The sequence below is a fragment of the Cupressus sempervirens genome, chromosome 3, assembly GCF_028749045.1.
Source record: "Cupressus sempervirens isolate cs-2001-9-10 chromosome 3, ASM2874904v1, whole genome shotgun sequence".
Taxonomy (NCBI): domain Eukaryota; kingdom Viridiplantae; phylum Streptophyta; class Pinopsida; order Cupressales; family Cupressaceae; genus Cupressus; species Cupressus sempervirens.
In genome coordinates this window covers 863,037,654-863,181,832 of record NC_143120.1, presented here as the reverse complement: position 1 = coordinate 863,181,832, position 144,179 = coordinate 863,037,654, and positions in this window count along the sequence as shown.

The window sequence follows — 144,179 nt, the reverse complement described above, 5'->3', positions numbered from 1 at the left end:
TAGGGTAGGCTTTTAACAAGGCATCACTTCAGAAGAGTGAGAATCAAGTAGCATGTTACGGGTGGTTTTTCCCAAATTGGGTTTCCACATAAATCATTGTGTCATGTGTTGATCTTGAATGTTTTATCTTTGCATGTTGATTTACAGTAATTTTCTTATATGACTGATTTAAGTTTGAACATAGGAAAAGTGTTTTAATGGGGCATCTAGACCTTGAATAACTGATTCACCCCCCCCCCCCCCCCCTCTCAGTTATTCTAAAGAATTCTAACAATTGGTATTAGAGCTTGACTGCTGATTCAGTTTAAAGGGAGTACTACCAGAAAAGATCAAAATGCCAAAGAGAGAAGTTCCCAAGCTCAACAAAGACAACTTTGTTGCATGAAAAAGTTTAATGAAGCTACATCTTGGATCCATAGGAGATTATGCCCAAACTTCAATTGTCACTGAACATGTAGATCCAACAGGTGCTCCTACTACCGAAGGCATGAAAAACAAACAAGAACATAACCAGACAATGCTGAAAATTGTCTCTGCACTCAGCTATGCTGAATTTGATGATATCAAAGGATGTGACACTGCATTCAAAATGTGGAAATCCCTATTAGACATCTATGGAGGAGATCAGAATGTACAAAGAGCAAAAAGAGAAAGTCTTGGAGGAAAATTTTATGACATGAAAATGGAAAAAAATGAGAATGCCGCTTAGTATGGTGCAAGAATAAAGGAAGTGGTAAGTGCAATAAGATGCTTGAATGGTCAATTGGATGAAGATATTGTTAATAGTAAGTTCTTAAGAACCTTGCTTCCTATCTGTGCTATTAGAGTATCAGCAATACAAGAACTAAGATGTATACCAGGAAATAACCTAAACTTTAAAGGTATAATAGGTAGACTCACAACATTTGAGTTATCTAACTTTGACAACTACAAACCTGAAAATGTTGAATCTTCTTTTAAAGCCAAGTTATCACTAAAAGATGCCAAACAAGTGAAATCAAGGAAAGGAAAAAAAATGAAGTATGTATCTAGTGATAGTAGCACTGATGAGGAAGATGTGGAACAATTGGAAGCATTGCTCGCTAGAAGATTTCATAGGGGCAAAGGAAAATTCAAAGGTAAGATGCCTATCATTTGTTTCAATTGCAATGAAGTGGGTCATATTGCTACAAGATGTCCACAGAAAGAGGATTCCAAGGAAGGCAACAAATACAAGAACATAAGAGAAGATGACAAGAGGGACTACAAAGAAAAAGGTAAGAAGTGTTATATTGTTGAAGAAACTTCTGATGACAATGATGATGAAGTTGTTTATGTAGCCACGAAGGACCAATCTGATGAAGAAGAAGCCATAGAACTTGTGACATGTATAAACAAGAATGACAGATGGATCATAGACAGTGGATGCTCACATCACATGACAGGAGACAAAAGTAAGTTTGTTAACTTTACTCAGTATGATGGAAATAGTGTTAGATTTGGTAATGATGCTCCATGTCAAATCAAAGGAAAAGGTTCCATTAAGCTCACAGAACAAATTTCATGTGACAATGCATACTATGTTGAAGGATTAAACTACAATTTACTGAGTGTCTCACAGTTACGAAATATAGGCTGCAAAGTGGAATTTGAAAACAAAACTACAAAAATCTATGATACTGATGGTAAACTTATAGGAAAAGAAGATCAAACAAAGAGTAATTTGTTTTACCTTGATATGGATAATGTTTCTTGTCTACTTGCAAAATTTGATGATGAATGGTTATGGCATAGAAGATTATGTCATGTCAATTTTGATAATTTGGTCAAAATAAGTAAAATGAAGAAAGTCAGAGGTCTACCAAAACTAAAAAAGCCTGATAATATCATGTGCAAACAATGTCAGCTAGGAAAGATGACAAAGTCAAGTTTAAAAAGCAAGAACTATACATCTAAAGAGATACTTGAGTTAGTTCACACTGACTTATGTGGACCAATGGAAATATAAAGCTATAGAGGAGATAAATACATAATGCTATTTGTTGATGACTATTCCAGGATGATGACTATTATGTTCTTAAAACAAAAATATGATGCTTTTCAAATGTTTAAGTGGTATGTGGCTAGAGTAGAAAAGGAAACAGGAAAAGGCTTGAAATGTCTAAGATTAGATAGAGGTGGTGAATTTACATCAAATGAATTCGAGATATTCTGTAATGACAAAGGAATCAAAAGAAAAACATCAGCTCCCAGAACTCCCCCACAGAATGGAATTGCTGAGAGAAGAAACATATATGTGATTGACTGTGCCAAAACATTAATGATGGAAAAGAATGTTGCTCTAAAATACTGGAGAGAAGCTGTAAGTGTAGCTATTCATACACTGAACTGAGTACAAGTCAAGAAAGGTACAAATACAACACCTTTTGAATTATGGTATGGTTACTCACCCAATGTAAAACATTTCAAAGTGTTTGGTTGCAAATGTTTTATCCTGAAAGATACTAGAAATGGAAAATTTGATGCAAAAAGTAATGAAGGTATATTTCTTGGTTACTCCACAAGAAGTAAGGCATATAAGTGTTTGAATGTTAACACTAAAAAAATTGTGGAAAGTGCAAATGTAAATTTTGATGAGCAGACATAAGTCCAAACTGAAGAACAAAAGAAAATGGAAGAATACAAAACCTTTGTATATTCTTATGAAGGAATGACTGCTGATGAGGATGATGTCAATCAAATTATAAGTCAACAACAAGTGTTAGTTTCAGCCGAATCACAACCAGTGAATATCGAGTTGCATTTAGAAGCTGAGTTACAAAATGAAGAAAATGCACAATATGATTTTGAAGATAGTACACATAATGAAGAACAACCTGACAATGAAGTGCATAGTGATCCTAAATCCGAAAGATCAAACATGGAAACAAGGACAGAGCCAAGATTATCCAAATATGTAAAAGGACATCACCCTGCTGAACAAATAATTGGTGACAAAGATGCAAGACCAATGAAAAGGAATAGACTAAGACATGAATCATGTCTAATCAGAAAATATGAACCCAAGACAGTATATGGTGCATTACAGGATGATGACTGGTATAAAGCTATGGAAGAAGAAATTGATCAAATAAGGAAAAACAAAACTTGGAGTTTGGTTCCCAGACCAACTGACAAGAATGTGATTGGTACCAAATGGGTATTCAGAAACAAACTAGATGAGAATGGTGAGATTACCAGAAATAAAGCCAGATTAGTATGCAAGGGTTATGCTCAAGAAGAAGGAATAGATTATGGAGAAACATTCTCTCCTGTTGCTAGAATGGAAGGAGTAAGAACTTTACTTGCATATGCTGCCTACAAAGATTTCAAAGTCTATCAGATGGATGTGAAATCTGCCTTCTTAAATGGTATACTAAAAGAAGAAGTCTACATTGAACAACTAGAAGGATTTGTTGATGAAAATAATAGGGATATGGTGTGTAAGTTACATAAAGCACTCTATGGTTTGAAACAAGCACCTAGAGCATGGTATGAGAGACTTCACAATTATCTAGTGCAAATTGGATTTGAAAGAACTGATGATAATAGCAACATGTACATCAAAGCTGAAGAAGGTAAAGACATTATTGTATCTAAAATTTTTGTGCATGACATAGTATTTGGTTGTAAGGAAGTACTTTGCAAAGGCTTTGCTGACAAAATGAAACATGAATTTGAAATGTCTATGTTTTGTGAAATCAAATTTTTTGTTGGATTGCAAGTTCATCAACTCAAACATGGAATATTTATTGCACAGTCAAAATACATCAAAGAAATTCTTAAAACATTTGGATTGGAGGAATCCAAACCAGTCAACACACCAATGGCCATAGGAAACAAGCTATCCAAAAATGATGAGTCAGCTGAAATCAATCAAACAATGTATAGATCCATGATTGGAAAAATACAATATGTTGTACATAGTAGACCAGACATAGCATTAGTAGTTGGAATAGTGGCTAGGTTTTTTGCTAATCCTAAAGAAAATCATCTCATAGCAGTAAAAAGAATAATGAGATATCTCAAAGGGACTGAAGATTTTGGTCTATACTACAAAAAGAATGGAAAATTTGTACTCAACGCATATACAGATGCAGACTGGGGAGGAAAAATTGATGACAGAAAAAGCACAAGTGGAGGTGCATTATTTCTAAGCAAAAGGCTGGTTACCTAGACTAGCAAGAAACAAACATGTATATCCCAGTCCACTGCAGAATCAGAATATGTGGCAACTGCAGTCAATTGTACAAACATTGTATGGCTTGCACATCTATTGAATGGAATGAAAGAAGAAGTAACAAAATCGGTGGTATTGTATTGTGATAATACAAGTGCTATAAACATATCTAAAAATCCAGTGATGCATGCAAAAACCAAGCATATTGCAATCAAGTATCATTATGTCAGAGAATTGGTAGAAGACAAATAAGTGAAGTTGGAATACATTCAGAAAAAGGAACAAACTACAGATATCTTCACCAAACCATTGCCCAAGGATGCCTATGAATATCTTAGAGGCAAGCTAGGGGTTATACCCCTAAGTCAAGAAGTTTAAGGCAACAAGGAAGCTGCCTTGCATCAATAGGGATAAATCATTGAAATATTAATAGGTTGATGCAAAGGATGATAGCAGGTACAAAAACTCCAAATGAGTCACAAGCATGGTGACAGAGGGAGAAAAACAACAAGAAGCCAAAGCTTATATTTTGCATGATAAAGATGCTACATCTTTGGCATTTACATCAAAGAGGGAGAAATATGCAAGAAACTGATCAATGCAAAGAAAGAGGGAGATACATATGAAAGAGGGAGATATATGAGATCAGTAGTGAAATACAGCAAGACAACGTATACAATCTTGGTGGTAACTGAACTGTTTACTTGATCAGTTTGGTTTGCCATCAATGCCAAAGAGGGAGATTGTTGGAAATGATTGAAACAATTATAAGAAAAGTTGAGGGAGATTGTTGAAATAATATATGGAACTAGTAAAGAATGTCTTCAATCATTGTTTTGTCATTGATGTCAAACTTGCTACTTGCAGGAATGACAATTGCTTTAGTGATCCAAATACTATCAATTAGTTGATTGTCAAGGTGGAGTTAATCAATAAGATGTAACTAGAACACCTAGAGAAAGGTTGAAGTTATGATGTTGTAATGAAGTACAAGGATCAGCTAAGCCACTAATGAAAGAATGTATTTGATGAGATACTACAAAGAATGGGCACACTGAAACATATCAAAGATTTAAGGTTTTAGCTAAGTCTTTTGTAAAACTCAAACTAAGTTCATTAGCGAGAAGGAGCCAAGCAAGCTAGTAAGAGCTGAGCAAATTCCTAGTTAATGCTGAGTAAACTTCAGATGCTGAGTGGTGCCGAGTAGAATCAAGTGTCGAGTAGAATCTAATGCAGAGCCACACCTTCAAAAACTCAGGAGGAATCAGTCACTCAACTAATTTGCTTCAAGGGGCATCTACAACCTTCAAGATCACACACTAAAATCAAACATGAAAATGTACTAACTGAGTTTCTTCATGCACATTTAAAATGATTTCTTGGGACATGAATTTACATGGACTCCCTGTCATCACAATCATGTTCTATTCCCACACAATATATATGAACTTTCAAGAACATACTTTTGCCACACCGATATATTATAACCACTGCTGCAGGAGCACATTAAATACAAGAACATGGAAAATTTAAGATTCATTATTTGTGATATTAAATACATTTGAGTCATTAATATTGTATTTGGATCAAGTTGTAAAGGTTATGAAGCCATTTTTGTCAAAAATGTAAAACTTGCGTAAAAAGTTGTAAAATGCAACTTTGAGAAAGTTGTTAATAATAGAAAAATGATGTAAAAGGGTATATGGTTGGTCTTGGGGGTAGTTAGGAAGGTTTATAACTGTCAAATGGATATAAAAATTATTTTATGGTCGAACCAAATCAATTTTGGAGAAGAGGAAATACTTTGATACATTTTTGGTGCATTTTATTGTTGTGGTTTTGATTGGTTTTTTTTAGTTTTAGAGTAGTTTCCAAGCCTTGTACGGCCATGTACAGCCTGTAAACCATGTAATATAGTAATGGATATATATTATGATGAATCCTTCTTCTAATTCTTTTGGTTTGGTTCAATTTTATGAAGAAATAAATAAGTTATGGGTATTTTGGTGAAAGTGGATGTTTGCAGATTTGAGATTCACTGAATATAGTCATGTTACAGCGTGTGATGAAGACATATTTTGGAGACTCAAGATCTCTAATGATATTAATTGGAAAGATATGTGAACTACCTTTCATTTCCAACTGGTTTGAATCATTTTCATTTAGATTTGGAAAAGTTATGATGATTTGAGTGAAAACTGGTTTTTAGATATATCCATTCAAGATGAAGGCAGGGATTTGTGCTTGAAAAATTATATATGAATGGGAAAAATAAATGGCTTATAGATTTGAAAACTAGACTCAATAATGGATAATATAGAATTGTTTTGGTTTCATTTAGATTTATTTTGAGGAAGATATCTGATGCCCTAGGCAGGGTTACCGGTTTTGTTTCTGATTTTTCAAGAAAATATGGGTATTGGTTCAGAGTACATAATTTATAATCTGCTTATTGGATTGACCTCATCTTTGGATATGTTTTATAATTACTAATTTAGAACAATTAATACAAAGGGTTTTTCAAGAAGATATTTAGACCTGGAGTTATGAACAATGCAATCAGACATAGCAATCTGATTGTGTGAGTGAAGATGTTGTCTTTATCAGTGTATAATGTCAGGGTTCTTTGTTGAAATCTTTGAGATGTTCTTGGTTCCTTGAGGGTGTACCAGTGTATTTTGAATCCCTTGAGTTGAACTAAGATTCCTTAAAGATAAATATAGAGGGCTCTGCATCAGATTGGTATCAGAGCTTGAAGATCTTGAGTGTGTGGGTAGAGCGCCGAGGGAGGCAATCCACACCAGGACCTTGAAGAATTGGTATTTTTTTTGTTGATGAGTTTTGGTTGTAGGTGCTTACCCATCTTGCTACATATGAAGGTTGTGATGTATGGGTAGACAAGAGAAGGTCTATCATAACCATTCTCCAATGGAGATAAAGCTGGGTAGAAGGTGCATGGCACAAAGAAGGTGAGGCATCTTCCAGGATCTACTGTTGGGTAATATGAATGGTCAAGGGCCATGGATTGGTCTAGTTGATTGCCAAGATACTAGGGAGAGAGGCAAAGAGGAGGACTCCTAGGCGAGGCATAGGGGAGAGTTTTTTGTGGTGAGTTTGAAGCAGCAATGGTAAAGATGGATCTCTTACTGATAAAGCACTATGGAAGTTGTAGCCATTAATGCTCCACTAAAAGGAGTATTTGAGAAGATGATTTTGAGGACAGTCCTGTGTCCTTAAGGGAAAAGATGATGGTGAAGAGTCAAAGGAAAAGATGAGGATTTTGATCTAATATTTTTTCTTGCAGGTTATTGATTCCATGTTTCCAAGGGACTTGGAAACTTTTCAAGTTTGGGAGTATGGTGCAGGAGCACATTAAATACAAGAACATGGAAAATTTAAGATTCATTATTTGTGATGTTAAATACATTTGAGTCATTAATATTGTATTTTGATCAATTTGTAAAGGTTATGAAGCCATTTTTGTCAAAAATGTAAAAGTTGCGTAAAAAGTTGTAAAATGCAACTTTGAGAAAGTTGTTAATAATAGAAAAATGATGTAAAAGGGTATATGGTTGGTCTTGGGGGTAGTTAGGAAGGTTTATAACTGTCAAATGGATATAAAAATTATTTTATGGTCGAACCAAATCAATTTTGGAGAAGAGGAAATACTTTGATACATTTTTGGTGCATTTTATTGTTGTGGTTTTGATTGGTTTTTTTTAGTTTTAGAGTAGTTTCTAGGCCTTGTACGGCCATGTACAGCCTGGAAACCATTTAATATAGTAATGGATATATAGTATGATGAATCCTTCTTCTAATTCTTTTGGTTTGGTTCAATTTTATGAAGAAATAAATAAGTTATGGGTATTTTGGTGAAAGTGGATGTTTGCAGATTTGAGATTCACTGAATACAATCATGTTACAGCGTGTGATGCGGACATATTTTGGAGACTCAAGATCTCTAATGATATTAATTGGAAAGATATGTGAACTACCTTTCATTTACAACTGGTTTGAATCATTTTCATTTAGATTTGGAAAAGTTATGATGATTTGAGTGAAAACTGGTTTCTAGATATATCCATTCAAGATGAAGGCAGGGATTTGTGCTTGAAAAATTATATATGAATGGGAAAAATAAATGGCTTATAGATTTGAAAACTAGACTCAATAATGGATAATATAGAATTGGTTTGGTTTTATTTAGATTTATTTTGAGGAAGATATCTGATGCCCTAGGCAGGGTTACCATTATTGTTTCTGATTTTTCAAGAAAATATGGGTCTTGGTTCAGAGTACATAATTTATAATCTGCTTATTGGATTGATCTCATCTTTGGATATGTTTTATAATTACTAATTTAGAACAATTAATACAAAGGGTTTTTCAGGAAGATATTTAGACCTGGAGTTATGAACAATGCAATCAGACATAGCAATCTGATTGTGTGAGTGAAGATGTTGTCTTTATCAGTGTATAATGTCAGGGTTCTTTGTTGAAATCTTTGAGATGTTCTTGGTTCCTTGAGGGTGTACCAGTGTATTTTGAATCCCTTGAGTTGAACTAAGATTCCTTAAAGATAAATATAGAGGGCTCTACATCAGATTGGTATCAGAGCTTGAAGATCTTGAGTGTGTGGGTAGAGCGCCGAGGGAGGCAATCCACACCAGGACCTTGAAGAATTGGTATTTTTTTTGTTGATGAGTTTTGGTTGTAGGTGCTTACCCATCTTGCTACATATGAAGGTTGTGATGTATGGGTAGACAAGAGAAGGTCTATCATAACCATTCTCCAATGGAGATAAAGCTGGGTAGAAGGTGCATGGCACAAAGAAGGTGAGGCATCTTCCAGGATCTACTGTTGGGTAATATGAATGGTCAAGGGCCATGGATTGGTCTAGTTGATTGCCAAGATACTAGGGAGAGAGGCAAAGAGGAGGACTCCTAGGTGAGGCATAGGGGAGAGTTTTTTGTGGTGAGTTTGAAGCAGCAATGGTAAAGATGGATCTCTTACTGATAAAGCACTGTGGAAGTTGCAGCCATTAATGCTCCACTAAAAGGAGTATTTGAGAAGACGATTTTGAGGACAGTCCTGTGTCCTTAAGGGAAAAGATGATGGTGAAGAGTCAAAGGAAAAGATGAGGATTTTGATCTAATATTTTTTCTTGCAGGTTATTGATTCCATGTTTCCAAGGGACTTGGAAACTTTTCAAGTTTGGGAGTATGGTGCAGGAGCACATTAAATACAAGAACATGGAAAATTTAAGATTCATTATTTGTTATATTAAATACATTTGAGTCATTAATATTGTATTTGGATCAAGTTGTAAAGGTTATGAAGCCATTTTTGTCAAAAATGTAAAAGTTGCGTAAAAAGTTGTAAAATGCAACTTTGAGAAAGTTGTTAATAATAGAAAAATGATGTAAAAGGGTATATGGTTGGTCTTGGGGGTAGTTAGGAAGGTTTATAACTGTCAAATGGATATAAAAATTATTTTATGGTCGAACCAAATCAATTTTGGAGAAGAGGAAATACTTTGATACATTTTTGGTGCATTTTATTGTTGTGGTTTTGATTGATTTTTTTTAGTTTTAGAGTAGTTTCCAGGCCTTGTACGGCCATGTACAGCCTGGAAACCATGTAATATAGTAATGGATATATATTATGATGAATCCTTCTTCTAATTCTTTTGGTTTGGTTCAATTTTATGAAGAAATAAATAAGTTATGGGTATTTTGGTGAAAGTGGATGTTTGCAGATTTGAGATTCACTGAATACAGTCATGTTACAGCGTGTGATGAAGACATATTTTGGAGACTCAAGATCTCTAATGATATTAATTGGAAAGATATGTGAACTACCTTTCATTTCCAACTGGTTTGAATCATTTTCATTTAGATTTGGAAAAGTTATGATGATTTGAGTGAAAACTGGTTTTTAGATATATCCATTCAAGATGAAGGCAGGGATTTGTGCTTGAAAAATTATATATGAATGGGAAAAATAAATGGCTTATAGATTTGAAAACTAGACTCAATAATGGATAATATAGAATTGTTTTGGTTTCATTTAGATTTATTTTGAGGAAGATATCTGATGCCCTAGGCAGGGTTACCGGTTTTGTTTCTGATTTTTCAAGAAAATATGGGTATTGGTTCAGAGTACATAATTTATAATCTGCTTATTGGATTGACCTCATCTTTGGATATGTTTTATAATTACTAATTTAGAACAATTAATACAAAGGGGTTTTCAAGAAGATATTTAGACCTAGAGTTATGAACAATGCAATCAGACATAGCAATCTGATTGTGTGAGTGAAGATGTTGTCTTTATCAGTGTATAATGTCAGGGTTCTTTGTTGAAATCTTTGAGATGTTCTTGGTTCCTTGAGGGTGTACCAGTGTATTTTGAATCCCTTGAGTTGAACTAAGATTCCTTAAAGATAAATATAGAGGGCTCTGCATCAGATTGGTATCAGAGCTTGAAGATCTTGAGTGTGTGGGTAGAGCGCCGAGGGAGGCAATCCACACCAGGACCTTGAAGAATTGGTATTTTTTTTGTTGACGAGTTTTGGTTGTGGGTGCTTACCCATCTTGCTACATATGAAGGTTGTGATGTATGGGTAGACAAGAGAAGGTCTATCATAACCATTCTCCTAGGCGAGGCAAAGAGGAGGACTCCTAGGCGAGGCATAGGGGAGAGTTTTTTGTGGTGAGTTTGAAGCAGCAATGGTAAAGATGGATCTCTTACTGATAAAGCATTGTGGAAGTTGTAGCCATTAATGCTCCACTAAAAGGAGTATTTGAGAAGATGATTTTGAGGACAGTCCTGTGTCCTTAAGGGAAAAGATGATGGTGAAGAGTCAAAGGAAAAGATGAGGATTTTGATCTAATATTTTTTCTTGCAGGTTATTGATTCCATGTTTCCAAGGGACTTGGAAACTTTTCAAGTTTGGGAGTATGGTGCAGGAGCACATTAAATACAAGAACATGGAAAATTTAAGATTCATTATTTGTGATGTTAAATACATTTGAGTCATTAATATTGTATTTTGATCAATTTGTAAAGGTTATGAAGCCATTTTTGTCAAAAATGTAAAAGTTGCGTAAAAAGTTGTAAAATGCAACTTTGAGAAAGTTGTTAATAATAGAAAAATGATGTAAAAGGGTATATGGTTGGTCTTGGGGGTAGTTAGGAAGGTTTATAACTGTCAAATGGATATAAAAATTATTTTATGGTCGAACCAAATCAATTTTGGAGAAGAGGAAATACTTTGATACATTTTTGGTGCATTTTATTGTTGTGGTTTTGATTGATTTTTTTTAGTTTTAGAGTAGTTTCCAGGCCTTGTACAGCCATGTACAGCCTGGAAACCATGTAATATAGTAATGGATATATATTATGATGAATCCTTCTTCTAATTCTTTTGGTTTGGTTCAAGTTTATGAAGAAATAAATAAGTTATGGGTATTTTGGGTAAAGTGGAGTTTTGCAGATTTGAGATTCACTGAATATAGTCATGTTACAGCGTGTGATGCGGACATATTTTGGAGACTCAAGATCTCTAATGATATTAATTGGGAAGATATGTGAACTACCTTTCATTTCCAACTGGTTTGAATCATTTTCATTTAGATTTGGAAAAGTTATGATGATTTGAGTGAAAACTGGTTTTTAGATATATCCATTCAAGATGAAGGCAGGGATTTGTGCTTGAAAAATTATATATGAATGGGAAAAATAAATGGCTTATAGATTTGAAAGCTAGACTCAATAATGGATAATATAGAATTGGTTTGGTTTCATTTAGATTTATGTTGAGGAAGATATCTGATGCCCTAGGCAGGGTTACCAGTTTTGTTTCTGATTTTTCAAAAAAATATGGGTCTTGGTTCAGAGTACATAATTTATAATCTGCTTATTGGATTGATCTCATCTTTGGATATGTTTTATAATTACTAATTTAGAAAAATTAATACAAAGGGGTTTTCAAGAAGATATTTAGACCTGGAGTTATGAACAATGCAATCAGACATAGCAATCTGATTGTGTGAGTGAAGATGTTGTCTTTATCAGTGTATAATGTCAGGGTTCTTTGTTGAAATCTTTGAGATGTTCTTGGTTCCTTGAGGGTGTACCAGTGTATTTTGAATCCCTTGAGTTGAACTAAGATTCCTTAAAGATAAATATAGAGGGCTCTGCATCAGATTGGTATCAGAGCTTGAAGATCTTGAGTGTGTGGGTAGAGCGCCGAGGGAGGCAATCCACACCAGGACCTTGAAGAATTGGTATTTTTTTTGTTGACGAGTTTTGGTTGTAGGTGCTTACCCATCTTGCTACATATGAAGGTTGTGATGTATGGGTAGACAAGAGAAGGTCTATCATAACCATTCTCCAATGGAGATAAAGCTGGGTAGAAGGTGCATGGCACAAAGAAGGTGAGGCATCTTCCAGGATCTACTGTTGGGTAATATGAATGGTCAAGGGCCATGGATTGGTCTAGTTGATTGCCAAGATACTAGGGAGAGAGGCAAAGAGGAGGACTCCTAGGTGAGGCATAGGGGAGAGTTTTTTGTGGTGAGTTTGAAGCAGCAATGGTAAAGATGGATCTCTTACTGATAAAGCATTGTGGAAGTTGCAGCCATTAATGCTCCACTAAAAGGAGTATTTGAGAAGATGATTTTGAGGATAGTCCTGTGTCCTTAAGGGAAAATATGATGGTGAAGAGTCAAAGGAAAAGATGAGGATTTTGATCTAATATTTTTTCTTGCAGGTTATTGATTCCATGTTTCCAAGGGAATTGGAAACTTTTCAAGTTTGGGAGTATGGTGCAGGAGCACATTAAATACAAGAACATGGAAAATTTAAGATTCATTATTTGTGATATTAAATACATTTGAGTCATTAATATTGTATTTGGATCAAGTTGTAAAGGTTATGAAGCCATTTTTGTCAAAAATGTAAAAGTTGCGTAAAAAGTTGTAAAATGCAACTTTGAGAAAGTTGTTAATAATAGAAAAATGATGTAAAAGGGTATATGGTTGGTCTTGGGGGTAGTTAGGAAGGTTTATAACTGTCAAATGGATATAAAAATTATTGTATGGTCGAACCAAATCAATTTTGGAGAAGAGGAAATACTTTGATACATTTTTGGTGCATTTTATTGTTGTGGTTTTGATTGGTTTTTTTAAGTTTTAGAGTAGTTTCCAGGCCTTGTACGGCCATGTACAGCCTGAAAACCATGTAATATAGTAATGGATATATAGTATGATGAATCTTTCTTCTAATTCTTTTGGTTTGGTTCAATTTTATGAAGAAATAAATAAGTTATGGGTATTTTGGTGAAAGTGGATGTTTGCAGATTTGAGATTCACTGAATACAGTCATGTTACAGCGTGTGATGCGGACATATTTTGGAGACTCAAGATCTCTAATGATATTAATTGGAAATATATGTGAAGTACCTTTCATTTCCAACTAGTTTGAATCATTTTCATTTAGATTTGGAAAAGTTATGATGATTTGAGTGAAAACTGGTTTTTAGATATATCCATTCAAGATGAAGGCAGGGATTTGTGCTTGAAAAATTATATATGAATGGGAAAAATAAATGGCTTATAGATTTGAAAACTAGACTCAATAGTGGATAATATAGAGTTGGTTTTGTTTCATTTAGATTTATTTTGAGGAAGATATCTGATGCCCTAGGCAGGGTTACCAGTTTTGTTTCTGATTTATGACAGAAAATATGGGTCTTGGTTCAGAGTACATAATTTATAATCTGCTTATTGGATTGATCTCATATTTGGATATGTTTTATAATTACTAATTTAGAACAATTAATACAAAGGGTTTTTCAAGAAGATATTTAGACCTGGAGTTATGAACAATGCAATCAGACATAGCAATCTGATTGTGTGAGTGAAGATGTTGTCTTTATCAGTGTATAATGTCAGGGTTCTTTGTTGAAATCTTTGAGATGTTCTTGGTTCCTTGAGGGTGTACCAGTGTATTGTGAATCCCTTGAGTTGAACTAAGATTCCTTAAAGATAAATATAGAGGGCTCTGCATCAACCACCCATTGTGATTTGAACTGACTGTTCTTATCATTATTATTATTAAGAACACCCAACCTAAGATACCCTAGATTCAACTCATAAGACTCCTATAACCATCCACTAGATTCAATAAACAAAAATTTGAAAATAAACCCCCCAAAATATCTTCTTGCTGCCTCCGGATAGACCCGTACTTAGAAACCTATAACTTTTGAACCATACAATATTTGTTCAATCCAACTGTTGATATTTTACATAACTTGATCCTAAACAGCATATAAAAATCTTGGGAAGATCCGAAGATGTATGAGGGAGATATGGTCCCCGTATTGAGGGTCTATTTCTGGTTGTTTCAACAATAACAACTTCTTTTCTTATAGAATACATCAAATACAAATAGCCATGAGAAATATATGAAGCATAACAGTAAAACCATAAGCTTGAAAAAAAATGCAGGAAGCCAAAGTAGACATTAAACTTTGCATTCCTTCCCAAGTTCGAATCACTTTTTACATAAAAGATTGGCTTTTTAATAACCAAAGACTGACTGGCCTTGTTGTCCAGTAGGAATAAAAATGTTTTCTTTACCATCTAAGAATAGGAATCTGAAAGACGTTTTACCATCAATACCATGCAGCAATTATGGATATTCTTGTAACTGCCTATTATCTATCACCAGTATTCGATAAGATTCTCTTTAATTATTTAGCACAACTACAAATTAAAACAACTATTCTAATTTTAAAATCCACATACCTGGTCCTAGGTGGCTATATCTGGAGAGATCATCAAATTGCTACTCCAGGTATGCCACCACATGTAGGACATTATTGAAAACATTTAAATTTAAAACACACACAAAACGTAAAACATTACTTATCATATTTTCCGCTCTGCTACTATAGCATACTCCCTTGTAGAAAGAATCTCAAGTCCACTTGAGATGAGATTTTGAACGGATGAACCATACTTGTTGATTTGTTTCTCATCCATCCAAATAGCCTCTGTCACTGGTTTGTTCTTCCAATTGACTAAATACTGAGTGTATTGTCATCTGCGAGTCATCTTTATTTTTGTATCTAGGATTTTCTCCAATTGAGGTGGTGCTGGTTTAGGTACTTGTTGTAGATCTTCTGTTACTGAATCTTCATGTACGGCTTGTGTATTAGAACTTTTGTATTGTGTGAGATCACAAACATTAAATATGGGTGAAATACCAATGTCTGTAGGTAACTAAACTTTGTATGCATTATGTCCATATTTTTCTAAAATTTGACAAGGACCAACCTTCTTGGGTAGTAACTTTGTATTCTTCATTTGAGGTGACCTTTCTTTCTTCAGATATGCCCATACTAAATCACAAACTTTGAATTGTACTTCTCTTCTTTTCTGATCAGCAACTTCTTTCTACTTCTGATTATTATTCTGTAGCTGCAACTTGACTTGATCTTGGACCTCTTTAATAGCCTCAACAAATGCTTCACCATGTGAACTACTCGGAAAGGTGTTGGGAAGTTCCCTCAGTTTGAGAATTCCTCTTGGATGTGTACCATACACAATTTGAAATGGAGATTTCCCTGTACTTCTATTCACTGTATCATTGTATGAGAATTTAGCTTGAGCAAGTACAGAATCCCACTTTTCTCCATGTTGTTTTGTAAGGCATCTTAATAGATTTCCCAAAGATCTATTGACAACTTCTATTTGACCATCGGTTTGTGGGTGATATGCAGATGAAAAAGATAAGTTTGTACCAAGTTTCTTCCAAAGAGTCCTCCAAAAATGACCTACAAATCTGCCATCTCTGTCTGAAACAATATTCAGTGGTAGTCCATGAATTCGCACTATCTCCTTGAAGAATAAATCTGCAATGTATGATGCATCTTTGGTGGATTTACATGGTAAGAAATGTGCCATTTTACTGAATCTATCCACAACAAAAAAAATGCTATCATACCCCTTCTGAGTTCTTGGTAATCCCATAACAAAATCCATACTAATACTTTCCCATGGTCTTGAAGGAATAGGTAACGGCTGATACAATCTTGCATTGGTACTTTTACCTTTACCTTTTTGACAAATGGTGCATTCTTCCACAAATTTCCTCACATCCTTTTGTAACTTTGGCCAAAAATAATTTCTACGAACCTGCTCTAAAGTCTTATCTAGTCCAAAATGACCAGATAATACCCCACTATGTTTCTCCTGTATGATATTATCTCTCATTGAACACTTTGGGATGCAAAGTTGTCCTCCCTTGAACAATAATCCTTTTTGAACCAGAAAATCAGAATATTCACTATTGTACCTCTCATCCAAATTAATACATGCCTGATAAATGTCTTTGAAATCAGCATCATCAACATAAATACCTTTCAGATTTGAAATGCCTATAGTTTCCAACTGAATTTGGGATGTAGTTAGAGTTCTCCTGCTTAACGCATCAGCAACCTTGTTGGTGACTCCCTTCTTATGCTTAATAGAAAATGTGAATGCTTGCAATGTCTCTACCCATTTCATATGCCTATGACTCAACTTCTCTTGACTGTTTATGAAACTAAGTGCCTAGTTATCTGTGTATATAATGAATTCCTTGGGTAGCAAATAGTGTCTCCATTTCTTCAGGGATTGAACAAGGCCATACATTTCCAAATCGTATGATGAATATCTCTTTTTGGCTTCCTTGAGTTTCTCGTTGAAAAAGGCTATAGGTATGTCTTCTTGACTAAGAACACGTCCTATGGCTATGTTGCTTGCTTCACATTCTATCTGAAAGACTTTATTGAAATCAGGAAATGCAAGGACTGGTTGTTGGGACACTTTTTGCTTAAGAAGTTCAAAGGCTTTATTGGCTTCTTGTGTCTAAACAAATTTACACTTTTGCCCTCCTTTTATGGTGTTCAAAATAGGTACACAAATTAAACTGAAATTTCTGATAAACTTTTTGTAAAAAGTGGCTAAACCATGAAAACTTCTAACTACTATAATAGTTCTAGGAGTTGGTCATGAAAGAATTGCACTTACCTTATCTTGATCCATCTTGAGCATTCCTTTTGAGATCACAAAGCCAAGGTATGTTAGTTCCTCTCACATAAAACTACATTTCTCCATATTGATCATTAACTTTTCCTCTTGTAACCTTCTCAACACCAAATCTATGTGTTTCAAATGCTCTTCTTTTGTTTGGCTGAAAACCAAAATGTCATCTAGATACACTATCACGAACTTCCCTATAAAATCCTTCAAAACTTCATTCATAAGCCTCATAAACTTACTAGGAGCATTAGACAATCCAAATGGGATTACCTTCCATTCATATAATCCCTCATTTGTCTTAAATGCTATTTTCCATTCATCTCCTGGCCTAATTCTTATCTGATGATACCCGCTTTTCAAATCAATCTTTGAAAAGTATCTTGCTTTCCCTAAACAATCCAGTAAATCTTCTATTCTAGGCATTGGAAATCTGTACCTTATAGTGATCTTGTTCAGTGCTCTTGAATTAGTGCATAATCTCCATGTTCCTTCTTTTTTTGGTGCTAGGACTGCAGGTACTACGCATGGGCTTAAACTTTTACCAATCAAACCGGTCTTGAGAAAATCTCCAATTTGTCTTGCCATTTCTTCATTTTGTTGTGGTGTTAGCTTATATGTCACTTTGTTGGGTAATGTTGATCCTGGTATGAGATCAATATAATGAGTGATTTCTCACACTAGTGGGAGACTTCTTGGTATTCCATCAGCTTTAATTTCTTTGTACTTGTTCAGAATTGGTTCCACTTCTTCAGGCACCTTTTCCTTCTTCTTTTCTGTCACTTCCACCTTCAAGTTTAAAGACTCCATCTCTGAATTTTCTTCCTCAGTCTGATTTTCAGCATCATTCTATAATTTGTCTTTGAGTACAGGAACTAGTGCAAAGAGTGGGCACTTCTTTCCTTTCACCTCTTTCAGAAATTCTTTCTTACCCATCACCATAACTTTGGCTTCTATGGCTTTGGATTCTTCTTGACTGGGCTCAACTAAAGGTATCAATTCAATGACCTTTCCATTCTTTCTAATGGTATATTTATTCTTCACTCCATCGTGATGTGCCTTGAGATCATATTGCCATGGTCTGCCAAAAAGTAAATGGCATGCATCCATATTAACAACATCAAACAATAATCTATCTTTATAGGCTCCAATCTGAAATTCCACCCAAGCTTGCTCTTCCACTATAGTATGCTACCCTTTATTTAACCAAGATATTTTGTAAGGATACGGGTGTTGTATTCTTGGTAGCTTTAACTTTTCCACCATTTCAGGAGACACAAAATTTTCTATAGAACCAGAGTCTACTAGTACCTTACAAACTTCTCCTCCAGATTTACAGGTAGTTTTGAAAATGGACTTCCTTTGTGGTGGTTCTTCTTTGACAGGCATTTTCAACAGTGTTCTTCTCATCATAAGTGCTTCCCCCTTTTCTAGATAACCATAACTTTCAGAATCTTCTTGTATATCAAATTCTTGTGTTAGGTGTATTCTCTTTTCACCATGAGTAATAGAGCTTGCTTTTGCTAGACATTTGTATGCCATATGACCTTCCTGATTATAGTTGTAGCATCTTATTGGTCCATTCATTCTTCCTGGTGATCTTCCTCTGAAGTTTGGCCTTCTACCTCTGAAACTTCCTCTGAAATTATCAAACTTATTAACTTCATTATGCATCTCTGTTTGTGGCTGAAAATTTGGACTCCTTCCTCTAAATGTACCTCTTCCTCTAAATGGCTGCCTTCCTCTGCCTCTATTATTATTTTCTTGTCTCCTTTTGATTTTCTCTTCCACCTTTAAAGCCAGTTGATAGCACTTAGCTATGGTGTTTGGACTCAGCAACTGCAACTCTTCTTGTATGTTCATCCTCAAACCATTCAGGTATCTTGCTACCTTGATACTCTTAGGTTCTGCAAATTTTGACCTTAGATTTAACTTCTGAAATTCTTCTGTATAAGTACAGACATCCATATCCCTTTGTCCAAGATTCTGCCTCTTCTGATGCAACTGTACCTCATAGTCTTCAGGGAGATATGTCTCTCTTATCATTGACACCATCTTCTTCCATGAACAAATCTTCCTTTTATCCTCTTTTACCCTTTCTTCCTGTACAAAATTCCACCATGTAAGGGTTGCTTCCTTCATTCTGAACTTAGCCAATTTAACTTGCTATGATTCTGAAACTTTCTCACATTCAAAATGATTTTCTAAGGCTTCAATCCATTCCAACACTAATTTAGTGTCCATCTTTCCTATAAACATAGGTAACTCAATGGGTTTTCCTCCCAAAGCCTTTAAAGCTTTAAAAAATGGCTTCTCATTCTCAGATATTTCATCTTCCTCGTCCTTGGATACTTCTTCCTCCTCCTCTACTTCTTCTTTCATTTCTTTCTTCTCAACCACAGTCTTCATGTGTTCCAACTTACTGGCTAATTCTGCCAATATCCCCTTCAGCACACTATTCTCTTTCTGGAGAAGTTCTTCTTGCTCCTCGACTTTCTTCGCTAACTCTGCATTGGTCACCATCTCGCTTGACCCTATTGAATAATCTTGATCAGGGACACTCAACATATAATTTTGCAACCTGCAACTCTTTGGCTCTGATACAAAAAATGATGCAGAGCCACACCTTGGAAAACTCAGGAGGAATCAGTCACTCAACTGAGTTGCTTCAAGGGGCATCTACAACCTTCAGGATCACACACTAAAATCCAACATGACAATGTACTAACTGAGTTTCTTCATACACATTTAAATGATGTCTTCGGACATGAATTTACATGGACTCCCTGTCGTCACAATCATGTTCTATTCCCACACAATATATATGAACTTTCAAGAACATACATTTGCCACACCAATATATTATAACCACCCATTGTGATTTGAACCGATTTTTCTTATCATTATTATTATTAAGAAAACACAACCTAAGATACCCTAGATTCAACTCATAAGACTCCTATAACCATCCACTAGATTCAATAAAAAAAACTTTGAAAATAAACCCCCCAAAATATCTTCTTGGTGCCTCCAGATAAACCTGTACTCAAAAACCTATAACTTTTGAACCATACAATATTTGTTCAATCCAACCATTGAGATTTTGCATAACTTGATCCTAAACAGCATACAAAAATCTTGGGAAGATCCGATGGTGTATGAGGGACATATTGTCCCCGTACTGAGGGTCTATTTCTGGCTGTTTCAACAATAACAGCTTCATTTCTTACAGAATACATCAAATACAGATAGCCATGAGAAATATATGAAGCATAATAGTAAAACCATAATCTTGAAAAAAAATGCAGGAAACCAAAGGAGACATTAAACTTTCCATTCCTCCCCAAGTTCGAATCGCTTTTTACATAAAAGATTGGCTTTTTAATAACCAAAGACTGACTGGCCTTGCTGTCCAGTAGGAATAAAAATGTTTTTTCTACCATCTAAGAATAGGAATTTAAAAGATGTTTTACCATCAATACTATGCAGCAATCATGGATATTCTTGCAACTTCCTATTATCTATCACCTGTATTCGATGTGATTCTCTTTAATTATCTAGCACAACTACGAATTAAAACAACTATTCTAATTTTAAAATCCACATACTTGGTCCTAGGTGGCTATATCTGGAGAGATCATCGAATTGCTACTCCAGGTATGCCACCACATGTAGGACATTATTAAAAGCATTTAAATTTAAAACACACACAAAATGTAAAACATTACTTATCATATTTTCTGCTCTACTGCTGCAGCAGAATCAAGTGCCAAGTAGAATCTAGTGCCGAGCAGAATCAAGTGCCGAGCAGAACCAGCTGCCGAGTAGAATTAGGTGCCTAGCATCAGTAACTAAATAATGCCAAGTTGCTGCATTATTTTGAAAATCAAAGATTCGCCAGATCTAAGCCGACAAGGTTGTTATTTAGAAATCTGTGAATTAAAAGGAAGATAAGAATGATGAGTTGGTGGCACAAAACACCATGTAGAACGTTTTTAAAAGACACAACTGGTGAAGTTTTTAGAAGAGAACAAGATATGGGGTAGATACATTGTATCCTACCTAATCCATTTTGAAACCCTAAAATTGGAGAGGGAGAATTGAGCGGCAAAGGCAAATCAGACTTCTATATAAGAAGACATAAGTTACTGAGAAAAGAGAGAGCGAGAGGGGATAGAAGGAAAGTGAGATGGTGGTTAAGAATAAAGCATTAAGTGCTAAATATTGTGCTAAGGAGAAGATAGCATAGGAACTCTATTTAGACAAGATGAACACAAGGATGATTGCATTGGCAGAATGAGTAAGAAGATTCAAGAAGAAGAAGCTTGAGAGGAAGTCAAGCAGTAAGAGCTAAAGTGATTGAAGCCAAGCATAAGGATTGAACTGAAAGTGTGATCTAAAATCTGCAAAGTATGTTTTATGTTGTATCAGATCAAAAGACCATTTTTTTTACTTTCTAGAAATTGTAACTGTAAGATAAATCCTATGGACTTAGGTTGGCTAAACAGCCATTAGATAAATCCATTAACAGGGTGACATTCTAAGTGGATGTTCTAAAGACCTTGAACCAGGCCCATTCCTAACAGTTTGGTGAAATCCTCTAACAAGGTCACATTTAACAGTGTGTTGTAAGCCTTTAACAGGGCAGGCTTTTAATAGGGCATCACTTCAGAAGAGTGAGAATCAAGTAGCATGTTACTGGTGGTTTTTCCCAAATTGGGTTTCCACGTAAATCATTGTGTCATGTGTTGATCTTGAATGTTTTATCTTTGCATGTTGATTTACAGTAATTTGCTTATATGACTGATTTAATTTTGAACATAGGAAAAGGGTATTAATAGGGCACTTGGAACTTGAATAATTGATTCAACCCCCCCCCCCCCCCCCCCCCCTCTCAGTTATTCTAAAGAATTCTAACAAGTGAGTGGTTTTTTCTCCAAAAATTGGAACCTGTATAATGAGAAAGAAAGGGAATGGTATAGGAAGAAGTGAATTCTTGGATCTATTGTAAAGATGACATGTGTCCACTCAAAATTCCTTCCCAAGAAGATGAAAAAACCTCTTTCTATCCTCTCTCTTGAACTGCATATCAAATGCCATCATTTGGTCTCTACAAGGCAAAAATATCTTAGAAATCTCATGACGAAAGAATGTAACTAATTTTCATGTTAAAATGAAAACATGGTGAAAGTGGAAAACCAGTTATAATAACCTCTAGAAGCCAAGAAAATATCTTATAATTGATTTTCTTCATTTTCACATTTCATCAAACCTTCATATCTATTTTTTAACCAATTTTGATGATTAATGTTGAAATTTGCTTGTTCTATTGAAAACCCCCCAAAATTCACAAATTGGCTTATAGCTTAACTGACCTCAAAAATGGAAAATTCATCTCATTCCAATTTTGATGGTATATTGGAGCACCTATTTTGGATAAAAATTGCTCTAGTTATACTCATTTGAAAATCAAGTCTTTGTTCATACTATCTGGTCTGCAACTAAATTTGCAAAAATTTAAAAAAAATCTAAAGTATGGACTTTAGAAAATGACAATTTATGCATTAAAAAAATGGACAGGAGCCCTTTTTGAGTTAAATATTTTTAATGTGCATTTTCATATAAACAAAATATTAAAATTTAATATTTCATTTGAAGCAAATCCTTCTTTCTCACTATGCCCATAGGGTGCCACGTGGGCTACCACGTGGTAGCCCCTAATAGGCTAGCCTCTACCACATACTCACCCGCATAGTGCCACATCATCCATGCCAAATCAGTATAGCTATCTCGCCATGTTATTGCGCGAGCAACTTCTCCTTGGTGAGATAGTGATGGCTGCATGATTTTCCATGTCGCACAATCTCCACACTCAAGTTCCATGTCATCGTTCATCATCTTGCTGACTGCCACTTGGCACTACCTGATTCACTACTCTGTACTGGAAGCATGACCAACATTGCTATCTAAGTTGGCTAGATTTTTGGACTTTTTTCAATGAGTCGCTATGTCACTAGCCAGAAATCCTTGGATTTTTTGGCTAGCGAGGTAGTGACAGCCAGATTCTAGACTTTTCTAGTGACCTCAATCCTGTTGACTCATGTATTTATTTAAAATTTTAGCTTAGTGTCCAAATCTGGCTAACTGGGACCCTCCATTGCATGTTGTATAGCTTCCAAAGGACACCATGTCTTTAAGACATTAGGTTTATTATAAGCATTTGTATTTAAAGACTAAAAATACTCCTCCCTCAACCCATCTGGGATAAAGAAAATAACTCATCCATGCGAATGATGCTTTCCTTGGCTCTGCGTTTTCACATGCCACTTTTGATTCAAAGAAAAATGCCTCATCTTTCAGCATGAATCCTCCATTCCTCTACTATAGATTTGTATATTCTTGCCCATGATTAAAACTTTCAGCACCTTGCATTTGGAAGTTTGTAGACTAAGCCTCTATGTTTTCTCTCACACTCATTTGGATGTTTTACATCTCATGGGGACTTTGTAACTCATGCGCAACATGTGAACTACTAAGAGTTTGAAGGATGGATAAACAAAAATATCCCATTTTGAATAGGGGTAGTTGTCTCCAAATGAATCTTAGTCCTAGGTGCCATCCTCTACCTTTATGATCAACATATATCTCCCCTATTCTTGGCATAGGGTCAGCTGTACTATTCTGCAAATGCCACTGCCCTTCCATTGCATGTGATTCTCCAAGCTCCACTTGATCCTCTCCTTCTTATCATTGGTCCCTTTATGTTTGGTGTTGGGTGTTCTCTACTTCCATATTCTCTCAATGTGGTATTTCTTTCACTTTGCGTTGACTGCCATCAAAAAGCGTGGGTTTTTTTATTTGATGTTGTAGCTATCTCTATTTTTAGCATGTCCCCTATTCTCCTATTAAATTCATGGGTTTTCTATTAATAACTTGCATGAAATGCCTCCTTCTTTGACTTCTTGACTAGACCACTTACCACAGAATCAAATGCCTTCTCGATTGCTTAGTGTGAGTTGGACTTAGTTGTTATAATGTTGCTCCTTGCTACATGCACGAGCTCTTCTTGATTGCTACAGGGATTAAGTGCTAAGACTGCCCTGCACATTTATCTCTTGCTTTTATGTGTGGGCTTCTTCTGTATTTAAGCTGGGTATAAGATAGTCATGGCACCTGTGGCAATATATAATGTGTAGATCATCCAGCCATGCAACCCCATCAATGGCATAACAATATATTATTGTTTTTATGTGGGTTCACGAACAATGGTACATGAAACAATTGGGTGGGAAATAAAACTTGAAACAATGTGCAAGCACATCCACATCTTAATTTGCAGATAATACAATTGACAAAAGACATATTGATGTCATGTGCTTGTGCTAATCGTTCCAAAGCTTCTGTCCATTTTGTTTATTCAATTGAAAATAATTGAAACATATTCTTCCAAGAATCCCTTCAACTTCATGTACAAAAGAAAGATGAAATACTAGTGTCAGGAGCTTCAAATGATCCAAATTGACCATCACAATCATGAAGCTTGTCACTTCCACATGTTTCACATTTATTAGATTTTACGGGCAGACCAAGTCAATCTCTTGATGACTAACTTGCATGTTGAATAGATGACATTGACACCTTGATCTAGCAATATGGGTAGTGGGATATAAAGAAAACTTATATCTTCAAGTTCCCTTTTCATAGCAACAACCAAAACATTATTATTATTAACTCTTTGAACTTATGTCACTTCAAATCTTGTTCCAATCAATCTGCACAAATTAGTCGGGCCCAAAGTGGGTTTGGCTAAACTTTTTTTTGTTTCCAAACACTTGAACTACAAAACTGATCCATTGAATCCATTATACTGATTATAAATAAATTTGAACACTGAATAATCAAATAAAACTCATTTTATCCTTTTTTGCAACCTGGCACTTTTGCGCCAGGAGGTCCGATGATTGGCCCTAAAAACTAACCAAATCACCTAATCAGGCTCTAAAAATTGGCACACTAACTCTTTGCTCTGTATTCTTGCACCATGTTAATTCTCATCTCATCAGAAATTGGGCTTCAAAATATATTGACCATCAAAGTTGACCTCTCAGAACTGCTTGCAAGAAAACATGTCAGAAAGCAATAAACTGGGTTTGGATTTGGCCTAGAAAACTATGCAAATGAATGCTTACGGAAATGAAACTTTGGGCGTTGGTTCTCTGTCATGAGGTGAGTATGAATCTATGATTTAGGCTCATGATGAATAATAGGATGCATTTGGCCAGTGGTCAAAGTGGGCTACTTAGAATTGCTGACTAGAAACATTGACAAGATAATGATTTTTTGCAAATGGAATTGACTTGGAAAAGTGCGTAAACAGATTCGTCAAGACTTAAAAATTGACACAATTGGACAATTTTTAGAGGAAAATACAGGGGTACAATCCATTTGATCTTACCAATGACGGATCTCAAGTTATGATGTCCCAAACATGGGTACCAAACAATCTACAAATACTGACACTAGTAAAAAGATAGAAATTCCATTTGGAATCACGTTCAAAAACATATCATACGGATTCGTCAAGACTTAAAAAATTAAACCTAACAATTCTCTAATGTTTGTAATTTAACACAATATGAATTTCAAAATTTCACTCAATTGATCAAAAGTTATTACAAGTCAAATAGGGCTTCCTAGAATTCTGAACATTTCATATCAGCATGACATTGATAACTGACCAACTTTGAGGGATTCAAAACCAAGGAAAATGAACTCAAAATGACTTGAAATCTGAAACATAGGCTCTCAAGTATGGACACTAGATACTCCCAAAGTAGTGAATCATGAAACATTACTAGGTGCGAGATATTCAGATGCAGAGATGGCCTCCTGTCGCTATTTGACACTCGAGTAAAATGCAAATTTGACACTTGGCTTGGAATGGTGATTTAACTTCATGAAACACTTAGACAGGTTGAATGTAGGGTGTTAGAAACATTAAAAACCTTAGGAGCCTCAAAGGTACAGCCAGGTACAATCTCATTTAAAAGCATTTATAGGGCTCAATTTTCTCAATAGTGCTCAAAATTCGGGCTACAATTTTGAGTGCCAACACAATGTCTTACTTGGATCATACATGCTAGTGGTTTGCAAGGAAAACAGAACAGCTAGGAAAGAGCCAATTGTGTGTTGCATGAAATGGGGTCTTGATCCTAGTTTCTCTAAGAAAAATGAGAAGCTTGATCACTTTTGCATGTTTAATGCTTGATTAGAATCATTTCATGAGAAGGCATCTTTTCATCGGCTTATTCCTATTTTCCACTATCTAGTAACAATTAAAGGGTTCTATGAGTGGAAAAAGGATGGAGCAAAGAAACAACCTTTCTATATATATATATATATATTTTGAGGATGAGGGACCTCATGTTTTTGCTACACTTTATGACATGTGGGATGATTTGGAAGAAAGAGTGTTTTTCATATTCACCATTTTGACTACACATTGCTCAAATGCATTAAAGTGGCTTCATGATAGAATGCCTATAACTTTGGGAAGCAAGGATGCAATTGATGCTTGGTTAAATGACCTATCTTCATTAACATTTGACATGGTTACTCAACCATATGAAGCATCCAATTTGGTGTGGTATCCAGTAACCCATGCAATAGGTATAATCCAATCTGATGGGCCAAAATGTGTTAAAGAGCTTGTTGTGAAACCTAAGAAAAAGAATTCAATCACAGAGCTATTTTCAAGACACAGTATTCTTGCAAAATTTTCTGATGGTGAAATCTATAATGCTAACACTATTTAAGACCATTCATTTATTTCTCTAGATGATTAAAACATTCAAGAATAGAAAGCTTTGCTTGCTGCAATTCAACTAGACAAAGAAACATATGATGAAATGTTGCCTTTCATTAAAGAAAAGCATGTCTTGGAACATTGTTGTGCAAGAAGGTCCTTCGATAAGATGGATAATGATTATCAGCTTGTTTCTCAAGAGGATCAATCTAGGAAATATAGATCATCCCTAGATTCTTTGAAGGAGTAAATTTCTGCCCTCACTGAAGCACAAAAAAGAGACTAGTGAAGGAGAAACACCATGGTGTTGTAGGGACACCTTGCAATCTTTACATTGATTTGTCCCACATTGCTTAGAATGCGAGCTTCCAAGTTTTTTAAATACTACAACACACAATAGTTAAGATGTCTTAAAAGACATTGGCTTTTCAAGCTACAGGTATGCATAGGGTCCCCACCATAAGAGAAAATGATAGTTGGACTGTACAAATGATAGAGTTTTGATCCAGTATGCTCCCACAATAACATGGAATTCGAGTGCCTAGATGATTGCATGTGGATGATCCTATGGTAGGTGCTATGTCACCAAGAAAAGTTGGTCACTCGATAACTATAGTAACATAGCAACTACCTAGGTGGCACAGTGATATGGAGTGAGGTGGCAATGAGCAGGTGTAGAGGTGGCAATGACATGGTAGTCAAGGATGGAGTTTGTCAAAAAAAGTTCACCAAAATCCAGTGGTTGCCATGTTACCACTAGAAAATAGAAGGATTTTCTTGTAGTGACATGGCAACCTAGTGAGTATTGTGTGGGCCCCGCTTGAGATCAGAGCCAATACAAATGTTACATGTGGTGTTGTTGTGCATAATAGAGCCAATAAAGATGTGACAACTGATACTATTTAATTCGTTTAGGGGATATAAGGTCTTTTAAAATAATAATAATAATAATATCCTCCACTCTTTTAGCGTTCATGCAAAGGTTTGAGGATTTAGTTTTAAAAATTGAATATTCTATAGTTTGCACTATAGAAATTTTTCAATTGTTTCAATTTTTTGCATTTTAATGTGGAACACTAGATGTGAGCTTGAATTTCAAATGGTCATAACTAGGGTTTTTTTGCCTAAAATATACACTCCAATATACTGTTAGAACCAAGAAGAGATGAGCTACCTGATTATGAAGTTGGTTTTTGCATAGGATGTCACTAGTACATGCTATAGGAGTTTTGTCTCTCAGAGTGATTCATGTATTTTATTAGGTGTTATGAGTTGCTAGTTGCAAAATTCAGTGGAAAAACACCTTAAATATGTTTAGTGACCCTTGTATCTAGTTATTTTTGGTTTTTGTTGTGTTTCAACTTCAAATTGATCAATTGGCACATGTTTAGATTTAGTTATTAAATTTTTGTCTTTTACAAAGCTATTTTGCATTTGGAAAGATAAAAAATAGAAGGGATATGATTAACAGTTGATGGGAGAAGGTAGAGAGAGGTTATTTAGCTTTTGGGGAAAAAATTCTAGGGGGACACTTCTCATCTTTTGATCAAATCTGGGAATTGCTTTCTTGGCTATATGTTCTTTGTTCTTCTTTTTTGGAAAGGTTGTTGGTTGGTTTTCAATTTTTAGTTCTAGGAGCTCTACTCAGGCTATGAAAGCCACACACCTAGCATTTCTTCTTGTATGAACAACAATTAAGTGTTTATGCAGATAGCTTTCGTTTGTTAGGTGATTTGTGAGTTATTTCTCTACATCTTTCATGTATTTGTTTTCAACGAGAATAAATAAAATATAGAAAAGGGTTTACATTCACTTTGGATCTTGTCTCCTATTCATAGATTTGTAATCTTTTCTAGTTTGTGAACAAAGAGCCTAATCTAGGTTGCATTTTGTTTAGAAATGTATGTGGTTGAAATGTCTTGATTGTGGAAGAAAGAGCCATGTAATTGTTGATATTTATTACAGGGTTTGCAAATCTCATGATGGGATAATTTGTGTATGAGATTCAATTTGATGTAGATGTCTATTCACAACGTGAAGGATAGATCAGGGATCTTGATGTAAGGGTTATGTCAATGATTTCTAGTAGATGTATGGTTGTAAACATTTAATTTCCCAATAGATAAGGCACTGATCAAAGATAGGATCATTCAATTTTTTTGTTCATACCTAGGCTTTTCTAATATCAACATATGAAATCATCTTTTCCTTTTTCACGTCGAAAGTTATTCAAAGTTTGACCCTCACTTAGCTTACCAATTTCATGAGTCATGCTATTAGCTATTTCATGCTTGTGATCTCTTTGTTAAGTATAGAAGATTTAGGAGTTTCATCTGTTATTCTAGATCTTGATTATGCTCATTGCATTGGTCACATAATCAAATATTAAGAGGTTCACCCCCCTAGGTTTTACAAAGCCTGAAGTGAAGAAGGAGTTTAGCCTTATAGTTGGCCCAATTTCTTGGTGAATTATGTCCATTATTGGAGATAGTTACCCATAGATGTGTTCTTCCCTTGCATACTTGGTTATTCAAACTTTGTTAAATCAAGAGCCAACAAAGAATTTTTTGGATTGCAGGTCCATAGTGTTGGACTTGTGATTTGGTTCCTGATTATTCATGCGAGGTGGTCGCTTGCAATCTAACTTGCAAAAAACTCAATTTTTTCACAAGAAGTGTAGGAAGGATTTATTCTAGAGGGTTCAAAAATATCTTGGGGATGGCTCTAAGAGGATTGGACCCTAAGATAATTGCAAATCTTCATGACGTGGTGGATAGGAATTTTTCTAAGATGTCTGCTTGGTTTGAAGCGACTTTGGCTAATTGAACTAAGAAGGTGGTTGCTTAGTTTGAAACTAGTTTAGATGATTGAGATAAGGACAAGATAGGGAAGGCATTTCTTAGATGTTTGTGAAGCTAGAGTCTACCGATATGGAAGACAGTTATTTGCCAATTAAGAGACTTGTTCATTAGAGAAGATGGCATGACAATTTTGAAGTGGAAGAGGTTGGTTTTTGTTGATCAGTTTGTGGAGGCTGATATAGAACCTATAGAGTAGCTAGAGGTTGTTGGTAAAGATCTTCCTAACCTTGCTAATTTTGGGATGGAGATTGGTTTTCATGATCTGTTGGTTGGGTCTGACATGGAAATTGCAAAGCACTCAATCATGGATGGTCTAGTTGCTATTGGTGGTGACTTGTATGTTGTAGAGAATCTTGTTGTGAGTAATGAGATTGATGGTGTTGTCAGTTTGGCATGCATTAATAGAGATCTTCATATTGTGGTTGATGTGGGATTTGTTGCTGCCAGTCTGGATTCACCAGTTGATGATGTGGATGAAGGTTTGTTGTTGAAGCATTATGTTCAATTTGTTCTTGGGAGTGAGTATGTTGATTGGATGGTTGATATTCTAGTGTTTAATAAAATGATGTAGATGTAGATGATGTGTAGATTGGTTTTCTTGTTCCTATTAGAATGGAAGCCTTTGGTGAAGATGAATATGGTTGTTGATGTTTCTTTGGGCATCAAAGTGTGGGACACATTTTTCTATTTACCTGGGGAGTTTGATGTAGGAGCATCTTGGGTTTTCTTGGTGACTACTTTAGACTTCATGGGAGGAAGCTCATTAGTTGCTTTGGTGGTTTCTTGGACTGGTACTTGGTCAAAGAAGGACTCATGCTTGGCATGCTCTAGGAGCTTAGCATGTTTTATGGAGCTCAACATGCTCTAGGAGCTTGGCATGTTCTATGGAGCTCAACATGGTCTTGGAGCTCAGCATGCTCTATGGAGCTCGACATAGTCTTGGAGCTTGCCATGTTTAGTGTAGCTTAGCATGGTCTTGGAGCTTGGTATTTTCTTTAGAGGTTGGCATGGTCTCTGGAGGTCGGCCTGGTCTTGGTTGCTCAACATGGTCTTTGGTTGCTTGACATGATTTGTGGAGCTTGAGATTGCTTAGGAATTTTGTGCCTCTTGTAGGCCATATAACTAATTTTCCACAATGAGTTTGAGGAAAAATATTTTATGCATTAAATAGGGCCTAGATTTCTACCTATCATTCAAAGCATGAGTTCTAATTCATTTATAGCTAGGAGATATTACAGTTTTACTTAGACATTGATTTTGGGCATTTAATTATTGTTGTTGGCTAACTTGTGGCATTTAATTTATGTGTTTATATTTAATTTGTGTTCTGGGATGACTTGTGGCTTAGATTGGTATAAGTAGGAGTTGTGGGGAATTCTTTAATTATTATTCATCCATTGTGGAGAAGAGGAGTAGCCAAATAGAATGTTTTCCTAAGTCTGTGAACAGAGTGCCAAATGTGAGCTGGTTTACAATAGGATTGTGATGGACTTGTGAATGTGTGGACATAGTGCTAAATGTGAGGTAGCTTACTCTTGGATATTGGATGAAGTTGGAGAAGAGCTAATAGTTGTTTCTTAGAAAAAAAGGAGGTTTATTGAGGGGGCTTGCAAGCACAAGTTGAGATATTCCTTGGAGGTTTCTACCAAAGTGTGGACATGGACTAGCTAGGCTTTAAATTGGACCTTGAGGGATCTTGCAGAATTGTTATTGTAATTCCTATTGTATTAGGCCATAACTAGGAAGGCCTTATAGCCTTGAACATTGCATACAATCAGTTATATTTTATTAATTTATTATTGTGATTTGGTATCAAATCTTGCACTATTATTTATTGATATTGTGTTTCTGCTATGTGGTTGTATTGCATTTAGGGGCTAGGACATCTCCTTTGGGGATATTCCTGCCTTGCACTATGTCACCCAATCCCACCCTCTCACATCCCCTACTATGTATCCCTCCTGTAGTGCCTACCCTCATTCACATCTTTTCTAGACATATTATTGCTATTATTATCAGACTATGATGGACTAGTTTTATGTTGATGGATTAGTGGTATTCTTTTGACACTATCAGACATTACGTTATGGATTCAGTGGTTATGTGATGAGATCATTTAGACTTTACATTTCATGCATACATGATGATCATTATATTATTTTTAGTTATTATTGATGATTAGTTGGATGGTTTATTATCTCATGTGTTTTATTATGGATACTTACCCCATACTTGCATGTGTATGGTGTGTGTGTTTTCTTATTGTATGGCATTTCTCATGTTGTTAAGGAAGGGAGTCATAGTCACCTGCTTAGTCAGGATCTACATGATGCACCACTTCCTACCATTGTCTGTTTGGCTTAGCATTATATATATTGTATGTACATGCATGGGTTTTCTACAGGTTGCAGGTACCAGGTATCGACTTCCCTGAATTGCCAGGATGAGCGTACCCTACTATACTATCTCAATGATAAGAGAAGGGAGATAAATTCTCAAGTCAAAATCCCAAACCTTTAAGCCAATTGTCCTAGTGAGGTAGGACAAGTATCTGGATATTTTACCCACCGAATGTGTCAAATGACATAATTCATGATTTTTAACCCTTTAGACTGATTTTGTGTGATTTTCTCTATGATGGGTTTTCATATTTTATCTTGGAGGTCTATGGTGAATTTTCTATTAATTAAGTCTTAATAAATAGATTTAATTAATAAATTAATTATTTGAGAAAATTAATATAAAATATCATGTTATTTGATATTTTGATTATAATTAATTAATTGAGAATTAATTGAGGGAAAAAGAATTAAATAAAAGAAAATTAGAAATTAAAATTAATAATAATTATAAATAATAATAATGTAGTAAATAAATAATAATAATAAAACTTACAAAATTTAAAATGAAAGTTATAAATATTTAAATAGAAAATTATATAAAAAGTGAATTGGAGTTATAAGCTTGCATGGGAATTAATGCACTTTTCTATTTCTCAAGTGTCAACAACACGGGGGTTAGTGCATCAATTAAGCACATCGTGTCTAAAACCCTATGGCTCATCTAGAAGGTTGAAAAAGACCCATGCTTAGTTGGTGACACCTTCTAGCTATTTCTAGAAGCATTCTAGATGTTTCCTGAGAGCTCTTTATATTCAAGCATTTGTAGAAGCTTTGGGGAGCGTCTGGAGTGCAATTGGAGCATTGAAGAAGTCAAGAACTCTGAAGAAGGGAGGAGCTTGCTCTATGGGTTTTCTAAGGAAGAGCGATTTAGCATTAGAATTCGGGTAGATTCTTGTGATTTTACTTATGCTATTTCTGCATCATGCATTCATTGTCTTCTTTGTGTCTTCCATATGTCTTCTGAGGAATTTCATATTTTTATTGTATGCATTCTCAATATGGGTAGTTTAAATTATTTGAGAATTTTATATGCATAGATCTGAAAAGAACATGGGGCTAGGGTTGAGATTCATAGTCAAACCCATTAGATTAATTATTGGAAATTTTGGAGATCAAAGGTTTATGAAGCAATTCTAAAAATTGAAATATATATATATATATATATATTTGCCAATTTTCTTTTACATACACACACAGATATATATACATATATATACATATATATATATATATGTATATATATATATGTATATATATGTATATATACATATATATGTATATGTATATGTTCATATTCTGTGATATTTTAATTTTGCATATATATATAATATAGTTGTTAAAAAAATAGGATAACATACCATGGGCGAAAACATTTTAAGAAACGTTTTAAACCAAATCGCAAAATCCGAATGGGAATCGCGTAAGTGATTTTTTTAAAAAAAAGTTTATACATATTATGCATTAAGTCAGGGGGGGACGAGCCTCACGCCCCCACTGCAGTCGCAGTGTACCGCCGTTGCAGGCCCTGTGACCGTAGGGTCCTGCATACCGACGAACTATTATGTTATATAACATTTATAACATTTGCAAAGTTAAATGGTATTAATCGAATTTGTTAATTCGATTTTGTTTAATGTTAAAATAATTTATATAATCATATATGTATATATATATATATATATATATATATATATATGTATGTATGTATGTATATATATGTATATATATGTATATATGTATATATATGTGTGTGTGTGTGTGTGTGTGTGTGTGTGTGTGTGTGTGTGTGTGTGTGTGTGTGTGTGTATAAGTATGTATATAATATGTAAATATGATTATTAATAATTTTTTTTATAATTGTATAATTGATAAATGATAAATATCAAAGGTTCATGGTTTAAATTAATTATTTTATTAAGTAAATGAAATTTAATTGTTAGTATGGTGGGGGAAGTTTTGAATTAAAATATATATATATATATATATATATATATATATATATATATATATATATATATATATATATATATATATATATATATATATATATAATATGTAAATATGATTAGTAATAATTTGTTTTATAATTGTATAATTGATAAATGATTTATATCAAAGGTTCATGGTTTAAATTAATTATTTTATTAAGTAAATGAAATTTAATTGTTAGTATGGTGGGGTACGTTTTGAATTAAAATTATAATTGAAAGATGGATTTAAAAGAATATTTGTATTCATTCAAAACATATAAATGTTCCTCCAATTCTTTTTCTAAACATTGAAATGAAAACCGAGACTTTTGCATTTAAATTTAAGTTGTAAATTTAGCAAAACCAAAACATGTGTTTGCATTGTGTATTCTTATGCTATTGTTTTGGGTTTTGGGTTGACTAGTGTTAACCAGTTATAGGACATCTACCAGAGGCTTGGGGATTATGTGATTGTGATGTCATGATGATGTTCTAATCTCGATCTTTATAAACCCAACCATGGTTATGTGATGGATTGCTCTATGTATTGGATGTGATTACTGGTTGTTATAGTTGAGATTCTTATGTATGAGATACTTGACTTAACCATTATTTTTGGTCATTGATCAGTTATCCTTGGTTATTTTCTAGTCACCATGATGGGACTGAAATGTGGATTTATTCTTGATGATGTCATGTTGTGACATGTTTGACTCAACCATTTTTGGAGTCTTCGATTAGTATGATTGAGATATATTTTGGTTATTGAGAACCATTGGATACTTTGATTATCAGTGATACTTCAGTTGCCAATAGAGACCTGTTGTGTTCATGATTTTCTATGGATGTTTGCTCATGGAGATTTGATGCTTCTATGCATATTTGATGATTTTATTATGGATTATCTGTTGTGATTTTGTGATTTTGAGATTTATGATTCCATGAGCTTAGGGTAGGATATCTGTATGTAGTGTCGGGAAGTGGCTTGCAATGTGGGTTGGGGCCTTAAGAGGCTGCCAGGGTAACTCATTATAAGTTGGATTAATAAGTGATAACATACACACTTAATACTAACTGAATGAACCTAAAAAGATAAGTTTTTTGTTTTGTACAGGCTAGGATGGGAGTAGTGAGAACACATGGTTGCGACCTTGCATTCCGTAGTATGCCTCGTCAGTATGAGAGGATACTAGTGGCCACATGAGATTAGTATGGACCCGTGGAGTTTAGCTAACTGCCAGGGTAACTTGTACGTGATAAATGCGATGACACTTTTTTGCTTACATAGTAGGTTCCTACATGTCATTGTGTGCCTCTGGGATTAGATGTCAATTTTGTGTTTGGAACCTTTGAGTTAGTATACTTTTAGGATTCCTAGATTTATAGAGATTTATGCTATGTGATTTTGGATAGCCTGTTTGGGACTTGAGATTATCTCCTCAACATTGTGGGAGTGGACCACTTAGGTACCACGCGGTCGGGTGGTAGTGTTTTTCCACTCTTATCATTTGAGATTCATTGAAACATCGTGGCTAATGCATCCTTCATGATGATGAATATGTATCCTTTCATTGATGATTAGCATATGTGAGATGATGTTATCTTATGCTTTTATTTGCATGTTAGATTACTTTCTGCATATGATATAGTATATGTTAGGAGTGACATTCCTACTATGTTAATACCGATGATCTCTTCGCTGATTTGGAATGTTACGCATGGAGGGATGGCTAGGATCCACGATTGTCTAATGATGCTATTAATGGTTGGGAGGAATCATGCACTTAGTTTATTATGTTTGATCTTTATGATGGATGTATATGTCTTCTATGATGATGGATCATGTGATTATCTTTACTTTGATGTATCTTATTTCATGTATGTATATTCTTTTGAGCTTGTCATACCCTGTAACATGTACAGTGGATGATTGAGCATTTGAAATGTAATGTATAAACATTGGACTTATCATTATTATTTCATGTGATTATTGTACCAGATGGATTCATTTATGTTAGATTTTTTTAAATGTAATCCAACGTTAAGGGATCTTAAAGAATGTAATCTATTTTGTATGTTATGTTTATTTTCAGATGGACATTACTATTGCTTCCGTCATTGTGCATAAGTTATATGTGGTATTTATTTTCATGTTTTAAAAAAATATGCTACCAAACTTAGTGAAATTTTAGGTTAATTCTTTGGATCCCTTGGCGGGGCATTACATTTGGTATCAGAGCCCGAGTTTCTACATTGGGAGCTCTGGGTATTTTGGAACAACTAGAACTTTGAACTATTAAGTGTATCTTTTCGAACTTGAGACTAGGTGAACTGAAATAGAACTTTAACTGTTACTTGAATATTTTTCATACTTCAACACTTAGTTTCAAAATTGGAAAATTTACTTTTACCTAAACATAAAACTAAACTTAGTCTATTGCAACATGTGATTTGCACTGTTGTAGGATGCTATCTTGCACTAGGTCTTCTGTTAGAGGCTGTGGTAGAGGCTGTGGTCGTGGCAGAGCTGTCAGTGTCCATGAGTCTGCCCATGAGGGATCAGCTCATGTAGAGAGCAGAGAAGAGCACTCTAGTAGGCGATAGGAAGATAGCCATAGAGAGGACCAAGTTGAGTCTGAAGAGGTTGGTTTGAGACAGATGATGCAGACTATTCTAGAATGTCTACCTCCTATTCAAGAATAGCCCAAAGTGCACCAGATAGAACAAGAACATAGACCCAGATCTAGAAGTCCTCGGAAGGATCATCAAAGGTCCATTGTGTCCACTTAGATGAAGGATCTTTCAAGATCCAAGGTTAAGCCTTTCAATGGGCAAGGTTCTGGTTATGTGACCAAGCAGTGGCTTATTTCTCTCGATAGGATTTTTTCGATGCAAGAGTTTGACAACAATGTTAAGGCAAGATTTGTGATTACTAATTTAGAGAATTTTTTTGCCACTGGGTGGAGGATTGAGGAGAAGAAGTTGGGAATCAATATGAGCAGTGTCACGTGAGAACTATTCTCTGAAAGTTTTCGTGAAGGATTCCTACCAGAGGAATGGAAATAGCAAAGGGCTGATGAATTTCATAATCTTAGATAGTACACTTTGTCAGTGACCAAGTATGAGCGTAAGTTTTATGAGCTCATGTCTTTTTCAGGGTTCAGTGAAAATTCAGCTCAGTTGACACAACACTTTATTAGGGTGTTGAATAATCATATAATTGGGGGAGTTAAAGTCTTTGAGCCAAAAACCCTCAAGGATGTGGTACATCGAGCTATCCTTGTTGAGAAAAGTGTCAACCTTGGTCAAGGTGGTTTTGTAGGAGTACCAGCAGCATCAGGATCTAAAACCAACTACAATTCAGGTGGTAACAAGAAGTTTTCTTTCTCTAAGGAGAAACAGTATCAGCAATAGTCTCAGTAGACACATCAATAGAAGGGATCAAATTCTCAAGCTCAAGGTGGTGGCAAAGGTTCTAACACTAAGAACAATTGCAATGCTCAACGCAATAAACAAAATTAGTCCAATCAGCCAGCTCAGAGTAGCCAGTCTTTTGTTAGCAAGAACAGTCGTTAGCAATCAAATGTACCACCTATGGGAAGAGGATCTGGCAGAAATACAAAATGTTTTTCATGTGGATAGATTGGACATTATGTAGCTCAGTGTCCTCAATGAGCACCTCTATTTTTAGGACCTAGACCTACAGTTTCAGAGCCTATAGTGAGTGATGCAAGTAGAGCTCATAGAGTTTTTATAGCAGTTGATCAGCGTCAAGCAGATCACCAGGGAACATTGGTTGAGACCACAGGTGCTATTAGAGGTATATCTCTTTCAGTATTGTTTGATTCAGGAGCTACAGATTCATTTATTTCACCATCTATAGTTTCTAAGTGTAGGTTAGATGCGATGAAACAAGATCATGGTTGGCAAGTGGAAGTAGCCTTAGGCATTAAGGTCTCCACAGATTCTATAGTTCATAAGTGTAGGCTTAGCTTAGGAAGCTTTGATACTGCAGTAGATCATCGAGTCATACCCCTTGGTTCCTATGATGTGGTTTTAGGCATGGACTAGCTTGGATCTCATAGAGCTAGTATAGATTGTAGGAAGAAGATTATTTTGTGCCAAGATGACCAAGGGAATGATGTGAAGATAGTTGGGATACCAAGGCCTATATCTCTGCGGATGATTTATGCCATGCAATTGAAGTGAAGTTTCCGTAAGGGATGTCAGATATTTTCTGTTATGGTAAATGATCTTGATGAGGAAGATCCTATGAGGAAGACTTTAGATCACTCGATTTTACAGGAGTTCGCAGATGTCTTTCCAAGTGAGGTTCCAGGCATGTCTCCAAAGAGGGACATTGACTTTAGTATTGATCTGATTCCTGGAGCGGAGCCTATCTCTAAAGCTCCTTATCACATGACTACTCAGGAATTGGATGAGCTATGTCTTTAGCTAGAGGAACTTCTAGCCAAAGGGAGCATTTGACCTAGTGTATCACCATGGGGAGCTCCAGTGCTCTTTGTGAAGAAGAAAGATGGTTCTTTGCGCCTTTGTATCAACTATAGATAGTTGAATAAGGTGACTATTAAGAACAGGTATCCTCTGCCTAAGATTGATGACTTATTTGATCAGATCAAGGGAGCTACAGTATTCTCCAAGATTGATCTTAAGTCAAGATACCACCAGCTTTGCATTAAGGAAGCAGATATTCACAAGACCACTTTTCAAACTCGCTATGGGCATTATGAGTTCACAGTAGTAGCTTTTGGGTTGACTAATGCTCCATTAGTTTTTATGAGTTTGATGAATGGTTTGTTTCGATCTTATCTGGACAGGTTTGTACTCGTGTTTCTTGATGACATATTGATATATTCTAAGACTTAGAAAGAGCATGAGGAACACCTGCAGTTGGTATTGCAGTGTTTGAGAGACAATCAGCTTTATGCCAATGCAGCTAAGTGCAAATTCTTCAAATTGAAGATTCAGTATTTAGGGCATGTTGTTTCAGGGAATGGTATTTCAATGGATCCTACAAAGATTCAGGCGATAATAGATTGGCTAACACCAACTAATGTGTCAAAGATTCGTAGTTTCATGGGTTTAGCCAGTTATTATCGCAGATTTGTCCAGAACTTCTCTAGGATAGCACATCCTATCACTTCTCTTTGGAGGAAAGGAAAGAAGTTTGTATAGATAGAGAAATGTGAGGAAGGTTTTCAGAAGCTCAAGGAACTTTTGAGCAGTGCACCAATTTTAACTGTACCTAATCTAGAAGGTGATTTTATGGTGTGTACAAATGATTCTCTTGAAGGGATCGGGGTAGTATTGATGTAGAATGGATGGGTGATTGTGTATGAATCATGCAAGCTCAAGGATCATGAGTTAAATTATCCTACACATGATCTTGAGTTAGCAGAGGTAGTTCATGCTTTGACAAGATGGAGACATTTCTTGTTGGGACACAGATTTGAGCTATATAGTGATCATCGTAGTCTTTACTACATTTTTACTCAACCTAATTTGAATGCTCGCCAGAGGCGATGGATGGAGTTTTTATGCGAGTATGATTTTGAGGTTAAGTACATTTAGGGTAAGGAGAATGTGGTGGTGGATGCTTTGAGTCACAGGAGACATGTGGTATCATCAATGACTCTTAGTGTGGATTTGAGGAGTTGGATTCTTCAGGCACTCCCTATGGATTCTCGATATTAGGAAGTGTGCAGAGAGATAGATTCAAGAAGATCTTTGGAAGGTAAGTTTATAGGTTACATTCTAGAATCAGATGGTCTTTTAAGACATTTGGGGAGGATTTATGTGCCATTTCTAGATGAACTTTGCACCTTGATACTGGCAGAAGCCCATCGTACACCTTACTCAGCACATCTAGGTGTCAAGAAGATGCATGTTGATTTGAAATATTTGTTCTTTTGGTCTAGGATGAAGTGAGATATTGCTGATTATGTTGCTAGGTGCCTTGAGTGTCAGAGAGTTAAGGCAAAACATCAGCACCCGACTGGACTTTTACAGCCAAATCTCATTCCTTCTTGGAAATGGGATATCATCTCCATGGACTTTATAGTAGGACTACCTATGACAGTTCGACGTCATGATGCTATCATGGTCACTATTGATTGGTTGACTAAGGTGGCGCATTTCTCACTGATTAGGTCTTCCTACACAGCAGCTTCTATAGCTAATGTCTTCATGCATGACATTGTGAGATTACATGGTATTCCTAGAAAGATCATTTCTGACAAGGATCCTATATTCACATCTGCATTCTGGACATCGCTGCAGCATGAGCTTGGAGCACAGTTAAATTTTAGTTCAATATATCATCTAGAGACTGATGGTCAGACAAAGAGGGTGAATTAGGTTTTGGAGGATATGTTATGAATGTATGTAATGGATAGGCAGATGCATTGGGAGGATTATCTCTACCTAGTGGAGTTTGCTTACAATAACGGGTATCATAGTTCTATTGGCACGGCACCTTTTCAGGCATTATATGGATGTCCTTATCGTACACCATTGAGTTGGGATAGCCTTGAGGATCAGATCCTATTGGGTCTTGAGATGCTTCCTGATATGGAGCAATAGTTAGTGCATATCCGTGAGCACTAGACTATGGCACAGGATAGGTAAAAGAAGTATGTTGATGCTCATAGGACTGATAAGTAGTTTGTTGTGGGTGATAAGGTTTTTTTGAGAGTGCGATCGTGAAAGAGTTTGATCTGATATGGAAAGGGTTCTAAGCTAGAACCTCGCTTTGTGAGACCATTTGAGATTCTAGAGAGGATTGGCTAGATTGCTTACTGCCTTGCTCTACCGCCTAGCCTAGCTCGTATTCATGATGTTTTCCATATTTTAGTGCTTCGTTAGTGTAATCCTAATATTGTACATGTTCTTGATTGGAATACGTTGCAGGTAGAGGATGGGCAGCTAGCTTTGGAGCTAGTTCATATTCTGGAGCAGTGGAAGTTGACCCTCAAGGGTCAAACCATCGATCAGGTAAGGGTCCAATAGGATGCTACTAATGATTCTTCAGCTACTTGGGAGGATGCAGCTAGATTGAGGGAGTTATATCCCTACCTATTTGTAGGCTTCCAGGAGTAAGCCTAACCCAAGGGGGGTTGGATGTAGTGCCTACCCTCATTCACATCTTTTCTGGACATATTATTGCTATTATTATCAGACTATGATGGACTAGTTTTATGTTAATGGATTAGTGGTATTGTTTTGACACTATCAGACATTATGTTATGGATTCAGTGGTTATGTGATGAGATCATTTATACTTTACATTTCATGCATACATGATGATCATTATATTATTTTCAGTTATTATTGATGATTAGTTGGATGGTTTATTATCTCATGTGTTTTATTATGGATACTTACCCCATACTTACATGTGTATGGTGTGGGTATTTTCTTATTGTATGACATTTCTGATGTGGTTAAGGAAGGGAGTCGTAGTCACCTGCTTAGTCGGGATCTACATGATGCACCACTTCCTACCATTGTCTGTTTGGCTTAGCATTATATATATTGTATGTACATGCATGGGTTTTTTGCAGGTTGTAGGTACCGGGTATCGACTTCCCTGAATTGCCAGGATGAGCGTACCCTATTATACTATCTCAATGATAAGAGAAGGGAGATAAATTCTCAAGTCAAAATCTCAAACCTTTAAGCCAATTGTCCTAGTGAGGTAAGACAAGTATCCGGATATTTTACCCACTGAATGTGTCGGATGACATAATTCGTGATTTTTAACCCTTTAGACTGATTTTGTGTGATTTTCTCTATGATGGGTTTTCACATTTTATCTTGGAGGTCTATGGTGAATTTTCTATTAATTAAGTTTCAATAAATAGATTTAATTAATAAATTAATTATTTGAGAAAATTAATATAAAATATCATGTTATTTGATATTTTGATTATAATTAATTAATTGAGAATTAATTGAGGGAAAAAGAATTAAATAAAAGAAAATTAGAAATTAAAATTAATAATAAGTATAAATAATAATAATAATGTAGTAAAAAAAAAATAATAAAAGTTATAAAAATTAAAATGAAAGTTATAAATATTTAAATAGAAAATTATATAAAAAGTGAATTGGAGTTATAAGCTTGAATGAGAATTAACACACTTTTCTATTTCTCAAGTGTCAACAACATGGGGGTTAGTGCATCAATTAAGCAAAGATGTCTACAACCCTATGGCTCATCTAGAAGGTTGGAAAAGACCCATGCTTAGTTGGTGAAACCTTTTAGCTGTTTCTAGAAGCATTCTAGATGTTTCCTGAGAGCTCTTTATATTCAGGCATTTCTAGAAGCTTAGGGGGAGCGTTTGGAGTGCAATTGGAGCATTGGAGGACTCAAGAACTTTGAAGAACGGAGGAGCTTGCTTTGCAGGTTTTTTGAGGAAGAGCAATTTAGCATCAAAATCCGAGTAGATTCTTGTGATTTTACTTATGCTATTTCCGCATCATGCATTCCCTGTCTTCTTTGTGTCTTCCATATGTCTTCTGAGAAATTTTATATTTTTATTGTATGCATTCTCAATATGGGTAGTTTAAATTATTTGAAAATTTTATATGCATAGATCTAAAAAGAACACGGGGCTAGGGTTGAGATTCATAGTCAAACCCATTAGATTAATTATTGTAAATTTTGGAGATCAAAAGTTTATGGAGGAATTCTAAAAATTGAAATTTATATATACATATATATATATATATTGTCAATTTTCTTTTACACACACACTCACACACACACACACACACACACACACACACACACACACACACACACACACACACACATATGCAATCATATATATATATATATGTATATATGTTCATATTCTGTGATATTTTAATTCTGCATATATTTATATATATATATATATACAATACATATATATATACTTTCATATATATATATATACATACATATGTATATATAATATATACTTGTTAAAAAACCGGATAACATAGCCGTGGGCGAAAATGTTTTAAGAAATGTTTTAAACCAAATCGCAAAACCCGAATGGGAATCCTATAAGCGATTTAAAAAAAGAAGAAGTTTATATACATATTACGCATTAAGTTAGGGGGGGACGAGACCTGTGCCCCCACTGCAGTTGCAGTGTACCGCCATCGCAGGGTCCTGCGTACTAACGGACTATTATGTTATATAACATTTATAACATTTGCAATGTTAAATGGTATTAATTGAATTTGTTATTTCGATTTTGTTTAATGTTAAAATAATTTATATATTCAGATATGTATTTATATGTATATATATATATATATATATATATATATATAAGTATGTATATAATATGTAAATATGATTATTAATAATTTGTTTTATAATTGTATAATTGATAAATGATTTATATCAAAGTTTCATGGTTTAAATTAATTGTTTTATTAAGTAAATGAAATTTAATTGTTGGTATGGTGGGGGATGTTTTGAATTAAAATTATAATTGAAAGATGGATTTAAAAGAATATTTGTATTCATTCAAAACATATAAATGTTCCTCCAATTCTTTTTCTAAACTTGGAAACGTAAACCGAGACTTTTGCATTTAAATTTAAGTTTTAAATTTAGCAAAACCAAAACATGTGTTTGCATTGTGTATTCTTATGCTATTGTTTTGGGTTTTGGGTTTTGGGTTGACTAGTGTTGACTAGTTATAGGATGTCTACCAGAGGCTTGGGGATTATGTGATTGTGATGTCATGCTGATGTTTTAATCTCGATCTTTATAAACACAACCATGGTTATGTGATGGATTGCTCTATGTATTGGATGTGATTACTGATTGTTATAGTTGAGATTCTTATATATGAGATACTTGACTTAACCATTATTTTTGGTCATCGATCAATTATCCTTGGTTATTTTCTAGTCGCCATGATGGAACTGAAATGTGGATTTATTCTTGATGATGTCATGTTGTGACATGTTTGACTCGACCATTTTTGGAGTCTTCGATCAGTATGATTGAGATATATTTTGGTTATTGAGAATCATTGGATACTTTGATTATCAGTGATACTTCAATTGCCAATAGAAACCTGTTGTGTTCATGATTTTCTATGGATGTTTGCTCATGGAGATTTGATGCTTCTATGCATATTTGATGATTTTATTATGGATTATCTTTTGTGATTTTGAGATTTATGATTCCATGAGCTTAGGGTAGGATATCTACATGTAGTGTCGGGAAGTGGCTTGCAATGGGGGTCGGGGCCCTAAGAGGCTGCCAGGGTAACTCATTGTAAGTTGGATTAATAAGTGATAACATTCACACCTAATACTAACTGAATGAACCTAAAAAGATAAGTGTTTTTTTCTCGCCCATGCCTTGAGTGCTTGTATACGCTAGGATGGGAGTAGTGAGAATGCATGGTTGTGACCTTGCATTCTGTAGTATGCCTCGTCAGTATGAGAGGATACTAGTGGCTGCATGAGATCAGTATGGACCCGTGGAGTTTAGCTAACTATGAGGGTAACTTGTACATGATAAATGTGATGACACTTTCCCGCTTGCATAGTAGGTTCCTACATGTCATTGTGTGCCTCTGGGATTAGATGTCGATTTTGTGTTTGGAACCTTTGAGTTAGTATACTTTTAGGATTCCTGGACTTATAGAGATTTATGCTATGTGATTTTGGATAGCCTGTTTAGGACTTGAGATTATCTCCTCAGTACGGTGGGAGTGGACCACTTAGATACCATGCGGTCGAGTGGTAGTGTTTTTCCACTCTTATCATTTGAGATTCATTGAGACATCGTGGCTGATGCATCCTTCATGATGATGAATATGTATCCTTTCATTGATGATTAGCATATCTGAGATGATGTTATCTTATGCTTTTATTTGCATGTTAGATTACTTTCTGCATATGACATAGTATATGTTAGGAGTGACATTCCTACTATGTTAATAATTATGATCTCTTTGCTGATTTGGAATGTTACACACAGAGGGATGGCTAGGATCCATAATGGTCTAATGATGCTATTAACGGTTGGGAGGAACCGTGCACTTAGTTTATTATGTTTGATCTTTATGATGGATGTATATGTCTTCTATGATGATGTATCATGTGATTATCTTTACTTTGATGTATCTTATTTCACGTATGTATATTCTTTTGAGCTTGTCCTACCATGTGAAATGTACAGTGGATGATTGAGCATTTGAAATGTAATGTATAAAAATTGTACTTATCATTATTATTTCATGTGGTTGTTGTACCAGATGGATTCATTTATGTTAGATGTTTTTAGATGTAATCCAACATTAAGGGATCTTAAAGAATGTAATCTATTATGTATGTTATGTTTATTTTCAGGTGGACATTACTATTGCTTCTGTCATTGTGCATAAGTTATATGTGGTATTTATTTTCATGTTAAAAAAAAAAAAATTCTACCAAACTTAGTGAAATTCTAGGTTAATTCTTTGGATCCCTTGGCGGGGCATTACACCTCCCTTTCTTTCTATGCATTGTATCCTATGTACCCTTTGATCCTCCATCATTTACTTCATCCCTCTCTCTCTCTCTCTCCCTTACTTCCATCCCCTACTCTATGCCCGCCTCTCTCTCTTTCTATGCATCCTATTCCATGTACTGTTTGAACCACCATTTCTCTCTTTCTCGCTCTCGCTCTTGCATCCCCTACTCTATGTCCCTCTCACTTTCTTTGAATCCTATCCCACATACACTTTGAAATTGCATCCCCTACTCTCTCTCTCTCTCTCTCTCTCTCTCTCTCTCTCTCTCTCTCTCCCTCTCCCTCTCTCTCTCTCTCCCTCTCTCCCTCCTTCCCTCTCCATTTCTCCCTCTATCTCTCCACATTTCTCCCTCCCCCCCTCCCTACCCCATCCTCTCTCTCTCTCTCTCTCTCTCTCTCTCTCTCTCTCCCTCTTCCATTCCCTACTCTATGTCCCTCTCTCTTTCTATGCATCCTATCCCAGGTATGCTTTGAATCCCCATCCCCTAATCTCTCTCTCTCTCTCTCTCTCTCTCTCTCTCTCTCTCTCTCTCTCTCTCTCTCTCCCCCCCCCCTCTCCCATCCCCTACTCTATGACCCTCTCTCTTTCTATGCATCCTATTCCATGTATGCTTTGAATTCTCATCCCCTACTCTCTCTCTCTCTCTCTCTCTCTCTCTCTCTCTCTCTCTTCTCTCTCTCTCTCTATGCTCTTTCGATATTTTCTTTTTTCTTTCTATTCTTATCTGTCACTCTACATCATATCCCGTACTCTCTCCCCAAACTCTACTCTCTCTCTCTCTCTCTCTCTCTCTCTCTCTCTCACACACACACACACACACACACACACACACACACACTCTTTATCCTCTCTCCCTCTCTACCTCTCTGCTTTCCTCTCTCCTTATCCATCATCCCTATTAAAATTAAAGGCTTAAATAGTGTGTATGCACTATTTAAATCTTCAATTTTAAAAAAAGGTTTAAATAGTGTGCACTCACTATAGTGTGTATGTCCTATTTAAGCCTTGAATTTAAAAATTCTCTAAATAGCATGCATGTACTATAGTGCATATGCACTATTGCATGCACACACTATCTAAAGCATCAGATATCACTGAGTCTAAGGATTGAATTTTCCTTGCGGATTGAACCCAAAGCTTTGGAGGCTCTAAACTAGTCTAAGGTGTATTTTTCATCAAGCATACAAAAACAGCTTTTTTTTCCTTCTATGCTCTCCTTCAAGTTTTCCTATGGTTGAGAATCGATAAAATCAAGTTACATAGTATTATAGAACTCTATGTTAGCTATATAATCATATAATTTATTCAAAATTCATATTATTTCAAGCCTTTCAACTATAATTTATTTTGAATGTATGTCCAATTTCTCTCAAAAACCAACATGTACTAATTGGGGTGGATTTTTGCTCATTCATTGAATTTTGTAAAAAGTTAGTTTTTTAGAAACCAAACTCCATTCTACACACTTTGAAAAAAAGAAGTTTTTATTTTGGATAAGTTTTCAATAATTTCTAGGGGGAGCACATAGATATTTCACATTTTTGCAATGTGTCCACTTACAAAATTCATAAAATTAAAAAATACACATTATAAAATTACTCAAAATTTTTGGGATAAACTACATGGTGTTAGCTAACTTTTGACTAGAGTGATTCAAGAATTTTAAAATAAAAGTTAAAATTTTAGGTGGGGGGGGGGGGGGGGGGGGGGGAGGGGGGGGTACACTTTGCACTATGTTATATTTTTTTCTAAAAAATTAGTACCTCTTTCTATGGCCCCTTTTTTTGAGAGCCTAAAACTAAACCATTTTGAATTTTTTTTAGTAATTTAGAAACTAGATTCAAAGTAAGTTACTAGTTTTTTTTTTGTGATATATTAAAATTTTGAGCATAGCTATCTTCAAACTCTTGTCGAAGTTTAGAAATTGTTGATTTCAGAAAAGAGGTGTACACTTATACCCCCCTTTTGGCACCATAACTTGGTTCACTTACCTTGTTGGGATTTATTCATCTAGTTGGGGTACTAATTTTGTAAAAGATAGTAAATAGTACCCTGTTACCAAACATCTATTATTATACGTTGGTCAATATCAACTTGAGATACTACAATCTTCTTTTGATCTTCTAGATCTGTTTCTTCATCAAATTGGAATTTCTTCTCATCCTCAATTTGGTTATCAACTATCATTTTTAATAATCCTTTCCCTCTAACCAACTTGATGGGTTGAATCTCTAAATAAAACTCTTGAAGGATTACCATCCATTTTCCTCACCTTTCACCCAATTCATTTTGCATTAGTAATGACTTAACCATTCGACTAGGTACAATCATATATACCTTGCTCCTTAGTATATAATGGAACCTAGAATAGTTTAACTGGACATTTTTTGGAGGGAAACTCATAAAAGAAATGGGTCTTTCATCTTATTTATCCTACTTCTACATAAGAATCTAAGCACATGAATTTTTTGAAGCAAAAGAGTATATTTTGAGAGGTAGTCCATAATGTAGACTTACAAGCACTAGGGCTATATAAATTGCCACTTTGATGTCCTCAAATGATTTCTTAATTTTTAGAACCCATTCTATCTTTGCTCCCTTTTTGAGTAAATCATTAAGTGGGTGAACTATCTCTACAAATCCACTTATAAACTTTCATACAAAATCTATCTTCCCAAAGAAAGACTTGAGTTCCTTTTGACTGTGTGGAGGTAACAAATTTAGAATGGCTTTAATTCTCTTAGGAGCAATGGAGATTCCAAGTTTAGAGATAATGTGACCTAGGAGATTTCCTTTAGTAACCCCAAATGAGTACTTCTTTGGATTAAGTGATATGCCATTAACCACAAACAAGCACTTCTTTGGATTAAGTGATATGCCATTAAGCACAAATGAGCACTTTTTGGGATTAAGTGATATGTCACACTTTTGACATCTATTGAATACCTATCTTAAATCAATAACGTGAGTGCTTTGATCCTTTGAAAAGATAGTTATGTCATCAATTCAGATGACTATACACTTGTTTATTAATCCCTTAAAATATTCATCCATGGCTTGTTCAAATGTAGCCCCCACATTAATCAGCCCAAAAGGCATTCTTCTATAAGAAAAATTCAACCATTTAGTTGTGAAGGTAGTCTTTAGCCTATCTTCTTTTTCAACCATTACCTGGTTATATCCTAAATATCCATCCAAGAAAGAAATCATCTTGGATCCATTTGTAATTTGTAGTACTTCATCCAATGAGTGTAAGGAGTATAGCTATACAAACAAAGAAGAATCTCTCATATCTTTTTCCTTACAAGAACAAAGTTATCCACCCATAGAATGGTCAATGCGGAAGATAATCTTAGCATCAAGTGATTTCTTGACTTCCTTCATTATCAAGAGTTCAATAATGCAATAGATAGGTCTTTGCCATTGAAAAAAGGGTTTTGCATCTAGTTTTAATGGAATGCCAAGTGTGATAATTTTAGGATCATATGTTTTGAGGTCTTCATAGATCCAAGCAATGAGATCCTTGTACTCTAAGTAAATTTAGCATATCTTCTCTTTCCTGTGTATTACATGCCTTTCTGAACCTTACCATTTTGGGATCTTCATCGGTACCCAAATTATATGAATTGCATTCCTCGAACCTGTAATGCCCTGCCAAGGGATCCAAAGAATTAATCTAAAATATCACCAAGTTTGCCAAACAATTTTTTTTATAAAAAATCTTGAGAGTAAACCATTTACAACTTATACTTAATAACGGAAGCAATAGCAACAATTCAAATGAAAGTAAACATAACATTCATAACATATTACATTACTTAAAGATCCCTTAATGTTGAATCACATCTAATTTATCTACTCATCTAACATCACATCCTTATTAAATAATAATGATAAGTCCAATGTTCATAAATTACATTTTCGATTGCTCAATCATCCACTGTACATGTCACAGGGTATGAAAAGGCTTAAAAGAATAAACATCCATGTAAATAAACTACATCATCATACTAACTCTAATCCATGATGCAATAACATAAATGGAACCATACATCATACATGATACATCATCATAAGAGATAACCATAAACCATCATAACATAATTAACTAAGTGCATGGTTCCTCCCAACTGTAAATAGCATCATTAGACCATCATGGATCCTAGCCATCCCTCCATGCGTAACATTCTAAATCACTGAAGAGATCATCAGTATTAATACAGTAGGAATGTCACTCCTAAACATACTACTACTTAAGCATAAAGAAATCTAACATGCAAGTAAAGCATAAGATAACATCATTCAAATCATCAATGTAAGAAACATACCAGTAAATAAATCCATCATAGGGTACATCATCTATCTTAATGCTCGAAGAATAGAATGAAGATAAATACTAACCAAGAATGCTCCAACCACGGTGTCTCAAATGGATCTCAAATGATAAGAGTGGAAAAACACTACCACCCGACTGCATGGTCCACTCCCACCGTGCTGAGGAGATAATCTCAAGTGCCAAATAGGATAACAAAATTACAAAGCATAAAAATACTCTCTAAGTCTAGGAATCCTAAAAGTACACTAACTCAAAGGTCCCAATCACAAAACTGACATCTATTTCTCAGAGGCACACAAAGACATATAGGCCACCTACTATGCAAGCGGGAAAGTGTCATCACATATATCATATAGAAGTTACCTTGGCAGTTAGCTAAAGTCCACGGGTCCCTAGTGATCCTCATGCGGCCACTAGTATCCTCTCATACTGATGAGGCATACTATAGAATGCAAGGTCGTAACCATGCATTCTCTCTACTCCCATCCTAGTCTGTACAAGCACTCAAGGCATGGGTGAGAACCAAAATAGTTATCTTCTTAGGTTCATTTAAGCCCCATTTAGTGTGTAAATGTTATCACTTATTAACAAAACTTACAATGAGTTACCCTGGTATCCACTTAGGGCTCAGGCCCCCATTGCAAGCCACTTCATGACACTACAAGTAGATAACCTACCCTAAGCTCATGGAATCATAAAATCACCCCAGTCCTATACAAGCAACTAGAAAGAAATACCAAAACATAATCCACAATAAGAATCATCAAATATTCACAATAAAAGCATCAAATCTCCATGAGCATCTGAAAAGCATCCATACAAAATCATGACCACAACAGTTCTCTATTGGAAACTGAAGGCATAACTGATAATCAAAAATATCCATTGGTTCTCAATAACCAAAATATATCTCAAAATCATACTAATTGAAGACTCCAAAATGGTCAAGTCAAACATGTCACAACATGACCTCATCAAGAAATAAATCAACACTTTAAATCAACACTTTAGTCCCATCACGACAACTAGAAAATAATCCAAGGATAACTGATTGATGACTCAAAAATGGTTAAGTCCAGTGTCTCAGATACATATAAGCTCAGCTTCATCTAAGAAGACTGATAAGTAATAACAATTAGTAATTACAAACATTTCATAGAGCATACAATCACATTACCATGGTTGGGTTTATAAAGATCGAGACCAAATAAGATCAACATGCCATCACATCTCAGGACCCTTGAGCCTTTAGTAACAACCTAAGACTAGTCAACACTAGTCAACCCAAAACCAAAAACGGATAGCATAGAGAAAACACAATGCAAACACACGTTTCAATTTTGCTATAATTACATCATTGAATAGATTGTGGAGGTTTCTAGTTTTTGTTTCAAGTATACCAAGAGTAATCATTTGACGTACAAGTCAACCCGTTTTTTCTCCGACAACATTATCCTTTACATTATTTTAAAATAATATTCTAAGAATAACTTAAGGATAAATATTTTACTCATTAAACTGATTATCATTGACCTTTAATTAAATTGTTCTCTTTGTTTAACTAAGATCCATATTCTAATTGATTAACTCTTCTTTAATGTTACTTCAACTTTCAACATAAATCAAGGATCATTATTCATTATATTATAAGAGAGCCAACTATCAATCTATGAATAAGAAGATAACAACAAGACTAACTAGCCTTACTTAAAATGCCATGCTTTATTAGATCATTAAATTATGTAATAATGCACATATGTACACAATCCATGTCCCGATATCATTTAATTAGAGTTCAATTAAATATTACTAAATCTTAAGTCTCTTGATTAAATCATCACTAACAACCATTAAAATATCTAAAATCTTTATTCAAGTCATTAGAATAAGACTTATCAACTTAAATGTAAATACTTTACATCTTCGCTAGAGAAATCGATATTAGCTTACCAATTAAACTTTATTACATAACTTAATTATTAATTAAATCTAATTAACTCTAATTAATTGATTTAATTAATAATTACTTATCCATATTATCAACCCAAATAATAACTAGTCATAATTTGTAAATTAAGGGCCAACCATAATCTAATATTAATAATGACTTGCTATAATTTAATAACAAGTTATAATAAATCACCAATACCAAATTTTATCATCTCAAATAAATTTCCCCTACGTACATTGATTTATAATTCAATTAATTAATAACTATTTAAACCATTTATACAATTATTTATTAATAGTTTGTTAGACCCAACAAACATTAATAAATAATAAACTCATCTATAAATAATTGATCTAGAGAATCCTTACAAAACTTCATTAGTTAATATTTAACACCATTAAGATATATCATTAAGTTATTTATTAATACATAACGTATTAATAATAACATAACAATAATTCAAATCATAGCTATGTTATAACAAGGTCAAAATGACCCATTGTCCAATATCATTAAAAATTTAAGTCTCTTAATTTAATATCATCTTCGTAATATAAAACTACCATCTCTAAATTATTTAATGTATATTAAATAGTATAAATATAAAAAGTCCACTATATAAACTATATTAAAATCTCTTCTTTATTAATAATAATTGACAAATTATTATTAATCATTTATCATTTTTCGTTTTCAATAAACCGATTTACAATTTTGAGAATCCCCAAAATAATAGATAACTTAAATATTTGAAAACTAATTTTATTCAAATAAACTCTGACTATATCACATATTTGAAATTTTCTTGAATTGATTAATTATCTAAATAAAATTATATATATATATATTTATATATACATATATATATATATAATAATTAATATTCAATACTTAAAAAAATTGAATTACAATATAATATTATATATATGTATATATATATATATATATTTATACATATATATATATATGACTATATATATATAATAATAATATTTAATAACTTCAAATCGAATTACATACTTAAACTGAAATTCAAACTTTATAACATATTAAAGTAAGGGGCTCTTTGAATTTTGAGCGATTTAAAAATCACTATGCGAATTATATGCAAAGGCCGTGTGATGTAATAAGGGTCATGCAACCTGTGGTTCGCAGGTACCCTGCATACGCAGGTACTCTGCGATACTCAAAGTTGCGTCAAACACCACCGCCGGGATGGTAAGAAAATAGGCTTTGCGCTTGTACTCGGCGGTCCGCGGTACCCTGCGCTAAAATAAATTCTAACATGGAACACTGGGGTATGGGGGGTGGAGGTATATCCCGCCCTCCATTACATATAATAATTTTTATTTTTATTTTAATAGCGTTTTTAAAATGCTTTTCCAAATGTGAATCATGATGCGATTTGGATTTTTGATAAACAATCTCTTCACTGCATTATAACATAAAACTTTTCAATTATATATATATATATATATATATAAATGTTTATATATATGTATATATGTGTGTGTGTGTGTATATGTATATATATTTATTTATGAAGATATATAAACATGTATGTTTTTCGTAAAGAACATATACACAATTTTTAAAAGGCTTCCAAACTTTAATAATTTTCCTATTAAATATTTGTTCTCTGAATTTATCCAATAATTTTTCTAATGGATTTGGCTATAAATTTTGAAACCATTTTCAAATCTATTTCTCAATTTGATCCTAATTTGAACCCAAATCCGATTTGGATTTAATTTCTTCTTAATTGGAACTAGGGTTTTCTAATATTTTCTTTGCAACCAAATAAAATCATACATAACTAGATTCCAATTTCAAAATTGTAGATTCAATCACAGAGAATATTCAGACACATATAACAGACACGATGAAGATAGGAAGAGAAAGAGTGCAAATAGAATATCCGACAATCATGAGTGCACTTGAACATTAATGCTAATTTTCCATGCCTCAGAAGTCCATAGAAAATCCCTTCCTTCTCCAACATTCACAAATCCTCCAAGATCCAAGCCAACTGAACTTCCCATGTGACTAGAAGTGCTTGAGAAGCATAGGAGCATGTAGAAACATATGAGCATGTAGAAGCATATGAGCTTCTCAAATGCATGTAAGCTTTGAACCTTGCCCAAACACACTAGGAGAGCCTCTATTTAAAGGCCTCTAAGATGCATCTAGAATGTGTCTAGAAAGAACTAGAAGATAAGCATGACAACTAAGCATGAGTCTTCTCCAACCTTCTAGATGAGTCCTAAGGTTGTAGACGCCATGTGCTCAAATAATATGCTAACTCCTAAGTGTAGGCAACTTGTGCATACTTAGAGTGCAAACTCCTATGTTGTCTACATGACAACTCTCGAGAATTTGCAAACTCCTAAATATTAAAATAATGCACATTAATTAATTTAATATTCACTTTACTTTTTCCAATTTAATTTATTAATTTTTAAATCTCATGCACTAACTTTAATAACTCCACTTGTTTTATATTAATATATTTATATTTTAATCACATGCACACATCATGAAACCTTTAATCTTTAATAATTTTAATATATTTTTCCACTTTTACATTTATTTTCAAAACTTAATTGATAAAATATTTATTAACTTTAATAAATATTACCACATTCCAATTTTAAAATTATAACTTTTATCTTCAAATTTAATTATTTTATTTAATTAATTTTCTAATTAATTAAATAAAATAAATATTAAAATACCATATTAATTTTTCATTAAATTAAACCATTAATTAAATCTTTTAATTAGGATTAATTAATAGAAAATACATCAAAGACTCATAAAATAAAATACAAAAACCCATCATAGCAAAATACGTACAAAATCAAACCAAAAGGGTTAATATCAGGAATTATGTCATCCAACGTATTCGGAGGGTACTCAACTCAGATGCTTGTACTAATTTTCAATTAGGACAAATGGCTTAAAGGGTTGGGATTTGGACTTGAGAATTTATCTCCCCTCTCTTATCATTGAGATAATGTGATAGGGTATGCTCATCCTGGTAATTTAGGGAAGTTGATATCGGTACCTGCAACCTGCATAAAAACCATGCATGTACATACACAATATATGCTAAGCTAAACAAGCAATGGTAGGAAGTGGTGCATCATGTAGATCCCGACTAGCAGGTGACTACGAATCCCTTCCTTAACCACATCATAAATGCCATACAGAAAGAAAACAAGCACACACACCATACACATGCAAGTATGGGGTAAGTATCCATAAGAAAACACATGTGATAATAAACCATCTAACTAATCAATAACTGAAAATAATGAAATAGTCATCATGCATACATGAAATGTAAAGTCTAAGTAATCTCATCATATAATAAACTGCATTTGAAACAATATCTGATAATCTCAAAACAATACTACTAACCAACAACATAAAACTAGCCCTAAAAGAGTTCGACAATGATAACCAAAAATGCAACCTAGGGATAGGCACTATAGATCCCCTTTTCTTAGACCATTCTTTTTTTAATTGCTGATTCATCTCAATCAATGATGCACTCCAACTCAACCATCCCCTTAGGGATAGTGTTGGTTTTCAAGTTTAAGATCTAATCTTTATCTTCAAATTCATCATCCTCAGGTTTGTCATTTGGAGTGTCATTAATCTCTTTCCCTTTAAAGTGGCTATTGCACATGATGAATTTGAGTATATGTTGATCATCCTGAAAGACTTGTAAGTTCATAATATTGTCTGGGATAGATAGAGGATCAACTAGTTCTACTAAAAATCTTTTCAGTTTTGTTCTCTTGGCTAGTTTTAATGCACTAGATGAAATGGTGAGTTCATCTACTACCATGTTTTTCCTCCTTGGAATGGACTTTATGTTTGAAAAGCTTCAAAGTCATCCATTAGATTCCATACGCTTTTGTGGTAAGTGAGCAACCTTCTATCATTGCAAGACTATATCAAATTTTTCTTGTCTTATCACCAATTAGGAGTCTCCTTTGATTATGAGAGTTGTGATTCCTTTCTCCAGTGCAAGGAGAAGTCCTCAGATCAATGCTTTCTACTCTGCAACATTATTAGTACATCCAAACTATAATCTATATTATGCATAGAAAGACCTTTCTTTTGGGTTGATTAACTTAATACCTACATCAACTCCTAATTTGAACATTGAACCATTGAACCTGAATGTCCAGATAGGTTCTTCTTTGGGTTTCCTAAACTTATGCTTATTTGTCCATAGCTTTTCTTTTACTTGGACTTTAAAAGATTGTTTCTTTGAAACCCATTGTAATCTCTCGCAGAGTGGACTAGATGATTTTCCTTTGTTACTCCTTGATATGGAAAGCATATTTTTGTCTTTTTTTTTTGAATTTCCCCAATAAATTCTATAATTTTGTCCATTTTTTGCTTGGGATGAATGAGTACTAAAGTCCAACCTTGACCTTTTACTTATGTTCCATCAACTATAACCCCTAGAAAGATTAATTTCTTTTAGAAGACAATTGATCTTAACACAATCATTCTATTCATTGTAATCAAGATGTTCACTCTCAAATGCCCTAATTAAAGATATTAAATATTTTTATGACTTGTCACAACTCCTACACCCCTACTCTTGGTCTTTGTTCTCATTTCACCTCTCCCTCAGATTGTGATAATCAGTTCATTCGATATCCAAATTTTGAAAATCCTTGAGTTACCATGGTTGTTTCAATATTCATAATACAAACATCAGCATAACAAAAGGTGGGAGCCTCCCTAGACCATTTGGACCCAATAAAATATGGGAAATAATGAATTAGCTTTAACTGAGTGCTAGCATTTGTTGATTGGTCATTTTTCTACTTTTAACATGCGACGTTGCAAAATCCAAAAGATTTGATACATAAGATCATCTCTCAATCCAAAATCATTTTTGAAGGAAGAGGATGGCCAAATTCAATCCATCGGAATATTATAATCAAAACAAGAGATGAATGAAGATGAAGGTTAACTAACAAAGAATTTCCCAGAAATGGAGGCCATGATCATCTGCCTCTATTAACATCATCCAAATTGTGAGGAATCTTTACTTTCTTTTTCAATCATAAAGAGGGCAAAATGATTTCTTTCTAGTCTAGAAGTACTAAATACAATTATAAAGAAGGCACTAAAATATGTCAATGAGTGTGCAAAGTCTTTCGTCTCAAATGGGAACTTTGAAAATTCTACGAATTGAAATTCCTTCGTTCTTCGTTAATCTTTTCTTTTCTAGCAACTTCTAATACCTGACTTCCATGGCAACATCTATACAGCAACGAAAATGCACTTCCATACAAAGGAGAGGACTTAGTTAAATTTTTTAAAGTTAGAAAAAACAAGGTAAAGGAAGTGCATTTTCGTGGCTGCATCTCCTCTCCACACTGGATTAGTTTTTTGAATGGTTTTCCTACCATAATTACCAATTCACATGTGTTTTCTATTATGGAATCGATATAATAAGCTCACTCCCTTGATTAGTTAACATCACAAGTGTTCTTTTGTCTAGCTTGGCATTTTCTCTTTCTAATAGTGGGGACATCATGGGTTTCCAATTGAAGTGAAACACATAATAGATTGATGGATAATTACTAAAAAACCAGTCAACCTCCAATTCATACCAAGGAGGGAATTTTTTATCAATTTTTCTTGGACATTTATTATTTGATAAGTAAAATATTTTTTTTTGTCAACAAGTCAAATTATGATATTATTTTTAAGGATTCAATATGCAATTTTTTAGTCAAACTCATTGACCCAAGTTTCATGAGTAGTGGCTCACAAGAACCAATCTCTTATGAGAATGAATAAAAAACATAGCACCTATTGCATCTAGGTGATTCTCATACTTCAAAAATTTCCAAGAGGTCACTATCCTAATACTACTCTAGCTCAAGTGTGCTTAACTATGAAGTTTACTCCATGGTTCAACCACTTTTCTTGCAAACACATTTTTAAAACCTTCATCAAATTTTCTTCCTTAAAAACCATTAATTAACAATCCTCTTATGCTCATCTTGATAAGTATGACACATTTTCTACAACATGTCAAAATTATGATATTGTTGGGTAAGTGCATGATGATGGGGAGGAAAACATTTTTTCCCCATCAAGTTTTCATATTGAAGATATTTAGACTCAAAATTTAAGATGGGACTGGAAGAAGAGTTGTATTATTCTAAAGTATTAATTTATGTTGAAAAAGGTGGAGAATAAAAGCCCTAAAAAAGGAGAGAAAAAAGTGGCCACATGTTTTGTGAAAAATATAACACAACATTTGGTGTGCTCCCCCACAAAAAGTTAACTTGTTATGGAACCTTTCTTGTTTCTATAGTGAGAAGTTTGCTAGCACCGCATAGTTTATCATGACTATTTTTGCTAAAAAAAATTCTGAATGTATGATTTTTTATAAATTTATGAAGTAAACAAATCATGAAATGTAAAATTGTGCTTGCATTTATTTTCAACAAAAATATGGCATGCTTACAAAAGAAATTTGAGATGAAAAAATTAGCGTACTCAAAATTTAAAATAAATTATATGGTTAGATAGCTAACTCAAATATTTAAAATATCATGTTGCCTAATTTTTTCATTCTTGAACCATACGCAAACTTGATGGGGAGAAAACATTTTTTCTGTTTTTGTTTTGTAATATGTGCTAGAAACAATGTCTTAGACATGTTTGAGCCTTGTAAACCTTTGCATTGAATCCCTAAGGAAAATGCAACCCTTAGGCTTAGTGAATTCCAATAGAGTTAATAGGTTTTGTGCCCTATATGACATTCTCCTTATATGACATACAACCTATGCAAAAAAAATCATTTGAAATGTTTTAGAGATTATTGCTTGGTCACTTGGAGTCCTTTATAGAGGGAGTATGCATTGTAGTCAGGATGTTGTGTGTGTCTATGTGTAGAGAGAGAGAGAGAGAGAGAAAGAGAGAGAGAGAGAGAGAGAGAGAGAGAGAGAGAGAGAGAGAGAGAGAGAGAGAGAGAGAGAGAGAGAGAGAGAGAATTCCAATAGAGTTAATATGTTTTATGTCCTATATGTCATTCTCCTTATATGGAATACACCCTAAGTGAAAAAATTCATTTGAAATGTTTTAGAAGTTGTTTCTTGGTCACTTGGAGACCTTTACATAGGGAGTATGCATTGTAGTTAGAATGTTGTGTGTGTATTAGAGAGAGAGAGAGAGAGAGAGAGAGAGAGAGAGAGAGAGAGAGGGATGCATGCATACAAATACGTAAACATGCATTATATATATATATATATATATATATATATATATATATATATATATATATATATATATATATATATATATATATATATATATATATATATATATATATATATATAGTTAATAGTAAGTTTGCAAGCATAAATATTTTTTTTATCATAAGTAGTGTAGGTTTTGTGAAACTCAAAATGTCATTTCTATTTCTACAAAACCTATATAGGTTATGGAAAGAAAGAGTTGTACTTTTGGTTTTTCATAACATAAGTAGGTTATTTCAAACATCAAACCCCACATGGGTCATAACTTGGTAAGAGGGTTGAAAAATGACCCTAAGGCTTGTAAGCTCATTTTCCCTCCATTTTTGTCTCTTTAAATGTTTTCTTTATCTTTGACTATTCTTTCTCAACTTCATCATCATGATGTTTACAAATAATCAAGCGGGTATGTCTATAATTGCCACCATATTTCTATTAATCTTGTGTTGTCCTTGATGCACATGTAAATTTGACAAGGTAGAAAAGTTTGACAAGTTGGCAGAGTTTTAAAAGGTAGACATTATGTTGAAAAGATGGAACATGCATATTGGTGAGATTTATTTAATTCTAGATAAAAGTTTGGTTAAAATCAACATAACTCATCTTACATATTTTTGGCCTTAATAGTAACACTTAGCATCATTGTATGGTGGAACTCAAAATTTGTATATTTTGATTGAGGATTTTTTTATGTGTTTGATGAGAAGAAAAAAAAACTATATTATTTCTCATTTTGTTAACCCTAGCATTGCCATGATTCTCTATATCATATCTGAAGTTTTTCTTAGATACATTTTGTGGGTTCTTAGTATGTTGAATAGCTTGATCTCTAATTTCTTCTGAAGTCACTTTTGAGCTATTTCACAAAGGTACCTCATAGTTATTTTACATGAAATTTTGAAGACATATTTTGTAATTATGCGGAACATCTTTTTGGAATGTTTAGAATATCTAAGTGGTCGGTGGGGGTGGGGCACGGGTGGTGTGTGAATCAGTTATCCAAGGTCCAAATGTACAAATCAAGATATTTAACAATGCATGGTTCCATTAGATCATCCAATACCTTAAAACTTTGTAGGTTACTATCCTAGGTCTAAACAACTTTTGTATAAATGTAAAAATGAAACATAACAGATTCAATTACACGTTTGAGACAAGGATTTAATGTGGAAACCCAATTTGGGAAAAACCACCAGTAACATGCAACCAATTTTCACTCTTCTAAAGTGAGTTGTGTTAAAGGTGAACCCTATTAAATTTTATAATGCCCATTCTTAAATGTGACTTGATTAAAGGATTTCAATCACCCTATTAGGAGTCTGTCTTGCTAGAGGTCTTTAGGACATTCCATTGGAATGTCACCCAGTTAAATGATTTAAAAATGATTTTTAGTTCAACCTTAATTCAAAGGATTTATCCTAATTGATACAATTCCTAGAAAGTAACAACACGACATTGATTTGATAATAAAATAACTCACTTGCATATTTCAGATCTCACATTGAGTCCTCCATTATGCTTGACATTCATCCTTTTTGTCTCCATAGCTTGTTCACTCTTCAAGCTCTCAATTCCTTAAGCCTCCTTGCTTAGTTTTCCAATTACAAATTGATTCACTTAGCCACTATATCAAGCAATACCCTAAAATTTCTATCTTTCTCAAATTTGAGCTCTTCTCCTTTGCTCCACACACTTGCTTCTAGTTTGTTAGATCTCCTTAAACAGATAATTTATATATATTTTTTCTTCAATAATCATCCATCTTAGGGGTAGGTAGAATTCATTGAATCTAACCATCTTTCTATTTTCTCCCTCTAGATACTTCCTTTATAACCCTTACCAGATTCACCTCAAACTAGTTTACCTAGAATTCTATGCCACCAACTCATCAAGAGTACCTTCCACATGCTTCACATAATTCAAGAAATCAATTTTGTCTACTTAGATTCATCAAATATTCAATCAAAGTCATTTTATTATCACTCAAAAATTTCATGTAACTCGAAAATCACTATCTTCTATTACTCAACAATGATTATCTTTTGTTACTTGACCAATACTAGATTTCTTGGTACACACTAAATTTTATTGATGCTCAACATCTAATAAACTTTACTCAGCACATACTAAATTTCACTCCATCATCACTAATTTTCTTCTTTGCTCAATATTTATTGACTTTCACTCAGCCTCTACTATTTTATGCTCAACTTACACTAAATTTTCTTGACTTACACTATTCACTCAGTCATGCTTTGTATACACCTTTCTTCACTCAATATTCATCCAGTCTTTTCTTGAGTATCCTTTCATTATAGACTTAAGTAGATAAAAAATGCACTATATCATCAAGGTCTTAAATAGTCTTACTAATCCTTTTATATTCAAAATAACTCAACCTTTCTAGGTTCTCTTGTTATCCTTTCTTTTCAAATCCTCTTCATCAATCAATTCAAATGATGGCATATAGACCAAATTAGCAATTGTCTCACCAACAAGTAATAGGTTTGACATTACTGACAAAATAATGATTTTTCCATGATAAGTTCTATCAATCTCTTTTCTCAACTCTCCTTCTTAACAATATGATCTGAACAAACTCCCTCGTTGGCATTGATGGAAAACCAATACTAACAATAATACCAAAAATAATTGTCTTCCTCTATTTGTCTTCTTTTATCAGTATGTGTATGCATTCATTCACACCATGTTCTATCTTATCTAACTCTGTGATCTCATCTATCTTTAGTATATTCTCTCCCTCATGTTTATTCTCCTCTTTCTTTAGGTTAATTATCCCTCTTTGGTTAATTCTCCCTCTTTGACAAAAATGCTAAAGACCTATCATTTTAACATGTTATTTTCTCAATTCAAGTTCTCCCTACGTCACCTTGCATGCGACTATAGAAACTTTTGTTTTAGCTCCTTGTTTACTTTAGGCAGCTCCAAATTAGGATCCACTCCATCAAGTTGTAAGATACATCATTAAACTTGGTTAATGCAGGGCACTCCTTTGCTTACTCAAGTACCTTTGGATAGGGGTATCACCCTTAGTTTACCTCTTAGATATTCATAAGCATCCTTAGGTAAATCCTTTGTGAATATATCAACTATTTATTCCTTTGTATTCACATATTCCATTCTCACTTCTTTATCTTGAACCAATTCTCTCAAGTAATGGTACTTGATTGCAATGTGTCTAGTCTCTGTATGCATCACAAGGTTCTTAGATATGTTTATAACACTTGTATTGTCAGAGTAGATTACAATACGTTCAATGATTTCTTCCTTCATTCCTTAGAGTAATTGTTTAATCCATACCACATTTGTGCAGTTCACTACAACAACCACATATTCAACTTCAGCAATAGATTGTGACATATAATTTTGTTTCTTGCTAGTCCATAAATCTAATCTCTTTCCCAAGAAAAATACTACACCACTCATTCTCTTTATGTCATCAATGTTTCCAGCCCAATTAGGATCTGTATATGATTTCAAATAAAATCTCTCATTCTTCTTGTATTATAAACCATAATCTTTAGTTCCTTTTAGATATCTCATAATCCTTTTAACAACCATCAAGTGATTTTCCTTCGGATTTGCAAAAAATCTTGCAACAATCCTAATAGATAATGTTATATCATGTCTTCTATGTACAACATACTGCAATTTCCCAATCATAGACCTATATAATGTTTTATTCACTTCAACAGAATCATCAATATTTGATAGTATATGTCCTATCACCATGGGAGTACTAGCTAGTTTTGAATCTTCCATACCAAATGTCTTTAAAATTTTGATTACATACTTTGATTGAGTAATGTAGATACCATATTTCATTAAATGATAAACTTGCAATCTAATAAATAATTTAATCTCACCAAACATAAACATCCCAAATTCTTCCATCATCTCATTTGCAAATTCCTTACACAATGCATTTTGACCTCCAAATATGATATCATCAAAAAATATTTCAGCTATCGAAATACCTTTTCTGCCTTCAATCTTCAAGTATAGAATGCTATTATCATCAATCTTCTCAAAACCAATCTTCACATGATAATTGTGTAGCCTCTCATACAATGCTTTAGTTGCTTTCTGTCAACCATATAAAGCCTTGTGTAGTCTACATACCATATTCTTCTTCAAGATGTTCAATACAGACTTCTTCTTCTAGTATCCCATTCAAAAATGTTGACTTCATATCCATTTGATAAAATTTTAATCCTCTATAAGTTGAGCAAGCAATCATTGTCCTTACTCGTTCTAATTTAGAAACTGGGGCAAATGTCTCTCCATAGTCAATTCCTTCTTGTGCATATCCTTTTCCAACTAATTTTGCTTTATTCCTTGTCACTTCACCATTCTCATTTAGTTTTTTTTTTGTATACCCACTTGGTTCTAGTAACATTCTTGTTCTTTGGTCTAGATACAAATGCCTTAGTTTTTTTCTTATCAATCTAATAAATCTCTTCATTCATGGCTTGGATTCAATATTAATTTTCTAATACATCCTTTACTGGTCTAGGTTCATGTACACTTAGTAAACATGATTCATTTCTCAATTTATTTCTAGTCATTATTTTGGCTTCTTTAACTCAAATGATTTTTTCTACAACATGATGTCTTCTGACATACTTTCAAAACCTTGGCTCTATTCTTCTTTCTACAAAAGATATTTCATTAGTCTTAGCATCACTATGTACCTCTCTATCAGGTAACTCAGTGTGTCTTTCTTTCAAAATGATCTATGTATTAGAATGAGTTTCTATTTCTGTCTGTAACTCGGTTCCTAAAAGCAACTTGAAACTTGAATGCAACTTGACATCCATTCTATGTGACTTGATAGTCATTGATTCTTGTTGATTTATGACTTGAGTCACAACACCTTAATCATTAGTCATATCTTCATAAAATTAAACAAATGTTCTATAGTCTTTAGGTTCTTTATTTTTCTCATCTTCATGTATCTCTATATATTCATCAATCATCACATTTTGACTTTCCACAACTTCGCTAGTGCTAGTATTTAAATACTTATAATCTTTACTTCTTGTGGAGTACCCTAGTAATATATTTGTATCACTTTTTGCATCAAATTGACCTTCTCTATTGTCTTCAAGAATATAATACTTGCTTTCGAATATCTTAGAATATTTAACATTGGGAGATTATCCATATCATAGCTCAAAGGATGTTAAATGTGTACCTTTATTTACTTGTACTTTGTTTAAGGTATAGACAACTTTACTTATAACTTCTCTCCAATATTTCAAAGCAACATTCTTCTCGATCATTAATGTTCTAGCACAATCCATCACAGATTTGTTTTTGCTTTCGACAATCCCATTTTGTCGTGGGGTTCTAGGTGTAGAAGTTTTTCTTTTGATTCCTCTATCATTGCAATAAATTTCAAATTAATTTGATGTAAACTCTCCACCTCTATTAGATCTTAAACATTTCAAACATTTACCTAGCTCTTTTTCAACTGTTGTTAGATACCACTTAAACATTTGGAAAGCATCAGTTTTCTCTCTTAAGAACATCATTGTCATCATTTTAGAGTAATCATAAACAAATAAAATAAAGCATTTTTCACCTTTGTAGCTTTGCACATTAATTGGCCCACATAAATCAGCATGTGTCAATTCCAAAATTTCCTTAGTAGTATGAGTCTTAATCTTAAAACTAGATTTTGTCATTTTTCCTAGCTAACATTATTTCCAAATCATATTATCAAGTTTCCTCAACTTTGGCAAACCACTAACTCTCTTCATTTTATTGATACTGAGCAGGTTATCAAAATTTAAATGATATAAGCTCTTTTGTCATAGCCACACATCATCAAATTGCACAATAAGACAAGTAGCTTCATTCATATCAAGGTAGAATACATTACCTCTAGGTTTCTCTCTACTTCCAATAAGTTTTTGATCTCTATCATAAATGTTGGCTTTCTTATTTAAAAATTCAACCTTACAACCTAAATTATTTAGTTGTGATACACTAAACAAGTTAGAGTTAAATCCTTCCACATACTAAGCATTGTCACACATGATCTGATCTATTAGTCTAATTCATCCTTTTCCTTTCAAAAAACATGGTGCATCTTTACAAAATCTAACATGATTTCCTTTATAGTTCTCAAGGATAATCAACTTACTTTTCTCTTTAGTTATGTGGTGTGAACATCCACTATCAATGATTCATCTATCAACATTGATTACATAGGACACTAATGCAATTTTGTCATCTTCATCAGATTTTGTGAGGCCTCACCCCAACCCCTTCGTAGCCTTAGTTATCACTTTATCATTTTGATACTCATGACTCGAGATGTCGAGATTTTATCAGATACTTGAACATATTATATTATTTTATGTTGTGTGATGATATTTTCAGATATTTAATGTTTTTCATTTAATGTTTTATGTAAATGTATGTTGATGAATTAAGTAAAAGGTAGGATTAACATTTTATTTTAAGATATTTTAAATGGTTAAGAATTGAATAGGATGAGAGGAACCCTAATTTTATTATAGATGGATGTTTTAATTTTTGTGATTCCTGATACGTATATATACATATTTACATGTGATTTTCGGGACTATTGATGTGTGCAATGAGTGTGCAAATATTTTAGTCAAGGAAACTGATAGAGGAACATAACTGATCCCTATGTGCTAATTTTGGACACCTTGTTGTTCGTAATTCAAGTGTTTTATTGTGATATGGGTGAATGTGTCTTTCTATGATCAGTAAATATTAATGTTCGTAACTATGTTCTTTTAGTGTCGCTCGACACTCGTGAATTGTTTATGTTCTTCAGCGTGCTAGTTAGGGTTAGCTGTGTAACCTTTGGACCTAAGTCGGATTTAGTTAGTGTCTTTTGCTAATTTGGTTCTTAATCAATTTTAGTCATCCCTAATCCAGATTAGTGCTTAAACTACATTGTTAGAGTTGTTAGATGGTCCTATTTAATTCCTAGCTTTTGTTTGGCTCTAAACCTATTCCTAAGGCTTTAGAACATGAAATATTTATACCCAAGGGGTATGGGTATGGGTTGGGGGTCTTTTCCAACCCCTAAGCCCCTTTTACTGACTTTTGAGGCCAGTCAAAAAGTCTCTTTTTGCTTTTGTGCGAAAATTGACTATGGCTACCATGAGTTTCATCACCCCACCTCCACTTTGTGTTTAACCATAGTGTGGGTTGAGTTAGGAGTTTCTAGAATTGTAAGTGGGTGGGAGAAGTTATTGATCCTTTTGGTGGTTGATTTTGAGGCTTATTTAGAGGCCCTTCTTGGAGTAGTGGAGGTGGTTACCCAATCTCTACATTTAGAGAGGAGTCTTGGAAGATTGGAACAAGGAAGGGAAAATCTCTACTCAAACTTGTTCATTGTCATAACTTCTTTGTGAAGGTAGGAATTCTCATCTCTCTTGTTCCAATTTTCATATTTGTTTCATGCTTATGCTACCTTGTTGTTATTTGAATGTTTGTATGATTGTGGGTATGTTGTGAATATTTGAAAACCATGTTATTTTGGATGATTTCCTTTCATGTTTTTTGTTAAATTTGAGATGTTCTTGCATGGGTGTTTTGGCATTACTCACCCTTGGAGAGGGCAAAAGTGGCCAATTTTGGGAAAGGGCATTTTAGTTGGACTCCAATAGTGTAGAGTCTCTTCTCAGGACAAGAAGAGGGAGAGAGGGTAGTGTGTTATGGGCCCCTACTTGTTAGCACAAACCACGTAAGATTTTTGGCATGTAAGAATGGAAGAACGAAAGTTCTTGATTTATAGCCCCGATTGGGCACCTGGTTTGGTGTTGTGTCTGACATCTCATGTTGGAAAAATCCACCTTTCCCTAGTTTTGATTCATTGTGAATCCTATTGTGAAAATAAAGTATGAATATGCATGTTTGATTTGTCTTTTGGTCATACTTGTTGTCACCTGATCAGATTCGGTTCCCTCCACGGTTCTTAGAAATGTGTTGCAGAAATTGATATAGATCCCTTGATAAGGGACATGAAGGAAATTATTTGATTGTTGAAGATTCGGGATTGAAATTCTATGGAAAATTTGTATTTAATAACTTTGTTGTAATGGCAACGAAGTCGAGTTTTCTTCCTAGTTCTTTCTCGGCTGAGCCTTTGAATCAGGTTTACCAATAAAATTGGTTTTTGAGTATAATTGGTTATCATGTGATTTATCATAATTTTAATTTAGATGGATGAACATCAAAAAATAGGATGGAATTGATATTGATTTAATTTGGAAAATTTTCAAGTTTTCTTATATGTTGAAAACGGAAAATTATGATCATGTATGTAGATTCAGTTTTCATGATTATTAGAATCAAACAATTATTGCATTATTGAACAAAATGGATAATTCAAATTCTTGGTATGTTAAGGTTATAACAAGTCTCTATAGATTTTCTTTAAAAAGAAATAATGACAAAGGTTGAATTTTCCAATTCAAGTTATATAGTAGAACAAATGATTATGGTGTTAATGTGACTCAAACTATGATATAGATGTTTAAATCTATTCAAAAAAAATACACCTTGGAAAAAACAATACATTGCATTGTAAATCTATACTTAGAATTTTTTTCAAAAAACATGTGTTTGAGAGAGAGTAAAAACTCTCTGTCTTTTGTATTGGAAAAGAATTGTTACAATTTTGGTAATAGAGAATCTAAAAGATTCTCTCATTATCCCTTTTGCTTTATGGAATTTTTGTATTTAAAATTATAAAGAAACAATAATAAAATCTATTTAAAAGAAAGAAATTATAATTTAACAAATATCCTAATATCTTCTCACCGAATAAAATTTTTCCTTAAACTCTTACCCATCTTACCTTGGGCGTCACTTCTCATAATGCTATTATTTAAAAGGTTTTTAAAAAAGTTTACGTGCAAAGTCATTAGGGATGACATCACCCCTGTACTACCTCCCTAACTTTGTGCTTTTAATAACTTCCTTAGGAAGCGTTAGGGTTTTTGGAGAAAGGAGATTGCATATTGTTTTAAACTTCATACTTACCTCTTGCTTTCATCGCCACCTCACATGGTAGGTTTGTGTCAGCGTTTTGCTATCCTTGGCAGTGAGTTGCTTCCTTGGGAAGCACTGACCCATTTTCCATTGGGTTGGTGATGGTTTGTTGGGGAATGTAATAAAGTTTAAAAGACAAGGAAATCAAGTGTTAATTAAAATTATTGTAAACCCTCCACCAACCCTTGTTGAGCTCCCAACTTGGGGCTCTGTTCCATGCGCAGTAGGGGACAGGTCTGTGCTTGCAGACGTGGGGTAGCGCACCCTGCTTGGGGATTCGCCCAAGCATGTGGGTGATAGGGTGTGGGAGGGGAGCGTTTAGGTAGAGGGTTAGAGTTTAGGGGGTTTGGGGTATTTGATTTATGAATGGTTAGTTTAGTTGTTTTATATTTGTTAGATTAGTTTAGTTTAAGATTTATTTTAGTTAGTATTTATAGCATAAGTTGTTATTAGTAGGTTAGATGTTAGTAGAGGCTAGTTTAGTGTAGTTGAGTCATAGTTTTAAATTAAAGTTTTAAGTTAGTGTTAGATGTTAGTGTTAAAGTTATAATAAGTTTAGTTAGTTTTTTTTATATATATTGTATTTTGATTTTGTTAATAGTATTGTTAGTGTGTAGTTTAGGTTAGTTAAATTTTGTTATATTAAATTATATGTTATTCTTATTTTATTGGTTATCATTTGTTTGTATCATTTAAAGTTTCGTTAATTTAAGATTAGTTTTTAGATAAGAAGGATTAAATGTTATAGTATTAATTTAGTTAAGTTAATAATTATTAATATAGGCTTTGATTTAACTTGTTGAGTTAGAGTAAGTTTGTATGTTTTAAATTAAGTTCTTAAATTATTTAGTTAGTCTAATTGCTTAGGAAAGTTAAGAAATATGTTTTCATCTAAATATAAGTTATGTAGTATAATTAGTTGTAGTTTTATTTTTTTATAGTTAGTTTTAATTTTAAGTAATTATTATGTCTTGTAACTTAGTTTTATTTTAAATATACAAATGAGTTGAGTTAAAGTTTTAGACTTAATGATAAGATTAATGAAATTTCTTGTATAGAATTTATTAAAAGCTTGAGTTAGTATTAGTGTAGAATACTAATTAATTTTGGAATATTAATTAATTTCAATTCAGATATATGTAAAATTGAATTTAGTATTTAATTTAAGTTAAATTTTGTTAAGATTTAAGTTAAGTTTTAGATTTTAGAGATGTTAGTATTAAATAGTATATATAATTACCAATGTGATAAAACTTTTTAATTAGAAATTTGATTGTTAAAATAATGAACCGAGTTAATGATGAAAGATAAAGTAATGATTAATTCATGCGGAAGATTATAAACTTAAGATGAAATGAAGAGAACCTTTACTTAAACTGTGATCGCAAACATATCTACTTAATGCATTTTAATTATTGTTTAAAAAAAAAAAAAAAAAGTTTGTGTGTGTTTTTGCCCCGTAGTTTGGGCATGATAGATTCATCCTTCATAGAATCTTATACAACTTCATCATCATGAACTTTTGATCCACTTTTAGATTCCTCCTCAATAATGTAGTAGGCTTTCTTTCCTTTATTTTTGTAACATTTATTTATTTGATCCTTTATGGTTCTATATTTGTCTTCACTTTTGTTATGTTTCTTTTCAGGACATCTAGCTACGATATGACCAACCTCATTATGATGTTAGGATTAAACCATGAACAAAAATAACAACTATATTCAAATATAACCAATATCATAATCTAATATATCACAAAGAAGAGAACACAAGACACCAAGATTTAACATGGTTCACCCAATCCCTAGGCTACATCCACCAAATAGCAAGTCCAATATTGTTATGATCTAGTGATTACAACTTAATTACAATTTGTAATCTCTTACAACTCAATACTATGACAAGAAGCATTTTTTGCATCACACCTTATGAAAGATAGCTGACCCTAAGCTCTTTTATACAAGTTTTTTTACTACTTTAGGGTTACAACATGTCGAGCATATGTTAGCCATTTTTACCTGAAAGAATTATGAATTATATACAATACTTCCCTGATCAATCACCACAAACTAACATACAATTAAAGCATATGATAGGTAGCTTACCTTTATATTCCCCTTTTCATTTGTGAACTTTCCTTGCCAGCAGTGCTTGGGGTTCTTCAAAGTGTTCCTCATCTATATCACTATCACTTGCAAAAATTTTAACCTTTTTCTTTTTCTTGTCTTAGATTCTTTCAATGTTAGTTGAGGTTTGAAATCTAAATCAATAATCTTAGATTTGAAATTATCAAAATTCAAAAGTTCAAAAGCAGCGTGTCTACAAACCAAACCTTCAAGGGTTAGATTACTACCATAGGCACACCTCACTTCTTGTATTGTAGAGACTGTAATAGCATAGATAGGCAACAAGGTTTTCAACACTTTTCTTATTATAGTCTCATCATCAATGATTACATTTTCTCCTCTGATTTAATTAAAAATATCATTGACTCTTGGAAAATATTGGACTATGGTCTCACCTTCTTGCATTTTCATTTCATCAAAATTTCCTCTTAAACTTTCAACTTTGGCTCTCTAAACATTTGTATATCCTCCATAAATTTTTTGTAGAACATCCCAAATCTTCTTCGTAGTATTACATCATTTGATGTCATCAAACTCTAAGTAGCTTAGGGTAGATGCAATCTTTAACATTGCCTAGTTGTGTTCTTTCATCTTTATTAGATCATCAACGCTGGCATCATGGGCATGATCCATATGTTCAACAATGATAGTTGATTGAGCATAATCTCCAAGTCCTCCTAGGTGTAGTTTCATCAAGCTTTTCAATGCAGGGAATTGTTTCTATTGAGATTGGGTAGCTCCTTTCTATAAATCTTGATCTTTGGCATTTAATACCTTGAAATTGTCCACTTACAAGCACTTAGCTTTGATACCAATTGTTGGAATGTTTAGAGTAACTAAGAGGGGGAAGGGTGAATCATTTGTCCAAGGTCCAAATTTATAAATCAAGCTTTTCAACACATCCATGAATCCATTAGATCATCTAATACCTTAAAACTTTATATGTTACTATCCTAGGTCAAAACAACTTTTGCAGAAATGTAAACATGAAACATAATAGATTCAATTACACATTTGACACAAGGATTTAATTTGGAAATCCAATTTAGGAAAAGCTAGTAGTAACATGCTACCAATTTTTACACTTCTGAAGTGAACCCTATTAAAGGTCAACATTGTTAAAGGCTACAATGGACACTATTAAATGTGACCTAGCTAAAGGATTTCAATCACCCTATTAGAAGTGAGCCTTGTTAGAGGAATTTAGAACATTCCATTAACATGTCAGCTGATTAAAGGATTTACAAATGACTATTAGGTCAACCTTAATCCAAAGGATTTATCCTCACTAAAACAATCTCTAGAAAGTAACAATAGGACCTTGATCTAATAATAAAACAACTCACTTGCAAATTACTGATGAAGGGTGCTCCCCTTAATACCATAAACCCATAACAAAAATAAAGAAACAACATCAAATGTGAGAACAAAATATGGACTTTTTATTTGCACTGCAAATGTGGTATTACAAAATTTACAAGTACAATATGCTAACCCACATGGGCACCTTCATTACAATAATTTGCAAGACAAGCTATGAACTATCACCCAGAGCTATTCTAGACAATGTTTGGGCCTTTCGTAAATAGGTAATTTTATGCTACTCGGGAAGGTTCTAGACATTGAAACTTAATACCTAGGGCCGATAGGCCATAACAATACATATAGAGTTAGCCAAATACATCTTTGACAATTATTTTAGATATTTTGGGTAGCCCAACTTTGAAAGACCATAACTCATGAACCATTGCTCCAATTTTCTATTATAACCACTTTTTAGAAACATTAGCTTCTAATCTACATGCTTGAAATTTCACAAGCACTATTTCATCGAGTTTTCAGACTTCATTCATGCACTCTAAGTCCTCCAATGGTGAGCCTCAAGATTTTCTACAAATTTTTCCACCAAAAATCCACAATAAATTCTCCAATACTTATGCTTGAGAAATGAGATTTTTATGGTAGGCTTACAACTCTAAAATGAACCTTCATATAGAAAATGAGAATGTTCTGAGTTCATATGAAAAACTTACTACAAATAGTAAGCTCCCATAAATAGTAACCCCCCTGTCTACTAGTCATTATTAAAATAGAAAAGAATTTAAAAAAACAATACTTTTGGGTGATACAAGATTTCTCTTACATCTAGGATGCTCCTGAAAACAACTCTTCCACATGAATACCATCACTAGTCTTCTTGCAAGGAATAAAATGTGCTATCTTTGAAAACCTGTCAACTACCACAAAAATAGAATCATGCCCATTTTGAGTCCTTAAAAATCCAAGAAAAAAATACATGCTGACATCCTCCCATGGTTTCTCAGTTACAGGTAATGGCTAATAGAACCCTGTATTCTACCTCACTGCTTTTGCCATCTGACATACTCTAAAACTCTGTACAAACTTCTTCAAATCTTGCTATAATTGTGGCTAGTAATAATTCTCAACAACCAAAGAAATGGTCTTATCTCTACCAAAATGTCCAGCCAATCCTCCACTATGCTTCTCCTTGATGAGATTCTCTCTCATTGAACTTCTGGGAATGTACAATTGGATTCCTTTGAGCAAGATACTATCCTAGATCATGAAATCCAACCACTTTGTCCATCAAGTGTAATAGGTTCTGTACAAGCCTTCCATGCTTGACCAAAATCAGGATCATTTAGATACAAAGTACTGAGTTCCTTGAATCCAACCACCTCTATCTATATTTCTATGAAAAAAAAATTCTTCTACTAAGAGCATCTAAAACTCTGTTAGACTTTCCACTCTTGTGTTTCAAAAAACATGTATAACTTTGTAAAAACTCAAACCACTTCAAATGCCTTGGTTCAATTCTCCTTGACTATTCAAATATTGCAAAGCTAGATGATCAGCATATAAAAAAAATTCCTTAGGAAGAAGATAGTATCTCCACTTCTTCAATGCTTGAACTATAGCATAAAATTCCTAATCATAAACAAAATATTGTCTTTTGGCATCATTCAATTTCTCACTAATATAAACAACAGGTCTATCTTATTGGCTCATAACATCTCCTATTGTAATACCACTAGCATCACAGTCTACTTGTAACACCTTGTTAAAATCTGGAAGTGCTAAAATAGGCTACTTAGTAACCTTGTATTTCAATAGATTAAAACTCTTATCTGCACCTACGATGCACTTAAATTCTTTCATATCCCCTCTCATCGTTTTAGTGAAGGGTTGTAATGCCTACCCCTAGTTGACTTTTCTAATTTGTTTTAACTAGATTCTTTAAGGCCTACCCCTAGTTGACTTTTCTAATTTGTGTTGATTGGATTCTTTAAGGCCTATTCTATTATTATGTTTTATGATTAGCTATGGTGCATTACCATAATTGATTAGTTGTATGTCATATTTGGTTGATATATATATGTTGAGTTAGTTTAGTGCTAGTTATTTCAATTATTTCATGATTTTTTTGATGATGATATATATGTTCATTTAGTGACATTCAGTTATTTTATGATATTAGTTAGACGAATGACTTTTATACCGTTTGTATGGGTACTTACCCCATACTTGCATGTGTATGGTGTGTGAGTATGTTTTCTTTATGTATGACATTTTTGATGTGGTTGAGGAAGGGAGTTGTAGAAAACTGCTAGTTGGGATCTACATGATGAACCAATTCCTATCATTCATTGTTTAGCTTAGAATATTATGTTTGTACATGCATGGATTTTATGAATTTTGTAGGTACCAAGTATCAACTTCCCTGAATTGCCAAGATGAGCATACCATATCCTAGTATTTCAATGGTACAAGTGGGGAGATAGCTCGTGAGTCCAAATCCTAACCTAAGCCAATTGTCCTAGTAAATAGGACAATCTGGGTTAGTTTCACCTTTCCAAATTCGTCAAGTGATGTGAATTTGTGATTTTGACCTTGACATTTGATTTAGTTTTATGTTATGTATGATGGGTTTGTGTATTTAGTCTTGTGGGCATGTGATGATTTTATGTCATAAATAAATGAAATTAAAAGATAATTCAATAATTTAATTAATGAAAATCTTATAAAGAAAATTCAATATTTAATTATATTTAATTAATTGAGAATGTCATGCCCAAAAAATACAAGGAAAAAACACACCAAATTTTTTTAAAAGATAATAAATTAACATACTCTAAGTTTGATATATATGTGTGCAAGGTTAAAGTATAAGTTCTCTATATAACGTCTTAAGTTTATAGTCTTGAGGAGGAATTGAATCGTTAAATTTGAACTCTCATTATTAAAATGATATCGACATTTTATTTGTTATTATATTAAGATATAACAATATATTGAAATAAATTGAATGACAATACAAACTAAACTTAGATTTTAACTAAACAAAACTAACAAACATTATCTAAAAGTCTATCATATACTAACATGATAAGGCAAGCTACTAGCTCACATGAAATTTACTAACACCTCGAATATATTCATAAAATTTCTACTAAAATAGAACTAATTTCTAACTTCATCTAATATCCTAAACACTTCTTACTAATACTAATTTATACAATTAACTCAACATTCTAACACTAAAACTAAAATTTAATTAATCTTTCCATAATATATTTAATTTAGAACATACTAAACAATATAATAATTGAAAATTATAAGACAATAAAGTTTAAAACACTAATACTCAAATTAATTAAATGGTATTAACAAAAAAACTTAAACTACTTGTAAATTACAATTAACAAAAAGAACTTTACATAAATAAAATACTAACTAAGATTACTAACTAAATGTAACATAAACTAACTATAACATAAACTAACTTTTTAACAACAATACTACTAACAAATAAAAAGTAACTAACATTAACATATACTAATATTTTCTTAAACTAACACAAACTAAAACTAAAATATACTAACTTCAATTAAGACAATAAAATCTCTTAACATTAAAATTATACTAAAACTTGAAACCATATTAATTTTATTACAAGAAAAAAAACAATTAAAACTAATTAATATTTAAAACTACAACTAATACTTAAAACACATATTAACTAACTTAATATTAAACATGTTAAAAACAAACTAAAAAAAATAATAAATAAATAAAAATACTAATATCACATACTGATATAATTTTAAAATTTTATGCACAAAACAAAACTACTAACCTAACCTCACTAACATCCTAACCACCCTTAACCCCATCCCCCTTAATCTCTCGCCCCCCAAAGCCTAAAATATTTATTAGATTTTATTTCTAACACTGACCCAGGGCTGCACTAAAATGCAGCAAGAAAATTCAGTAGCCAAAACAATAAAGAAGAAAAGTACGCTAGGGAAGTGAACTGGGAGGTAAAAAGGTTAAAAAAAGAAAGAGTGTTTGAAAACTTTAAACATCCTGCGACTATTAAATGCATTTCTTGTTTCCTATGTCAAATCAAGGTGACAAGGTTTGACTTGCAATTAATATATTGATTTTAGTTTTTTTTTTTAAAAGCTTCATTCACTCCTTTACATCTAACGCCTATAAAGTTGCAGAGGTAATAAATGTTTAAACTTTACTTCGTAAGAAGGATGGAGACAGGAGTTATAATATAAAGTTAAGTAGATAGTATTTTTAGGATTTTTAGGATTTTTAGAATATTTTTATATTATTTATTGTTTTAAATGTTATTTTTATTTTTAAATTCTAAATTTAAAGAGGTATATACGAAGAATATTCTCTGTCAAAAAAAATGATTTATTCATCTTTACATACAAAATCTAGAGAGAGTTTTTTTTAACTTTTAGGGCAATTTTTTTGAAGTCTTAATTTTTTTTCTAAGTGTTGAAAATTTTAAGAACAAAGGCATACAGATAAATTTTTGTCCAAGTATGAACACCAATTTTATCCTTTATTCAAAGGAGGATATATGTGTGTGTGTGTGTGTGTGTGTGTGTGTGTGTCATTGAATTTTGCTAACACCTAGTTAAGCCATGAATTTAATATCTACTTAAAATAACATTGCAAAATTGATTTTTAGTTTACAATAATCACAAAATTGAACTTTCATTTATAACATAATTTTCGTTTTCAACATATAAGGAAACTTGAAATTTTTCTTAACTAAACCATCATCATTTCATCCTATTTTTTATGTGCATCCATCTAACTAAAAATTACGATTAAATCACATGATAAACAATTATACTCAATCACCATTTTATTGGAAAACCTGATTCAAAGGCTTAGCCGAGAAAGAACCAAGAAGAAAACCCAGCATTGTTGCCATTACAACAAGGTTTTAAAAAAACAAAATACATAGGATTCCAATCCCAAAATTTTAACAATTTAATTGAATTTCCTTCATGACCCTTATCAAGGGTTCCATATCAATTTCTACAACACATTTCTATGAATTATGGAGAGAACAAAATCTAATCAGGTGTCAACAAGCATGACCAAGAGACAAATCAAACATACATATTCATACAAGGTTTTCACAATAAGATTCACAATGAATCAAAACTAGGGAAAGGTGGATTTTTTCGAACAGGAGACGTCAGACACAACACCAAACCAGGTGCCCAATTGGGGCTATAAATCAAGAACTTTTGTTCTTCCATTCTTACATGCCAAAAATCATACGTGGTTTGTGCTGACAGATAGGGGCCCATAACACCCTACCCTCTCTCCCTCTTCTCATCCTAAGAAGAGACTCTATACTGTTGGAGTCCAACTAAAATGCCCTTTCTCGAAATTGGCCACTTCTGCCCTCTCCAAGGGTGAGTAATGCCAAAACACCCATGCAAGAACATCTCAAAATTAAAACATAAACATGAAAAGAAATCATTCAAAATAACATGGTTTTCAAAGCTTGCCAACATACCCACAAACATACAAACATTCATACAACAACAAGGTAGCATAAGCATGAAACAAACATGAAATCTGAACAAGGGAGATGAGAATTCCTACCTTCACAAAGAGGTAATGGCAATTGAACAAGTTTGAATAGAGCTTTTCCCTTACTTGCTTCAATCTTCCAAGACTCCTCTCTAAATGTGGAGATTGGATAACAACCTCCACTAGTCCAAGAAGGGCCTCTAAATAAGCCTCAAACTCAACCACCAAAGGGATCAATAACTTCTCCCACCCACTTATAATTCTAGAAATTCCTAACTCAACCCACATTATGGTTAAACACTAAGTGGAGATGGGGTGATGAAACTCATGGTAGCCATAGTCAATTTTCGCACAAAGGCAAAAAGAGACTTTTTGAGTGATCTCAAAAGTCAATAAAAGGGGCATAGGGGTTGGAAAACACCCCCAATCCATACCCATACCCCTTGGGTATAAATATTTCATGTTGTAAAGCCTTAGGAATAGGTTTGGAACCAAACAAAAGCTAGGAAATAATTAGGACCAACTAACAACTCTAACAATGCAGATTAAGTACTAATTCGGATTAGGGTGACTAAACTCGATTAAGAACTAAATTAGCAAAAGATACTAACTTACTCTGACTTAGGTCCAAAGGTTACACAGCTAACCCTAATAAGTATGCTAAAGCACATAAGCAAATTCACGAGTGTCAAGTGACACTATGAGAACACAGTTACGAACATTAACATTTTACTGATCATAGAGAGATACACACATACATCTCACAATTAATTTAGTTACGAACAACAAGGATTTCCAAAATTAGAACATAGGGATCAGTTCTATTCCTCCATCAGGTTTCTCAGCTAAATATCCTGCACACTCATTGCACACATCAGTAGTCCCATAAAATCACATGCACATATGTATATACGCATCAGGAACTCACATAAATTAAAACATACATCTATAAGACAATCAAGGTTTCTCTCATCCTATTCAATTCTTAACCATTCAAATCTCTTAAATCAAAATTTTAATCCTACATTTACTTATTTCATCAACATATATATACTTAAAACATTAAATGACAAACATCAAATATCTGAAAGTAACATCACACAACATAAAATAATATAATATGTTCAAAGCATCAGATAATTTCTCGACATCTCGATTCATGAGTATCAAAATAATAGGGTAACAACTATGCTACGAAGGGTTGGGGTGAGGCCTCACAGAGAAATTAATTAAATAAAAGAATTAAATTTAAGAGATTTTACTAAAGCTCTATTTTTCACGTATTAATATTTATTTAATAATAATTATTTAGAATTTTTATTTTAATAATAAACTCAAAATAATGTTGTTAATTAAGTTAATAAATATATTATTAAAAATGTCTCGTGAATTAATTAAATAAAAGAATGAATTTTTAAGATAAAGTTATGATTCTAATTTAGGCATAATTATATTTATTTAATTTAATAATAATTATTTAGGAGTTTTCTTTTAAATAATAAACTCTAGAAATGATATTATTAGTTAAATTAATAAATATATTATTAAAATGTCTTGTAATTAACTAGAGAGAGAAAACATAATTTAATAAATTTTATTTTAATTAAATTACATAAAACATATGCATGAAATTAAAATGTAATAAATTAATTAAAGAGAGAAAGCTAATTATTTAAATTAATATATTTTGTAGTTAAATATTTAAAAGAGTTGTGGATGAAAAGGTAAAAAGGTAATAAAGTAACAGACAATAATTGAAACCCAGACTAAGATCAAAAAGCATTACAAATTGACATACTTGATAACAAAACTAAAAATTTGAAAACCTAAAAGTGAAAATGGAGCTGGTGTGTTTTCTAAACCTAATATTTTGTGAAAGTTAATTTTGTATGTACTCTTCTTATGTCGTGTAATTTTACTGATGTTGGAGTTTGGGGTTGATTTAGCTTCTACTAGTTAGGATGTTTACTAGAGGCTTAGGAGTTTTGTTAGTGATGTTTTAATCATGATCTTTTATACTCAACCATGGTAATGTGTCTTGTATGCTCTACGAGGTGTTTTGATCTACTGATTGTTATTTCTTTCCAATGTTCTTGTGTAAAACTGAGGTGAATGGTCTGACCTATCTAATATAACCTTTGAGTCTTCAATTAGTTGTATTTGGATTTCTTTTCAGTCACTTGTATAGGACTAGGGTGTTTATATGAATTGTTCTTGGTGATGTCATGTTATGACATTTTTGTGTACTTTTTTGCATCCGTCCTGTTAGGATGATGGATTTAGCAATGCTTCGATTTTGATCAGTGATGTTTCAATACTTGTCATTGCTTTTTTAAGAACTAATGTGTGCTTTATTGTTCTATGAGACTTTTTGATTTTACTGAGCTTAGGGTAGGTTATCTGTATGTCATGTTGGGAAGTGGGTTACAATGGAGGTTGAGGCCCTAGAGAGGCTGACAGGTAACCCATTGTATGTTTTTTAATAAGTGATAAAATTTCATTAAATGGGTTTAAAATGAATTAACAAGATATTGGTACTACAGAAAGTCACTAGGGGGCTGGAGAATTAAAAGACTAGCTGGGTAACCTTAGAGTTGACTCGTGAGTATGCCTTGTTAGTACAAAAGGATTCTAGTGCTGCATAGATTCACTAGGGGGGCAGAGGATTAAAATAGTAGCCAAGTAACCTTAGAGTTTTTTCATGTGATTGCACTTGCTGACATGCATAATAGATTTCCTATGTGTCTGTATTGCCTCTAGGATTAATTGATACTTGTGTCTTGGTATCCTTTGAGATAGTTTTTCTTCACATGACTCCTTGAACCTAGATATTGGTTTTTACTTTTGAGTTTATTATACTATTTGGGACTTGAGTTTATCTTCTTAGCATGGTGGGATTGGTCTTTTTTGGGTTCCACAAGGTTGGGTGGTAGTGCTTTTTCTTATACCATTAAGATCTAATCGTTGGATGTTGTTGCTAGATGTGTTTGTGTAAATGTTCCTTTCTATCTATTGTCATATTTCTATGATGGATGGTTATGCTTAGTGTATTGTTTTTGATTTCATATATCTTACAAGATGATGTAATCTACTTCATGATGTATATTATTTCAGCCTTTCATACCCTGTAACTTGTACATTGGATGATTGTACATTATGATAATTGCCAAGTGGCATTCGAGATGACTGTATATTATTTAAATGGATTCATACTTGTATGTTATTATTTGTTGTGAATTTATTATAAATTAGATATAGTGTTAATTAAAATTAAATGTGATTCAATGTCATGGACCATTACGAGTTGTAACTTGTTTATGTGTTGTTGATGTTTGAGTATATGTTAATTGCTTCTGCTATTCTATAATTGTTGTTGTCTATTAACTTTACTTAGTTTGTTAAACTTAGTAAAACTTTAGGTTAACTTGTTTTGGGTCACATGGTAGGGCATTACATCTAGTATCAGAGCCAAAGCTTCTACATTAGGAGCTCTAGGTATATTGGAATGCCACTAGTTGTTAACTAGTTGAACTAAAACAAAACTTAAACTATTATATGTATTTATTACAAACTTGAACTTCAAACTGAAATGAAACATAAGCAATGTTATGTATCTTTTGCAAATTTAATGCTTGAAAACTTCAAACCTGAGCACTTGAAACTTGATACTTGAAACATAGAAAAGGAAAAACTTGCAAAATTTGTGATTTGGATTTCAGACATGTTTTCTTATGATTTGGCTTTAAGGTGGTATGGCTTTGATTGATTTTCTGAGTGTTTTTGTTGTTCTTCACTTATGATTTATGTCTATACATTATAAATTTTATGTTTTCTGATGGATTTAGAGATTTTGAACTTTTGTTTGGAGTGTTTTAGGGGATCTATTTTCGTATTTGTTAAAAAGATGAATGTTGGATCAATATGGTTTATGGTTTATTATTAAACTAGAATCATATCACTCTAAGTGATTGAAAGTGTATAAATAGTTATCTTATTTGTATTAGTTTCTTAAATGAGTGTTTTTTGACATGGTAAATTGTAATCCTTGACTTTTAGTTACCCTAGTCATTTTAGCAGGCTTCCAAGAGTAAGCCTAAGTCTAGGGGGAGTGGATGTGATGCCTACACCTAGTTTAGTTTTATCTTTCTTGTAGGCTTCCAGGAGTAAGCCTAAGTCTAGGGGGAGTGGATGTAATACCTACCCCAAGTTGACTTTTCTAATTTTTTTTGACCAAAATCTTTTAGGATTGTTCTATTATTATGTTTTATGACTAGTGGTGGTGGGTTACCAGAATTGATTAATTGTATTTCATATTTAGTTGTATGTATATATATATATATATATATATATATATATATATATATATATATATATATATATATATATATATATATATATATATATATATGTTGAGTTAGTTTAGTACTAGTTATTTCAATTATTTCATGATTGTTTCAATGATGATATATATGTTGATTAAGTGACTTTTAGTTATTTAATGATGTTAGTTAGACAAATGATTTGTATGTAGTTTCTATGGATACTTACCCCATACTTGCATGTGTATGGTGTACGTGTATGTTTTCTTTATAATTGACATTTTTGATGTGGTTGAGTAAGGGAGATGTAGTCACCTACTAGTCAGGATCTACACAATGCACCAATTTTCGCCATTGTTTAGTTTAGAATATTGTGTTTGTATATGCATGGATTTTATTGATATTGCAAGTACCAACTATCAACTTCCCTAAATTGTCAGGAGGAGCATAGCCTATCATAGTATTTTAATGGTATAAGTGGGCAGATAACTCTTGAGTCCAAATCCTAACCTAAGCCAATTGTCCTAGAAAATATGACAAGTATGTGAGTAAGTTTCACCTTCCTAAATTCGTCAAGTGATGTGAATTCATGATTTTGACCCTAGTGTTAGATTTATTTTTATGTTCTATATGATGGATTTTTGTATTCACTCTTGTGAGCATGTGATGATTTTTTGTTATAATTAAATCAAATTAAAAGATAATTTAATGATTTAATTAATGAAAATCTTATAAAGAAAATTTAGTATTTAATTATATTTATTTAATCTAATAATTGTTACTTAGGAGTTTTATTTTAATAATAAACACCAAATAATGTTTTTAATTAAGTTGATAAAAATATTATTAAAAATGTCTCATGAATTAGTTAAATAAAAGAATAATTTTTTAAGATAAAGTTATTATTATAATTTAGGCATAATTATATTGATTTAATTTAATAATAATTATGTAGGAGTTCTATTTTAAATAATAAACTCTAAATAATGTTATTAGTTGAATTAATAAATACATTATTAATACATCTTATAATTAACTAGAGAGGGAAAACATAATTTAATAAAGTTTATTTTACTTAAATTACATATAACGTATATACATGAAATTAAAATATAACAAATTAATTGTAGAGAGAAAGCTAATTATTTAAATTAAGATATTTGGTAGTTAAATATCTAAAAGATTTGTGCATCAAAAGGTAAAAAGGTAATAAAGTAATAAACAATAATCAAAACCCGGATTGAGATCGAAAAATATTATGAACTGATATACTTGATAATGAAAAAAATTGGAAACCTATGAGTGAAAATAGAACTAGAGTCTTTTCTAAACCTAATATTTTGTTAAAGTTACTTTTGTATGTACTCTTTTTATGTCATATAATTTTACTAATGCTAGGTTTCAGGGTTGACTTAGCTTTGACTAGTCGGGATGTTTACCAGAGGCTTGCAAGTTTTTTCAATGATGTCATGATGATATTTTGATCACAATCTTTTATACTTAACCATGGTAATGGGTCTTGTATTCTCTATTAGGTGTTTTGATCTATTGATTGTTATTGTTTTCCAATGTTCTTGTGTGAAACTGAGGTGGATGGTCTGACCTATCTAATATAACCTTTGAGTCTTTGATTAGTTTTATTTGGATTTCTTTTTAGTCACTTTTATAGGACTGAGGTGTTTATATGAATTATTCTTGGTGATGTCATATTATGACATGGATTGTTTTTTGTGTACTTTCTTGGATCATTCCTGTTAGGATGATCATTTTAGTGATGCTTGGATTTTGATCACTAATGTTCCAATACTTGTCAACTACTTGTTTAAAAATTGATATGTGGTTTATGGTCATATGGCCTTTTGATTTTATTGATCATATGGTAGGTTATCTGTATATCATGTTGGGAAGTGGATTAATATGGAGGTTGAGGCCCTAAAGAGGTTGATGGGTACATAAGTGATAACATTTCATTAAATTGGTTTAAAATGAATTAACAAGATATAGGTACTATATAAAGTCACTAGTGGGGTGGAGGATTAAAAGACTAGCTAGGTAACCTTAGAGCTAACTCATTAGTATGCCTTCTTAGGACAAAAGGATACTAGTGCCACATAGAGTCACTAGGGGGCTGGAGGATTAAAAGACTAGCTGGATAACCTTAGAGTTGGTTTGTGCAATGACACTTGCCCATATGCATAATAGATTTCCTACGTGTCTGTGTTGCCCCTGGGATTAGTTGATACTTGTATCTTGGTACCCTTTGAGATAATTTACCTTCAAGTGATTCCTTGACTCTAGATGTTGGTTTTGACTTTTGAGTTTGTTATCCTATTTGGGACATGAGTTTATCTCCTCAACATGGTGGGAGTGGGGCTTTTTGGGTTCCACAAGGTCAGGTGGTATTGCTTTTTTTTAATACCATTGAGATCTAATCATTGGATGTTCTTGTTGGATGTGTTTGTGCAGATATCCCTTTCTATCTATTCTTGTATTTCTATGATGGATGGTTATGCTTAGTGTATTGTATTTGATTTCATAGATCTTACAAGATGATGTAATCTATTCCATGATATATATTATTTTATCCTTTTTTACCCTATGACTTATATAGTGGATGATTGTGCATTATGATATAGCCAAGTGACATTCAAGATGATTGTATATTATTTAAATGGGTTCATACTTGTATGTTATTATTTGTTGTGGATTTATTATATATTGGATTTAATGTTAATTAAAATTAAATGTAATTCAATGTCATGGGACCTTTATGAGTTGTAACTTGTTTATGTGTTGTTGATGTTTGAGTGTATGTTAATTGCTTTCACTATTCTATAACTGTTGTTGTATATTATCTTTACTTTAAAAGAAAATGTTTTCAAACTTAGTAAAACTTTAGGTTATCTTCTTTTGGGTCACATGGAGGGGCATTACAAGGGTCCACAAATACTGTTAAAACTCTTATGAACTTTTCGTAAAAACTAGCTAGTCCATGAAAAGATCTTACCTCTATGACACTCCTTAGGGTAGGCCATTCGAGGATAGCCTTCACTTTCTTTGGGTCCATTTTTAGACATTTTTTTGAGACTACAAATCCTAGGTACACCAACTCCTTTATAAAACTACATTTCTTTAGGTATATCAACAACTTTTCTTCTCTCAACTTATCAAACACCTTGTGAATATGAATCAAATGCTCATCCAATGTCTTAATTAAGATCGATATATCATCTAGGTAAATGATGAAAAACCTATCTACAAACTCCTTCAACACCTCTTTCATGAGCTACATGAAAGTTTTTGATGCATTGGTTAGCCCAAAAGGCATGAGTAACCACTCATACAATCCTTCGTTTTTCTTGAAAGCAGGCTTCCACTCATCATCTTCTCTTATACAAATTTGATGGTACCACTCTTCAGATCTATCTTTGTGAAATACTCAACTCCACTTAAACTATGCATAATATCATCCATTCTTGGCAATGGAAATATGTACTTGATTGTGATCTTGTTGATAGTGTGAGAACCTATGTTCATCCTCCATTCTCCATTCTTCTTTGGTGCTACTACTGCTAGTACAACACATGGACTTAGACTCGCGAATCAACCCCTTTTGCAACAGTTGATGAACTTGCCTATTCAACTCTTCACTTTTTTTTGGTGACATTCTGTGCACTGCCTTATTTTGCAAAGTGGATCCTAGAACCAAATCCATTTAATGAAATTGATCTTCCTCATTGGGGGCAATCCATCAGGTACATTATCTGATATAATATCAGAAAACTCTCCCAACATATCTACAAATTGTGTAGGTACCTCCTCTACTTCTTCTTTACTATTTTTTAGAATTATAGAAAAACACATATGCTCATGCTTCATACCTTTGAGAAACTCTTTTCCATCAACAAAACATGTGCTGGCAGCACTACATACCTTTTCTTATTTATCCTTCAATGACTTCAACTTATGTTTCACTCCATCCTTAGTCAAAGTGTAGGTATTTGCTTGCCCATCATGTACAACATGCCTATCAAACTGCCATGGCCTACCCAGCAACATATGGCATCTATTAATAGGTATGATATCAAATAGCACCTCATCCTAGTGGCTTCCAATCTTGAACTTCACTGAGCACTACTCAATGACCATGACCTTGCGGTCATCTTGCACACAAGCAATAAAATATCAACGTGGTTGTTTCTATTGCTTCAACTTCAACTTGGTGACCATTATTTCTGACACCAAATTATTAATACTCCCACCTTCAATGATTACATCACAATGCTTATCTTCACATATGTACCTTGTGCAAAACAAGCTATTTCTTTGATTAGGTTCATTCTCACCACTCAGTAGGACTCTTTTGTTAACTAGGACTTCTCCTCTTTTAGCATCTTCAGAATGTAAGGATTTGGCATGTTCATCAACATGTGCAACTCTAGCTTGGGCCTCTATCTTTTGGTCTATCCTTCCTTGGTGCTCAATACATTCATATGCTCTATGCCCTTCTTCTCTGTAGTGAAAACATCTCCCATGGAAGCCTCCTCTTCTAGATCCTTGTCCTCTACCTCTTCCTCTCTGATCTCTATTGTTTTGATCATGAAAATGATTGGAATTATTTCCCCTTTGGTTCTAACTACTACTTCCAACCTCATCCTTATTATTTTGATCATCATTATGGCTTCCATAAGATCATTTGCTACATCTTCCGTTGCAACCTCTTCCATTATTCTTGCTATCAAACTTCTTGCTTAATTTCTCCTCAACTTTTAGGGGAAATTGCTACAGCTCCTCAATAATGTTCATTAGAACCAAAATCAGCTTGTCTTGAATGCTTGGCCTTAGCTCATAAAGATAATGAGCCACTTTCTCCTTATCAACTTCTACATGACTAGTTCTAATGAGAACTCAGTAGAACTCATCATATACTCTAGAACATATTTTCTTGCATGCTTCAACTCTTGCATTTTCTTCAAAAAGTCAAGCTCATAATCCATTGGAATGAATTATCACTTAAATTTAGCTACCATCCATTACCATCTACTGACTTTTTCCTTTCCCTTTCTATTTTTCTCCAACTAAACCTCTTGCCACTAGATCTTCACATGTCTCTTTAGTTTTTCCTTTGCAAACTTGACCCTATCAAGATCTTCAATATCTATATACTCAAAGTACTTCTCTAATCCATTGATCCAATAAATTAACTCCTCTAGATTAAGATTTTCAAAAAATGTGGGAACTTCAAAATTAGGTCTTTTTCTAATCTTGGAGATGGCCCTAAAAAGCCTTTCTTCCTCTGGGTGTACAATGGCCTCTACTCCAACATTTTCTTCTACTTTGTCCTTATCCTCACTTTCATCTCTTGTGGGAAGATTTATTCCTCTATGCATTTTTTCTTCTAATTCTTGCATTTTTCTTTAATTGAGGGCTAGGAAACCCTCAAGTGTAACACCTATAGCTCTTTTGGCATGCTCTCTTTATGGAGGCATTTTTGAGCTTTTGTTAAAACCCTAGTGCAAACTACCTCACAATTGGCAATCTGTCTACATGCTCAACATAAACCATGGTCCTGGTGCAAACTACCATATGCTTTGTGATCTATCCACACACTCAAGAAATCTAGCTCTGATGCCACTTAATGAAGGGTGCTCCCCTTAATGCCATAATCTGATGACATAAACAAAGAAACAATAAAAAATGCAAGAAAAAAATATGGACTTCTTATTTGCACTGCAAATGTGGTATTATAGAATTCACAAGTATAATATGCTAACCCACACAAGTGCCTTCATTACAATAATCTGCAAGACAAGCTTTGAACTATCACCCAGAGCTATTCTAGACAATGTTCAAGCCTTTCTTAAATAGGCAATTTTATGCCACCGGGGAAGGTTCTAGACATTGAAACTTAATACCTAGGGCTGACGTACCCTAATAATACATATAGAGTTGGCCAAATACATCTTTGACAATTATTTTAGATATTTCAGGTAGCCCAAATTTGAAAGGCCATAACTCACAAACTGTTGCTCTCATTGGCTATTATAACCACTTTTGGGAAATGCTAGCTTCTAATATACAGGCTTAGAATGGAACAAGCACCCTTCTGTTGAGTTTTTGGACCTCATCCAGGCACTCTAAGGCCTCCAACAATGAGCCTAAAGATTTTTTTGCAAATTTTTCTACTGAAAATCCATAATAACTTCTCCAATATTGATGCTTGAGCAATGAGATTTTTATGGTAGGCTTACAATTCTAAAATGGACCTTCACATAGAAAATGAGAACATTTCTAGTTTGTATGAAAAACTTACTAAAAATAGCAAGCTTCCATAAATAGTAACCACCCTGTCTACTAGTCCTTATTAAAATAGGAACGACTGAAAATAAAATATTTTTTGGTGATGTAAGATTGATCTTACACCCATGATGCTCCTGCATCAATTACAGATCTCACATTCAATCCTTCATTCTACTTGGCATTCATCCTCTTAATCTCCATCACTTGTTCACCCTTCAAGCTCTTAATTCCTTAACCCTCCTTGCTTAGTTTTCTAATTACAAATCTATTCACTAAGCCACCATATGAAGCAATACCCTAGACTTTTTGTCTTCCTAATATTTTACCTCTTCTTGTCTACTCCCCAAACTTGCTTCTTGCCTTTTATCTCCTTAAATGAATAATTTAGATCCTTTTCTACTTCATTACAATTGTCCATCTTAGGGTTAGGTAGGATTCATTGAATCTAACCATCTTTCTATTTTGTCCCTCTAGAATGTTCCTTTACAATCCTTATCATATTCACCTCAAAATGGTTTTCCTTGAATTCGGTGCTCTAGTTCATCAAGTGAATCTTCTGCATGCTTCATATAATTCAAGAAATCAAGTGTGTTGGCTAAGACTCATTGAATGTTCAATCAAACTTATTTTATTATCACTCATAAATTACATGTTGTTACTTGGCAATCACTATATTCTATTACTCAACCAATACTAGATTTTTCAACACACACTAAAGTTTATTGATGCTCAACATCTACTAAAATTTACTTGGCACATACTAAATTTCACTCAATCATCAAAGATTCTCTTCTTTTCTTGGTGCCTATTAAATTTCACTTAGCCACTATTATTTTCTACTCGACTTACACTAAATTTTTTGAGCTTCCACTATTCATTCTGTCAATCCTAGCAGACACCTTTCTTCACTTAATCTTCTTCCAATCTTTTCTTGAGTATTCTTTCATTATAGACTTAAGTAGACAAACAATACACTATATCATTAATGTCTTACTTGGTCATAGTGCTCCTTTTATACACCAAATAGCTTAGCTTTTCCAGATTTGATCTTGTTATCCTTTCTTTTCAAATCATCTTCATCAATAAAATCAAACGACATAATATAGACCAAATTAGTAATTCTCTCACCAACAACTAGTAGGTTTGACACCAATGGAAAAATAATGATTGTTTCACGATAAGTTCTATCAATTTTTTTCTCAACAATCTCCTTGTTAACAATTTGATCTCAACACATCTTTCTTTTGTTTTATACAATGGTTATAATGTATATTTTGTTGTTTGTTTATGATGAGGAATAATGAAGTTATGATTGACTATCAACATAATTTTAGAATGGTATGAAAAAGCTTGGATTGACACTATTGCACAATACAGATTTTTCATTGTAAAAATTATTATTTTAGATGAACATGTCTAATCCATTGCTTCAATTTTTTCCTTTTTGGAAAGAAATAAAACTTCTTTGTTCTTCAAAATTGGTAGTCTTCTATTACTAGTAAATACAATTTGTAGGATATATTGTTTGTTCAAAAGAGAAATATATACTCCTATAAGGCTTGGTAGTTTTAATCATTTGTGGACTATTGAAAATATATGAGTAACTAAGAGGGGAAGATTGAAGCAATTACTACAAAAATAAATCCTAGATGTCTTAGATGTCAATACAAATCAAAACCAAACTCTTTTGAAACTAAAAATACTATTGTAACTCGATTAGCACTAAATCACTCAGCAAGCACTAAGAATCTTTGTTACTTGACAATTATTGAAATAAATTCTTCTTAAGATGTTTAATGTTATTAACCACAATTAACTTAGTTGTAAGAATAGGAAGAAAATTATGTGAACACATATACCACAAGGATTTTTTTGGTATGTTTGTCATTGCACCAAAAGCTTGAGCTGTCAATAAACCTCACAAACATTAGACTTACCTAGATCCATGAGATGTGGTAAAGCCATGTCACAAATCTTGAAGGAGGTACTGACCACCAGGTCAACAATCTCCCCCTTAACACTAACTGAGGGTTCTACATTGATAGAATGAAGGAGACCTCCCAACATTCAAACTCATGATCCAAGGCTCTGATACCAATTGTTGGTATGTTTGTTGTTGCACCAAAAGCTTGAGTTGTCAATGAACCTCACAAACATTAGACTTACCTAGATCCAAAAGAGGTGGTTAAGCCATGTCACCAACCCTAAAGGAGATGCTAACCACCAAGTCAACATTCTCCCCCTCACGCTATCCACCAAGTCAAAAAATTTAATGTGCAAACCCAATTTGGGAAAAATCACCAATTGCAACTAGTTACTTATTTTTCACTCTTTTGAAGTAAGCCCTGTTAGGAGCCAACACTTTTAAAGTTTACAAAACACATTTTTAGATATGACCCTATGAAAGGACTAATTTTTAGGAGTAGCCTTGTTAGAGGTCTTTAGACACTTCAATCTAGAAATGTCACCTTGTTAGAGGATTTGGCAAATAGCTATTAAGCTAACTCTATTAAGAGATTTGATACACTTCTAGAATTACTAGAGAGTAACACTAATATGACTTGATTGCTGATGTAACTATATTCTTGGTTTTAGATCTCTATTCTAGCCTGAATACTTGATCCTCCTTGATCAGATAAAACTTTGTAGCTTGGTCAACTTAGGATACTCTCCTATCCTTTCAATTCACCTCTTTGGTTTATCTTTTGAATTCCATGCTTCTCTCTTTCAATCCCACAACTTGACCATGTAATTATATCCTTTTCCTAGTCAAGTTGGCTTGAATACATTTACAAATATTCAATATTGATCCCTTAAGTTGGCTAGACTTAACAAATAAATTCATCAAACTAAATATGTTGATTCAAGAAAATTCTTTGTTAGCCAACCCAAATTGCTCAACACTAACTCAGAAAAGATTTTCTTCAAACTTCCTTTATTAATCACATGAACTCAGTTAACACTACATTGTAAACTAATTTTTGTTTGGTAATTGAGTGAGCTCAGTTAACATTGGCTCCATGCCAACTTCTCTTTGGTGCCCGAGTGAACTTAGTAGACACTAACTTCTTGTAAACTTTCTTTGGTACCCAATTGAACTCAATAGATACTATCTTCAAACATGATTATCTCTAAAATTCTCGGTAGACATTAGAAACTATCTTCATCACCTGAGTAAGCTAGGAAGACATTGACTGGTAAAGGCTTGACATTTTTTGTAACATCAAAGATAGTATACAATTGAACAATTGTTATCAAGAATCTCCCTCTTTAGCATTGATGGCAATACAACATCTCATAATACAATGAAATTTTAGAGAAAAATAAAAGTAATGATACTATACTTAGTTTCATTTTGATTCCCATCCATGAAACTCCCTCTATAAGTGTGAAATCCTTCTAACATCAATCTCTAATTGTAATGACTGCAATATCAAACGCTCCTTCTTTGATATCAACTCAAGTACATTCTCCCTCTTTGACATCTCTGACGTATCTAAAGAATATATCTGATAGATGACATTAAACTCTCCCTATTAGACATAAAATTTATCTAATGTATGACAAAAATCTCCCTCTTTGACATCTCAGGAGAAAGATAGCATTTAGTGAATTTCTATATACTTGATGTACTAATTCATGGGTAAGTGCACCAAGTTGTGGTGCCAAAAGGAGGGTATAAGTGGACACATTTTTTCTAAAATCAACAATTTCTAAATTTCAAGAAGAATTTGAAGATAGTTACACTCAAAATTTTAAGATATGAGAAAAATAAAAGTAGTAGTCCTTTGAATCTAGTTTCTAAACTACTAATTTATTTTCAAAATGGTTTAATTTTAGGTCCCCGAAAAAGGGGTCCACAAAAAGTGGTATTATTTATTCAAAAAAAACATTACAGTACAAAGTGTGGCCGCCCTCAAATTTGAACTTATTTTTTTTAATTCTTTAATCACTATGGTCAAAAGTTACCTAACACTGTGTACTTTATCCCAATTTTTTTGGGTAATTTTATATAGTGTATTTTTCTTTTTATGATTTTTTTAATTGGACACATCCCAAAAACATGAAATATCTGTGTGCTCCACATATAAATGATTGAAAACTAATCTAAAATCAAAACTTATTTTTTTCAAAGTATGTAGAATGGAGTCTAGTTTCTAAAAAATTAAGTTTTTGTAAAATTTGATGAATGAGCTAAAATTTATAGCCCAATTAGTGCATGTTGGTTTTTGATAGAAAATGGACATACATTCAAAAGAAATTGTACTTGAAAATCTTGATATAGTTGAAATAAAAAATAAATTATATGGTTATATAGCTAACACAAAGACCTACAATGTTGATATTATTGATGCTCAAGCATGAGGATACTTGAAGGATAGCACACAAGAAAAATCAATCATTATTTGTATGTTTGTAGAAAAACACATCTCAAACTAGTTTACAGACTCCAACCCTTTGGGTTGTATCCCCAAGAAAAAACCAAGCCTTAGCCTTAGTAGAATAGGGATGGTAGAGAGAGAGAGAGAGAGAGAGAGAGAGAGAGAGAGAGAGAGAGAGAGAGAGAGAGAGGAAGTGAGAGATGGAGAGAGAGAGAGAGAGAGAGAGAGAGAGAGAGAGAGAGAGAGAGAGAGTAGGGGGTAGCATAGAGAGAAAGAGAGAGAGAGAGAGAGAGAGAGAGTAGGGGATGTGAGAGATAGAGAGATTGAGAGAGAGAGAGTAGGGGGTGGGAGAATGAGAGAAATAGAGTAGGGAAAGCAAGTGTAACGAAATAACTTACACAATAGAAGAAACAGTATGAAATATTATATAAATACTTGATAATAGCTGTGAGTAATAGGCCACTTCGAGGGGGCAACCTCCAAATATCTCTAATGAGAACACAATATAATATGATGATGAAATAAGATTCACAACCTCCTATATATACCTAATTATGCTTAGGTTAAATAGATGCACCCCTTCATAACACCTAGGCCAACCTACCTACCTAAATTATAGTATAATAATGATAACATTAATTAATTAAGGATTAAGATAGCCACAAGTTGATTTCCATAACCCTATATACAATAATATTAATGGCATAGAATGCCCTCTCTCTTGAAAGAAACATTGTCCTCAATGCTAACCAAGTGTGGATTCTTTTGAATGAACTCCTCATCCTCCCATGTGGCTTCTTCAACTAGTAAATTCTTCCATTGGATGAGATGTTGAGTTCATATTTTGTTCCTCAGCTTCTTTGTGTGTGTTTGAAGAATGCACTTTAGTTCTAAAATTATTCTTCCTTCTTCATCAGGTCCCAGTAGTACTATTTGAATAGGAATATTCTACCCAATTACCATCTTCAAACAAGAAACCCAAAAAAATAGATGTATCTTTGTTGTTGGTAGCAACTCAAGCTTGTAGAAAACACTACATATCTTTTTCATGATTTTGCATGGTCCATAATATATTGGAGACAATTGATTTTTTTTTTGTTCCTTCATTGAGATTTGTTTGCAAGGCTGCAATCTCAAGAAGACCCAGTCCCCAACTTTAAAATTTCTTTCACTACGATGTTGGTCCGCTTGTTGTTTCATTGTGCCATAGATAAATTTTCCTTGAGTCTTGAAAGTACCTATTGTTGATGAAGCAAGTGATCCTCTATTACTTGAACTCTTGGTGACACCTTTAATGATGATGTGATGGAAGGAGGATGATATCCATAAAGTGCCAAAAATGGAGACATTTTTGATGATCTGTGAAAAGAAGTATTGTACCACCATTCTACAAGAGTTAGGCAATCTACCCATTGAGATTGTTTTTTTGAAGTGAAACAACATATATATATCCTTCCAAATATTTATTTACCACCTTAGTTTGCCCATATGATTGTGGGTGGTATGAAGAACTATGAGCCAATTGAGTACCCAAACATGAGAATAATTCTTTCCAAAGGTGACTAGTAAAGATAGGATCAGGATCACTAATAATAACCTTAGGTGTACCATGTAGCTTTTGGATATTCTCCAAGAAAACTTTTACCACTATACTTGTTGTAAAATGATGTGATAATGCAATAAAATTTGCATATTTATTGAGGCAATGAACTACTACCATAATGACATGATGACCTTTAGATTTGGGGAGTCCTGTGATGAAGTCCATTGATACCTCTTCCTAACATTGGATATGAATATAAAGGCTGCAAGAGACCTGGTGTTATACTTGTTTCTTCCTTATTTCTTTGAGAAACCAAACATTCAGCCACAAACTTTTGAACATCACCTTTTAGCCCTTTCAAAAACAAATCTTGCTTGACCCTATGATATGTCTTCAAAAATACTAAATGACCACCAATCAGGTATTGATGTAGTTCTTTGAGAATCTTGTGTTTAAGAGTGGAATTCTTGTAGAGATACAAGTTCTCTTTATACCAAAGAATATCCCCCTTTAAAAAAAACTTATCTAAACTACTAGGGTCACTTTTTATTTGTCAGATGAATTACTTGTTGCAACATCATTTATCCACTCGATTCTAGCTTCTACCACCCAATTTTTTTGTAATATTGAAAGGGCATAGAATAAGTCTTCATCTTTTTCATTCTTCCTAAAAGTGCATCCACCACAATATTTTCCTTCCCTTTCTTGTATACAATTTCAAAGTCAAATCGCAACATCTTAGTGACCCATTTTTGTTGCTCTTCTAATGATATTCTTTGTTCCAAAAAATATTTTAGCCTATCATGATCTATCTTAAACTTAAAGTGTCAACCCATTAAATGAGGTCTCCATTTTTTAGATGCATAAAAGATTGCTAACATTTCCTTCTCATAAATAGGTTTGATTTGATTTTTACCTTTTAATTGACAACTCTCAAAAGTAATTGGTTGACCTTCTTGCATGAGAACTCCTCCTATCCCATTTCCAGAAGCATCACATTCCACAATGAATTCCTTGGTGAAGTCTAGAGTGGAAAGCACTAGAGTTGTACACATGGCCTTCTTCAATTGCTCAAATGACACATTAGTAGATTCATTCAATTAAAATAAATCCTTCTTCAATAGAGTTGTAAGTGGTGCTACTATATGACCATAATTCTTCAAAAATCTTCCATAGTATCCTATCAATCCCAAGAAACTCCTCAACTTCTTAATAGTTTTTGGAAGAGGCCATTCCATGATAGCCTTAATTTTGTTAGGGTCCACCTTTACTCCTTCATGTGAAACTATGTGTCCCAAATACTCCACCTCCTTAACACCAAAAGCACACTTGGATGGCTTAGAATAGAGTTGATGATCTTTGAGTAATTGTAATGCTTGATCTACATGCTAAAAATGTTCTTCCCAAGTCTTTATATAAATTAATATATCATCAAAAAACACTAACACTAACTTTCTCAAGAACTTATTAAAAATGTAATTCATCAAACTTTGGAATGTAGATGGTACATTGCTAAGATCGAATGGCATCACCAAAAATTCATAATGACCTTCATGAGTTTGAAATGTTGTCTTACAAATATCTTCCTCCTTAATCTAAATTTGGTGATAACCCAATCTAAGATCTAACTTGGTAAAAACCATAGCTCCATTTAATTCATCTAGAAGATCATCAATGACTAGAGTAGGAAACTTATCTTTAACGGTGTACTTGTTGAGCACTCTATAATCTAGACACATGCACCAAGTTTCATCCTTCTTACACACCAACACAATAGGTGAGGAGTAAACACTTTGGCTATGCCTTCTAATTCCTAGCTCTAGCATTTCCTCAACAATTTTTTCTATCTCATTTTTTTGTATGTATGGGTACCTATAAGGCCTAATGTTTGGTGGTTGACTCTTGGGAACTAGTTGTATGGCATGGTCATGATCCCTCTTAGGAGGAAGTCCTTTAGGCATATCTCCAAAAATCACTGAGTGATGATCAATTATTGCTTGTAATTTACCATCTCTAGGGATTTTTCCTTCAATCCCCTTCACTCCACTAACTTTCCTTGTGATTGAAATCACATGAGTAGTTCTTGGAAGTTCATCTCAATTATTCTCAATGTAGTAAGCCATTCTACTCCCAAAATAATATCTGCTACACCCATGGACATCACATACATTGGGGTATCAAGTTGATAATCTCCCATGGATAATTTGATGCTATGACACTTCCCTAAGCAACTAAATATGCCCCCATCTGCAATCAAAACCTGAAACTCTAGGGCTAGATATATAAAACAATTTAGAAAAGTTTCCAACTTTTTGTTGATGAAATTATGAGTACTACCTGAGTAAATCAACACTAATACTTTCTACTTCTTTAAGAAACCCACTACCTTGAGAGTTTGTGGTGCACTGAAACCTAAAATTGCATGACAAGAAATGATTGGTTGAGAATCATGTGATTCCTCACTTGACTCCCTATCCTCCTTTGATATGGGCTCATCCTGTTCTTCTTCACTTGGACCTTCAATATAGAACAATTTATTTTCACTACATTTATGTCCTTGACTATATTTTCTATCACAATTGAAACACAACCCTTTTTCTCTTTTCTCTTCAATTTGTTGTGGAGTCAACCTAGTAGGTTGATGAAGATAAGGTATTTAATATCCTTTATCTCTTTTCACATTAGCCCCCTACTTTCTAAAAATCAAGACCTTCTCCTCTACCTTGCATGCCAATATAAAATACTCATTTACTAAACTAGGACAAAACATGCCTACCTCATGTTGAATGTGATCCTTGAGGCCACCCAAGAATAAATCATTCAATTTATCCTCTATAATTGTATCCACTCTTAAGGATAGATTTTGGAAATTTTAAACATAATCATTAACTAATATTGTTTGTTGAAGCTTAACATGTTTCCTAAAGAAGTTTTCTGTCACATTATTGTTATATTGTGCTTAGAGCTCTTTTGTAAAAATTGACCATGATATAGTGAGACCCTTTCTCCTTCTATGAGTACAAACCAAATGATACCAAATGAATTGATCTAGTTCTAGATATAAGGAAGCCATCATAACCTTTTATCCATATGAGATTTGATGTATTTCAAAAAAAATCTCCATTTGATTTATCCGTGTTAGAGGATCCTTGCCATCAAATTTTCACATATCCACTTTTGGAAAAAAATTCTTAGATCCTGTAGGATTAATAAAATTTGTGTCATTATTAGTCAACTTGAAGGTTTTACTTTGATTGCTTGAGAGCTCCTTCCTTGTTTCATTCATATAGGTGCTTAACATGCTTTGTATATCTAATATATCTCCTCATAGGTCACACATATCCTTCTTAACCTCTTCGTTGAACTTACTAAGTTCCTCATTGGGCTTACTATCCTCTATTGCTTCCAAATCTTGATCAGAGGATTTCCCTAGTGTGGTAGAATTAATTTTGCCTCTTGTTAGAGGCCTTGTCATGATGGAAACCAATGTTTTTGAAATATATCACACAAATGAAATGTAAATTCTCTAATTTTTTTTTTTACTGTAACTTACTTGGGCCAAGAAATCCTTACTCAAAAAAAATCCCCCCAAAAAAATTAGCAAATTTACTGCCTTGAGAGAGAATTTTCCTTTTTTTTTAATATCTTGCTTATTTTTGTTTTTCAATTTCTCCAAGTTTTGAATTTAGGCTCCTTTACTATGTATTGAAAATCCCAATACAAGTTATACTCCAATTTGGCAAGATGTGAGAGATATGAAGATCTCAAAATATTGTGTAGAAAGAGTAATTTTGTAAAAGTTTCCTGAAAATATGTTCTTCCAAAACTCTTTAAAAATCTTTGAAAAATTCACTAAAATCTGAATGTTATGGTCTTCCCAAAATTGCTCCAATGTTGAGAAAAAATCTTGCCTCTATGGTGCAAAGATCATGCTCTAATACCACTTGTAATGAAATAACTTGTACAATAGAAGAAATAATATGAAATATTATATAAATACTTGATAATAGCTTAGAGTAATAGGCCACTTCAAGGGGGCAACCTCAAAATATCTCCAATGAGAACACACTTGACAATATGATGATGAAATAAGACTCACAACCTCCTATATATACCTAATTATGCTTAGATTGAATAGACACGAGCCTTTATAACATCTACATTAACCTAACTACCTCAATTATAATATAATAATGATAAAATGACTTAATTAAAGATTAAGATAGCCATCAATTAACTATTCATAACCCTATATACAATAATATTAAGGGCATAGTAGGGAGGGGGAGAGAGAGAGGGGGGGTGGGGGGGGATGCGAGTGTCTGTGTGTGTATGTGAGAGAGAGACAGAGAGGGGGAGGGATGGAAGTGTGTGAGAGAGAGGGAAAGTAGGGAATGGAAGAGGAGAGAGAGTGAGAGAAAGAGAGAGAGGGGGGATGGGAGTGTGTGTGTGTGTGTGTGTGTGTGTGTGTGTGTGTGTGTGTGTGTGAGAGAGAGAGAGAGAGAGAGAGAGAGAGGGAGAGAGGGAGAGGGAGAGAGGGAGAGAGTATGGGATGGGAGAGAGAGAGTGAGAAAGAGAGTAGAGAGTAGGAGAGGGAGTGGGATAGAGAGAGGGGAGATGGGTCTTTATTTCTAAGTGACAGATTAGGGGATGGGAGAGAAGAGAGAGTGAGAGAGAGAGTGGAGGCAGAGATAGAGAGAGAGAGAGAGGATTGGAGTGCATGTGAGAGGGAGATAGTAGGGGATGGGAGAGAGAGAGTGAGAGAGATTAGGTGGTGAGAGTGGGAGAGTGAGAGAGAGAGAGAGAAAGAGGGGGAGAGAGGGAGAGAGAGTGGGAGGATGGGAGAGAGAGAGTGAGAGAGAGAGAGAGTAGGGGATGGAAGAGAGAGTGAGAGAGAAAGAGAGAGAGTAGGGGATGGGAGAGAGTTAGTGAGTGAGAGAGAGCTCGAGTAGGTGGTGGGAGAGGGAGTGGGAGAGGGAGAGTGAGAGAGAGAGAGGGGGGATGGGATTGTGTGTGTGTGTGTGTGTGTGTGTGTGTGTGTGTGTGTGAGAGAGAGAGAGAGAGAGAGAGAGAGAGAGAGAGAGAGAGAGAGAGAGAGAGAGATGGGAGAGGAGAGAGAGAGTAGGGGATGGGAGAGGAAAGAGAGAGCAAGAGAGAGTAGGGGATTTGAGAGAGAGAGAGAGAAGGTGATGGGAGAGAGAGAGAGAGAGAGAGAGAGAGAGAGAGAGAGGGGGGGGGGATGTGAGTGTGTAAGAGAGAGAGAGAGAGAGAGAGTAGGGGATGGGAGGGGGTGGGATAGGGAGAGATAATTTTTCACATAGTGTGTACATAGTATAGTGCGCACACAATTTAGAGGGAGTATGTGCTAGTGTGTATGCACTATATGAAAAAACCAAAAGATGGTTATAACAAAAGTTTGGGTCCCTACTGATCCATATTCTATTTTTTTTCTATTATGTGTTCTATTGTTCTGATAGAAAACATGGGTTTCATGTAGTTGTAAGTTAGAAAACACCATTTTTTATCATTGTATACACTATTTGAAGGCTTTTTGAGCATTCTTTCCTTCTATTTGAAGCTATCAAACACCAAATTCAATCATTGAATACACTATTTGAATGCTTTTTGAATATTCTTTCTAAAGAAAAGGTTAGTGCAATCCTTTTTAAATATTCTTTGTTACTATATAAAAACAAATTTGATTATAATTTGAGAAGTTATTTAATATATAGTGAATTCATTAAAATTTGTATGTTTAAATGAATTGTTATTTTAAAATAGTTAGAAATTTGACAAGTTTTTTAATATATATTATGTATTCATTGAAATAATTGTAATTTGTATATGTATTTGAATGATTTGTAATTTAAAAATTGTAAATAATTTAGAATTTTGAATAATGTGACATATAGAAATCATCATCATCATGCTAAGGAAGAAATGAAATACTCAAACAACAGAAGAGAGCGAGAGAGATTTGGAAATTAAAAGAGATAAATAGAAACTACTACATGAACAAATAAAATTTCAAAGCAATAATGAAGAATTGTCTTTCAAATAGGAACAAGAACCACTGGTACAAAGAAAGAAAGAGGAAGACATAGAAAGACAAAGAGAATGAATGAGACTATTACACTCAAGACACCATCTTCTAATGTTGGAGTCATATCATCATCTCATGGTTAAGAGACACTAATTTGTACATCCAATGATGTACACACTCCATCATGTCATGTTGAGGCCACAACATCAACATATCAAGTAGGCGATATTCTATCTTTTGCATCTTATTGCCAAGGAACATCATCTTTGGTTCAAGGCATGTAGAACAGTCAACCTTATGTTGATGTTCAAAATGTTGAGGAAATGGAAAAGATTATAACACCTTCTAGAATTTATTTTAGAAACAAAAATATTTGATTGATAAATAATAAGTTTTCTAGATTTGATTGTGTGTTTTCTTACTATCAACATTTCAAATCATACTACATGATCCATGATCTCTACTATCCTGCACTTTCTCATCTTGATGATGGATCATGTAGTATGATCTGAAACATTGATGGTAAAACAAAGCACACAATCGAATCCAGAAAACTACTTATTTACAAATGTATTGTGGAAATCTGATGATGTTATTTGATTAATATTGATACTAAAATTTTGTAATCAATGCTTGATAAGATTAGCAAGCATACTTGTCAAAAAAAAGTTAATTGTATGTGGAGATTATTCTTTGAAGAATTAAGAATTATAGGTCAATGCCAATTATTTGTTGAAATGATGAGGAATTTGAAATTTAGGCCTATCATGGAGATTCTTGGGCTAAGAATGATGGACAATTCAAATGAAAAAAGTATTATAAAGAATCTAATGACTGCTTATGAAAAAGTTGGTTCTAAATCACAAACCAAAGAAAGCAATATCACAAGACGACTACTTACATTGACAATAGTAAGTACTTAAATGAAGAATATTTGACTCATGAGAAAGACAACTAAAACATTGAAAATTAGTAGAGGTACTCTAAGGAGAGCCATGATAAGGCATGAGAGATTGGAAGATCTAACAAAAAATAAGTTATGGACATTTAGCGGTAGACTACTACAAAAGGATAAAGAAATTAATGAAGCTTTGAAATTATTGATCGAAGATTTTTTGACAAATAGCACATGTGTTTCCCCTAATCAAAGAGATGTTGTAAGGAGGATTTGTAGCCAAAATCATGACCCACATGTGAAACATTTTTTTGACTCAAATTAGACACAAGTTTTTGTAAAATTTATCATTATGTATCTTCAAATTTGAATAAGTCAAGGAATTTTTAAGATGGGTAAACTTTTTTATGTGAAGATAAATCACACATGCACAACTTTTTGTTGTAGGGTACATATTGAATTTTCTAACCATTTTGATGTTTTTAGGCATATATGTGTGTTTTTACATTCTAAGTTTGTTTTTCAAGATTGTGACATGAATGAGCCACCTAGATCTTCAAGGGAATTCATATCCAACAATTTATGTTAAATAGGGGATGACCAAATTTTTTACAAGACGTCATGCTTTGATGGTACATGCTTATTTTGTGGTTCTTTACAACTTTTATCAAGTTGTGAACATATAGATGGTACACATGCAATTGAAAATGAAATAATAGATTATGAAAAATATAAGATAGTGGCATATGCTCTAAAAGATGCGAAATACGGTAAAATATGTGATTTAGTCATTGAAAAGATTCCAATGTATGAGTTCATAATTTTTTTTTGTCAAAACGTTATTTACAAGTATGCAAGGCACACATTATTTATGTGTATGAGTTCATGAAGGTATTTGGTTACCTAATTGGTCATAGGAATCTTAACTAGGGTCCTATAATAGTCCTAGATAGACCCATTTGACCTAAATATGTAAAGAGCAAAAATTGCTCAAAAGTTGCAATGTTGCTCAAAAAATTTCTTGAGAAACTTTTGCAATTTTTGTAGAAAAAGTTGCAAAAGGAAGTTTGGGAAGTTGTAACATTCCATGGTTGGGTATGTGAGCATAGGAAACATATTTTTGAAAGTTAGAAGGTTTTGAGTTAGATTTGCATTTTTAAGTAACTTTTACAACTTTTGCAATTTTGCACAAAAGTGCAACTTTTGCAAAGTTCACTAGATTTCACTTCTAGGACTTGGGAAAGGTTCCAAAATATTAGAAAACAAAAAAAAAATGTAATCATAGGCTATCTTGACTAAAAGCTTCAAAAGACCCAATTTTACCCAATTAGCAACTTCTGGTCATATCTTGCACAAAGTGGCCTAGACATACATATCTTGCTCATATATCTCTCACTATTCATCATGGGATTAAAATGTCTCTTCCATTAGCTCTAAGTGGCCAGGTAAACCCTAGTTCAAAGCTCCTCCCATCCCATTGAGTGCTCAAACATTCTTGGACACACAGAACCAAATCGCCCCTAGGAGTAACTAAATGTCACAGGGAAATGATCTTTGATGGTTCATATCTTAGAGCTCATGTGAGGTATGGATGTGATACAAGGTCCTATAGGACTGTGTTGTGAAGATCTACAATAACCTCTCTCACTTTTTGGAGATCTAATTTTGTTTAGATTTTACGATCCCATCTCGAGTGATGTTGAAACTTATAGCATTGGCTAGTACAAAGGTACCAGCTATCGAATCTCTCTCACTGTTCATCATGGGATTAAACTATCTATTCTATTAGCTTTAGGTGGCTAGGAAAACCCTAGCCCCAAGCCCCTCCTATCTTGTTGAGCACTCAAATGTTCTTGGGCACATTGAACCGAATCGTCCCTAAGAGTCACTAAATACCATAGGGCAACAATATTTAATGGGGCATATCTCAGAGCTCATGCAAGGTATCGATACAATTCAAGGTGCTACATGACCATGTTGTAGAGACCTACAATAATCTCTATTTCTTTTTGGAGATATAATTCTATTTAGATTTTTCAACCCCATCTCAAGTGATATTCAAACTTGTAGCGTTGGCTAGTACAAAGGTGTTAGCTGCTAAATCTCTCTCACCATTCATCGTGGGATCAAACTATCTATTACATTAGCTCTAGCTAGTTAGGACAACCGTAACTGCAAGTCCCTCCCATCCTATTATGCACTGAAATGTTGTCGAGAACATCAAACCAAACTGTCCCTAAGAGTCACTAAATTTCATAGGATAGTGATCTTTGATAGGGCATATCTTAGAGCTTGTGCTAGGTGTGGATTTGATTCTAGGTGCTATAGGACCAATATTCATAGACCTACAATAACCTGTCTCTCTTTTTGGAGATCTAATTCTATTTAGATTTTATGACCCCAACTTGGCTGATGTTGAAACTTGTAGTATTGGCCAGTACAAAGGTGTTAGCTCTCAAATCTCTCTCACCATTCATTGTGGGAGAAAACTATCTATTCTATTAGCTTTGGATGGCTGGGAAAACACTAGCCCCAAACCCCTCTTGTCCTTTTGAGCACTCAAACATTCTTAAGCATGCCAAACTAAATTGTCCCTAAGAGTCACTAAATTCTATAAGGCAACAATCTTTGATAGGGGATATCTAGGAGCTCGTGCGAGGTATGGATAAAATTTTAGGTGCTATAGGACCATGTTGTGGAGACCTACAATAATCTCTATTTCTTTTTGGAGATCAAATTCCATTTAGATTTTGTGAGCCCATCTTGGGTTATGTTGAAACTTGTAGTGTTGGTTAGTACAAAGGTGCCAACTATTGAATCTCTCTCACCATTCATTATGGGATTAAAATATCTATTTTATTAGCTCCAAATGCTTAGGAAAACCCTAGCCCAAAGCCCCTCACATCCTATTGAGTTCTGAAACATTCTCGAGCATGCCAAACTGAATCGTCCCTAAGAGTCACTAAATGTCATAAGGTAGTGATATTTGATGGGGCATATCTCAGAGCTTGTGCAAAGTGTGGATGTGATTCTAGGTGCTACAAGACCATGTTCTAGAGACCTACAATAACCTATCTAAATTTTTGGAGATCTAATTCTATTTAGAATTTGTGACCCCAACTTAGGTGATGATGAAACTTGTAGAGTTGGCTAGTACAAAGGTGCCAGTTGTTGAATCTCTCTCACTATTCATCATGGGATCAAACTGCATATTCTATTAGTTTCAAGTGGATAGGGAAACCCTAGTCCCAAGCTCCTCCCATCCTATTGAGCACTTGAACATTCTCAAGCACACAAAACCAAATTGTCCCAAAGAAACACTAAATGTCATAGGGAAACAATCTTTGATAGGCCATATCTTAGAACTTGTGCAATGTATGGATGAAATTATGAGTGCTATAGAATGATGTTATAAAGACCTACAATAACCTCTATCCTTTTTTTGAGATTGGATTCTATTTTGATTTTGTGATCCCATCTCGGGTGATACTAAAACTTGTGGTGCAGGGCAACTAGGTGGCAATTGGATATGTTATTTGATCCAATGATGGAGACTCATGATAGAAGGTAAAGAGGTGATCATACACCTCACTTTGAATATGTTATTTTTCTATGGTAATAAGGTAATCCTTGTTTATAAGGTCAAGGAGTTTTTGGTCACCTATAAACCCATGTTGCCTTAGTCCTAATATTTTTCTTTTTTTGTTGTTTTTGTTAATAAGTTGACTCAATAAGAGTGTTGAGATTCATTACACCTTATATAGGTCCTATGTGTTAATAAAAAACCACTTGGTTAAGTTCTAGGGAGAGGTAGTGCAAAAATTACATTTTACAATAAACGTTGCTAACAACTTGTTAGCAATTTTTTGAAAATGTTGAAATTAACCTTGTAACCAATCAAACCAACTGGTAATTAGTTGGAATGGATGTAGAATGATAAAAATACCCTCTATAAATTTAGAGGAAGCATAAGGTCTTGCTGATTATTATGTTCCTTTTATATGGCAAGGAATCACTATTGATGTTAAACTTATATATAGGATCATTGAGTTATTGTCAACTATCATTACTTCCTATTTAGAATAGAAAACCCATACTTTGGTAGATGGAACATGAATTTAGCTGCATGTTATCACTGAATGGAGTTAGTGGAACATGTTAAGGATCTTCTTGGTTGTCTTAATAGCCATTTCATGGGTTTGAAACATAATCACTTCCCTTTATTAAGAGTTGTCCCAAAATCATCAAATTACATGTTGCAAAGAAAATGTAGTCATAGGATGTTGGAAGATTGTTTCCACTCATATGTTGAAGAATCTCTTGGAAGGATGGAATAGATGATAGAATAAATTTTGTGAGATCTTTATTAGGTGTTCCTTGAAGTGTCTAAGGTGTTAGTTTGAAGCAAGAAGTTGATTATGATCCATTTCTCAAATTTGCTCATTTTTCCCTTATTGCTTCCCAACTCTGAAATAGGGAAAGTGATCAAGTATTTTTGTGAAGTTGGGTAGAAGTTTGTTCAATGTTGTAACCATGTTGGAAAGAGTCTTTGAAGACACTTAGGAAGGTGTGAAAGGTAGTTTTCCTTAAAAGTGTTCTAACTAGGAATCCACTAGTTTTTGGTGTGAGCACTCTACATCATTTTGGATGCAAATTACATTAAAATGAAATATATGAAATGCACTTAAAATGTAAACAAGAAAAACAAGATATATATCATGATAAACAATAGTTTCATACATAAAAAAAAATATCATATATTAACCAATAACGTCATAAGTAGATAATAATGTCATGCATCAAATATATGTCATACACCAAATATAAAATGTCATATATACGTAAAATGTATATCGAATATGTCCACTAACATAAAATCCAACATACATGTCCACTAATGCCTATACATGTGTGTCTATCCCTATATCTTTTCCTTCCCCATGAGAGGAAGGAAAAAAATCCCTAGAGCTCTCTGATTGTTGTGTGGAGGGAGATAATGGAGATGATGGGGTCTTCCTGACATGCTCACTCATCCTCTTATTTAAGCTCTTCTCTAATTGGAGCTAATACAAAAAAAGTAGATATGAATCAAATAATTATTATACATTGAAATCAAATATATGTACACAGAAAATTAATTATTTTCTTACCACCATCAAATAGTCACTTCATATGTCCACCTCAAAGGCTCGTAGACGATTAGGTATAATGAGACCCTACAAAAATTTAATCAATATAATAGCTTATAAATAAAATTTAAAATTTCAATACTAACTATTATAACAACTAAACTAAGAAATTGTTTTCATACCTCAATCAATGGCTCTGAACTAGTCATTGCTATAACAACTCCATAATTGATGGACTTGCAAATATGAGGAATCTTAGACATCAACAACTAAATATCATATAATACAATTTACATGTAACATGAAACATGAAACAAATATAATCAAATGAATTAAATTAACATGAAATAAATGTACCTCTATAAAACTTGTATCATGCCTGGGCTTAGACTCCCTTATGAATGTTGATGGTCTAGTAGAGAACTGATGCACATGGATAATTTTTTTTCTGTCAATATTTCATATGATTACTTAATAAATATTTGTATTTATTTAAATGATTAAATCGATACATACCTTTTGACTCATGGACGGGATGTAAAATGGAGCCAGAGAATCTGTAGTAGAGCCATCAACACTCTTACCCTAAAATCAACACTGTTGTCCTAAATTTTGAACAATGTCAATACATGCTAATTAATTAGTCGTTCACTATATATACAAACATGTGATCAAATTAGTTTATTATAGTTGTAATTAACTTGTGTATCAATGCAAAATGTGCCACTCAGGAACTCATCAGTGGCTAGGCCATCATCCATATTGTTTCTAACATGACTACATAATGTGCATAAGGATCCACATTATGTGCACATGTGACCACAATTTATAGAAGGCTCCTCCTCAACTAATGAACTAGTAAAATCAATGAGGGTCCATGTTAAAGCACTGATAGTTCCTAGGGTGTTGGTCTGTACATGTTTCTTCATAATTGAAGGAATAATCACATGTTCAGCCTGTGGCTTAACAATAGGTACCCTAACTATATTAGGGTGATGACTCAAATGATGACCTCGCACCTCTACCCTCAGATTCTAATATATCAAAATAATTAGGGATCTCCCCAAGGACAAATTCATAATACAATTTCTTCATGAAATACATTGGAACCTCATGATTATTGTAGGGAGGGGCATCAAAGACCATCCACCATCTATCCCAAAAGTTATTTCTAGTATCATCATGTACGTACCAATGGATGAGAAACCTTTTAGTTATATGTTTAATAGTGTCTTTTTCTCTAGAATTTTTAAATAATGCACAAATGCTACCATTTTCTATTTTCTTTTTGCTTACATCATTATAGGATAATTTTTTTGCATAATATCATTTTTGTTCATCCCTCTGAACATGTCAAATATCTAACTGACCACTAATAGAAGCTACATGGGTCATAATGGAATCAAGAGAGGATGGTAATTGTACTCTCATAAGATTGGTTTTTCCACAAGCTTTTAACCTACCAATGGAGGAGCAGACACCCTAACTATATTAGGGTCATGACATGCCCCCAACCTCTCAAATGATGACCCCCCACCTCTACCTTGAGATTCTAATATATCATTTTTTTTTCATAATATCTTTTTTTTCATCCCTCTTGACATGCTATCTATCTAACTGACCACTAATAGAAGCTACATGGGTCATAATGGACTCAAGGGAGGATGGTAATTGTGCTCTCATAGGACTAGTTTTTCCACAAGCTTTCAACCTACCAATGGAGGAGCAAGAACCCTAACTTTATTAGGGTCATGACATGCCCCCGGCCTCTCAAATGATGACCCCCGCCTCTACAAATTCACAATACAATTTCTTTATGAAATACATTGGAACCTCATGATTATTGTAGGGAGGGGTGTTAAAGAGCATCCACCATCTATCCCAAACTTATCTCTAATACCAGCATGTATGTACCAATGGATGGAAAACCTTTTAGTTTTACGTTTATAGTATTTTTTCTCCAAGGGAACTCAATAGAGGATGCCAATTGTGCTCCACAAGCTTTGAAGCTTTCACTATGTCTTCTTGGGTGCTAGGAGGATGACTTTCAATCAATCGACGTTGCAAAATTCCTTGCTCTTCTTGTGGAGGGTTTTCATTTTGATTGTGTTGATCTAGTTGAGAATTTGGTGGTTCATTATTCACATTTCCTAATAAGAAATTGATTGCATTCTAAATAAATAAACAAATTTAAAGAAAAAATAAAAAAACCTACAAAACAATGTAAAAACTTGCAAAACAATGCAAAAATATATAAAGCAATGCAAAAACAAGAGTAGAAAATATACTAAATGATCCCGATCTTGATCTTCAAGGACACGGAGGCATTTTGAGAAGGCGGGTGACAAAATTCTTCAACTTTTACAACTCACGTGCGGACTCTTGAGGAGAAAGAATGCAACAACAAAATAAAATAAAATGGGCTGCGGGTTTTGTAGCGCATATAAATAAACTTAAGATTTCGAAAAGCACATGCACAAAAAATTTTCATTTTGTGTGTCATGTTTTTGGCACCACAACTTGGTTCACTTACCCTCATATGCAATCTACCCTTTACAATACTACATCAACTTGACTAATTTTAAACATGCTTGGTTGATGCATCACTAAAATATTATTAGTGAGATTTAGATAAGGTAATGACCCCTAGCTTACATCTTAGATTCAAAAATTCATCCTTAGATAATGGCTTGGTGAATATGTATGCAATCTTTTCTTTTGTATTCACATATTCTAATCTTACCTCCTTATCTTGCACCAATTCTCTTAAGAAATGATACTTAATTGCATCAAAGGATTCTTGGAAATGTTAATGACACTGGTATTATCATAGAAAACAACAATTGGATTCTTGATCTCTTCTTCCATACCTATCAATAGTTGTTTTAACCAAACAATATTTGAATCATTGACTACTTCAGCAACATATTCTTCTTCTATTGTTGACTAAGAGATATAATTCTACTTTTTACTTGTCCAAGATACTAGCCTCTTTCCAAGAAACAATGCTCCACCACTAGTGCTGTTTTTATCATCAATGCTTACTACCCAATCAATGTCAATTAATTCTTTCAATTCAAAGTTTCCTTCCTTCTTATACCACAAACCATAATCTTCAGTACCTTTTACATACCTCATGATTCTTTTGATTGCCAAAATATGATTTTCTTTTGGATTAGTAGAGAACCTTGCCACCATTCCAACTGGTAATGCTATATTAGTTCTTGTATGCACCACATACTAAAATTTTTCAATCATTGATCTGTATGTAGTCTTATCTACCTCTTTTGAATTGTCATCTTTGGAAACCTTATGTCCAGTAGACATAGGTGTTCTAACTAGTCTAGAATCCTCCATACCAAACTTCTTTACTATCTCCTTGATGTATTTTATTTGAGTAATATAGATACCATCCTTATTTTGTTGAATCTACAAGGCAAAAAATAATTTGATCTCTCCAAACATTGACATTTCAAATTCCTTACTCATTTCCTCAAAAAAAATTGCACAAATCATCATTTCTAGTAAATAATGTTTCATCTACAAATATTTCTGCCAACACGATCTTCTTATCTAGTCCTTCTTTGATGTATAGTTTTTTGTTGTCATTAGTTTTTTTAAAACTAAACTTTATGAGATACTTGTGTAATCTCTCATACTAGACTCTAGGGGCTTGTTTGAGACCATACAAAGCTTTTTATAATCTACAAACCATGTCCCTTATTCTGGGATCAACAAAACCTTCTAGTTCCTCAATGTAGACTTCCTCTCAGTGACTCAGTGGCATCCTGATGATGGATCATACAGTATGATCCGAAACGTTGATGAAAAAACTCTCACACAATCTTCCCCAGAAATCATTTCAATATTCATGGATTGTGGAAATCTGTTTGCTTAGACTTCCTCTTCCAAGATTCCATTCAGGAATGTTGATTTCAAATCCATTTGGTACACTTTGAATCCTTTGTGTGCTGCATATGCAAGAAGTGTTTTAACACCTTCAAGTCTAGCAATAGGATCAAACATTTCTCCATAGTCAATACCTTCCTCTTCATTTTTTCTTTGTGATGTCTTATGCGAAAGTGAGTGATGAAAATGGATTATTTTAGTTTAATTAAATAAATGGTTAAATTAGGTTATTTAATGCATTTATTGCTACACCTATGTTAATATATGAAATTGCACTTGATCTTGTATTTTAGTGTGCAAGATTTATATCCTTGGTAGTGCCACATGGTGTTGGGATTAAACCATAGACATAAATAAAAATTACATGAAAATATAAACAATATCAAAAAATGTTAAATTGCATAGAAGAGAACACAACACACCAAGATTTAATATGGTTCACCCAATCCCTGAGCCATATCCACCAAACAAACAAAAAGTTTAATATTATTACAATCTAGTGATTACAAACAAATTACAATTTGTAATTCCTTACAACTCAATACTACCACAAGAAGAAATTTTTGCATCACACACTACAAAAATCCCTAACCCTAAGAATTTTTATACAAGTATTATTTTCCACTTTAGGGTTATAATTAATTATTACACATTAGTTCAAAATCCTAACAAAATAGGGCCCAAAAAATTTATGAAGTATGTACAGTACTTCCCTAATCAGTCACCAGAAACTAACAATCTCCCACTTGGGGACTGATTAGACTCCACACTAGAAAAAAATCTCCCACTTGGAGACTAATCCTATAGCAATATCACTACCACATTGGGCTCCCACTAGGTCAAACCACCCTAGATTCTATTGTTATTTTATTATGTTTGCTATAGAAGACCAACCAAAGATGAACAGGATATTAGGTTCTCCCTTGTCACTACGTTTGTAAACATATATGTTGGATTGTCATCGGTATGCATCTTGTCCAACTTTAACTATCCATCATCAAAAACTGACAAAATGAAATGGTACCACAATTGTATGTGTTTTTTCTTTAAATGCAGAGCATAATTCTTCACAAGATGAATGGCACTCTGACTATCTATAAAAAAAATAATTATCCTATTGAGGCTATCCCAATTCTTCCAAGAAGAACTAAAGCCATATCATCTCCTTGGCTTCCTTTGTAGTAGAAAAATATTCTACCTATGGATAAAGAATTAACCTTCTACAACTAAGAAACCCATCTCGCTATTGCCCAATTCACAGTAAATACATAACATATAATACTCTACCTTGTATCAATATCCCCTACCAAATATGAGTCAACATATCCCTGTAAATTAGTAGTAGTGCCTTCAAAATGTAGACACTTATTGGATGTTCCTCTCAAATATCTAAGAATCCATTTTACTACATTCTAATGCTCAATTCTTGGATGACTCATGTACTCGCTAATGTCTCCCACTACATGTGCAATATCTATCCTTGTACATACCATACAATACATCAAGCTTCTTACAGCTGAAGCATAAGGTACCTTGGATATATTATCCTCCTCTTCTTGTTTCTTTGGACACATCTCCTTATTCAACTTCAAATGACAAGGTAAAGGTGTGCTAACTACTTTAGCATTCTCTATAGAGAAATGTTGCAACACCTTCACAATATAATCAGCTTGAGGTAATGTCAATTTTTACTATTCTTCCTATATCTAAAAATCTTCATAACAAGGATTTTTTTTTAAGCCCCAAATCCCTTATAGCAAAGGAATGTGCTAACTAGCATTTCAGCTCCTGAATGTGATCAGTGTTAGACCTAGCTACAAACATGTCATCAACATATAAACATAAAATAATGTACTTATCATCATCCAACCTCTTAAAGTAAAAAAATGATCTAAATGATGCCTACTATATCCATGCTCATGCATAAAATTTTCAAATTTTAGATAACATTGTCAAGATTCTTGCTTCAAGCCATTTAAACTTTTCTTGAATCTATACACTAAGTTCTCCTTACCTTTGACCTCAAATACTTATGGTTATGTCATATATATCTCTTCTTCTAAATCATCATGAAGGAAGGTTATTTTAACATCAAGCTTCTCCAAATGTAAATCTTCAATAGCCACAATACTTAAAATAGCATGAATAGAAGTCATTTTAATAGTAGGAGAGAATATCTCATCAAAATCAACGTCCTTTCTTTGTGAAAATCCTTTTACAACTAACTTGGATTTAAATATTTTTTTACCTCCATCCTTTTCTTTTAACTTGTAAACCCATTTATTCTATAAAGCCCATTTACCTACAAGAAACTTGCATAAATCTCAAGTCTCATTTTTTAGAAAGGCATCAATTTGATCTACCATTATAGATTCCCACTGAATCTTAGTATCCACTTGCATACCTTCATCATAATGTTCAGGTTCACCAGCATCTCTTAGTAAAATAAAGTATAAAAAAGGAGAATATCTTTCTAGAAGTCTACTTAGCTTTTTTGATCATCTATCATGCACTATGGTGTGTGGTATTTATTGTTACAATTTTTGTAGATCATGAGGAATTGTTGGAACATCATCTTTTGGAGTAGCATCCAACACTACATAATTATATTCTTTCTTCTCATGTTGTTGCAAGAAATCTTTGTACAACATTTCCTCATTGAATATGACATCCTTGCTTCTTACCATTTTATGATTTTCAAAATCCCAAAGCCTATAACCAAATTCATCAATTCCATATCCAATAAATACACTTTTCTCTGACCTAGCTTCCATCTTGGTTCTATTTTTAGAATCTATATGAGCAAATGCTTCACAATTGAAGGTTTTGAGAAAAGAATAACATGCCTTCTTACTAGTCCATGCTTCCTCTAGAATACCACAACCCAAAGGAGTAGAGGGGCTTCTATTAATCAAATATACAACATTTTTGATAGGCTCCACCGATATTTATAAGAGAAATCCTACATGCAACCTCATGTTCCTTGCATGCTCCATTATAGTCATGCTCATGCATTCAGCCACTTCATTTTTCTGTGGAGTCCTTGGAATAGTTTTCTATCTATGCATACCATTAGTAGAGAAATAATCTTAAAAATTATGATTGCAATACGCAGTACTATTATTAGATCTGAGACATTTAATTTCTTACCAGTCTCATTTTCAGCCAAGAATTTCCATTTCTTAAAAGTTTGAAATACATCAAATTTATATCTAAGAAAATAAATCCAAAATTTTCTAGTTGCATCATCAATAAATGTAACATAATAATGATAGCCACCAAGGGAAGATACCTAAGCTAGTCCTCATACATCTATAAGCACAAGCTCTAGTCTCTCACTTTTCTTTTCCTTCCCACTCTTCACGAAACTCACTCTCTTTTGTTCTTCGTACACACAACTTCCACATAAATCCATAATAACACATTTTAGACCTACTAAAAATTTATTTTAATGAAGTGATTTTATACCTTTTTCACTCATGTGTCCAAGTCTATTGTTCCATAGTGTTGTATTAGAATCTATAGCAACTATTTGTTCTCCCTGCTCAACTTCCACAATTGTTCCTGAACATTCATTTTTCTTTGAAATAATCAAAGTAGAAGGAACAATATGACCTATACAAAGATACGAGGTTCTTACTTTCACACCCTTTGGTACTACAAGGGAAACTTTTGAATCCTTCCAAATTTTATCATTAAAAGTAACTATGCAACCCTCATCACCCAGTTACCTTGCTGAAATTAAATTCTTACTTTTCTCTTTCCAACAATCTGACAGAGTTCATTACCCCCCAAATAAACAAGCCCAAAATCCCCTTGGACATAATAAATAAAATAAAATCTATGAGGTGTAGCATGAAATGAAGCACCAGAATCTAAAACACATGAATCATCAACACTTTATAAAGAAACAAGCAAAGCATCCTCTTCAGATTTATTTCTTACCACATTTGCCTCCTTGTTCCCTTCTGGCTTATCTCCTTCATTGTTATTTTAAGTCCAACAATCTCTCTTCTTATACCCTAGTTTACCATAGTACTAACAATCTCTTGGTCCTCGAGACTGAGAACTCTTTCCCTTGGACTTTCCTCTTGATTTTCCACAATTTCTAGAATTATTTCCTCTCTCAGTTGTTTTGCCTCTACTTTGTGTGTTCAAAGCACATCTTGATGTAGATCCAACTAAGATTTTCTTACAAGTTTCCTCACTTAAAATACCACTAATCACATCATCAAAATTTAGGGTATTAGATGCAGAAATAGAATTACTCATAGCCAGTACCAAGCCATTTCAATCTTTTAGGGAAAGAACACAAAATTAAGAGAGCTCTAATTTTTTCATCAAAATTAATACCCACAAAGGATAACTAATTAGTAACAATATTAAACTCATTTAAATGATCCTCAATAGATCCACCTTCTATCATCTTCATATTAAATAAAAACTTCATGAGAAATACCTTGTTTGAAGTGGAGAGCTTTTCATACAATTTCACTACGATTTCCATCTACTCTTTCAACATCTTTTCTTTTGTAATGTTAAATGTCACCAATGGTGCTAGACATAATGTAATACTTCCAAGTTCCTTTTTGTCTAAAATCTCTCAGTACTCATATGCCATAGTTCCCAATTTTTCAGATTTTTCTTCCAATGGCTTCCATAAATCCTTCTAATAAGATAGTCTTACATTTAACTAAAAGTTTTTCTTACCCTCATCAACCATCACTCTCACTCAACCATGAGAATCCCACTCAATTATGAGACTTTCATGCAAATGATAACTGAAAAACAACCTGGCTTTGATACCACTTGTTAGGATTAAACCACACACATAAATAACAATTACATGCAAATATAAACAATATCAAAAAATATTGAATCACACAGAAGAGAACATAAGACACCAAGATTTAACATGGTCCACCCAATCCCTAGGCTACATCTACCAATAAACAAGTCCAATATTATTATGATCTAGTGATTACAATTTGATTACAATCTATAATCCCTTATAGCTCAGTACCACTAGAAGAAGCAATTTTTGAATCACACACTATGAAAATCACTAATTCTATGTACTTTTATACAAGTATTTATTTTGCTATAGGATTATAATTAATTATTACATGTCAGCTGAAAACCTTAATAAATAGGGCACAATTTTTTTATAAAGTATATACATTACTCCCTTGATCAATCACCACACTAATACATTTGGTACCAAATTGCAATGGCAGTGTTGTTGCAGTTTTTCTGTCACAACCTTGTCGTCGTCGCAATTGCGACGATGACAAGGTTGTGACAGAAAAATTGCAACAACACTGCCATTGCAATTTGGTACCAATGTATTAGTGCCACAAAATAACACATGGAGTTACTGATTCAGTTGTTCATATCTAGCCATTGCCATCCCTGTATGGTTGACATATCCTATTTAATTGTTTAAATTAAATCTTCTAGTGATTTAATAAATTTAGACTCATTTTCATTATGTAGGTAGACCTGTGAGTATGTCTGTGAATTTAGAGGTTTTTATTTCTCGTGAAATTTTTTATGAAATTCTATAAATTTTGGTTTAAATGGAATTTTGAGCTTTATTTAAATTAATTTAATTCCTAACAACTTTGTCTTATATGAATTCCACTTACTAGGAATAACCTATTTCCATTTGGGTTAGATTAGGGTTTAACTAGGTTACCTGGCTATTTACCCTAATCGATTATTCACTTGGAAAGTGAATAAGTATCTAAAAATGAATTTTGATTCCTCACTTCTCACTTTTGGAAAATAGAAATTGAGAGAAAATTTCTTAATCCTCTTCTATAGAATTGTGTTTTTATTTTTTGTAGGAGCTACAAGCATGGGATCATTAGTAGACCGGTCTCGTTGGATCCATCTCGGGAGTCCTTGGTTTGTCAAAAAAATTGGCAGCCTCTGCAAGATATTTATTTTATTTTTTAGAATACCTTTTTCTCCCTTTTGGCTATCAAGTAGGGCTCTCCCATTTTCCTATTTTAGCTATGTTTTTGCTTCCATTTTTGGTAGCTATATGTTAGGAGGTTGAGAACTAGTGTTCCCCTTTGTTTCAAATTGTTGGTTCTACTGAGTTGGTCAGGTATGAATATTGCCCTAATTTTTAGGATGAGGGTTTGGGGTTTCACACTATAATGTTAGTCATTTTTGCATACAATGGTTGAACCTAATTTTTATTGGTTTTCTATGGCTCATTCATCCTTGGGTTGAATGGGTTTATTTTTGTTGATGTTTGTCAATGTTAGGTTTTTTGAGGTTTTCATCTTGATTTGCATGCTACCTAGTTTTCTCAAGTTTTCTTGGCATGATGTTGGTAATGGATTTGAATTATTTATAGGATGTTAATCTGGCCACTATTGCACTTTTATGTTGCATTGGGATGCATGCCACATCCATACTCCTAAGCTTATTTTTGATTGAGTATTAATTTGCTTGTGTTCTCATCTAGCCCTTGGTTTTATGATCTTTGTGACATTGGTGCACCCACACATGACCATGTGCATCTGTATTTGTTAGGTGCTTGTGAGGCCCAACCTCCCAATTGTTTTTGGTGGAGTTATGTTCATTGTGGTTGGGTTGAGAATATTTATCACCTATAAGCACTCATCCTATGATGAGTATGGGTATGTAGAGTAGAAACTTGGAGGGGCTTCTCTCACAACCTCGGTGACTATTTTCTCAAGTTAGCATGAAGAAGTTTTAAATAAGTTATAATTAAATAAATTACTAAGTAATAAATCTAGGATAATAAAAAGTAAAGTTTGCACCCAATTTGGTTTCAAGACACTTGACATGTGAGCACCTGATTTAGTTTGAGGACATAGTGTGAGAGCTTCCCAAACAAGTTGAGTCCACACAATATTCAGCTTGGGCTACTTGATGCCTACCAACCTACCCTCCATTGAGTCCCTACATAGTTGACCCATAGATTGTCTCACCAGGACCTATTGTACTTGCATTGTCTTATGATTTTAGTTGTAGTCCTCTTTACTATCTGGCATGAGTGTTAGTTATTGACATTTTCTTTATGTATGTTTGTGGTTGGATCATTATCTCTATTAGCATGGTGGGAGTGGACCTATGGGGTTTACGTGGTTGGGAGGCATAGCTACCTATACCACTACTAGGGATCAGTGTAAAGAGATGGTCTATATCTAGTTGTGATTGATGCTTGATGTTTCACTTGGTTTATTTGGGTTTCCAAAGTATGTTCCCTTGTAATTTATGCTTTAATTGGAATGCTTGGATATCATATAAATTGGAAAAAAGCACAAACATGTGTCACCCTTTTATAAAGAAAAAGGCTAACAAAAGTATAACAATTCACCTTCAATGACATAAAACTAGTAGTATTATTTGGAATTTGAAAATGAAGTAAACTAATGAAATGTGTAGGAATATATGAATTTTATGATTATAATTTTTAATAACTATTTGGAATAATAAATGATATATTTTCCTAATTTTTAAAGATAATTTTTTAGTTACTAAAAAATGCTGCAAATTAGGTGTCTAGTTCCCACCACAAAACTATGTGAAAATAAACTTATTTCTATTTGATTTTAGATTATGTTATAGATAACATATGTAGCTAGAACAATAAAAATTAAAAATGGCTTTAGACCTATATTTTATCTTTTATAATGATTCAAATTTCAACTCAGTTGATATCAATAGTTTTTATCTCCCACCACAATTTTCAAAAGAAATCTATTCTAACCCAAAAAAAACTATACATATCGGAAGAATACTTTCTCCTCTATAACATCATATGATTAAATTAATTTTTTTGATATGATATAAAAGATTTTTCTTTTTCAAAATTGACATCTTTTGAAGTGTTAAAATATCTACTTGTACATTTTTTAATTACAATAAACTATATCTAATTAAAACACTATAAACTCTATAAGAGAATATTCTTTACTTTAAGTTCTAAAAAATTATGTTTATATGTTATTAAAAAAATATAATAAAAAATAGTTAAATTTATTGAAACATCAATTTTTTGAAATAATTTGTATTTCTTTAGCAATTAGATACAAACTAGTATAAAACATGCATTTAATAGACATTTCCAATTGAAAAAGTGAAAAAATATATATAACTTAACTAGAATAATTTCATCTAGATCATATGTTTGAACAAAATTGGTTTATATATAGAAATACTCAAATTCAATCATTCTGATAAGTCAACCTAAAGGTGACACAACTTTGTACTTTTATCCATTTAGATAATGTTAGTTTTATTGATGTGTTCCTTATTATGATGTTAGAAAATGGTTAGATTATATGGTTCACTCTTAGTTGGAATATATATTGCTTTTTTGGATTAGCATGTTAGATCTTCTTGTTCTTATGATGTTCTTACATTGTAGTAGTGATGCCCTCATAAGACAAAACAAACTATCTAGTTGGTAGTTTGGGATGTTATGTGTGGGGGATGGCTTAGGGTTTTTGAGGTCTTATAATGCTATTATGTTTAGGAGGAACCACAAATGAGTTTAGTTATATTTATGTACATTGCAATATTTCTTTCTACACATTTGTCATTACTACTATGGTTTAGATGGTTAGTTGTGTTCTGTCATGATATTCTTGTGTGCAAGTGTCCAAGCCTCATTTTGTGGATCTAGTACTCCATAGTGCGGAGGTTCTAACTCTATTTTCTTTCTTTTGAATATTTTTTGGAATGTTTCTTGCATTCCTAAGTAACAATGGTTTAGCATTGGGCAATACTGGTGAAGAATGACATGCCCAAAGGAGATCTATTGTATGATACTAGAAAGTATTGCACATCCAAAAGAGTTCCATGGTACAATACTAGAAATTATTCCATGCCCTATGGATCTCTATTATATGATACTGGAAGAGTATCACACAACCATAGTCAAATCTATTTCCAAGACCCTGAAAGTATCAAATGGAAAAGAGAGAAATGTCATACGATACTAGTGAAGTATCACATGGCTATATGGAAATGTCACATGGGCTTGTGAGAAAACCTATTTGGATGACCTATAGGAACCTTTTGACTTTGCTGAAAGGTTTCAAGAGGTGATTTTGATACCCTTTCTAAATTTTTTGAATCCTAGTGTTTGACCTTTCGAATCTAAGATGTTTTAGATTCAAATATGTTTTGACCTCTATAGCTTTGTGGTTTTTCATTAATAGTGGTGCTTCGAGATAATTGGTGTTTGGATGTTTGTATAGTCTTTCATTGTGATCTTTTTGATCTTGTATTTTTATTTTTGGGTGCATCCATACTTGTTATATATATATATAGGCTTTTATCTATCTTTGTTCCAAGGACCTCCAGGTGGGGCATTACATGAACTTGGTTCAAGGTGTGCCAAGTGCAGACACTTCTCTTTTAAATTCTCTTTCTTTATAGAATTTATTGAATTTATTAGAAATGTATTCTCTTCCCCTACCTGATCTTAAACATTTCAGTTTCTTTCTTATTTCTTTGTCCACTCTAGTTAGATACAATTTGAACTTTTCAAAAGGTTCTAATTTCTCCTTTAAATACATAACAATAATCATTCTTGAATAATCATCAAAAAAAAAAAAAAATTACCTATATCCTATGTAGCTTTCTATGCTGATAGGTCCACAAAGGTTTGTATGAACTAGCTCCAACACTTCCTCAAAATGATAATTTTTGCTTTTAAAACATGTCTTGCCCATCTTTTGAATTTGATAATTCTTGCATACGTCCATGTCATGTTTCTTCAGGCTTGGAATGCCTCTAACCATTTTTTTTCTTTCTTATGTTTTCCAAATTATCAAAATTCACATGACATAACCTCTTATGACATAACCAACTTTCTTCTACTTTAGCAATGAAACATGAACTTCCATTAAGATCTAGGTAGAATAGGCTACCTTTTGTTTTCTTGTTAGTCCCAACCATATTTCCTTTCCCATCCAATAGATTGGCCTTTCCATTCATGAAGTCTACCTTGAATCTAAAGTTATTCAATTGAGCCACACTAAGTAGATTATGCTTCAATCCTTCAACCCAATAAGTATTATGAAATCTAAGATAATGGGTTGGTGCAATACAACCTTTACCTTTCACATAACATGGTTCATCATTGAAAAATCTAACACTTCCACCATTATAGTGTACCAAGATCTCAAATTTAAATTTTTGATCAGTCATATTGTGAGAACAACCACTATCAATAATCCATGTATCATTATTACTAATATGTTAGATAAGTGCCATGTTATCAATATCATCATATAATTCATCTTCATCTTCACTATTATTAGAATCTTTAGCAATGTAACAAGATTTTTTACCTTTGTGTTTGTAGTTCTTGTAGCTTTTGAAGTCCTTCTTGCCCTTGTACTTGTCATTATTCTTTTCTTCTTTGCCTTCTCTATTTTGAATCCTTGCAAAAATGTACCAACTTCTTCACAAGAAAAGTAGATAAAAGCATTTTTACCTTTGTACTTCCCTTTGCCCTTGGGAAATCTTCTTGCAAGTGATGCTTCAATGACTTCAAGGCCTTCATCAAAACCATTGTTATCCTCACTGTCAAATCTCCTTTTAGATTTTGCAGCTTTATTCTTGACTAATAGCTTTTCTTCAAATGTAGACTCAAGGTTCGTAGAGTTTGGAACATAGTTATCATGGTTATCTAACTCAAATGTTGTCAACCTTCCTACTACTACATCCAATGTTATATAATTCTTTGGATTTCATCTCATCTCTTGAACTGTTGAAAGACTAGTTGCATATATAGGAAGAAGTGTTATGAGAACCTTGCTTACCACTATCTCATTGTCTATCGTTACTCCTAAGGCTTTGATTTCACACACATCAGCTTTGATTCTTTCATTATATTTTGCAGTGTTCTCATCTTCTCTCATTCTCATTTGATGAAATTGACCTCTAAGACTTTCTACCTTCCTCACAATATAATCTCCTCCATAGATGGATTATAGCTTGATCCACATCTCATGAGTAGTATCATAGTCTTTGACTTCATCAAATTCAATATAGTTGAGAGTTGAAGCAATATAGATCATCATAATGTTATGATTCTTTTTTTCTATAATTTCTTCAATAGTCATGGTTTTAGTAGGTGCCACATACTTGACATCTAGGTACTTTAGGTCTAAGTCTCCATTGTTTTCCAAATGCAATCCCATGAGTTCCTTCCATGCCTTGAAGTTATCTCTATTTGTCTTAGGAATGTCCCTTCTATAAGACATCCTAATCTTTAGCTTAGCTCCTTGAAACCTTCTTTACAAGCACCAAAAGCTCTGATACCAATTGTTGGAAATATAAGAGGAGTAACTAAAAAGGTAGGGGTGAATCACTTCCCAAAAAAATAAATCTTAGATCCCTTAGATTTCAATACAAATCAAAACCAAACTCTATTGAAACTAAAAATATTGTTGTAACTCAATTAGATCTGAGTAACTCAACAAACACTAAGAATCTCTATTACTTGGTAATTAATAAAATAAATGCTTCTTAAAATTTTTAATGTAATTAACCATAATCAAATTAGTTGTAGAAATGGAAATAAAATTACATGAACACATATGACACCTAGATTTAACGTGGAAACCCAATTTGGGAAAAATCACCAATTGTAACTAGTTACCATTTTTAACTCTTCTAAAGTGAGGCATATTAGGAGCCAAACCTATTAGAAGTTACAAAAATTATTGTTAGCTATGACCCTATTAAAGGATTTAATCACCATATTAGGAGTGGCCTTTAATCAGTCTTTGGACACCTCAATCTAGAAATGCCACCCTGTTAGAGGATTTGCCAAATAGTTGTTAAGCTAACTCTATTAAGAGATTTGATACACTACTAAAATTATTAGAGAGTAATAATGATATGACTTGATTTTTGATGCAACTATATTGCTGATTTTAGTTCTTTATTCAGGCTTGCATAATTGACCCTCCTTGATTAGATAAAAATTTATAGCTCGATTAACTCAAGATACTATTCTATCCTTTCAATTCAATTCTTTGGTTTATCTTTTCAATTCTATGCTTCGCTCTTTCAAACCAACAACTTGACATTATACTTATATCTTTTACCTAGTCAAGTTGGCCTAAATACATTTACAAATATTCAATATTTATCCCTTAAGTTGTAAGAATTTTCCTTAGGGAAAAATCACCCAAGATCAAGAAGCTCAAGCACTAGCACAATATGGACAAATAAAGTATAATTAGAATAATAATATAAAATTCTATTGATGTACATACACACTAGGAGTGCCTGAATATAAAGGCATCTAGAATGACTAGGAGTCGGCAAAATGATAAATCTCAGAACTAAGCACATATCCACCAAGAGTGGATTATCCTCCATTGAGTATAGAAGTTAGTGTGATGATGAGAGGATAAGCTTAACATAGGTGTGTCGTGTAAAAAGATGTTGTAGACACCATGTGCTAAAATGAGATGCTAACTCCTATGTTGTCAAGAAGACAACTCATATGACTACGTATACTCCTAGGTATCTAACCCAATAAATAATAAAATAATGCATTAACCTAAGTAAACTTAAGTAAAGTGTAATAATAATTAATTATTTACACCAACACCCCGCCTTAAGTGCAACTTAGGAGAATGCACTTAAGCTTACAAAAGCTATAATGAAAATACATGATGGGTCCTGACTACTAGGCCATGTTAGGGACCCATGTACAAGTACAATAGAGAAGTATGAGAAGGAAAAAACCCCATTAGAGGAAAATTTCCCCCCATAAAAGAAAAGAATAAGAAAGGAGACAAGGAAAAAAGGTAGTCATCCCCTCCCCTCCCCCCCCGCCCCCCACCCCCCCACCCATGCCCCAAATATAGAATGTTGATCAGTGATGGCTGCTCCAAAATTAATGTAGAAGTTGATCCATGCCTACTGATTAATGTTCTTCCCTTTAGGAAGAAACAATAGCATAGGTACATATGAGATGCTTCTCCAATGTGTAGAAATAATCCTAAAGATTAATGGTGTCTCTGAAACTTGCTCAACTATCCTTATGTCAATACTGATGGTTGCCCCTTCCAACACTACTAAAAAGAATATGGTCAAATCTAGCAAGGATGGATTTAGAACATATTACAAAGAACCAACTATCCTCTCGAATGATAAAGAGACCTCCTACAACTACTATACATGAGGATCCATAATCATATCAACATGGTATGACTGATCATGTAGAGAATGGACAAGAGGGTTAGAGTATTCCCTCGCAACAACTAAAGAAGTATCTTCTTCATTAAAGAGAAGATCTATATCATCAATGATGTCTCCCAAATATGCTATGTATGACTCCAAAACAAACCTAAAATATTAGTTATGTAGTCATCCCCTAATTTTGGAACTAGAAGACAAGTTATACCCAACTGTACTAAATTACATGGACCTATCACTGTAGAAATGTACACATGTGGAATGTGTTGATGTGATGACCTTGTTCTAAATCTGTCAATAGGATCCCACATATCTGAATCAGTTGAATCACTATCAATGTTGTCACTATCAGTTTCCAGAATGTATGAATTATGGAGAGGATTAGAGGATAAGCTAGGTGAACTTTCCTCAAAGTGAACATTCCTCTCTATAAATATCTCATGAGTCTCAGGATCCATAAGTCTATATGCCTTAATGCTTTTATCATATCCAATGATAGTACAAGGCCTTGGTGGTGGTGCCTTGTATTCCCTTGAATATATGTGTGCCCATGTTGGACAACCAAAAACTCTAAAGTGTTTCACAACTAGTTTTATTCCGTACCATGCCTCAAAATTAGTCATTCCATCTAAGACATTATGAGGAGACCTATTAAGGATGTGATTGGCACTACTTATAGCTTCACTTCAAGTGATGGATCAAGAGACTTAGCTTGAATCATACAACTTTCCATTGACTTAAGAGTTCTAATCCTCATTGTTGCAACACTTTTCTTTTGTGGACTAAATGCTACTAGATTCTGAAGATCAATACCCTTAATTTAACAAAAGTCTCTAAGTCTTGAGTTCACATATCTACTTTCATTTTCCATATCAAGAAATTTGATGGCTTTACTTGATTGCTTCTCAACATGACTCTTGAAGGCTAGAAACTTATCAAACACTTCATTCTTGTGATTAAGAAAGTAGACCCATGAGTAGCATGAAAATTTATCAATGAAATTTAGGACATAGCAACCCTTGCTAACTAATGTCACTGAAAAAGGTCTTGCTAGAACCATGTGAACCAACTCAAGAACAATCGATGCTCTTGAAGACTTTCCTATGTCATACTTTTCTTCTAGATGCATAGCCATTGAACAAATTGAACATTCAGCTATAGAAAAGTTGATTGTAGGTTGACCTTTGACCATATTTTTTGAGCTAAGTTGATGAAGATAGTGGAAGGAAAGATGACCATACTGCTCATGCCATAATTTACTTTGTGATTGAGAGTGTGTCAACAAGGCATGTGAAGGAGACTAAGCCACAAACTGGGTGAAAGAATAAAGCCTTGTGTCATGATTGACTTTACTCACTACAACCAAGGAATCATCTTTAAGATTTTTCACCATTACTAAATCAAGATGGAACTCAACTTTATTGCCACCTCCATAGTGAGTGATTTGGTAAGTTGAAAAGAGATTGGTGCTAAGGTTGGGAATATAGAGAACATCTTTAAACTCTCCATTTTCCATCTCAACTTTTCCTTTCCCTTCAACTTCCACTTTTGTATCATTCCCTATAAAGATGTAAGGTACCTTAGTCTACTTCAATGAAGAATAGTGTCCTTTTGAAGAACCCATATGATATGAGGCACCTAAGTCAATAATCCATTCCCCTAAAGAACTTGAACTTTCCATAAATGCTTGCCCTTTTTCTTGTGAAGTGGATGGATTTGAATCCTTGGAAGCATTTGGCACATTGATTTTGTTCTTCCTAAGTAAGTTTTCCAACTCATCTATTCTATTAGTCTTGCAATGATTCTTATCATGATTTGGGTTCTTAAAATATGCACAAAATGGTTTATCCTTCTTGATTTTGTTTCCCTTCTTGTTGGAGGAAGATTTTCCTTGTTGTGAGGAGGAAGACTTTTGTGTATGTGATTGTAATTTTTGCTTCCACTACTTTTTCTTAATATTGGTAAAAAAATTCCCACCTTGATTTGTTTGGTTCTCATTACTAGCCACCAATGTTGTAGACTTGGATGACTTGAGAATTCCCATATCTATCAACTTGGATTGTTCCAACATCAACATTTTTGCAAATGCATCAAATGTATAGTTAGTGAAGGAACTTCCCATGGTCAACCTATGAGTGTTGTAACTTGAAACAAAAGATGCATACTCTAAAGGTAGCCTCTTTAAGATTTGATGAATTGATCTATCATCCCTCATGGGATTACCACAGTCCTTAAGTAGTGCTCTCGATTCATTAGCTTTGTTGACATATCTTGAATTGTGTTCAAATTATTTAGTTCCAAGAGAAGTAGATCATCCTCAATTTGGAATTCCTTTTCCTTATCCACCTTACCATACAACCCTTCAAGTTTCTCTGAAGCACCCTTGGCATCCTTAAAGTTGGAAATGTGGAAGAAAAGGTCTCTACAAACACAACTCCTAATAATTCCTAAAGCCTAGTTGTCTTTAACTTGCCAATCAACTTTTGCATCAACATCAGTGGGTTTTACAATTGTAGCATCAATATATAGATTTAAACCTTTCTCGATTAGTCTACTCCATACAATATCTTTAAATGTAGTATAATTGTGTGAAGTTAAAAGTGGAGTTTTAGGTGAACCCATGATGCAAAAAATTAAAAGAGCATAAGTGTAATACCCTACCATGTGACTCAAAAGAAGTTAACCTAAAGTTTCACTAAGTTTGACAAATAATTTTTTTAAGTTAAAGATAATAACTTAACAACAATAGTTATAACATAGTGGAAGCAATTAACATTCACATAAACACATACCATAAAATAAATTACAATTCTTAAGGGTCCCATGACATTGAATCACATTTAAGTTTAATTAATAATAAGTCTAATATATAATAAATCTACATCAAATAATAATATACCGGTATGAAACTATTTAAATAATATACAATTATATATGATGCCACTTGGCAATAGATAGAATGCAGAACCATCCACTATACATGTTAGAAGGTATGAAAGGCTGAAATAATATATATCATGAAATAAATTACATCATCTCTTAAAATCTTATGAAATCAAATAAAATACAATAGTAAAACCATCCATCATAGAAATACAAGAACAGGTAGAAAGGAACATCTACACAAACACATCGAGCAGTGACAACTGATGGTTACATCTCAATGGTATAAGAAAAAGCACTACCACTTGACCTCATGGAACCAAAAAAAGGTCCACTCCCACCACGTTGAGGAGATAAACTCAAAAGTCAAAAACCAACATCCAGGTTCAAGGAATCACCTAAAAGTAAACTATCTAAAAGGGTACCAAGACACAAGTATCAACTAATCCTAGAGGCAACATAGACATGTAGGAAATCTACTATGCAAGTGGGCAAGTGTCATCACACCAACCAACTCTAGGGTTACCCAGCTAGTCTTTTAATCCTCTGTCCTCCTAGTGACTCTATGTAGCATTAGTATCCTTTCGTACTGACAAGGTATACTAACAAGTCAACTCTAAGGTTGTCTAGCTAGTCTTTTAATCCTCTAGCCCATTAGTGATTTTCTATGGTACCAATATCTTGTTAATTCATTTTAAACCCATTTAATGAGATGTTATCCCTTATTAAATAACCTATAATGGGTTACCCTGGCAGTCACTTTGGGCCTCGTCCTCCATTACAAGCCACTTCCCAACATGAAATATTGATAACCTACTCTAAGCCTAGTAAAATAAAAAGATCACAAAAGACCACATACCATACATCAGTTCTTAAACAAGCAACTAACAAGCAACTAAACATAATCATGGATTCCACCAATATAATCATCTTAACAGGCCTGATCCAAAAAGCAAGTATACATAAACCAATCCATGTCATAGCATGACATCACCAAGAACAAATCATACAAACACCTCAATCCTATAAAAGTAATTGGAAATTAATCCAAATACAACTGATTGAAGACTCAAAGGTTATATTAGATAGGTGACACCATTCACCTTAGGTTCACACAAGAACACTGGAAGGAAATAACAATCAAGAGATCAAAACACCTCTTAGAGCATACAAAACACATTACCATGGTTGAGTATAAAAGATCATATACATACATCATCATGACATCACAGAACAAACCCCCAAGCCTCTAGTAAACATCTTGATTGGCCAAAGCTAAGACAAACCAAAAAATCCCAACACTAGTAAATCACACATTACGTAAGGTGTATACAAAAGTGAATTTCATAATTCATTAGGTTTTGAAAGCCGTCAAGTTCAATATTTTACTAAAAATTTTTAGATTAAATCATAGACAATTCTATAATGGAAATCAATTTTCTCAAACAAGAGTTTCAACCTAGAGAACTTCTGAAAATAGAAACACAACAGACACAAAGAAGACGAGAATTTGAAAAATGAGCAATGACTGCACAAACCCACAAGATCCTACTTGGATCTGATGCTAAAATAATGAACACACAAACATGCAAGAATCTTCTTTTTCCTTCGAAAACCCTCTTTTTGAAAACCCCCCAAATCAAGACTTTGATCATGCAATCATGTGAAAACCCTTTGTCTTTAATTACTATATTTTAATTTTCATGCACACACTTTATGCAATCTAATTAAAATAAACTTTATTGAATTAAATTAGAACTTTAATCAAATATTTTAAATTTAATTAGCGCTATTTAAAGCATAGTTTATTATTTAAATTAATAAAAATAATTAAAATCATTATTTAAATGCAACTCTAATTTAGTAATTATTAATTAAATAATCATAATAAAATAATATCAAATCTTTAATCTTTTAATCTTTTAATTATCTTTTATGTTTTCATGCATGCTTTTTGCAATATAAAATATCTTTATTAAATTTATTTGCTTTCTCTTTTTAATTAATTTATTATATTTTAATTTCATGCATAAGCTTTATCTAATTTAATTAAAATAAACATTATTAAATAATTTCTTGCTGTCTCTTATTAATTTATTATATTTTAATTTCATGCATACACTTTATGCAATTTAATTAAAATAACTTTATTAAATTTATGTTTTCTCTCTCTAGTTAATTATGAGATGTTTTAATAATATATTTATTAATTCAACTAATAATATTGTTTAGAGTTTATTATTTAAAATAAAACTCTTAAATAATCATTATTAATTTAAATAAATATAATAATGCAATCTATATTAAATCTACACATGTAAAAACACAATATTATAAACTAAATAGGCAATGGTAGGAAGTGGTTCAACATGTAGATCTTGACTAGCAAGTGACTGTGACTCCCTTCCTCAACCACATCAGAAATGTCAATCATAAAGAAAACATACACACACATCATACACATGCAAGTATGGGGTAAGTATCCATAGAAATTGCACAAAAATCATTCATCTAACTAACATCATTAAATAACTAAAAGTCAATACATGGACATATATATCATTACTGAACATAATCATAGCATGTGCCTAAAAAAACTAGTCAAAACAAATAAGAAAAGTCAAGTAGGAGTAGGCATTACAACAAGAGAGAAAGAGAGACACAAGAAGACAAGACACCCCTTCCCCCCTATTCACGCAATCAAAGAACCCCCCCATAAATGATGCTTTTAGCACTTTATAGGTAGTGCATTTACAATAGGCCATTTGTAAAAATAGACAAAATTAGGCTTCTAATTTTGCTATTTACAACCTCCTTTTAGAGTTCAAATCTAGTACTAAGCACTATTGCTCAGATGTACAATAATTTTGAAGTTTTATCAAAGCAATACAATGCAAGAAAGAATCTATTTCTGAAAGTGGTATTTCTATCCACACAAGCATATACTCTAATTGCAAATTTGGAAAGTAGACAAAAAAATGAACTTTTAAAAAAAAAGAACCTAAAAATGTGTCCAAATGAGCCTATACGGAGCGTTTGAAGTTGCAAAATGTAGGATTGGATAGGTATAGTTTCCAAAAACTAAAATTTTTTACAAATATGTGCACCAAAACTAGAAAATAATAGAACCACTGAAAAGTTTAGAAGATTCTAGCCAAAATAAAAAAATTGCACCTGATTTGGCATCCAGATGACTCAGATATGGCCTCCCAAAGTTGGACTATCAAATCAAAATTGCATATGGTGAGGGGTCTAATAAGAATTTAACACTATGTTAAATTTGACATCCAAATGACTGTTATGATAGTCCAATCTAACCTTCTAGTGATGGTAATATGGCTATCAATTTTAGGCTCATCAAAAGCTAACATCAGAAAAAAAATGCCCTTCTAATGATGTGCTAGGTATGGATGCTGATGTGGATGCACAGAGTTCTGATGACATGGTAGTGCATGTGTCAAATGCTATGATGTGGATGCATGAACAAATAACTATGCTCACTGATGTGTCAGATTATGTGGCCTATTGAGTTGACACTGACTTGGTGTAGACGTGGTGGAGCCAACATGTGGCGGACTATGAAAGTGTCGCGTGGCTAGAGGAGTTGACACTACGTAGCGAGAGAAATTTCGGTGTCGAGAGTTGCTAGAGCTTTCAGAGTTTGAAAGATGATACGGCGTATAGCCGGCAAGTAGAAAAGACTAATGGGTGTGGGATTTTAATCCCACATCTGTTGTGTTTTTAAAAATAGAGTCATATAAGAGTGCGAGGGCACAAGAGGAAGGGTGGCTTAAAAGATGCCAGCTTTGATGCAACCCTATTGTTGGTTATGTCTTGTGACCACTAGGAATTTGTGAAGTCACCAGATCCTATGGAATGAAAACACTAGATTTAAATGCCAACAAATATGTTAGATTTGTAGAGAATATTCCACCGTGGGCATTAGGATTTGACCACTTGGTTAGCCTGCAAAAAAATCTTCTCTATAGGCTTGATAGGCCAATTTTTTTTTTTGAAAATAATGTGAAAATTGTAGATTTGGAAAAATAATATAGAGATCTGAAAAATATAGATCCAAAAAATAAATTATATAGATCTAAAAATGATCATACCATATTTGCAAATTGGGCCTTCAAGTGCCGGTTTACAAAAAAAAAAAATTGCCTCAATTTTAACTATGGCCTCAGATAGGCAAATTTATAGTTAAAATTCTTCAAATCAACATTCCAGACACAATGGTGATGTTAGCTTTGGCTCTAGATGCTCCCAATGACTATGATACTCTAGATCTGAATTGAGGTCCTCAGAGAGGTGAAGCAAAAATGGTCTCCAATGGCTATGTGAAGAGAAGCTCCCTTAGCTCTGATACCATGTAAGAATTTGGTATAGCTCTGATATTATGTAAGAATTTCCCTTAGGGAAAAATCACCCAAGATCAAGAAGCTCAAGCACTAGCAATTTATGGATTAATAAAGTATAATCAGAATAACAATATGAAATTCTATTGAATTACATACATACTAGGAGTGCCTGAATATTAAGGCCTCTAGAAAGACTAGGAGTTAGCAAAATGATAAGTCTCACTACTATGCAGATGTCCACCAAGAGCAGATTATCCTCCATTGAGCACAAATGTTAGTGTGATGATGAGAGGATAAGCTTAACATAGGTGTGTCATGTAAAAAGATGTTGTAGACACCATGTGGTAAAATGAGATACTAACTCCTATGTTATCAACAAGACAACTCATATGAGTACGCATACTCCTATCTGTCTAACCTAATAAATAATAAAATAATACATTAACCCAAGTAAACTTAAGTAAAGTGTAATGAAGTATAGAATTTTTTATCAATGTAATACGCATTGCCTTTTGAAGTTGTATAGCAGCTGGAGGATGTGGAGAAGTGTTGGCTGTCGGCTGGGCTAGGGTTTTTCCCCTAGACTATTCTTGGTGTTTGATCTTTACTATTTTTTTGTTCTGTTTGGATTGCTAGCTACTGGACATTTTTTGTGTTAGTGTTTTTGGAGATCTTCTATAGTCAATTTTGGATTGGGGTTTTATTGTTTGCATGGCAGGGCCTGGGATTTCTTCTCCATTGGTGAGAACAGATGGTTCTTCTCCAACTATTAATGCAATGCGATCTGAATCATTTTATTCAGGGGAGGGCTCCAAGCTGAAAAAAGTTAATGGTTGTTTTCCGTGTAGCCATGATTGCCCTGTTCTGGTTATTGCTCCAACGGTTGTAATGGAGGACATTGATTATTGGACCAAGCATGCTTTGATATGCAAATTTCTTGGAATTCAGATTTCCTTATCCGCTCTTGAGGCATGGATCCGCCGCTCTTGGTAGGTGGAAGGCGATATGGAGATTATGTTGGCAGGGAATAGTTATTTTTTTGTTATATTCTCTTGCATGTCTGATTGTGATCATGTTTTTGAAGGAGGCCCTTATTTCTACAACCATGTGGGGTTATTTGTCAAACCTTGGCATTCAGGTTTTAATTCTATTGAGGATCTCCCTTCAACAGTGCCAGTTTGGGTTCTCTTGCCTCGTCTTCCCTTGGAATTTTGGTGTGAAGACATCCTTCGACAAATTGCTACTTTTTTGGGGAAGCCGGTTGCGATCACACATCAATCCCTCGATAAAAAGGTTATTTCTTATGCTAGAATTTGTGTTGAAATTAATTTGAATAACCCATTACCATATTCTTTGGAAATTTGTCTGGGGGATTCTTCTTGGGTGCAGCAGTTAGATTATGAATCCCTCCCTTTCCATTGCTGGATTTGTCATGAGTATGGTCATTTACTGCGGCAGTGCCCCCATAACTCGAGTTTCAAAGGAGTGGATCATTCTACAGCTGGCAATGCTGGTGGTTTGGCAGATACTACAGGGAAAGGACAATCTCAAATGGTTAATACTACCAAGGGGATGAATCCACAAGATGCTACAGGTAAGGGTAAGGCTCAAATGTAAGATAAGGATGGATTTACCCCTGTTCGCCCTCGAGCTAAGGGATGTGGTCAAAAGAGGCCTTTGAAAGAAAGATTATCTGATTCAAGTTTTAACCGCTTTGAGGTGTTGGATAGTATGGTTCTAGAGGAGAGTATTCCTCCTCCTATCTCTTCTAATCTAGTTTGCCTAGATGAGAGATCTGTTCCTAATGATGCTTGTGCGACATCTCAAGTTTTAGTATATCAGAACTGTGAGGTTCCTATAGCTCCTATGACAGAGGCTCTGTGACTCCTGTAGTGTTGGAAGATAATGATTTAGTTTTGGCTGACTTGGTTAAGGATGTGCTACAATTAGGTAAGGGCAAGGGATCTCCTCTCCCCTTGGGGTTGCTACCTTGACCCTTTAAGCGGGCTTCTTCTACTCCCCCTCTAAGGAGTGGGCACAAAACAGACCAAGAGAAGATTAAACTCATAGGAGATATATTGATTGAGTCTGGTTCAGTGAAACCTTTGGATTCTCATTTTCCCAATTCTACCCAATGATGATTATTCTCTCATGGAATGTAAGGGGGTTGAATAGCATCCCTAGACAAAAGGCTATTCATAAATTGGTGGTTGATCATAGTCTTGATGTTTTTTGTATCCAAGAGACTAAGCTCTCTATGGAGTCTATGGTCCAACATGCCTCTAGTATTTGGTCTCATGGCCAATTCCAGTGTGTTGGGGCAATAGGCAGTGCTGGTGGTTTAGCTATATTTTGGGATCCTCAAAAAATTTCTCCTCTTGGTTGGATGTCTTCTCGCTCAGCTCTCTCTATGGTAGCTTCTGCTCTAGACTCAAGAGAGGTAATCATGGTTACTAATGTGTATGCACCTATTGATCTTGTGGGAAAGGAGGAACTTTGGGAACATATTCAATATGTTAGAAATTGTCATCCTTATCATCCTTGGGTGTTAGTAGGGGACTTCAATTTAGTTTTAAGTCTAGAAGAGAAGCATGGTGGTTTGGCTAGATTGGTGCCTTCTTTTGCTCTTCTTCGGAAACACATATCTCTTTTTCATCTCTCTAATGTTAAGCCTTCTAATGGCCTCTATACCTGGAATAATTGCAGAACTGGTGTTGCTGCTATCTCAAAAAATCTGGATAGATTTCTTGTTTCTTGTTTCTGGCTTAGTGGCACTCTTACTATCTCTTCAAAAATCCTTGAATGGAGGGGTTTAGATCATTGGCCAATCAAATTTTCTGCTATAGGGGCTTATGTTCTGAAGCATCCTCCTTTTAAGTTCCAGTTGATGTGGCTTTGTGACTCCTCTCTTCATGATTTTGTTTTTTGTTGGTGGAAAGATGGTGCTCCTTCATATGGTACTACAAAGTTCTCATTTTCTAAAAGGCTTCAATATGTTAAAAGGTAGCTCAAGATATGGAATAGGTAATGCTTTGGGAACCTTCACTTTATGAAGAGGCTTGCTCAAGAAAATCTTGATGTCATCACAAGGGAGATTAGAGATCAAGGTTTCTCAGATGATCTTGGCCAGGTTGAATCCCTTGCTTCTAGAGCTCTAGAAGAATGGGAACTTCAAGAGGAAATTTTTTGGAAGCAAAAGGCTCGAGTTGATTGGCTCCAGGAAGGTGATCGAAACACTGCCTTTTTCCATAAAATAGTGCAATCTCGCCGAAATCAGAGCACTATCTCTTCTTTGGTTAATTCTCAAGGTATCCAACTGAATTCCTTGCCAACTTTGTTCCAGGAGGCTATTTCGTACTTCTCTACCCTCTTCTCTGAGGACTCTCCTCCTACTGATAATGAAGAAAATATTATTTTGCCCTATATTCCTTCCCTTATCACTCAGGAAATGAATGATTATCTCATGCGTCCTATCTCTTTGGAAGAGCTGGACGAGGTGTTCTTTGGCATGCCTAAGGGGAAGGCTCCTAGTCCTAATGGCTTTCCAGTTGAATTCTTTTAGGAATTTTGGGACATCATTAATCATGATTTTTTGGAGGTGGTTAAAGAATCCTATGCTAGAAAGCAGATGCTTCGAGCTTTGAACTCTACATTCTTGACTCTTATTCCTAAGAGAGAGGGTGCTAATCAATTGGATTTTTTTAGACCAATTGCCTTATGTAATGTGGTTTACAAAGTTATTACTAAGCTGATTGTTGAGAGACTGAAGCAGTGGCTTCCCATTATTATCTTAGAAGAACAAGGTGGTTTTGTTGCTGGCAGACAAATTTTGGATGGGGTGGTTATTGCTACTAAGGCTATTCACTCTATGGCTACTTCAAGGGAGAGAGCCATGTTTTTTAAGCTGGATATGGCTAAGGCCTACGATAGAGTTAAATGGAGCTTCCTAAGGAGTATTCTTCTTTCTTTTGGATTTAGCTCTGACTGGGTGAGTTGGATTATGAGTTGTGTTACTTCTGCCTCTTTTTCTATTCTTATTAATGGTCAACCTTCACAACTATTTGGTGCTTCTAGAGGCCTCCGCCAGGGTGACGCTCTCTCCCCATATCTATTCATCATCACGGCTGAAGGCTTGGGAAGATTCATTAAGCATCAGGTGTCCCAGAATTCTATTCAAGGCTAGTGGTGGGGTAATGGATTACCTTCTCTTTCCCATCTTCAATTTGTTGATGATTCTGCTCTTGCTGGTCTTGCTAGGATCAAGGAAGCTGAAGCCTTTCGACATGCTTTGGATGTTTATTTGGCAGCTTCAGGCCAGAAAGTTAATGAGCACAAATATTTCATTTACTTTTTTAACACTCCTAATTCTATTCAGCACAGGATTGTTGGTATCCTACGGTTTCAGATAGGTTCACTTCCTTTGACTTATCTTGGCATTCCTATTGCTGTTTCCAGGTAGCCACATCTCTTCTGGAAAAATTTGATTACCAAGCTTCAGGATAAGGTAAATCATTGGACTCATAGATGGCTTTCTACTTCGGCTCGGGTTACTCTTCTTCAAGCTATTATCCAAGCTCTTCCTACTTATAGAAGCATGGTTCATGCTACACCTATTTACTTTCTCAAGGAGTTTGATGCTCTTTCTCGACAATTCCTTCGGAGTGGTAACTTGCGTAGTACTAAATGGAGCTTGGTTAATTGGGAAACTGTTTGTAGGCCTAAAAAGGAGGGTGGTCTTGGTCTTCGATTTGCTCTATTGAGTAGTCAAGCTTTGGCTGCTAAACTTTATTGACGATGGTGCTCTGGACAACATCAACTTTGGGCTCATATTATCACTCATAAATATTTTCATGGTGCTGATCCTTGCTCTATTTCTACACTTCCTCTTGAAGGTCGTGACTCAATGGTTTGGCATACTTTGAAGACAGGTGTGATGTTGGTGAAGAGGGGTCTGTTTTGGATATGTAAAGGAGGTTCTCAGGCTTTGTTTTGGTCTAATGCTTGGGATGGATTCCCTTCCATTTTATCCATATACCCTCATCTTCAGCCTCTTTGTGACTCTTTTCTTGCCGCTGGATGGGATAAAGTGGCTCATTACAAGACTCCTTATCAATTGGGACTTGTTGTTGGTTACAGATGGAAGCATTCCTCTGATTGGCCTCCTGGAGGTATTGACATGGATCGTCAAGAGCTTTCTCAAATTATGGCCTCTAGAGAGTGTTCTTCTTTGCTTGGTCCAGATGTTTTGGCTTGGCGCGGTACCTTGTCTGGTAAATATCATGTCTCTGCTGGGTATCAGGAGATAACCAGACAATTATTTGGGGATGTTGAGCTCCCTTGGTGGAAGCAAGTTTGGAATAAAGTTTCTTTGTCCAAGTGCAATTTTTTCATGTGGCTAGTGGCTCGCAACCATTGTCTTACTTGGGATAATCTTTGTAAATGTGGATTTCAGGGCCCCTCTTATTGTGTTTTGTGTGGTAATGGAGAGGAGTCTGTCTCCCATTTGTTCTTCCATTGCTCCTATTCTACTCAGATATGGAACCTTTGGTGGAGTGCTTGGGGTATCTCTTGTCAGCATGCTTCCTCTTTGCCTGAGTTCTGGGCCTGCTTGGGTAGTGCTCCCTCCAAGTCTTCTTCTCTATATGCTGCTTGGATTGCTGGCCCATCTTCCATGCTTTGGCATATCTGGTTGGAGAGGAATCGTCGCATATTCCAAGATGTTTGGCTTGGTGTTTTGCATCTTTGGTGGCAAATATCACATTCTCTTCAGGAAACTATTCTTATGAAGTGTGAGCTTGATGGGGGTATGGATCCGGTTGATCTTGCTATCTGTAATCGCCTCAATTTTCATCTGCAAGATGGGGTTGTAGCTCATAGGTTTCCTTCTATGTCCAGGTAGCTTCACCATTAGAGGAAGGGTCGGGTTAACCGGGATGGGCACTGGACTCCTCCTCCCTTTGGAATTCTGAAAATTAACACTGATGGTTCTTCCCGTGGGAATCCTGGTCTAGCTAGTATTGGCGGAGTGGCTCGTTGTAGTTCTGGGGATGTTAAATTTTTCTTATCAGTTCATAAGGTTGATTATACTAACAATCTCATGGAAGCTTAGACTATTTTATATGCTGTGGAACAGTGTTGCTTGCAGGGATGGAGTAAGATTATTTGTGAGTCTGATTCCCAGGTGGTGGTGAACATGCTTTCTTCGCAAGAGCTTGAGAATGTTAGTTGGTAGCTGGCCACTATTGTTAAGCAGATTCTTTTCTTCTCTTCCTCTTTTCAATTCATTAGGTTCATGTATATTCCTCGTGAATGGAATAGAACTGCTGATTGTTTAGCCAAATGGGCTTCTAGTCATGATCTGGGTTGGAATATTAGGGATAGGGGGCAACTGTCCTTTGAGATGGTGCAAGAATTTGATGATCTTGTTGCTCAGGACCGAGCTCCTTGTTGAGCTCTCCTTGTTGTATTCCTTTCTATCTTAATAAATTTTTACCCCTCTTTTTGCGAAGTAAAGTGTAATAAAAATTAATTATTTACACTAACATAAGTAAGCTAGACTTAACAAATAAATTCATCAAACTAAATATGTCGATTCAAGAAAATTCTTCATTAGCTGACCCAACTCAGTCAACACTTAATCAAAAAAGACTTTCTTTAAAATTCCTTTGTTAATCATGTGAACTTAGTTAACATTGCATCCTAACTAAGTTTTCTTTAGTAACTAAGTGAGCTTGGTTAATATTGGTTCAGTGTCAACTTCTCTTTGCTGCCAGAGTGAACTTGGGAAACACTATCTTCCTACAAACTTTCTTTGGTGCTTGAGTGAACTCGGTAGATACTATCTTTGAACATGATTATCTCTAGAACACTCAGAAGACACTAGAAATTATCTTCATCACCCAAGTGAGCTTGACAAACACTAACTTGTAAAGACTTGACATCTTTTGTAACATCAAAGACAATATACAATTGAACAATTTTTATCAATAGTGGATAGTTGTTAAATAGTTGATGCTTGTTCATTGATTTTGTTTTTTCTTAAGTGTATAAAGTAGTCAATCAAATATGCATTTAGTGACACAAAGAAGAAGTAATAGCTTTTTTACTTAAAAATAACATATTTTTTGTGTGTTTTCAAAATGAGGGTTTTGTTATTTTGTATTAAAATATTTTTTATGAAGGTTTCAAGACAATTGAAATTATCTCAAATGGTGAAGAACTTTTCAGTTCCTAAATGTAGCTATTTTTTAACCAGTAAATGTAAATACTTATGAAGTATTGTTATATATATAAAAAATATGAAGGTGTGTGTAAAAGTGAATTGAAAAAGAGGAGATCAAAATACACTTATACTATTGTATAAATGAGAGATACTTGATGACATTCAAGAAAGAATTATTTTAGATATTTTTACATGTATAGGTGTATGTGTTTATAAATGCATAGTTATATATGGATTTAGTTTGAAGACTAAGATTGATTTAGAAATAGTGAAAAGGGGTTGTTTCCCTTGTAGTTGGTACTGCAATTTGTAATAGGGTTCTTACACTCAATAAAGAAGATTGGTTAAAAGGAGTGGTTTTTTTCCTCCCTATGATGAAACTGAAAGGCTTTTGAGGGTTTTTAACTTGTCACTAAACTATGTGTATTTTGTTTACTAGGTTTTTATCTTTCTATCTAAAATTTTCTCTAAAATTTATCATTAATTCATTAGTTTATGTTTTATAAATGTGATTCAAATATAAAAAATAAAAGAAAAACTCAATTTTGATTAACCCCACACCACCCCCCCCCCCCCGCTGCCAGCCCCCCTCCCCCCCCCCATCATCAAAATTGCCACTAATTCCGACAAGTGGTATTAGAGCCAAAGTTCCTTCCTAAGTATTCCTATAAGAACTATTCTAGGGAAATCTAGGAGTTTAAATGGCACAAGTTGAAGGAGGTTCTCTTAATTGGGCTCCATTGTTAGATGGAAATGACTTTGTTTTTAGGAAAGTTATAATGGAAGCTTTCATACATTCTTTAGAATGTAGGATGTTGTTGTTACTAAGGATGTCATTCCGAAAATAGTACCTACTAATCCAAATGATAACCTCACCTATGAATTGGATAAAAAGGCAAGATATGCTCTTCTATGTGGTCTTACTAGAGATGTTTTTGCTAAAGTAGTGCATTGTCAATCTATAAATGACACATGGGTTAAAATAGAAACTATCTATCAAAGAGATGAAAAGGTCCAAGAGTCAAAACCATTGACTCTAAAAAATCAACTTGATAATGTAAGAATGAGTGAAGATGAAAACATAACAACATATTTTTTGAGAGTTGATGAAGTAGTCAATGCAAGAAGAGGATTAGGAGATAACATTGAAGAATGTGAAATAGTTTCAAAAGTCATGAGGTATGTTTTACCTAAGTTTCAAACTAAAATCTCCACTTTGGAAGAGAAGAAAAACTTCTTGAAAACAACCCTGCATCAGTTGCAAGGAACTTTAATTGCATATGAAATGAGAATAAGTAATCAAGATTGTACTCCAATAAAAGAGACATCTTTTAAGGTTGAAAAAAAAGATGATAGTGATATAGACCTAACTGATTTCTTAGAAGAATTGTTGGTTACAAAAATGAAAAAGAAATATCAAGGAAAACCTAAATGTTTTAGGTGTGGCCAACAACAACACTTTGTTGCAAAATGTCCCAATAGTGATCAAGATGATGATAATGAGAAAATTTTTTTTTTTTTTTCAAAAAGAAATCGTGGAGTCAAAATAAAGGATTCAAAAAATTTTAAAAGAAAATTCTCTTGTCAAAAGAAGACTCCAATGAAGAATCTAGTGATCCATATGGGGAAGAAGAAAAAAAAATTATTGCTGAAATAATTAATATTCCCAAGTTAGATTCTAGTCAATCAAAATCTTCATCTAATTCAGATGAAAAAGCTAATCTTGAGGAGGAAATCCTTCAATCCTTGAAAGAATAGAACAAATTAAAGAAGTTAATCTCAAACCAAGAAATAGTAAATAGAATACTTCAAGCTAAATTAGAAGAAGCTAATTAGGTTATTGAAGATCAAAAACTATTGCTTGATGAAAAGAATAAGGAATTGATGTTGTTACAAAATTAGGTTGATTTAAATATTAAAAAATTTAAAGAAGACAAATCTTCAAAATAGGACCCAAAATATTATTTTAAAGGTTATTGTTTCAACTGTAACATTCTTGGTCATAAGGCATATCAAAGTAGTCTGAGCATGAATGACTATGGGTCTAAGAAAATAATTAGGTGCTTCAATTGTTTTCATTATGGGCACTATGAAAATCAATGCAAATTAAATATGAAGCCCAAAAAAATATGGAAACCAATTAATGAAAAATATTTAATTGTTGAAATAACCTTATTCACTCAAAAACCTGCATCTTGGGTTTTGGACAACGATTTTTCACACCATATGACCGGATCTAAAAGAAAGCTCAAAACACTAGAAGAGTTTGATTATGGTTCTATTTGATTTGATGATAATTCAGGTGCTTATATCATAGGTCGTGGCTCAATAATCTTAAACAAAGATACACCTATTTATGATGTGTATTATGTAGAAGGATTAAAATGTAATCTTATAAGTGTTTTTTAGATTTGTGATAGAGGATATTCAATTTCCTTTAATTATTTAAAGGTTGTTTAATCAAAAATAAAAATGATAAATTCATTGCTAGTAGCTTAAAGACTGGTGGAAATCTGTATAATTTGATTGATTCTATAGTTCATTAATTATCACTAGCAATAATTGTCTTGTAAGTTAAGTTGAAGACAACTAGCTATGGCATAAAAGGTTAGGACATCTGAATTTTAATAATCTTACGAGGAATAGAAAGAATAAAAAGCTTAGAGGTTTGCCTCTAATCAAGAAAGCAGTGAATATCTGTGAAGAATGTATAAAAGGCAAGTGAACAAGGGCATCTTTCAAACCTAAAGAATACTTATCCAGTAGACCACTACAACATGTTCATACTAATTTATGTGGTCCAATGGAAATGACATCACTGAATGGTGAAAATTATTTTATGTTGTTTGTAGATTACTATTGAAGGATGGTTTGGGTCATATTCTTAAAACACAAGTTTGAAGATTTTGAATGGTTCAAAATCTTCAAAAAATTGGTAGAAAGGGAAGCTGATCTAAAGTTGAAGTATTTAAGGTCAGACTGAGGTGGAGAATTGACCTCTCAAGAATTTGTTGAATACTATGAACAAGATGCTGTCAAAGTTTAGTATTCAACTACCCATACACCACAACGAAATGATGTTGTGGAAAGAAAAAATATAACTTTTAAAGAAATGGGTAGAACCATGTTAAATGAAGCCAAATTACCTAACAAATACTCAAAATAAGTTATTTTTACAACTATGTATATTCTAAATAGAGATTGAATAAGAATAAGGATTGCTCATACTCCTTATGAATTGTGGGATGGTAAAACAATGAATGTAAAGAATTTTAAAATATTTGGCTAAAAATGTTTTATTAAAAAAGACAATGACTTTTTGGAAAGTTTTAACACAAGATCCAATGAAGGAATATTCTTTGATATTCTACTCATAGCAAAGCTTCTAAGTGCTATAATAAAAGATTGATCAATAGGGTAGTAGAAGCTATAAATGTGGTGTTTGATAAAAGTTCCTTACTACATATTAATAATAACGATATTGATGATATTTCATTTCAAAAACCAGAAACTATATTTGATGATCCAAAATCAGATGATGTTGATTCAGAACCACCTAATTAAATTGAACAAGAAAGATGTTCAACTCCCAAAATAACAAATAAAGGTTTTAAAGTGACTAACAATCCATCCAAAATAATTGGTAAAAGGCATTTTGAGTCTCAAGTCATTAGAGATGTAGAAGAAATAATTTTAGCTAGAAGAAAAGCCAAAATAGACAAACATGGTCATATTGCTAAACATTTTCTCTTGATATCAGATTTTGAACCAAAAAATGTGACTTAAGCACTAACATATTCTTGCTAGTTGAATGCCATGCAAGACTAAATAAATCAGACTAAGAAAAACTAAACATGGGAACTTGTTCCTAGACCCGATGGCAACAACATCATAGGTGGAAATTGGTGTTTCAAAATAAATCGAATGAAGATGGTAAAGTAATAAGAATCAAAGCGGGGTTTGTATGTAAGGGTTATGTGTAGTAGGAAGCTATTGATTTTGGTGAAAATTTTGCACTAGTTGCAAGAATGGAATCTATATCAGAATATTACTTGCATATGTAAGTTATAAAAATTCCACTTTTTATCAAATAGATGTTAAAACAATATTCTTATACGGTTATCTTGAAGAGGAAGTCTATATGGAACAATTAGAAGGTTTAGAATCTACCGATAAACTAGGTTTTATATATCATCTTAACAAGGTGTTGTACGATTTGAAGTAGGCTCCTAGAGCTTGGTATTCTAGACTAGATGAACATCTTATCTCAAATGGTTTTACTCAAGGTAGTATAGATAGCACTTTATACGTAAAAGTTGTTAATGATGATATACTAGCAATAAAGATTTATGTGAATGATATTATTTTTGGGTTTAAAAATGATGAATTGTAAAAGCATTATTCTAATATCATGGAATTTGAATTTGAAGTGTCACTTTTGGGTGAACATACACTCTTTCTTGGCTTACAAGTGTCACAACTTGAACATGGCCTATTCTTGTCTCAAATCAAATCTACTGAAGAAATGTTGAAGAAATTTAACATGATTGAATGTAAACCTATTAGCACACCTATGGAAACGTGTTGTGAATTGGGTAAAGATGTTTATTCACCTTCAATTGATCAAACTTCATTTAGATCCATGATTGGAAGTTTCTAATATCTTACAACCTCTAGACTTGACATAATGCAACTAGTTTGTATGGTTTCTCGATTTCAATCTTCTCCAAAACAGTCCTTTCTTAATGTTGTTAATTGAATATTCAAGTATATTCAAGGCACTCTTGATTTTTTTTTATGGTATCCACATAATGATGATTTCACACTACTTGTTTATATAGATACAGATTGGAGTGGTTCTAAAGATAAAAAGAGCACCAGTGGTGCTACATTCTTTCTCGGTGATCAGTTGGTTGCATGGCATAGTAAGAAACAACAACATGTCACGTTATCTACTTGTGAATCTAAATTTTCTTTTGCTACAACATGTTGTACTTAGTTAATTTGGATCGATTATCAATTATCTAATTTAAATATTCAAGTTTCAAAACCTATCACTATCTTGTGTGACAATATGAGTGCCATTCAGTTTGGTAAACATTTTATTTTATACTCTCAAACTAAACATGTTGCTATGAAACTTTACTTTCTTCATGATAATATTGTTGATAATGAGTTTCAGTTGATATATTTTCGTACTTACACACAAGTGGCTAATATTTTCACGAAAGCCCTACCCAAGAATTATTTTAAATGGTTATAAACTTGATTGGGAGTTTTCTCTCAATCATTGTTGTAATGAATTCTCTATTTTTGGGGGGAGTCTATAATAGGTTACTGCTCCTCTTCATAGACCTATGTGGTTTAAAAGTAGTGTTGTGTTTCTTTCAATCCTTGATGCAAAATAGGCGAGAAATATTTTTGATGGTTCACAAAATATTTAAATGGCTCTTGATGTTTATAGAATAATGATCAGGTACATATTCATCATAGATTTAGTGTGATCAAATTGATTATAGTTTCAATTTCATCACAAATTTAGTGTGATCACTTTGATCATCAACATATTATTTTTCTTGATATTTTGGCACTTTATTTGCTTCATTTTTATATGTTATAAGAATTCTATGAATGATAGTTATATGTGCAAGTATGTATATATCTTTCTTATATAAGTATATATATTTCTATATATGACTATGATTCATTCATTTTATTTATAATGTACAAAGATGAACAAATAATTTTCCCTCAAGGACAATGGGGAAGTTTGTTAACTGTGTGTTGTCTTAATGCACTATGTAAGTCATTTGACAAGGCAAAAAAGTTTGACAAGGTGACAAAGTTTGAAAAGTTAGACATTATGCTGAAAAGATGGAACAAATGTCTTGGTGAGATTTATTTAATTCTATTTAAAGCTTTGGTTAAAATCAACATAACTCATCTTACCTATTTTTGGCATTAATTTTAACACTTGGCATCATTGTTTGGTGGAACTCAAAATGTGTATATTTTGATTGAAGATTTTTTTATGTTTTTGATGAGAAGAAAACAAAACTACATTATATCTCATTTTATTAACCATAGAGCAGCCATGATTCTTTATATCATATATGAAGTTTTTCTTGGATACATTTTGTGGTTCTCAGTATGTTTAAAAGCTCTTCACTTTTGAGCTATTCAACAAAGGTACCTAGCAGTTGCTTTACATGAAATACTGAAGACATATTTTGTAACTAAGGGGAACATCTTTCTTTCTTTTTATACAGCGACAGTAATGTATATTTCAGTGTCTATTTATGATGAGGAATAAAGAAGTTATGGTTGACTGCCAACGTAGTTCTAGAATGACACAAAGCTTGGCCTCATGTTGTTGCACAATAGAGCTTTTTCATTGTAAATATTATTATTTCAGATGAATAGCTATGATCTAT